This window comes from Pristis pectinata, chromosome 9, assembly GCF_009764475.1.
Source record: "Pristis pectinata isolate sPriPec2 chromosome 9, sPriPec2.1.pri, whole genome shotgun sequence".
Lineage (NCBI taxonomy): Eukaryota > Metazoa > Chordata > Chondrichthyes > Rhinopristiformes > Pristidae > Pristis > Pristis pectinata.
Genome location: NC_067413.1, coordinates 44,573,670 through 44,717,848, shown reverse-complemented (window position 1 = coordinate 44,717,848; position 144,179 = coordinate 44,573,670). Strand labels below are relative to the sequence as shown.

Below are 144,179 nucleotides of genomic sequence, written 5' to 3'. Positions count from 1 at the left end.
GGGAGGCCCAGGGGCTGTCTGACCTGCGAACAATCCCCAGCTCCTCCATGTGACGGAACTCTTCCTTTGCCAGGCGGAGCTTGTCTGGAGGTAATCGTCGTGCTCGGGCATGAAGGGGTGGCCCTATGGTAATGATGTGGTGTCGTACCCCGTGTGGGGGCCTAGAATTTGTAAACAAAGGTGCCAAAATCGATGGGAATTCGGCTAGGAGCTTGGCCAAATCGTCGCCAGAAAGGGTAATGGAGTCCAGGCGCGGGGCTGGTGGGCTGATTTCGCCCAGGGGATAGGTCCGGAGAGTGCTAGAGTGGACTAACCGCTTCCTTCGCAGGTCGACTAACAGGTTGTGGGCCCGAAGGAAATCGGCTCCTAGGAGTGGTCGGGCGACGGTGGCAAGGGTAAAGGTCCAGGTAAAACGGCTGCCGCCAAAGTGTAATTGAAGCGTACGGGTGCCGAAAGACCGTATCGTTGTACCGTTGGCGGCATTGAGTAGAGGACCTGGTGGCCTGTCACGAGTGTCGCGGCCTGTCGGGGGCAAAATACTGACCTCCGCTCCAGTATCAACGAGGAAACACCGTCCAGATTTCTTGTCCTGGACGAAGAGGAGGCTCTGTCGGCGACCAGCCGCCATAGCCATCAGCGGCGGCTGGCCCTGGCGTTTCCCTGAAACTTGCAGGGTGGGCGGCATTGATGGGCCTCCGCACCCCACCTCTGATGGTAGAAGCACAGCTGGTCACCCGTGTCGTCGTCTGCGTTCCTGGGGCGTGGCTGCTCGGTTGCTGGGGCCGGGCGAGGCGGGCGTTGGGCTCGCGGCCTGGTGATTTGACTGACGGACGAACCGCTCTCGCGCTTGGCCCTCCACAGGACATCTGCCCGGGCGGCCACCTCACGGGGGTTGCTGAAGTCGGCGTCAGCTAACAACAAGTGGATGTCATCGGGGAGCTGTTCGAGGAAGGCCTGTTCGAACATCAGGCATGGCTTGTGTCCCTCGGCCAATGCCAGCATCTCATTCATTAGGGCGGATGGGGATCTGTCCCCCAGGCCATCCAGATGAAGCAGGCGGGCGGCGCGCTCACGACGGGAGAGGCCGAAGGTCCGGATCAAAAGGTCTTTGAAAGCCGGGTACTTATCTTCATCCGGAGGCGACTGGATGAAGTCTCCAACCTGGGCGGCTGTCTCCTGGTCCAGAGAGCTGACCACATGGTAGTACTTCGTGGAGTCGGAGGTGATCTGCCGAAGGTGGAATTGCGCTTCGGCCTGGTCAAACCAGACGCTGGGCCGAAGTGTCCAAAAGGTGGGCAGCTTGAGGGCCACTGCGTTGGCTGCTGCGCTGTCGTCCATTTCGCGGGTCCAAAAGCCGTTTGGACCGTCGGGGTCACCAATGTAGCGGTTGCTACCGCGAAATAAAACAAGACTCTACTCGGAGGATTGCCAAACAGAACTGGTTTATTTTCCCGCCTTGCGCGGGCCCTTTAAGGGAGAATGTTCCCGCCCAAAACAACCGGCAATGACGTAAGTCCTATGTCATCAGGACTTTCCCGCGCGCGGGTTCTCCCCGTCGCTCGGAAAGATGAGGCCCGCCGCCATCTTGGGCCTCGTCGCTCCGACGCCGCGCGACCCGACTGCCGAGCCGGTTCGCCCGACTAGACGGTGAGTCACCACATGTTTATAATAAAAGTTACTCAGTAAATTTGTTTATTATTGTCACGTACTGAGGTACGGTGAAAAATCTTTGTTATGCATGCCATCCATACAGATCACTTCATTACAGCAGTGCATAGAGGTGATATAGGGGAGAGCAAAAACAGAAAGAAGTGTTACAGTTACAGACAAAGTGCAGTACAGGCAGACAATTAGGTGCAATGCCGTCCTAGAGTCATAGAATTTAGATTTGAAAGAGTAGAATGATTATAATAGAAGTAATGAATAGATCTGCAGAGAGCAGCTTGCAATGAGTCACCATGTTCTGGTGCCATTGAGCTCCTATTAATGTTAATTAACGTTATAGAAAACAAGCTGCTTGCCACCATTTTGAATGAGGGTTGCTACTTTATATGCAACAGCTACTGCTTCACAAACTGTTACCTTTCATATTAAACTAGATTTGGAATATAACGACTGTGTTTGACATAATGTCTTAGCCTTGTGTGTTCTGAATGAGAGGAACATATCCAACACAGAATTGTAATCAATTTTGTTCTCTTTCTCCATTAAAACAATGCACAGAAAACTAATGAAATGTGTTAAGCAGTTGTCTTTTATAAGCCTTAAAATTAATCTTTGGCTTACTTCATTCTTTGGTTCTTTCACAGATATTTAATTTTATTTCATTAGAAGTAAAAATCACAACATGCTACAATCATTTTCAAAAAAAGAATACAAAACATGTTTTGCAGGAAAAGAAACAAGGAGCTAGATTTTGTGTTCCAAGGTGCATGTTTCTTTTAGTCAACCTAATATGCTCTTATTGATTATTAGCACCTGGTTTCTAGTCCACCTAAAATACTCTTATAGATAACTTAATATTCTCTTATTGATTATCAGTATTCTTTTTGTAGCTTTCACCTTAAACACTCATTCCCTCGTCCCTTATCAATATTTTTGTTCCAAGCCAATCTGATAATATTATCATCCCTCTGGCTTCCCTGGTTCCAGTCCCATTTTCTGCTTTACAAGTGCAAATGATGCAAACTTTAGTTAACCTTTTGCAGAACTGGCTATGTCATCCATTTTGAGGCTTGGCCTGATCATCATTGTTTACCCTCCTTTGTCAAAATAACTTGCTGCTCTAGATTCATTACTAGCACCTTCATCTAAAATATCAAGTGCTAAGAGCTCTTACTTGTCACCAATATTGCGCCCACTTGTGGAGTTTCTCTCAATAGCTTTGTCCTTCTTGTGTAAACATTCTTGCAATGAATCTATGTGCCTTTGCAGCTTTTCTTACCTGCCTCCTCTCTTATGCTTCTCAGGTCATCTCATCCCTTAAACCAATCCAATGCTCCCTTGATCTCAGTCACAGAGAAAAACAACATAGAGACAGGCCCTTCAGCCCATTGCTAACCATCAGCCACCCATTTCCTTCACAATCAGCTGGAGGTAATTCAGTTTCCAATATAAATCTTCCTGGCTATTATTCTAGCTGACATCGTCAATGACTTGTATGCCTCAGGCACCATCATTTTTAATACTGTTATTTCCCTTTGGCCCATATTTATTATCTCATGATTTACAGGCCCATTTTTGGAATAATTTTCCTTCCTAAGGATCTGTGGCATATTGTTTGTCTCCAAAATCCATGCCCATGTCTCATACAACTCTCCATATGAATACCTCCAATCCAGCTTCTCAGAGCATCAAAACTGTTCTAACCAAGGATGCAAATGACAATCGTCTATGACTGCTACATGTCCCCATTCTCCGATGTTTAACAATGACATTCTGCACAAAATACTTTTCCTTGTAGTCCAGCTTGGTAGAAGTGTGTCAAAACTATTTTTTTTCATAAAAACAGAAATTACTGGAAAAATTCAGCAAGTTGGGTGGCATCTGCGGAAAGAGAAATGGTCAATGTTTTGAGTCTGTGACCCTTCTTCACAGATTGGATAGAATAAAAAGAAAGCAAAAATGATTAAAACATTAGTAAAGAAGGAAAATACTGTACAAGATAAAGCTAGCCAGAAATGTAAAAACAAATAGTAAGAGTTTCTATAGATACTTAAACAAAAAATTTTAAGAAGTGAGAGTTGGTGCAATGGGTATGGTGAATTACTAATGAGAGATGCTGAGATGGCAGATGAATTAAACAGGGGGCATAAGATATAGGAGCAAATTAGGCCATTTGGCCCATTGAATCTGTTCTACCATTCAATCATGGCTGATTTTTTTACTCAAACCCATTCTCCCACCTTCTCCCCATAACCCTTCACCTCCTTACCAATCAAGAACCTATCAATCTCTGGCTTAAATAATGACTTAGCCTCCACAACTGCCTGTGGCAACTAATTCCACAGATTCACTATCCTCTGGCTGAAGAAATTCCTCCTCATCTCAGTTCTAAAGGGGTGGCCCTTTTATTATGAGACGGTGCCCTCGGATCCTAGACTCTCCGACTAAAGGAAACATCCTCTCCATGTCCACTCTATCCAGGCCTTTCAGTATTCGGTAGGTTTCAATGAGCTCTCTCCTCATTCTTCTAAACTTAATTGAATCCAGGCTCAGAACCATCAAACGCTCCTCATACATTCCTGGGATCATTGTTGTGAACCTCATCTGGACTGTCTCCAGGGTGAGCATATCTTTCCTTAGATACAGGGCCCAAAATTGTTCACCATATTCCAAATGCAGTCTGACCAATGCCATATAAAGCCTCAGCAGTAGGTCCTTGCTTTTATATTCTTGTCCTCTCAAAATGAATACTAACATTGTATTTGCCTACCCTACTACTAACTGAACCTATGTTAACCTCGAGGGAATCTTGAACCAGGACTCCCAAGTCCCTTTGCACTTCCGATTTCTGAATTATCTCCCCTTTTAGCAAGTAGTCTACATCTTTATTCTTACTACCAAAGTGCATAACCCCATACTTTCCTATGCTGTATTCCATCTGCCACTTCTTCGCTAACTCTCCTAACCTGTCCAAGTCCTTCTGCAGACTCCCTGCCTCCACAACATTATCTGGCTCTCCGCCTATCTTGGTATCATCTGCAAACTTGGCCACAATGCCATCGGTTCCTTCATCCAATTTTCACTATAAAAGATAAAAGTAAAATTTCAGAAATATCTGCAAGTGGGAAATTGGAAGGGAGGGAGGAACTCGGAAAAATTATAATCACCAAGGTAGTGTACTGAGCAAATTGTTGGAATTCTAGTTGTCAAGTAGACTAGTTGGATCCCAATGGACTTCATCCTAGGGTATTTAAAAAAAAAGTGGCTAGTGAGATGATGCATTTGTTTTATTTTCCCAAAATGCACTAGATTTGAGTATTGGTATTGGTTTATTATTGTCACTTGTACTGAGGTACAATGAAAAGCTTGTCTTACAAACCGATCGTACAGGTCAATTCATTACACAGTGCAGTTACATTGAGTTAGTACAAAGTGCATTGATGTAGTACAGGTAAAAACAGTAACAGTACAGAGTAAAGTGTCACAGCTACAGAGAAAGTGCAGTGCAATAAGGTGCAAGGTCACAACAAGGTAGATCGTGAGGTCATAGTCCATCTCATTGTATAAGGGAACCATTCAATAGCCTTATCACAGTGGGGTAGAAGCTGTCCTTAAGTCTGGTGGTACGTCCCCTCAGGCTCCTGTATCTTCTACCCGATGGAAGAGGAGAGAAGAGAGAATGTCCCGGGTGGGTGGGGTCTTTGATTATGCTGGCTGCTACACCAAGATAACGAGAGGCAAAGACAGAGTCCAAGGAGGGGAGGCTGGTGTCCGTGATGCGCTGGCTGTGTCCACAACTCTCTGCAGCTTCTTGCAGTCCTGGGCAGAGCAGTTGCCATACCAAGCCGTGATACGTCCAGATAGGATGCTTTCTATGGCGCATCGGTAAAAGTTGGTGAGAGTCAAAGGGGACAAACCAAATTTCTTTAGCCTCCTGAGGAAGTAGAGGCGCTGGTGAGCTTTCTTAGCTGTGGCATCTACATGATTTGACCAGGACAGGCTGTTGGTGATATTCACACCAGGAACTTGAACATTGCATGAGATAGCAAAATAGCAAATATTTATCTAAAAAGGAGGGGAAAAGAAACTGGAAAGTATAGGACATTTAGCTCAACATCTGTCATTGGAGAGAATGTTTGAAACGATCATTAAAGATATTATAGCAGGACATTTAGGAAAATGCAAGGTAATCAGGCAAGGTCAATATGGTTTTGTGAAAATGAAATCATATTTGACCAATTTATTAGAGTTCTTTGAAGAAGTAACATATCCTGTGGATGAAAGACAACCAATAAGTGTACTGTGCTTAGATTTCCAGCAGATATTTGTGAATGTGCTACATCAAAGGTTATTATGGAAAACGCAAGGACATTATATAGGATGTAACATTGGCATGAGTGGAAGATTCACTGGCTAACTGGAAACAGAAAGTAGGCAAAATATGGTCTTTTTCTGTTTGGCAAGATGTAAGAAGTGGGGTGAAACAGGAATTGATGACTGATGTTCAACTTTTTATTATTTATATAAATGATTTGAAATAAGACCGGAGATATGATTGGTATGATTCTCCACTGGCGTTTAGAAGTGAGATAGGACTAGATTGAAATATACAAGGTCCTGAGGGATCTGGGCAGGGTGGATGTGGAAAGGATATTTCTTCTTGCGGGAGACTCTGGAACTCGGTGTTACTATTTGAAAATAAGGGGTTGTCAGTTTGAGACACATATGAGATGAAATGTTTTCTCCCAGAGGATCATGAGTCTATGGAACTGTCTTCCTCAAAGGGCAGTGGAAGCATAGTCTTTGAATATTTTTTTAAGGCAGAGGTATAAAGACTCTTGATAAGCAAAGAGATGAAAGGTTACTTGAGTGGGTGGAAATATGGTGTCAAAGCAACAGCTAACTCAACTACAAGTCCCTGGATCAGAGTATAATTTTTGCTGCTTGGTTTCTTGGAGTGCGCTTTTTTTGGCATCATCATCATCAATAAGTTTTTGTTGTTTATTATGAGGATGTTTACTACTTTTAATCTGAATAGAAGAATTTTTGGAGTAGGTACAGCTACAACATCAATCTCAACACTAATCACCTGAAGATGATAGTGGTGGTGGTGTTGCTTGTGGGAGAGCATATCCACTAGAAAATGTGTATTGACCTCGAGTAACTAAGCTCACTAATGCTCGGTGGTTTTACCATAAGTAGACCCATTTAGTTTGCAAACATGCAAAATGAATTGAACAGGTGTCTGAGAGGGATGGAGCAAGTGACGGTGTATTATCAGGAGAATTGTCCTTGATGGAAGCTTGTGCAGGAACATCCTGCAGTGGAGAGGAACCTATAAGAGAAAAAATGACAACAGTTAGGATCGATAAAGGAGGTTGACTGGTGGCATTAAGAATGCAGATTAAGTTGTGAACATTTCTGCATATTTGCTGGGAAGAATGGAGAGTTTGTACTTATGGTAAATCTATCGAGAGATGGAGAAGAGGCACTCTAGATTGAGATGAATCAAGTGTGTGCAGTAAATGAGAATACTGCTGTGAGGAGCTGTTGGCTTGAAAGTAGTAGGACGTAGGAAAAGAATGGTGTTAATGTGTGCTATTAAGTGGAGATAGGAAGAGATAAATGTGTCTGGAATAAGAAAGATCTGTTGCAGTGTTCTGTTATGATTGAATGCTGAGATGTGTGATGGAGTGTGGGAAATTGTTGAGATAGAGGAAATATTACAAGCAATTTTAGGAGTTTCTTTTGCAAGAGACGGAGAGTTGAAAGTTGTACTCACCCCTGAAAAAGCTGAAGCTTTTTTTTGGATTGCATCCGGTTCCTGGAGGTTATATTAATTCTTTCAGACTTGTCCACTCAGGCCTGCATCGTCCTGGCCTTTAGTCTGCCCTTTTGTCATTTAAGAAACAGCTGCTCCACTTGTTGTTCTCATTTCTTTCACTGGGCTTTTAGAAAAGTATCTGAAAATTACAGAACAGCCCTTCCACTCACCTGTGCTATCAAAAGTGTTCTTCCACTGCAATTAAAAAGAAAAGTACGGTTCCACCTAAAGGTGCAACCATGCTGTTAGAGTCAAATTGGATATTGTGCACATAATGCGAAAGGCAGGCATCACTGAATCCAAAGGCAAAGTTGTGTAATTTGCTTCCTATTCTTCTGCCACCAGCACATCTGAAGCTGATCCTGAGTTAAAGTCACGTTAACAGGGCCCTTTCTTCTTTATTAATCAAAACTCTGCTGCATGCTTTATTTATTTGTTATCAGGGTGTGGACATTGCCAATAGGGCCAACTGCTGAATGTCTGTACTTAGTTGCTCATGAACTGAAGAGGCAATTAAGAATCACTACATTAGTAGATCAGAAGATACATACAGGGAAAACCAGAGTTACCTATATAAAGACTGGGTGAAGAAGGCAGATTTCCTTCCATGAAGTACATTAGTGAATCAGGTAGATTTTTAATACAACCCAGTGATTTCATGGTGGTCATTGCTGATGCTAGCTTTTTATTCCAGATTTATTCAGTCAATTGAAATTGAATTCCCCAGCTGCTGTGATGGAATTCAATCTCCTGTTTCTAGATACATGGCCAGGCCTCTATACTAGTTCAGCAATTAAAAAAAAACAGAAACAATAAGAATTTGCATTTGCAGACAGGGAGGGAACAAGGAGAAGGGTGGAGGGGTTAATTATCAATGAATACTTTTAGGTGCTAAGACGTGACCAAACTAAGAACTTAAACTCAAATACTGGTTAAGTCCATGTTTACCTACCGTATTAGTAAATGAATTGAGATCAACATGATGCTCAATAAAAAGCTGGTTGTCACTTAATAATCCTGTACTCATTAATGAAGCTGCATGATACTTTGGAGTTTAGCTTTCCACCAACACCCTCTTCTAACTGCGATCAGCTGTTTGGAAGTAAACAAGGGGAAGATATCACTTACAACTGAAATTCAAAAAGATACTTTTGATCTCATGTTCACTTGCTGCTGAAGCTGTGAAGACAACCTCTGGAAAAAAACTTCAGGAGACTTTTGGAAGTCATTTACTAATATTTGAGTAGTATTTATTCTGAAAATTTGCTGAGAACACAAAAAAGTAAGTGATTTGCTACACCACATTACACAGCTCATCTAGAGAAGGGGACTGCTTGATTAAGCCATCTTGCTACTCCATCTTAATTGATAGTTTATAGGAGTCATCGAGAGAAGTGAGAGCTTGGTCATGGTCATCATACTAGGACAGGCTAGGCAGAATCAGCTGATGCAGAGGATGAAATAGAGAGGGGAATGAGGAAGTGGTGGTGTCCTTCACCACCCTGTCTCCTCCAGTTCTGGTCCTGAACATCTGTCCTCCGCTGGGCTTCCAAAACTGTCGCTGCACTATTCTGCTGTGTGGCACAGTGTACAAAGGAGAAGCAGGAAGTGTTGCTTGATAACAGCGACAGTGAAATGAGGGTGGAGCATGTTGGAACCCTTTGCCATCTCCTGCAGTGGTATGAGGCCTGGGGCACTTTAATCCCAAAGCAAGACAGAAGTATTTCTACAGATCAAATGAGCATGGGAGCAGAATGAGCATTGTCAGAGAGGTACACATTGCATTGTCACAAAGCATTGGCAGAGCACGGTGCAGCAGACGTGATGAAGGAAGTGCAGTGGGCATCAGAATAAGGATAAACAGTACATCATGGTCATAGTTTTGGAGGCTGTGAATGACAAGTAAAGTTTGAATCGAGTTCTTGAGAATTGGGCAGTGCAGTGGCACTGCAGGTGGTACAGGTGGTACAGCTGTCTTATAGTTCCAGTGACCCACATTACATTCTGGTGCTGTACTGGTTACCTCCCACATCCCAAAGATGTGCTGGCTGATAGAACAATCGGCTACTTTAAATTGGTGGCTTTTGGGGAATTGGTGAGAATGAGTGTTAATGAGTATGTGGGAGAGAATTGGTTATGGGGGGAAAAAGTGGGGGAATAGGATTGCTCTGAGAACTGGTATGGACTAAAGGGCCTCTTACATTGTAAGGAAATATAATATAAAATATAAGTTTGCATTCAAGAACCTGAGCAAAGGAGGAAAGTTAAACAAGCTGAGTGCATTGGTTTGCAATGAAACAGATCAAATTGGGCAATATTTTCAACCAATGGTAATTGTACTCTGAAGAGCTTGTGTGTGAAAAGGTTAGGAAAAGAGGTTAAGTAATGCAGTCGTAGAGAACTGTTTGCTCTATTGCTTCTACATTCCAAATTCAAAGGGAGGAGGATACATAAACTAGAAGATGGATAGCCAATTGCAACAAAGCTGTAATTCTGATGTTTTCCACTGATGAAATTACATTGCATATCAATAAATACATTTACATCAAATGTTGGAAAATCAAACTTTCTTTAAAGTGGATATTTACTCTCCAATTTATACTTTAGAAGTTTTCCACCAGCCACTGAATAACCAGGATGCCTGGTTCAACACTGAACTGATACTCCAGTTAGAGTTGCCATTTGAAAGCCCTGGCGTGATCAGAAGCACCTGACAAATGTCACTTGCAGAGAGTCAATCAGCATCGTCCTATAGTTTAAAAATCTATTTTGATTTACGTCACTCTTAAAAGTAAACATAACTCCATGCCTGCCCCATTATGTCATGCATATATTCATCTGTGCTGTCATAGAGTTTTCGTTTGGTGACTGAGTCCTCACACCTCCATTTAAACGTGAATGAATGACTGACTCAGACCTTGCACTTTAGGAAAATTTAATATGGATTATTACCTAGTTCAATAAAATGTCACTAAATTTCCTGACATTCAAGACCTATTTTAGTTCTCCATAACTCCTACAACTACTGTGCACTTATATCATTACCCAGTGAATAATCAAGCCTACCAATAATTGTGGTGACATGTACAGCAGATGCATTCTCTTACCCTCAGTCTCAAGGGTCAGGCAATAAAGTCAGAGAAGAAAAAACATTCAATTTAGAAAAACAAAAATTATTCTTTTGGTGACAAAAAACTCCAGAGACAGTAAAGACACATATGTTAGACTATTGTTTATTGACTACAGCTCTGCCTTCAATACAATAATTCCAAGCAAGCTTGTCACCAAACTCTGAGACCTAGGACTCAACACCTCCCTCTGTAACTGGATCCTTGGCTTTCTAACAAACAGACTGCAATTTGTGAGGATAGGCAGCAATACCTCCAGCATGATTATTCTCAACACTGGTGCCCCACAAGGTTGCATCCTTAGCCCTCTATTCTACTCCCTATACACTCATGACTGTGTGGCCAGATTCTGCTCTAACTCCATCTACAAGTTTGCAGATGATACCACCGTTGTAGGCCGTCTCTCAAACAGCGATGAGTCGGAGTACAGGAAGGAGATAGAGAGCTTAGTGGAATGGTGTCATGACAACAACCTTTCCCTCAATGTCAACAAAACAAAAGAGCTGGTCATTGACTTTAAGAAAGGGGGCGGTGTACATTCACCTGTCTACATCAATGGTGCTGAGGTCGAGAGGGCTGAGAGCTTCAGGTTCCTGGGAGTGAACATCACCAACAGCCTGTCCTGGTCAAATCATGTAGATGCCACAGCCAAAAAAGCTCACCAGCGCCTCTACTTCCTCAGGAGGCTAAAGAAATTTGGTCTGTCCCCTTTGACTCTCACCAACTTTTACTGATGCACCATAGAAAGCATCCTATCTGGATGTATCACGGCTTGGTACAGCAACTGCTCTGCCCAGGACTGCAAGAAGCTGCAGACATTTGTGGACACAACCCAGCACATCATGGACACCAGCCTCCCCTCCTTGGACTCTGTCTTTACCTCTCGTCGTCTTGGTGTAGCGGCCAGCATAATCAAAGACCCCACCCACCCAGGACATTCTCTCTTCTCTCCTCTTCCATCGGGTAGAAGATACAGGAGCCTGAGGGCACATACCACCAGACTTAAGGACAGCTTCTACCCCACTGTGATAAGACTTTTGAACAGTTCCCTTATACAATGAGATGGACTATGACCTCACGATCTACCTTGTTGTGACCTTGCACCTTATTGCACTGCAATTTCTCTGTAGCTGTGACACTTTACTCTGTACTGTTACTCTTTTTACCTGTACTACTTAAATGCACTCTCTACTAGCTCAGTGTAACTGCACTGTGTAATGAATTGACCTGTACGATTGGTTTGTAAGACAAGCTTTTCACTGTACCTTGGTACAAGTGACAATAATAAACCAATAATAAATAAATAAATAATAGGCTGCTTTTGACCCTTAAGTCATTTCGAATTAACTAGCAACATATGTAAACAACAGTAGCAAATCCATACTTGCTATACGCTTAAATAGTCTGAACAAGGGGGCAGATGTAGATGTAATTTCTATAGTCTTAGCATTCATGTATATCTCATAATCTATCCAAATGAACTGCCTAATACTTTCATCATTATGATCTTCTCTAAGTTGTGTTTCTTGGAGCAAACCTTCATCTTAGAAAATCACAGGATTGGTACCAATCTGAAAGGCCTTTTCTATACTTTTGTCAGAATGTTGATATCCTTTACCATTATATCTTAAAGCTGTATTCTAAATGTATCAAAGCCCTGTGTGGCCTTTAGTGGTTTTATTTTATGTTCACTTGCCCTAGCACTATGTTCTAAAATTGTTTTTGCTTTGCCTTCAGCCATTTCATGTTATTTTGTGTGTGGCTTGTGCACGATAAATGAAATATCACTTATAATTATTTAAGAACGTAAAAATGATGAGAACACGTAGATCTTATGGACACTTCAGTCTTCTTCACCAGTCAGTATGATCATGAGTGATCTGACCTTTGACCTCAGTTATACATTTCTGGCCAATTGCCAATACTCCTTAATTTCCCTGTAGTCTAAAAATCTATTTCAGCTCTGAACATACATAATGAAACATAATCCATAATCCTCTGGGGTAGGAAATTCTAAAGATTCACAGCTTTCTGAGAGGAAGAAAAATCCACGGCATCTTATTCTTAAAGAGCTGATGCATTATTTCTAAGTCTGTTATTTCATCACCAGGAGAAACATTATCACAGCATGAAAAAACAAGCTGCTGGAGGAACTCAGCGAGCCAGGTAGTATCTGTGGAAACAAAGGGATAATCGATGTTTGGGTCAAGACATTGCATTAGGACAAACATCGACTATCCCTTTGACTCCACACATGCTGCCTGACATGCTGAGTTCCACCAGCAGCTTGCTTTTGTTCCAGATCACAGCATCTGCAGTCTCTTGTGTCTCCACTATTACAGCATCTCCCCTGTCAAACTGCCTCAGAATCTTTTATGTTTCAATGACATCACCACTCATTCTTATAAACTCCAGATATTATAGGCCACTATACTTAATCTTTTTCTTAGATCTCTTTGTTAGTCTTTCACCTTAGGAAGCTACCTTTACATGTTACAAATACGCAGAGAGGTTTCTAACTTCAACTGAAGAACATGGTTTGTTCATTTTAAGAGAGATCAGTGATTTGTGGTCCATCCAGGCAGGCACAGTAGTAGGCAGGCATGGTAGTGTAGCGGTTAGTGTAATGCTATTACAGCGCCAGCAACCCGGGTTCAATTCTGGCCGCTGTCTTTAAGGAGCTTGTACGTTCTCCCCGTGACTGCGTGGGTTTCCTGTGGGTGTTCCGGTTTCCTCCCACATTCCAACGACATACAGGTTAGGAAGTTGTGGGCGTGCTGTGTTGGCACCAGAAGTGTGGTGACACTTGCGGGCTTCCCCCAGAACATTCTATGCAGAGATGCATTTCACTGTGTGTTTCTATGTACATGTGACTAATAAAGAAATCTTATCTTATTTTCACCAACTTCTTTAAAACACCTACAACCTTATGATTTGGTCAAATAGCTTCATCCTTTTGCACATTTTTCATAACACCAGCATCAACATCACAAACAGCAAAAGTTCCTATGCAGATCATTGTGAAATTTACTTGTGGCAGCTCTAATCAAATCCATTGCTATTCCCAATGATTCCTTGCTTACAAAATCATGTTTGGAATATTTTCTACACAGTTGCTTGTGATTCTTTAGCTTTAAACTCATCTACATTTAATACCTTTGGTAGTTCTGGAGGCCCTAGAAGAATGTTGTCTTCTGCTCGAAACTGGCATTTTTCTTCCCTCGTAATGTTTCTTCCCTCATGGTATTTTTCTTCCCTCCTGTAATTGGTTTATTATTGTCACGTGCTGAGATACAGTGAAAAGCTTTTGTTTGCAATGCCATCCAGACAGATCATTCCATACATAAGTATATTGAGGTAGTACAAAAGGGGGAAAAACAGAATGCAGAATAAAGTGTCACAGTTACAGGGAAAGTGCAGTGCAAGTAGACAAATAAGGTGCAAGGGCCATGGATAGATCAAGAGTTCATCTTTAGCATCCATTGAAGATTCTGATAACAGGCGGATAGAAGCTGTCCTTGAGCTTGGTGGTCCGTGCTCTCCTTTTAAGGTATTTCTATAGGCATTGGAAGATTTGGCCTTTGGTTGGATTTTCCACCCTGCAGAACACTGTGCAATTTGTGTGGGCTGGTCAGCAATTAAAATTAGGCCTTGGCCTATGTACAAAAATGGCCCCTTGTGATTTTTGAACACTTACACACCCAATTCATTTCTTTCCCCCTCCCCCTCCCCCACACATACATATTCCAGAAGAAATACAGCTGATGAAGTGGAATCTACAACATATTCTACTTTATGACAGAATTTTCCAACACCAGTTTCATAAAAGAGAATTGCTCTCCAGACCCTCTAGGTAGATATGAACTGAGAACTTTCCTACTTCCTCCTTTTCCCCCAACTCCTGACAAATTGATTTGCTCTGCGAGGTAGCTCTCATTTATCACTGTCATGCTGAATACCAAAAGGAATGCCTGCTCAAAGTCTTGAGGTCAGAACAAGTTCTCCCACAGCTGCTACTTCACTCTCTGTAAACTTCAGCAACTTTAAAGAACTCCTACAAAATACCAAACACTTTCAGAATCAGAAACAACCAATAGAAACCAATCAATAACTAGCCTGAAGGTACATGATAATTAATTTACATTTTGTTTGTAGTAAGTCCTTGCTGCTTTTAAACCAGCATTACCAACAGTCCCATATTGCATGGAACAAAATTAGTATTGGATGGTATTGGAAATTCATTTTCCCATATAGTTTTCCCATACTGGGCACCCAACACACAAAGATCATATCCAGGGCCTGTTTTGAGTTGAATAACTTAAGGACAATATTTGTCTTGGAGTCCCTACCAAACCCAATAGCCCCAGATTCTGAGATGATTTTTGAGCACTGTCGGCCTGCTACTGATCTCCAAGGTAACTTCAGTCTTACTTCTGAGCAATTCTACAGGGGGAATCTGTTCTGGTGAGGCAGAACAAGTCTCGCTCACAAAAACCTTGACAACTGTCTAAGCTAAATTCCTGGTCTAGCCAACTGTCAAATACTACCATTTTACTGCTGCCACTGCAGGAAGCAGGGAAGTAGCAGCAACAACCAATAACCTTTGGAATACAAAATTGTCAGCAATGTGCTGTGAATGCATGTTTAAGAATTGCCTAGAAAGAGACAAGTGGCAAAAATATATATGTTAGCTGGAGTGTTCATTTCCAGCATGTTTTATTGAATACAAGAATGCGCTACAAAAGGAGGAAGTTCTACTCATTTAAAAAAAACCACTAGCGGCCCAAATGAACCCAAGTCTTGAGTACTACTGAGAAAAAGGAAGAAAAACACTCACCTCACTATTATTCCCCTCCCCTTTTAAGATGCCCTCTTGAAGACATTAGAAAGAAGAAACTCAACATTTGTGTAATTATGGCAGAGAATTAATGTAGAAGTCTTTATTTTTATATGTTCTGAAAAGCATTTATTACCTTCCATATAAAGTCTGTTGCTCTGTTATTGATAAAGAGAAAAATTAAAATTGTTCTCATACTTATGTTTTTGCCACTTGTCTCTTTCTAGGCAATTCTTGAAAACAGTCGTACTTAACTGGAGTTAACTCCATTTGAGTAGGTGTGCAAAGTTAATAATACAGATTTGGCTTACTCAGTTTTACATATTACAACTTATTCTAAACAGAACACCAGCCAGTTATTCTTGCAGATGTTGTCTGGATCGGGAAATGGAATTTAGGCACCTTTGGGGTGAAACAATGTGGCAGGATACTGAGTATTACTTCTGGTTAGTCCCTGTTAATCCACATGCATATTAGCAAGCAAATAGAAGAGGCTATTCAGAATCCTGGAATGTTACTTATAATAATGTGTGGCGACTCACCGTCTAGTCGGGCGAACCGGCTCGGCAGTCGGGTCGCGCGGCGTCGGAGCGACGAGGCCCAAGATGGCGGCGGGCCTCGTCTTTCCGAGCGACGGGGAGAACCCGCGCGCGGGAAAGTCCTGATGACATAGGACTTACGTCATTGCCGGTTGTTTTGGGCGGGAACATTCTCCCTTAAAGGGCCCGCGCAAGGCGGGAAAATAAACCAGTTCTGTTTGGCAATCCTCCGAGTAGAGTCTTGTTTTATTTCGCGGTAGCAACCGCTACATTGGTGACCCCGACGGTCCAAACGGCTTTTGGACCCGCGAAATGGACGACAGCGCAGCAGCCAACGCAGTGGCCCTCAAGCTGCCCACCTTTTGGACACTTCGGCCCAGCGTCTGGTTTGACCAGGCCGAAGCGCAATTCCACCTTCGGCAGATCACCTCCGACTCCACGAAGTACTACCATGTGGTCAGCTCTCTGGACCAGGAGACAGCCGCCCAGGTTGGAGACTTCATCCAGTCGCCTCCGGATGAAGATAAGTACCCGGCTTTCAAAGACCTTTTGATCCGGACCTTCGGCCTCTCCCGTCGTGAGCGCGCCGCCCGCCTGCTTCATCTGGATGGCCTGGGGGACAGATCCCCATCCGCCCTAATGAATGAGATGCTGGCATTGGCCGAGGGACACAAGCCATGCCTGATGTTCGAACAGGCCTTCCTCGAACAGCTCCCCGATGACATCCACTTGTTGTTAGCTGACGCCGACTTCAGCAACCCCCGTGAGGTGGCCGCCCGGGCAGATGTCCTGTGGAGGGCCAAGCGCGAGAGCGGTTCGTCCGTCAGTCAAATCACCAGGCCGCGAGCCCAACGCCCGCCTCGCCCGGCCCCAGCAACCGAGCAGCCACGCCCCAGGAACGCAGACGACGACACGGGTGACCAGCTGTGCTTCTACCATCAGAGGTGGGGTGCGGAGGCCCATCAATGCCGCCCACCCTGCAAGTTTCAGGGAAACGCCAGGGCCAGCCGCCGCTGATGGCTATGGCGGCTGGTCGCCGACAGAGCCTCCTCTTCGTCCAGGACAAGAAATCTGGACGGTGTTTCCTCGTTGATACTGGAGCGGAGGTCAGTATTTTGCCCCCGACAGGCCGCGACACTCGTGACAGGCCACCAGGTCCTCTACTCAATGCCGCCAACGGTACAACGATACGGTCTTTCGGCACCCGTACGCTTCAATTACACTTTGGCGGCAGCCGTTTTACCTGGACCTTTACCCTTGCCACCGTCGCCCGACCACTCCTAGGAGCCGATTTCCTTCGGGCCCACAACCTGTTAGTCGACCTGCGAAGGAAGCGGTTAGTCCACTCTAGCACTCTCCGGACCTATCCCCTGGGCGAAATCAGCCCACCAGCCCCGCGCCTGGACTCCATTTCCCTTTCTGGCGACGATTTCGCCAAGCTCCTAGCCGAATTCCCATCGATTTTGGCACCTTTGTTTACAAATTCTAGGCCCACACACGGGGTACGACACCACATCATTACCACAGGGCCACCCCTTCATGCCCGAGCACGACGATTACCTCCAGACAAGCTCCGCCTGGCAAAGGAAGAGTTCCGTCACATGGAGGAGCTGGGGATTGTTCGCAGGTCAGACAGCCCCTGGGCCTCCCCCCTGCACATGGTCCCCAAAGCCACCGGAGGGTGGAGGCCCTGCGGCGACTACCGCAGGCTGAATGACGCCACCACCCCGGACCGCTATCCCATCCCTCACATCCAGGACTTCGCAGCGAACTTACACGGGGCCCGCATCTTTTCCAAAGTGGACCTCGTTAGGGGATACCACCAAATCCCGGTCCATCCGGATGACGTCCCCAAAACTGCGATTATCACCCCATTCGGCCTGTTCGAATTCCTTCGGATGCCGTTCGGCCTTAAGAACGCCGCGCAGACCTCCCAGCGGCTGATGGACGCGCTAGGCCGAGACCTGGACTTCGTGTTCATTTACTTGGACGACATACTGATCGCCAGCCGTAACCGCCAGGAACACCTTTCCCACCTCCGCCAGCTGTATTCCCGCCTCCGCGATTTCGGCCTCACGATCAACCCGTCCAAGTGCCAATTCGGACTTGACTCTATCGATTTCCTCGGCCACAAAATCACCAGCGACGGGGCAACACCCCTACCCGTCAAGGTGGATGCTATCCGCCATTTTTCCCACCCCGACACATCAAAGGCCTACAGGAATTCCTTGGGATGGTCAACTTTTACCATCGTTTCATCCCTGCAGCAGCCCGTATCATGCGCCCTCTGTTCTCGCTGATGGCTGGTAAGGGCAAGGACATCACCTGGACAGACGAGGCTGCGGCTGCTTTCGTTAAGGCCAAAGACGCCCTGGCAGACGCCACGATGCTGGTACACCCCAGGACTGACGTCCCGACTGCCCTCACGGTAGACGCGTCCAACACCGCGGTGGGTGGGGTACTGGAACAGCTACTCGAAGGCCGCTGGCAACCCTTGGCATTTTTCAGCAAGCACGTTAGACCGCCCGAACTGAAGTACAGCGCTTTTGATCGGGAACTTCTAGCGCTGTATCTGGCAGTCCGGCATTTCCGATACTTTCTAGAAGGCAGGCCTTTCACCGCTTTCACCGATCATAAGCCTCTGTCCTTTGCCTTCTCCAAAGTCTCCGATCCCTGGTCAGCTCGTCAGCAGAGACATTTATTCTACATTTCCGAGTTCACAACTGACATCCAACATGTCTCTGGAAAGGATAATGTCGTTGCTGATGCACTTTCCAGACCAACCATCCACAACCTATCCTTGGGTGTCGACTACACGGCCCTAGCTGACGCACAGCAAGCCGACGACGAACTGCCCAGCTACAGAACCGCAGTCTCGGGTCTGCAGCTCCGAGATTTCTTGGTTGGTCCAGGTCAGCGGACCCTACTTTGCGACGTTGCGACTGGTCAGCCCCGCCCTATAGTCCCTGCAGCCTGGTGGAGACGCGTTTTTGACTCGGTACATGGGTTGGCGCACCCGTCCATCAGATCTACTGTCCGACTGGTCGCCAGCAAGTTTGTCTGGCATGGCCTGCGCAAACAGGTCAGTGAGTGGGCCAGGACTTGTCCACACTGCCGGACGTCAAAAATCCAGCGACACACCGAGGTCCCACCACAGCAGTTCGAGCCTACCCGTAGGAGGTTCGACCACATACACGTCGACCTCGTGGGCCCTCTGCCGGTTTCAAGAGGAGCCCGGTACCTCCTTACCATCGTGGACCGGTTCACGAGGTGGCCTGAGGCAACCCCCCTGACTGACATCACAACTGATTCCTGCGCCCGGGCACTGCTCACAACTTGGGTCTCACGTTTTGGCGTTCTGGCCCACATCACTTCAGACAGAGGCACCCAATTCACTTCCAGTCTCTGGGCTGCATTAGCGAACCTGCTAGGGACGCAGCTGCACACCACCACGGCCTACCATCCTCAATCAAACGGGTTGGTGGAACGTTTTCACCGCCATCTGAAATCGGCCTTGATGGCCCGCCTGAAGGGTCCTAACTGGGTTGACGAGCTGCCTTGGGTCCTGCTCGGCATATGCACTGCCCCCAAAGAAGACCTCCGCACTTCGTCAGCTGAGCTTGTATACGGGGCGCCACTAGTTGTCCCCGGGGATTTCATACCTGCCCTTCGGGACCAAGGGGAACAACCCCCAGCAGTCCTACAAAGACTGCGCGAGAAGCTTGGCGCCTTGGCCCCGATTCCCACCTCACGGCACGGTCAAGCCCCATCCTGCCAGCCCAAGGAACTACGGGACTGTAAGTTTGTTTTCGTTCGCAGGGGCACACCTCGGGCGCCATTGCAACGACCATATGAGGGACCGTTCCGAGTCATACGGAATAACGGATCCACTTTTATTTTGGACATTGGAGGCAGGGAACAGGTTTTCACGGCGGACCACCTCAAACCGGCCCATTTGGATCTGCAACAGCCTGTCGAGGTTGCCGTGACGCAGAGGCCGCCCCCCTAAGCGGCAGCTGGCACAGCCCATGGACCTTGGGGACTGTATCGCCGGTTCTGGGGGGGGTTGTGTGGCGACTCACCGTCTAGTCGGGCGAACCGGCTCGGCAGTCGGGTCGCGCGGCATCGGAGCGACGAGGCCCAAGATGGCGGCAGGCCTCGTCTTTCCGAGCGACGGGGAGAACCCGCGCGCGGGAAAGTCCTGATGACGTAGGACTTACGTCATTGCCGGTTGTTTTGAGCGGGAACATTCTCCCTTAAAGGGCCCGCGCAAGGCGGGAAAATAAACCAGTTCTGTTTGGCAATCCTCCGAGTAGAGTCATGTTTTATTCCGCGGTAGCAACCGCTACAAACATTTACTTTCTCGAATGCATATATAGCTCAAGACAAAAAAAATCAAATAAATTCTTTTGCAAAGATTTCTTTCCTAGATCATCTTATTTTAATGCCATCCATAATTCTCCTGAAAACGTTTGCAGACTGGGATGTGTTATGAAAATTTCCTTTACAAAATCCACCAAACCATCATCAGTAGTTACACATTTCAGTCTCATTTTCAAACAAACTTTTCAGGAATTCTTCAGGGTATGGTTTCCGAACATTGAAACCAGGCTGACAGTGGGATAAAAGAGAACAAACAGGGATTGGAAATAGTTAAAAGAAATATTTTCCGCAATATATAACTGCACATTGGTTTAGAAATTCTGCACTATCTATTTGCTAGAAACTCTACACTATTTTGAAGAGACTCTCCCTTCTGTGATTACCCTATTGACTATGAGTCTAGTAGAAAGTCTTCCTTCTCTGTATAGGGAGAGCTTAACACAAAGGAAGGGGATTATTGTGGGATCTTGCACTCTTGGATCAAAGCACAATATTGACTGCATTAGCAGATATGGGTTAAAAAAAGTATTTCTGAATGCAGCTCCTTGCAGGGTTGATGTTCCAACTGGGCTGAGGACAACTGCCTTCAGAATACTCCTCCAATCAATGTACACTGCACAATCAACAAGCAGTTGAAACAGCCAGGTGTGGACCCCCACTGTTCTCCCTCTCTGCCAAGAGGGACTTGTGCTCTACCTCCCAGATTACCATTGATCCTGATTGTACATCTACAATTTTGTTATTGACATAAGTGGATGATTTAGGTTCATCAAGTTCTGAGAAGCACAAATAAATTGTATGAAAGTGGCTGTTTGAAACTCAGAAAAATTGACTGTTAATAATGGAAGTAACAGTAATTTATCAGAAAAATCTGGTGAAAAACTAAAACCCAGGGCACTACTTATCAAACATCAAGGAATCTCCTAACAGCATACAGACCTTGCTTGCTTTATTACAACAATTCTCTTCAATGTTTCTACTTATTAACTACTTCAGGCAAAATTAGACAAAGATCTCTATTTTTTCTGGCTTATGCATATATTTGTTTCTCACAATATCCTGACTATGGCCAATCTGACAGATGAGTTCTTGACCAAAAAAGTTAGGGGTTTAATTCCAATTCAATTATTTTTGTCTTCTTTTAAACACATATCAAAAGCTTGGAGTCTTTCAGCTGTAAAGCTGTGCTGAAGAATGTGTGAACGTTTTTACTTTCATATTTAGGACGTCTCTAATCCTTTAAGGAATGTTTTACTTTGAAGGGTGAATTACTGTATTACAAGTTTTAGAAATGCTAAGTTGGATGTACTGCTTGGTTATGTAATGTAGTTTGTAGTTTTGAAAGCACTTTATAAACAGTCTGCTTATGTCATCATAGTAGTTGTTGTAATAAAGTTTACAGTGATCGTTCTGATATGATACGAGTCAACCCCTCTGGCTGTTTTATCCATGCATGACTTCCAACATCACAATCATCCTCCATTGCACACAGTATGACTCAAACAATGGGAGGTTTTCTTTCTTTTGATGTCCCTTGATTTCAGTTTTACTAGGTGAAATACTGTTAAAGGACAGTCACTCTCACCTTCCCTCAGGAATTCAGTTCTTTAGTTCCTTTTTCATCCAAAGCTGTAATGAAGTCTCAGACCAAGTAGTCCCATCGAAATCCTCACAGCGCAGCATTGAACAAGTTATTAGTGATTAGTATTTGAGTGTATTGATACCTTCCATCAATTAGCTGAAGATTCAGAGTAGACTGATCAGGTGGTAATTATCCACAGTGGATTTTTCCTGTGTTTTTGGGAGGATAGTACTTTTGTCTGGGCAATTTTCCACATTGTTGGATAGATGCCAGTTTCGTAACTGTACTGGAACAGCTTGCCTAGAGGTCTAGCTAATGCTGGAGCGGTGGTCCATAATTGTCTAATTCCACAGCCCTCAGTTGTTTCCTTACTTCTTGTGGGGTGAATTGGATTGTCTGATTCTGCCTTTAAAAGTGTTAGGAATCTCAGATAAAACCTGAAATGGATCATTTACTTGGCACTTCTGACTGAACGTGCTTGGAAATGCTTCTGCCTTGTCTTTGACACTTACATGATCATGGCACCATCATCAAAGACCGAGATATTCTTGGAGCCTTCTCCTTTGGTTAGCTGTTTAGTTACCTACTGTCTAAAATGACTAGATGTGGTAGGACCTCAGAGCTTTGATCTATTCTGCTGGCTATAGGATCTCTTAGCTCTGACTAATGCAAGCTGCTTTTACTGATTAGCATGCATGTAATCCTGTGTTGTAGTTTCACCAGGTTGGCACTCCATTTCATGATATGCTAGTGCTGGTCCTCACTAAACCAGGATCAAAATTGTAATGATGGTGTGAGGGCCATTCTGCAGCATTACATTACAGACTGTGGTGGAAAACAGTTCTGTCATTGTGCCTCATGAGTACCCAGTTTGAACTGCCTGATTTGTTTTGATTCTATTCTCCCAAGCATGATGGCAATGTGACACAGCATACCGGAGAGTGTTATTGATGTGAAATTTAGACTTTGACTCCATAATAATTATGTAGTGGTCAATCCTACCAGTGCTGAGATGGGCAGATGTATCTGCAACAGGTATAACGGTGCCTTTTTGATCACCAGCTGCTGCTCATTTCATTGGGAAGCTTTGTCTTCAGGACTCAACCAGCTAGGTCAGTGGTGAAACTACCAAGCCGCTCTTGGACATGGGCACTGAAGTGCAGCACCCAGGATACATTTTCTCCCTTTCTCTTTCATAGTGCTCCTCCCAAGTATTGTTCAGCATAGAGTAGTATTGATTCATCAGTTGAGTGAGGATGACAGCTGATATTCAGGGAAGTTTCCTTGTCCGTCATAAGTAAAGTGAAAGTCATCTTAAGGACTTCCAGGGTCATATCAGTGAGACAAATATTAATCTTTTAATTTGCAGTCTGAAATTAGAAATTATTTGAAATCCTGAGCAAAATCATTACTAACCAAGGGAATAAAAAGGCAGGCTTTGTTTGGGTGTGGTCAATCATCAGAACTCATTTCCAAGGTTTGGTCTCAATTATGGACTCACACTCATCCATCATGCAAATACTTTAAAATAAAATGTGCTTGTGTAAAATAAGTAAATTAAAACTCCCTCATGCAAGTAATCCCATCCCTGCCTATGGACTGCTTTGGGTTCAAGGAGAGATACCAAAGTGAGCCAATTTTGTTCTGTGAATGTAGAATGCACTGCTGTTTGAATTATTTCAAGAAGAACTGCTAAAACACTTACTTTCATATTTAAAATAACAGATCTTCCAAAGGCTTGAAACAAGACAAATTTGCATTTATGTAACTCTTTTCATATCCCCTTCAGCTCATTCAGCACATTAGAACAAATGAAAAGCACAAGCATAATCACTGTTATAGCGCAGGATGCAAGTCAGCCAATTATGATCCAATAATGTTGATTGATGGATAAGTATTTTCCAGGACACAGCTTTCTTTCAGCAGTGCCAACAAATAATCACTTGAGAAAGACGCAGGGCCAAAGTTTGACGTGCGATCTGAAAGACAGCACCTCCAACAATGAGGTGCTCCCTCAGCACAACACCAGAAGCAGAAGTGCTACCTATACCAGGAAACTTCCCAGATTTGACCCATCATCTTCACCTGGAGTTCAGCTTTCAGGTAACTCCAGGTCCAAGATCATCTTATATCTTCTCAAATATCTTATGTGGCAGGCAGGAAGGTTCATAAAGCAGTAAACTGTAGATTACATGCCACATGCTTTCAGGCAGCCTATCAGCCAACACTTACTAAGCATCCCAAAGGCATGGGAGGCAGGTGGAAAGGAGACTTCCTTGTGCTGTTCACAAGCATTTGGAAAAATGTCATGTTTAACTGGTTTTTGTTTAATAGTTCATGCATTTTCCTTACAAGTCTGTCATATATAACTGAAAGTCATCCTTAAATTATAATTATACTTAAAATATAATAATTAATTCCTATAAAATCTTGTGTCTGATCTTTTCAAGAATATTTAGAATGAAAAATGCATTGCCTTCAATGGAACAAAATATGCATAAGTGGCAATAATCAGTAGTCAAAACTTACGAGAGTGTTCAACATGGCAAATCTCTCTCAAATTTATAATTCCTAACAATATTCATAATGAAGGAGTGCAGAGATCAGCAAATCATTTTGTAGGGAGGGGTAAAACTACAGGTTAGGTTGTATAAAAACAATGTTCCCAGATTTAAGAGCTTTGTTGGGTCATGTTCTTAAGGTGTTACTCACCATGTGGAAACTCTCCAGATATAAACAAATCATTAAAGGTTCTATATTAATTATTTCTCTTGTAGCTGAAGTCACAGAAACAGACTCTTCGACTCACCAAGTCATATTGACCATCAAGCATGTATTAAAACTAATCCTGCATCAATCCCATTTTATTCTCCCCACATTCCTATCAATTCCCCCCAGATTTTACCACTCACTCTTGAGGCAACTCACTACAGCTAACTCACTTTTCAACCTGCATATCTTTGAGATATGGAAGGAAACTAAAGCACCCAGAGGAAATCCACTGAGAGAACACGCAAACCCTGCACAGACAGCACTGGAAGTAAGGATTGAACCTGGGTCACCAGAGCTGTGAGAAAGCAGTTCTACCTTTGTGCCACTGTTTTGCATGAGTCTCTAGCCTGAAGCATTTTTAATCAAATAAGTGCAAAAATTATCATGCATGATCTAGCACTGAGCCACCACTCACTTCCAGTATCACGTACCTTAAATAAAGATGTATAATCAAAGGGAAAGTTAAATTCACCTTCATGATTACTCTTTCAGACAAAAACCATTCAATACTGGATTGGATTGGTGCCCCAAGGGATATAAGTTGAAAAAATATGCAAAGTTTATTAACTTGAAATTTTTATTCAAATGGAGTGTAAGCACTAGCATTGACAGCAGTTTGGCTAAATGATCTTTCACTTTATTGATGATATTTCTCTATGAGGCATAAAGCAGCGAAAGATTTCAATTCATAAGCTCTAATTTAGAGTTAAGAATGCTCGATACTTTGAAACTTTCAAGGTTTGACAGTGTTTACACTGCTACTGACTTGCAAGCTCAACGCTTCTTGTCTCTCCTCGCATCACTTCTATAGTTGAAAGGCTCATAAGGTAATTAGTCATAGGCTGTGGGCTGCATGCTTTCAGGCAGGGTAGCAACCAAGGAAGTTCACGTGGAAGTCAAGTATAAAAAGTACGAAGGTATTCTGGTCACCAAAACAGAATGGGTTCCAATGCAAACTGAAGTCCCCAAAGACGTGTTGAGATTTGGAGTCGAAAGACAAGAGTTCCACATATTTTAAAAGCAGTTCTAAGTTTCTTGACTTTCAGACTAAGCATATCAATGCAGACATTTTATAATATACTAAAACATGCGCAATTGAAAAAATATGTTTTTAAAAAAACTATGATAATGCTTCAGAATTTAAAAAAATAACCACCTACGTTTAAACCTCAGTAATAGGCCGCGTCTCCATGACAGCGAGGAGCGGTGGTGTAAGTGCGCCTGCGCAATAGAGCGAGGCTCAGCCCCACAAGCAAAATGGCAGCGACGGCGCGACTTGTGCTGCTGATGTATGGAGGTGAGTGAGGCTGCAGACTGTTCTGTGCTTCCCGAATTATGAAATGCCTTCAGGCTTCAATGGGAGAAAAGGACCCAAATCCAGCAATTCATCAGTTTCCTCAGTACCTTTGATTAGAGGTGTTTTTTTTCTCTCTTTTCTGTTGTAGTTGCAGTCTTCCGGACCGCTGCGGTGTCTGCCTTTGCCATAGATTTGGATGACTCGTAAGTTGTCAATAATGTTGTCTGTCACATCTCTGTTGGACAGGGTATAAAACTGTGTAAATTTCTAGATGACAGATTATGAATATTTTATTTGAATCAGTCATACCATATGCATTTGTCAAAAGTGTAATCTGTGCATTTTATTAAATGTCAATTAATTCTGGGCACGTTATTTCTTTTGGAAGGGGGTTGGGAAGATTGCAGGATTGGCCTACAGTCAAATGAATAATGATGCTGCAAACTCTTAAAGAAGCATTGTGGGTATTTTTTCCTAAAGCTCTATGTAATTTATAGCGAGCCCATAACGTTGGAAAGCATTAAGTAAATAATATTCCGTAGGGAGCAAAAAATTCCTACCAGTTTGGTAAAAGTAGATGTCTTTAAAAGGAGTAAGTAACTTTGAGCTAATTCGATTTATTTTAAATGATAGTTAAATTATTTTTATGTCAACCAAATTGCAGGTTATTTGAAAAAAAATTAATCAGTTTGTGTTTGCAGGACAAAATTCTGTAAAATTGATGAAGTCAAGTCTGCATTCTATAACAAATGTAAAGGTCACTCAGTTGTTTGTTTATGTCTGATTATGGGAATTCTGGTTCTACATCAACTCTGGCAACAATTAGTGTATTGATGCATGGGTATGTTTCTGTAATTTGTATGTTATTTACATACAAGAATGGTATTTTAGAAATTTGGATATTGTAGCTAAAACTGGGATGTGAAAAGCTACAGGTAGCCTTTGGTCCACTATATGTCAGCGATTTATGCTAATGTTCATAGGCAGTACATACTTTATTTGAAATATCTTTCTGTAAAATATAATATCTGCATGTGCAAAGTGCTAATTATTTATTCTTGTAGTTGGTTATAACCTTTGTTAATGAATATTATAGTTTAAACATGGCTGTTATAAGTTTTGTTCACATTGTAGAAGTTTACTTTGTGTCTTTGCTGGAAGTAATCTGTTTCATATTATTCAAGCAAACAAATCTTAGGTTGCCATTTTAAAAAGATATAACCATGCTGAAGGCCAGTATAAAAGTGGTTTTATTGCACAATATATACTTCAAATATTGGACATGAGAGAGCAACAAACTTGGGCAGCATCTGTGGGGAAGGGAACCATCTGCCCATCATCGTTCACGCTGCCTTGGTCCACTTATTACCTATGACCCCTATCTCATCACTCCCTTCTCCTCTTTGTACTGTCTGTCTTCCCTCTCCACTCTGTCTTGTTGCATGATTTTGATCCAAAATGTCAACGATTCCTTTCCTCTGCCATAGATGCTGTTCAGCCCATTGAGTTCCTCCAACAGATTGTACCTTCAAATATTATCTGTACTAAAGATTGTTACCTGTTTTCCCTCATTTTCCTTTGCATTGACTAAGCTTGCAGTGGACAACTGATGTCAGTTAAAAATTGAAACAAAGTGAATAATGTTGCTTTACCAAACATTCTTGGGAATACTAACTTTTTTGTAGAATTGCATTTGGTTTTGTATCAAATGCTAATTTAATAAAACTTATGTTTGGGAGCTAGAAAAGTATGGGATAATAATTGAGGAGAAACCTCCTTGGAAATTTATACTATCTGAAGAAAAAGTGTCATCAGACTTGTTGCATTGATCCTTTCACGTTGAATTTGGTAACCATTGCACAGTTTGTGCTCCTCTACTAAAAGCGCACTTAATTTTGATTTGTAAAAATCTATTAAACTAAACATTTTCCCTGCAGATAACATTAATGAGCTCCAACTTTATAGATGAGAAAAAATCTTGGAAAGCCAGGCATTTTATCTTGCACCTTTTTTGACTACAGGGCAGCACTTCAGTGCAAATTAAATACTTTTAAAGTGATTGGACATTTTCCAACATTCTATCATTGATAATTTACATGCAGAAAGCACTGGCTAATTATTTTTACTGCTGGGATATGTATTGATTAGAACACCAGGGATGACACCTCTAATTTTGTGGGGGAAAATGTTCAGATCAAAAATGTCTAAAAATAAGCATCTATTGTCCATTGAAATTATTAAAAATAACTCAGTTTGACAATACAATTTTTAAAAGCTAGGAGTGCTACAGTCCTGGTTCAGTGTACCAGGACTTTTATGCTTCTGTGATACCTGTATGGCTCTGTGAAATTGTTCTAAGCACTGGTACAAACAGGGCTGTATTAGAGCTTAATTTTCCATTGTTTATGTGCCCAATGATGTGAAAATAGTTTGCAGGGTAATGTTATGCACTTCCAAATGTAGCTTTATTATCTTGGCGGCAGAATTGTAAACCCATTTTAAAAAAAAATCAGGGTCTATGATTCCACATTGGATTAAAGAATAGAGCTAAGTTTTAAATAAAAGAGAATCTGTTCATGGTTGATAGACTCTCCACATCCAGTGTAAACAGCCAGCAATACTATTATTAGTTCAGATGCTGAAGTCAAGAAAAATGAATCAATGTTGATTTAGGATATCCTGTGTGCATTGTAACAATGAAAGCAAAGTAGACTTGTGGGTAAGGGCCTACTGTGAGAGAGTTCTTTCTATTAGATTTTTCATTGGTTCTTCACTTCCCACGTGTTGTAGTTATTTATTTCAGATAATAACGATATAGGATTTAACTTTATCTGTATTATTTATAAATTTGCTTTAAGGTTTTTGTTTTCATGTCCATTCTTGGTTGAAAGTTGTGCACTAAAATATAAATGTAATTCTTAAATAGTGTTGCAAAACAGGAAGTGTTCTTCAAAAAGCAAAAAAAAATTGCAGATGATAATCTAAAATAAAGACAAAATGCTGGAAATAGCAGGTCAGACAGCATCAGTCAGGAGAAAAGTGGAGTTAATATTTTGTGTCAAATGACCTCCTTTCAGAACTAGGAAGAGTTAGAACTCAGTTGTACAGAAAGGAGATGATTGGAAAGAACAAAGGAAACATTTGTTATAGAATGGAGACCAGGAGAAACTGAATGATACAAGTGGTGGTGCAAGCCGAGGGAGGAGGATGAAGGCTTACTAATAGCTGTTAAATCCCTTTATTTTTGGTATATTTTTGTTGCTGCTTATGTATTTTACATAAAGAAATGGAGTTCCAAGAGATGAGGGGGTGCAGGCACTGTAAGATGCCACTTTTGCCCATGTTTGATTACTCAAAAACCAATGGAAGCAAAAAGTTTTAACTTTTTTTTAAACTATCTTAAAACTTTCTTTAAAGAAAATATTTGAGTTTAATTTTTCATGGTATAAATATTCCAGGCTAAATGTGGTTAAATATGAACAATTAAAATCCATCAATTAATTCTTTGGCATTTATGTTTCAAATTTGATAATTGCTTATAGACATTTAAGTATGATAGCTATAGATGGTTAACTGGATGAATGCTCCATTTAATCTGAAGGAGAAATTATTAATAATTGGTTTCTGCTTACAATATGTTTGTTCAGTATTTTCAGTGAAAATGCTGACGTACCATTTAGCATTCAAGCTTCTGACTTGTGTTTCGTTTTCCTTCTGATTGTTACTGCCCAGAAAAAAAAGTTTCCTGTGAGCTCCAGTTTTGTTTCATCAAGAAGCTTGTAAGAAAGATTGAAACCAGAAGCAATTTGAAAACAATATTTATCTAAGTGTCCTGTACTGTCCAGTCACAGGACCATATAATGGCTTCTGTAACAATTGAGGGAAAAATGAGCAGCTTTCCTGATGCCCAGCTTTTGCACGTGTTGGGTATGCTGCTTCTGGAACAGAGAATTTTGTTTGCTGTCTAGTTGGTTCTTTATATATAATTTTAAAAATTTAATATTATAATGTTTCAGTCTAAAAAGGACATTACACCTGGAAGTTTGAATTGCTCATGGCATGGCGAGGCCAATGATAACTGGTCCTTGGTGAACAGGAGAGCCATCCTCATCTTAATGAGGTTTAAAGAATGAGAAACAAAAGAAGGTAAATTAGAATCAAGTCGGGTACAACTAAAGAAGTAGAGAAGGAAAAAACAATTGGATTAACAGTTTTTTTAAAAATAAATTTAACCCCGTTAACATTTGAGGTAGTGACTCTACAGTTGAAATGTTAATTTCCTGGGGCAGTTGTGTAACAGTTATGAACAGCAATTATTTACACTTGTATACTGCTTTAAATATGTTAAAATGACCTTTCAAGAACTATTAGCAAACAGAATTTGGCGCTTAAGGAGATATTAATGCAAATGATCAGAAGGTTGGATTTCAAGAAATACCCCAAGAAGCAAGAAAAATGGAAGTTTAGGGAGAGAATTCTGGTGCCTCTGTCCCAGGCAGCCATTGATATGGCAACCAATGGTGGACGTGAAAAATTGGCGATTTGGGGGAATAAGGCTGTAGGAGTGGGGAGGAGCAATTCTATCGTTGAATTTGGAAACGTAGATGAGAATTTTAAAATCATGATACTCCTAGACTTGGGGTCAGCCTGGGTCATTGAGTACAGCTGATGTCAGAATGTGACAGCACAGATTAGGATATGAGCTGCAGAATTTTTGACAATTATGGATGGCTGAAATTTGGAAGATGGTGCATTGCCGTGAGAGTATTGAAACTTGTTAAGACTACTGATAAAGATGCATACCAAGATTCCTTCATTGATGAGTTAAGACAGTGTTGGAGAATTGTAAAAGTGGAAGCAGTTATCATGTTGATGAAGCATGTTTTTTTTTAAGCCTGCCTTGATTTAGGTAAGATCATGTGGTCACAAACAGTCTATTAACCTCAGGGACCAGGGAGGGGTTTAGAGTTGGTGGTTAGGGATCTAAGTTTGTGGAGATTCAAATCCAGTAACATCAGCTTTGCTAAAGTTTAGTTTAATCACAATTATCACATAGTTTTTGCACTATTAGTTACTATGCTTTACATTTTATGTTGAACTTGCTGTAAAAAAAAATGTTGGCGTGCAGACACATTTGTACTGTAGGAGACATGCACCAATAATCATTATGCAAGGTTCCAAAAGCCAGCAATTAACTATGATGTTGTAAGGGTTGATTGAACTAGCAATATTGGCTAATGTACTGGGAGAACTCCCCTCTCATTATTAAATAGTACCCCGACATCATTAATGTTTGTCTGAAGGAATAGATGGGCTTCTGTTTAATCTCTCATACAGAAACTGTATCCACGTATATGCAGCATCATTTCAGAAGAATCGGTGAAGCTTGTGTACTAAGTTGTTTGGAGTAAGGTTTGAACCTATGAACCTTATGCCATTGAACCAAAACTGACTATTCTTTGTAAAATGATGCTCCGTGATCAGTCATAGACAATATTGAAAGTTTTAGAAACTTAAGTTCTCATGTGAAATAGCTTTTTGAGCTACTAGTAACCTAGCCAGTTTTACATCTTTATATAATATATCTGCTTCAGTTTCATGTTAGAAAATAAGGGGCAAGGCCTCTAACTGGTTGTAACTCAACATCTTTTTAGTGGAATATTATAGTATAGTCCAACTACTCAACATTTATTACAGTTCTCTTAATTTATCTTAATTCTCTAATTTTGGGTAACCTGCTCATCCTCAGCCTTTTCTGTCTCTTCCTGATCTACCCAGTTCCTCCTCCATCTATCCTGCAACCCCAGCCCACTATCACCCTGTTTCTTTCACTTCCTCCACCCACCCCTCTGCCCATCACCCACACACTCCTCCCACTGGGTCCCTTCTTCCTACTGTTCCCATTTCCCCACCCCACCTCCCTTATTTGGTTTTATGCTCCACCTTCCTTTCTGATCAGACTCCATCATCTGCAGCCCTTTGTTACTTCCACCTATTACCTATTTCCACTCTTCCCTCCTCCTCCATTGGCCTATCAACCCACCTCACCTGGATCCACTTAGCGCTTACCAGCTCTTGCTCCACCACTTTCCCTCATCTCTTTATACAGGCTATCTCCCTTCTATCTTTCAGTCCAGATAAAAGGTCTCGGCCTGAAATATCAACTGTCCATTTCCCTCCATAGATGCTGTCTGACCTGCTGATTTTCTCCAGCAGTTTGTTTTTTGCTCCAGATTCCAGCATCTGCAGTCTCTTTTGTCTCCATTATTATAATTGCACTTGGTAATTGCACTTGCTGCTGAGTCAGTTTAAAGCTTGCATTAATGCCACTCGATCTTTCTTTGTTCCAAATAGAATAAGTCCAACTTCTCCAGTCCTATTTTGTGGCTGGAATTCCTCATCCCTAGAATAAATCTTGCAAACCTTCACTGCACTTAGATTTGAGAAGGAAACACAATTAAATATTACAAATAAGAAAATAAGATTTAAAATTAACCAAAGTTGTTGATTATGACTGAAATGTACAAGATCGTGGCTCATTTAGACAGTAATTGAAGAAAACTGTTTACTTTGGCTACTGATTCAGGTATTAGGAACTGTAAATGTAAAGTTTTGAGCAAAAGATATAAAGGTGCAGTAAAGGTAAAGTAAGAGATAAAAAGGTGAGTGGAAGTGCAGCAAAATTACAGTTACGATAGCGAACTCGCTACCTAGAAGGGGAGTGGAAACAGAGTCATGGCTCTCAGTGGGGAATTGTGTAGATGCTGAAGGGAAAATAGTTTGCAGGCTATGAGGAAAGAGCTGGGAAATGGGACCAGCAGGATTGCTCTCTCAGCAGCCAGGATAGTGAGCAGAATCACTGCCACCACCTCTGCCATAATGATTCTATGTGGGTTATTTCACACAATTATATCATACAGGAAGACTAGGAATGTCTAGAATTAAAATAAGATCTTTGTCTATTTGTAATTTAAAAATATATCTATCAGAGTGGATGCTGCCCAGAATTGTCACTTGCAGTCTTTGCTTGGCCCTCTGTCTGCTAGTGTCCAGTGGCAGGTCTGAATGGCTGTTGAGGCTCATGGTGAAGCACTGAAGCCTTGCCTCTGAAATGTCCTTAAAAGGTTTTTGCAGCTGACAGTGTTGTGTTTGTAGCTTTGGCTAGAAAACTAAGAGACATTTCAAGAGTTTTAAAATTTTGCTGACATTGAACTGAATTGTTAATCTTTTTTCGAAGATTTAACAAAACACTAACACCTTCTAATTGTGCTGCTCTTATGTTTTAAACATATAACATAGCTTCCCCTTTGTCCCCTAATCCAGAGGGCTTGAATCTCCATTGTAAACAGTGGGGTTTCACATCCAGCTCTAAGAATCTAAGGAAAACTGGACACTGTGGCTGGACTTGCATAGAAGTCCATGGGCAGAGATCTGACACTTGCAGCTGTCCAAACAGCTGAGCTTTACTAGCTCCATTTGGAACTCAGTGGGATTCCAAAATGTTCTGGAAAATTAAGCTCTGAAATGACTTTTCTACATTTTAACAATAGGCATGTTGTGGTCTTAAAACTATTTACTTGGCTTTCAAATGTTATTGACACACAGCTAAAAGTAACATTTGAGCTTGCATATCTATTCTGCTTACCTATCATGCTGTTGCATGATTCATAATCAGTAAAAAAAAAGATAAATCCTATGGCAGACATTCAGAGCCTTCAATTTTGCTTGCCAAAAGTATGCCATGCAATTGTACTCTCGGGTAGAAAGAGCTGCATGTATTTAGAAATTCCTGGACTTTTGGGTATTCTGTGTTACTTTTTAATTATTCTTAAAGTTCCAAAGCTTGTACAGTAACCATTTAGTTGACTGGAGTTAATTGCTGGGTTAGGGTTATGATAATGGAATTACTCTGGATCGAGCAGCATCTGTGGATAGGGGTGTGGAGGGCTAGGGGAAGGAATTGTCAATTTCAGTTGAAACCCTGCATCAGGACTTCTATTGCAGGGTGTTTGTTAATCAGATACAATGTATTTGGGAAGCTATGTAATGATGCAATAAACTGAATCAGAAAAGATTAAAATAAGAGGGCTACGTGCTCATGAATTATCACTGGATACATTGTGCATGATTCCAGAGTTGGTTGAGAGGAAAAAAGGTGGAAAAAATCCAAAGCTTCCAAATGATAAAGTGGTGTCCATTTTAATTGCTTTTAGGATGATCACAGGATATATGTAGTGCAGTGAACCAGATTGTGCTTGATCTAGATTGTTCCTGCTTTTTTTTTCCATTTACCTTTTGCATGGGATCAATTGATGAGAATTCTACAGCCCTCTCAGGCAGGAGATTTGTGCTATGAGCAGCAAATAGGTCTCAGGCACAGGATCCTGTAGCTCCACCATCAGAGTGTTTCATTTTGCCTTTTAATAGGTAGCAATTATCAAAGGTTTTTTAACTTGTCTCTGAGAGGGGCATTTTAAAAAGAGTTGACAAAGGTTTAAAAATTAATATTTCAAATACCTTAAATCAATGGACCCAGCATTGGTCCAATGATAGCATTCTGATCTGAGACCGAATACACTTTGTATCTGGCCCCTCAGCTTTAAGGACGGCTGTGGCTAGAATAAATAACAATTATAAAATAAAATGTTGTCCATTTTCATAAATTAAGGTCAGGCCTTTATAATCAAGGTCAATGACCCCAATGAATGGAGTTGTGTTATTTACTCTGCCTATGGCTGATTGTAAACAGGCCAGATGCAAGGTGTAGCTGCCCCCTCAGTCTGGTATGTCAGTCTGCTAGTGCAGAGGAGTTCTCTGGTGGTCCTTAACAGAATTTCCACCTAAAAGTAAGTACGATTTGGCCCAGTGTACTTTGGGACCAAGTGCAAGTCTTGCTACATGCAGCTTGCCAATAAGAAATAGCTGTGCTTGGTTTCCTATGTACCTTGATCCCTCAGGAGATTCAGAAATAAATATTTGTGGATTCACTCTGAAGATCAGCATCAATTATCAGATATATAATCACAGTTAATATCAAAAACTGGAATAGTTACTAATTCCAAAAAGATGTCTCAGCTTAAATACAATCTGTGTTGGAATTTTGCATTTGTGACACCATGGTGATTTATTGCAGGTTTAAAGAAAATAGAGAAGATGACATTTGGTTGGTAGATGTAAGTATGAACTCATTTCCAATTTTTAAATTTAAAATTAAATGCAGAACATGTCATGCTGACAATTAATTTTCCAATGCAGCTAACAGAAACTTTCCACTACGGCTAATTGACTGCATCTACCACCAAAAATAACACTGCACTTGACGGTGATCTTTAGAGATTAAGAGCAGCTTGTTTTTCAGTTAGATGGTTCGGTTGTTTATGCAGAGTACACCTCCATACTTGCATTGATACTGTTCTATTTACTATTCTATGTGCAAGCGATTATTGAACTAGAAGGGCTAGGCTACTTACTGTACTGTCTAGAATAGGCTGTTAACTAAATACTAAGCATCTCTTCACAGGGCCATCAACAAACAAATTGCTTTTTGCTTATTTATTATTGCACCAACATGACATTAGTATATTTGCACCACTGCTACAACCTGATGTTTGTTTTGGAAGAGAAACCCTGGGTACTGACTAATTATATATGAGTGTACATATAGTCATACAGTATAGAAACAGGCCCTTTGGCCAAACATGTCTATGCTGACCATCAACTACCCATCTAAACAATCCTATTTGCCATTACTTGCTATTTAGCCTTCTAACCCTTGACAATTCAAGTGCTCATCCAGATACTTTTTAAATATTCTGAGAGTCTTTGCCTCCACTGATTCCTCAGGTGGTGTGTTCCAGATTGCAGCCACCCTCCAAGTGGAGAAAAATTCCTCAAATTACCTGTAATCCTCATACTCACCTTAAATCTATGCTTTGTGGTTTCAGATGTCTCTGTTGTTATAAGGAAAAGTTTCCCACTATTCAGCCTATCTATACCCCTCATAATTTTGTACACCTCTACCAGGTTCTCCCCCTTCCCCTCAATATCCACTGCTCCAAGGAAAACAAACCCTGCCTATCCAGACATTCCTCATAACTGAAAAGTTCCATCATCCTAGTGAATCTTCTCTCAGTCCATTCATATTCTTCATATAATATGGCAATCAGAAGTGCAAGCCACCTACATCAGAACGTATATTTTGAACTATTTTTGACACTGCACCTAAATCATTTTTTTCCATATAGGTCGTTGATCTTTAGTAACTGAGATTCTCATTTCAAAATGTATGAATAGGTAAATGCCGGTGTTATAAAATGTTAACAGCTCAGTGGTATTTTTTTAGTTTAAGACCATTACTCTTTAAATTTAGTTTTTTTTAAATGAGCAGCATATTGTATTTGCATTTCTCATCAACTAATAGTTCAGTTTGTTCCTGAGAAACCTAGTTAAGCTAGCTCCTCATGTTAATGAGAGAACTCTTCGTTAAAGAGTAGGTTTTCATACATAATAGCAGTATGCCTTTTCTTTGGATAATTAAAGCTAAAGTTGCATATCTTTCAGGTTATTTTGTGTTGGTTTTATAGTATCAACGTTTACAACACAGAAGACTATTCAGCCTATCAAGCACGTGCTTTGCTCCATTTAAGGACAATCCAGCTAGTCCCCTTCTGACCACTTCCTGCCTCCCCTGCCCCTTCCCCCACAACACAATCTTCTCTCCATAGTTCTGCAATTTGTTTCCTTTCTAGTACTTATTTGGTTCCTTTTTGGACACGATTCCACTGATAGTACACTCCAGATTCTAACTACTTGTATTCTTGTTTTAAAAAAATTCCTCATGCCATTTTTTTTAAAATTACCTTCATTCTCTGGTTCTAACCCTTCTGCCACTCATTGGGATCAATTTCTCTCTACTCTGCCTGGACCCTATGTGGCCTTAAATATGTGGATTTAATATGTAATACTTAAATACGTAAATATGCGTGGTTTTACATCCATTCTCGACCTGCTCTTTTGCAAGGAATTAATCCCAACTGCTCCAGTCTATCCAAGTGACCAAATACTATCAAGTTTGTTAAACCCAATTTGCCTTCAACAAGGACTTTCCCTAATCAATTCTCACTTGTCTGAGTGGGTGCTAATTCTGTTCCTAATTTGCATTCCTATGTTTATTCTTGTATTCTTTGTTTTTGAATAAAACTGTCATTTGCTATAATCGTAGCCTGAATAAAATGGCCTGACTGTTGGAACCAACAATAAAATGGTTGAAAAGCATTCCAATTTAATGTTTTGGTTGTTGGATCGTTTAAACTGCAAATGGAGACAGTTGCAGTAAGGAGAGATGCATCACAAAATAGGCATGAATGGTTGTTAACTCCCTCACCAGGAGCAATTTTGTTTTTCTGTGAATCACTTATCGCAATTTTCTATATCGTAAATTGTAATTGGTCAACTCTGGTTTGACCAAATGATTGTTGACAGTGCCACTTCAAGTCATCAAATTAGTTGGTGCAGGGATAGACAATTTGGCACACCTTTCAGTCAATTTACGGCTGAACTTCTGTAACACCTTGTTTTCCCATGATATTTCCCTAATACTTTTTTTCCCAAAATTCTTTCAATGACTGAGCATCTACAATTCCCTGTAGTGAAGAAATCCATTTCTCATCACCTTCAGGGAAGAAATGCAATCTCATCTCATTATCCTGAGAATATGGCTCCCTAGGCTAAGCCTTTTCAGTCAGTGGAAAGAGCTTCTAGCTGTCCTCTCAGACTGTAAGAATTTTTTTGTTGCATTTTGATATCACCTCTAATTGTCCTAAATTCCTGAAAATGAATGTTCATTCTTTACAATCTCTCTTCATAGGATAGCTTGGATCAATCCAAGAAACAATCTAGTGAGTCATTGTTGCATCCCATACAAATCAAGTAGATTTATCATTGGCTAAGGGATCAAGAATTGCCCTTGACTACCAGCTGTAGCTCAGTTGGTAGTGCCCAGAAGATTGTAGACTCAAATAGTTCTCCAGAGACTTGAAAACAAAAATCTAAGCTGGCACTCCATTGCAGTGCTTTCTATTCTGAGGACTGCTGAAGATGTATCTATTTAAAACAAAAACCATAATCATTATCCCTAGGATGAGAATGAGAGTTGTCCCAGCTATCCTAGTCAATACTCATCCCTTGATCAAAATTACCAGAGCAGGTCATCTGGTCCATGTGTCATTGCTTCTGATGTCTTGATGTATCTGAATTGGCTGCTTTGTTTCCTTATACTAGAATAAGGCAACAGCTCAAAAGTACATCACTCATTCTTTGCAAAGCACTTTGAGATATCCTGAAAGAGACACAAAAAGGAGTTTTATAATGGCAATTCTGTAATCCTTTTCTGGTGTCTTTCTGGCCCTCTGCAGTAAGAATGCAATTTGCCTTCCTAATTGTTTAATTGCATGCCACAGTTTCGTCTTAACTTTGTGATTTGTGTATATGGACGCCTAGGTCCTCTGAATATTAAAAATTTATTGATCTTTAAGCTTATTTTAAAAAGTTGCTATTTTACCAAAGTGCAAACTTTAATCCTTCCACCTGTCATATTCTATGTTCCAGCCTCTGGCCCAGTACTCTGCAGTTTTTCATTGGCTCTAAGGTGCTTTGGTACTTCCTGGTTCTGGAAGTGATACTGTAAATTTGTCTTTTTTCCTATCACTGGCTGGTTTGTATCTCTTTGCTTCCTTTCTTACTAAGCTTTGCATCATTAGTCATCTTTGATGTATTACATTCAACCTGTAAACAAAGTCATTGAAATAAATTTCAAATAAATGAAGCCCAAGCATAGATCAGACCAGAAGCAGTTGCTGTGTTTTGGAAAATACAAGTTCTTAGCAACTCTCCTTTCTGTCCATTAAACAACCAGCTATCCACTCTAACACACTGCTACCAATTTCATGATCCCTAATCTTAAGTGACAGTCTTTTGTGTGGCATCATACTGAAAATCAACATGTGCTATCCACTGGTTTCTCCTTTGTCAACCTTCCTTGTTATATCTGCAAAATAGCTTTGTTTAACACATTATTTGCACTAAACTGTTTAAATTTTGTCTAATATTGTGATTTCTTTTTTCCAAGTGCCCTGTTACTATTCCTTTCATAGTTCCTAGCATTTTCTAGGACATGGAAGAGCTTTCATTCAGAAAGGATAATGGTTTGTAATAGCATTACATAGGAGGGGAACGGGCCTTTTGGCCCACTGTATTCACACTGACTATCAAGCACCCATCTATACTGGGCCTACACCATCCCCATTAACTCCCAAACCCACTCCAATTCTTCTGCTACCCACCCTACTCTAGGGACCATTTACAGTAGCCATAAACTGGAGCACCTGGGGGAAGCCCACATGGTCACAGTGAAAGCATGCAGACACCACAAAGTCAGCACCCAAAGTTGGAACCTGGGTCTATGGAGCTGTGAGGCAGCAGTGTTAACCACTGTATTGCCATCTTTCAAAAGAGTGGTGTGTGATCACTAAGTGATAGTCTGCCTATTTTCAAGAATTGCAAATAATAATTTCAGTACAAATGCTATATTGAGGTTGAAGCTCTTTGTCAAATCCAGTAAATGTGAAATCCAAGGTAGAAATGATTTTGCCTTCCTTTATCCCACTTCTGCCTGATCCTACCCTTGAATAAACATTCTCAAATATCATTTTGGAAAAAGTTTTCTTTTATTCATTATGATCAAATCTCAGCATGGATTGTACACTGCAGGAACTAGACACAAAGGTAAGACACTGGGCTGAAGTAATCTTGAAATTTGAAGGATGAAATGAATGTCTTTTCATGCCCACCTGAAATTGTTTGAGCCAACCCTCTGTGTGGATGATTGATGCTTTGGCCACATTTGCTAAATGTTGTGAAATATACTTTCGTAATGTGAATAGGAAATGAAACGTGACATGAAAATGTATTTCACAAACCCCACATTGCAACCAGATTTATACAATTGTCGCCTGCTAGTTTTCTCCAAAGTTTAAATACTTAAATGGTCATACTGCTTTAGTACTTGATCCAAATAGCCGCTGCTAAAATGATTTAGCCTCAGCACGGTAACCTGTTCCCTGCAACTAAGAATCCATTTCATTAAAATAGCTTTTAGAATGAAAAGGCAGCTAGTGATAGACCTTCTACCTTCACTAACCCGACTGCTTCACTAACAGTTTGAGGCTCCAGGGCTTCCAAAAAGTTAGTGCTTAATCGTTCTATTCTTATTGCTTGTTAACTTTCATGAAGTGAGGAGGTACAAAAATAGTGTTTTGAGAATAGAGTAGTTATTTATAAATTGTATAGGTCAGTTTGGAAAGGAAAAATTGAATAATAATCAGAAGCTTTACAAAGTACAAAATTCATTTTATACATTTCTCAAAATATGAGAACCTTGTGTTTTAGTCTGTTACTCATGTGAAATGTTTCAAAAGTTTAAGTTACAACACTAAGTTAAACAAAGTAATAGTCACAATAGTCATGATTCCTGGCAAACTAAAAGCATTGCCACATGATATCATATTAATATTGATATCCTATTCTACCTCTTTTTTTTCCATTTTACAGTTTGATCAGTTATGTGCACAGCAGATCTGTTTGATATGCGTATCTGGAAACCTTGATGAAATGTCACTTGTAGAAGCAGTTTTTACATTTTTAACAACTTGAACAGTGATAAAAATTTTAATTAAATAGGATCAAGTGGGATTTTGATAATAAAGATTTTGGAAAGTTGATGATATTGGTGCATTTACTCTTAATGTAAAGTACAAGGAAAAAGGCAGTAAAAATGCATGCAATGAGATCATTTGGTGAAGATCTAATCTAGATTAGATGTAATGCCCTCCATAGTGAAAAATGGTAACTTGTCAAGTTACAAGAGCATGGCTGTTGCTGTTTGCAAGAAATGTGTGTTCTGAGGAAAATTTTTAAGAAAGCTTTTGTGTGAATCAGAATTTTGCCTGAACTTCATCTTTTTTAAAAATACACTGATTATTAAGTTATATCCCTAAATTCTTTACAGATGAATGAAATAACTGACAGTGGAATTGGCTACTAACCTTTGCTTTGTTTTTATTTCAGTTCTATGCACCTTGGTGCGGCCACTGCAAGAAATTGGAACCAATATGGGATGAGGTAGCTACTGAAATGCGTTCCATAGGGTCTCCAGTGAAAGTTGGGAAGATGGATGCAACAGTTTATGCAGGTGAACTATGCTGTTGTGTCTTGCATTGAATAATTGGTCCACGTCTTTTATATATTTAAAAAAAAAAGTGAAAATGACTATCTAAGAAACCAGATCACCTAAAACAACTGGTTGTTTTTAACCATTATATTACAGTGACTGAAGTCCCACCATAAGAATCCTGTTTTCTGAAAATCTGGGGTGCTGTGTTTTTGAATTTGTAGATTGGCTTCATCTTGTAATTAAGGTAGTCACTTAACTTCTTATTCCACAATAATACGGGAGTTTTAATCTTGTGTACTGTTCATTTCTAGATAATCTTGGAAAACCAATTTAATTCTTTTCAAAAAAGAAAATATGTCAGATGTTGGAAATCTGAAATTAAAGCTGTAAATGTTCAGGTCAGCATCTTTGGAGAGAAATAGTTAATGTTTTAGATTGACCTTTCATCAGAATTGGGGGAGAAGTACGGATGACAAGTTTAAAGATGTAGAAGTAAGGGAGAGGAGAGTCAGAAAGGGAAGATCTGTGAAGGAGTGGATGGGCAGGTGACTAAGTAACTAAAGGGATAATAATAATTAAAAGAGGGTAGTTCACGGATTACTGAACATCAAAAGATTGGTCGGTAGGCGATGTAATTGGGAGAAACGAAATGATACCTGAAATTGCCAGAAGAAAATGTGAGTGCTGCTATCCAAAATTATTGAACTTTTGATTCAGTCCAGAAAGCTATAATGTTCCCACTTAGAAAATGAAGTGTTGTTCCTCAAGTTTGCATGGACTTCAGAAAAATGTAGGAGGTGGAGGACAAATGTCAGAATAGGAGTGGATATCGAATTGAAGTGACAGGTGACAGGAGTGTCAGACTACCGCTTGCGAACTGGATGAAGGAGTTCAGCAAAGTGATCAACTGATAAATACTTACTAATGTGGTATGTTTGTCTCTGTAAATTTACATAAAATTTTGTTAATAAGTCTTTACACAAAAATAGCTTATCATTGTCATTTGCATGTGCACTAAGATGCACAAAAAAGATGTAGCTTTTGAAATGCTACATCACAAAACATGAGATGAGGTTACTAAACTTAAAGGTATGATACCAGTATTTTGTCTCTTAAAACTATCGTGTGAAATAAAATTAGAAATGTGGAATAAACTCTCAGCAAGCATTAATGCAAGCTGACTTTCTCCATGAAAGAATGAGAAATATTGTTTAAAAATAGGTACAAGTGTTTGAATGCTCTTGAGTGCAATTGAATTTGCTTGTTTGAACTGCAGAGATGACATTGTAGGGTATTCTGCAGTGCTATTGTGACACCTGCTAATTGTTTTGTCTTAATATTCTGCACAGTGAATTGAAAATGTGCAACTCTCAGTGGAGATGGTATTAAACGAAAGGAGCCTGTTTTTCATTTTGCATAACATTTTAAAATAAAACTGGGCTACATGGTGGCACAGCTGGTAGAGCTGCTGCTGCACATCTCCAATGACCCAAGTTTGAACCTGACCTCTGTCATTGTCTATGTGGAGTTTACACATTTTCCCTGTGAATGCATGGATTTTCTGCAAGTGCTCTGATTTCCTCCCACATTCCGAAGACGTACAGGTTATTAGATTAATTGGCCATTATAAGTTGCCCCTAATGTAGCTGAGGGGCAATATCTGGGATAGTTGATGGAAAAGCAGGGACGGTAAAAATGGGGTCAATGTGGGATTACTGTAAATGGGTATTTGATGGTCGCCAAAGACTTGGTAGCCAAAGGGCCTGTTTCCATTCTCTGTGACTCATTGAATGGTAGCTGTGTCAACTTTGAAACATGTTTAATATTATGAAATTTTTGGCAAACTTCTGTCATGGGTTCTGGGAGAAAATTCAATTTGGTTGGCTGGAATTCATCCATGTTTGTGGAAATCAACCTTGTTCCACTGGAAAAGAATAGTAATTTATAATATTTTTACTATCTGTTTTGTATTCTACCACATTTAAAGTCCAGTTGTTACATGGTAATTTCACCTCCATGTTGTGTGACTTGTACAATAGTAATCTTACATTTAGCAGCAGTTTGAAACTACCCCATGTAAACATTTAGATTTTGAAAATGGTGAACTATTAGTCTTTTGGACAAAAAGATGTAGTGTCCAGTCTCCTAAAGTTTCTATTAGAGGCATTTGTGCCCATATTTGAATACAAGTTGAGTGAGTTGTATATCAATAGAATTCGGACAGTATTTTGATTTGCATAACAGTATTGGTATTGGTTTATTATTGTCACTTGTACCGAGGTACAGTGGAAAAACTTGTCTTGCAAACCAATCTTACAGGTCAATTCATTACACAGTGCAGTTACATAGAGTTAGTACAGAGTGCATTGATGTAGTACACGTTTAAAAAAAACAATAACAGTACAGAGTAAAGTGTCACAGCTACAGAGAAAGTGCAGTGCAATAAGGTGCAAGGTCACAACAAGGTAGATCATGAGGTCATAGGTCATAGTCCACCTCATTGTATAAGGGAACTGTTCAATAGTCTTATCACTGTAGGGTAGAAGCTGTCCTTAAGTCTGGTGGTACGTGCCCTCAGGCTCCTGTATCTTCTACCTGATGGAAGAGGAGAGAAGAGAGAATGTCCCGGGTGGGTGGGGTCTTTGATTATGCTGGCTGCTACACCAAGACAACGAGAGGTAAAGACAGAGTCCAGGGAGGGGAGACTGGTGTCTGTAATGCGCTGGGCTGTGTCCACAACTCTCTGCAGCTTCTTGCGGTCTTGGGCAGAGCAGTTGCCATACCAAGCCGTGAAACAGTATTTGCAGCATTTGAATACTATTTAAGAATTGCAATTTTTCCAAGTAAACATGCTTCTTTTAAAACTTAGGAGTTACATTTGAGGTCAAAATGAAATCAAAAATTAGACAAGGAATGTTTTTTTTCCTGTAATTAGCCAAATCTGGTCATCTTTTGGCTAATGCAAGTCCTGTGATTTTAATTATAGAATTTATTACCGTATTCCCTAAACCCCCAATTGTACCATCACAATTAATTGGTCTGCACGTTAATATTTTGTAACTTTTTAGAAACTATATTTTTAAATGTTTACCCCTCTGACCTCAGCTCTGAGAATACAGGCTACAAAGAAAGAATTAAGACGCATCTGTAGAGATTTTCAAAAGCTGTGCTGTTTTGTAACAAACCAAAAATGTTAAATTGGTTAGTCTTCCTTTCCTCCTTCCCTCCTTCCCTTTCCTGGACCACCTTGCTTTTATCAAGTTTGTGACAATATAAGTTATATTATCTGTAGATAAATTGTTTGTTTTAGCTTTAAGAGCAAAATGACCAGTCTAAATACCTCAATCATGTGGAAAATTCTTACTTTAAAAGCAGTTTCATTCTAAGTTAAAACTCAAGGCAAATGGGTATATTAGCTCTTCATTATAATTATGGAAAATGTAAGTATTCATACACAGCAAGTCTTTGGTTATAACTTCAGCCACTTTTTTTGAAAACACGAGCATTTCCTGCTCAATTACATGTCGGTCTTTTGAGAGTTAAATCTTTTCAACTGATTCATTAAATGCTGCAATGAAGTTTGGGTATGGATGCACAAGACAGTATTCCCTGGGATTTAGTTAATTGTTCTAAAGCATTAGTCTTTGCATGTTACCTCAGGAGTTGTATTGTGAGTGAACAAATGCATTTATGTTATTGGTTGACTTGCCAGCTATCCTGCACCCTTCTGATCGCTAGATAATTTTTGGAAATGTAAGCAAAGAAATTTTATTGTCTTGGTTGTTGCTTGTAATCTTCATTTCCATGTCAATGGGAATCGCAATTTACAAACACAACTTATTGTGATCTTCTGATGTCGACAGTTTGTGGAGACTAGCTATAAATATCTATTGACATACTCCATGTTCTGATCAAAAGAGTCTTCCTTTCTTTTGCTTGCAAAAAAAATCATGACACAGTCCTCAGAAGAAACTGGCATGAACAAGGGTGCTACGTGGATGGGATGGTATTTTATTTGTTACTTTGTGACCAAAGGGGTAGAGTCAAAGCTGAAAACATTGAAGCCAAGAGGGGAAATTAAAAACAAAATGCAATTGTTTTTCTTTTAGAGAAGAAATATGAAAAATTGGGATGTTCTCTGCAGCTTGAATGTGGCTAGCTTTATTCATAGTGCAATAAAAAATATATTCCACCCTGAGCATCTACCATAGGTTCTGTGAAATGCATTTGCTGTGCAATACATTGTTATCTATTTGACTTGAAAGTTAAGCTTCAAGTTGGTTGTTCGAGTCTGTAATCTGCAAATGTTAACTCCGAATCCATGAAAGTTTAAGAATGCAGCAAAAGACTGACGTCACACAGGGAATCCAAAAGCTTGAAGGATAGACAGACAATATGCACTTCCACAGAATTACCCAATTTCCTTGCCAAAAGCAGTTAAAAAAAATCATATTTACTGCCTAACTGCTGATTCAGACATTCTGCCCTTGATTTTGGTGCAGGCTCTGATTTGCATTTGACTGATATTAGCATTAAGCAGATTCAGAAGTATGGCTAGCAAGACCCTCTATTTAGATCAATAAAAAAACAGTTCATTCAGTAACAGCTTGTCAAGTTGCACTAGCCACCTCTTTGGTTTGATGACTCTCATTGGAATTGTAGCTGTGCGTTGTGTAATGCAGCTATTCCCTCAGAGTATGGCACAACCATTGAAGTTTCTACACTTTTTTTGTTGTATTAAAAGAACTGTATTAAAAAATACAGCACCAGTCCAAGCAACCCCAACCTACACAGTACTGTTATATTGTTGAACAATATTGCAGGCACGGTAGTGTAGCGGTTAGCGTAACACTATTTCAGCATCAGCGACCCGGGTTCAATTTCCACTGCTGTCTGCAAGGAGTTTGTACGTTCTCCCCTTGTCTGCATGGTTTTCCTCCGGGTGCTCAGGTTTCCTCCGACGTTCCAAAGATGTAGGGGTTAGGAAGTTGTGGACATACTATGTTGGCGCCAGAAGTGTGGTGACACTTGCGGGCTGCCTCCAGAATACTCTACACAAAAGATGCATTTCACTGTGTGTTTTGATGTACATGTGACTAATAAAGATACCTTATAATAAATATTAGCTCATTTAAACTAATTATACAGACATTAAAATATGGCATTTTTAAACTTGATTTAAACTTTCTCCCTCTAGGTATTGCCTCTGAATTTGGAGTCCGAGGTTATCCAACAATCAAATTGTAAGTTAAGAATTGTAGTATTATGTTTCGTATTGTATTGTGCCTTTTGTGTGACAGAATACTGTTGAAGGCTTCCATTTTGGCTTGATTTGAATTGCAAAATTGACTAGACTGCATGTAGAAGATTCCAGCAGCTAGAAAATGCATCTATTCAAATTTAATCTACCAACATAAGTTACAGGTCATTCTTTATGAAAGTGGTAGCAAGTACAGGTTTTGTACATCAATCCAGTTAGGCAGTCTAATCTAACAGCAAACCAGCTTTAACTCCTCTAAAGGACATGATTTATGTTAAAATTTGCCAGTGCTGCAGAAATTAGTGGGACGTGGAAAGCAATTACACCATCATTTACTCACTTTTTTATTAAAGGTCAACAAAACTAGCATTAATTAGCCTTTTCAGTTGTGTTTTTTTATATACATCTGTGTGCTAGTTTGCATTGATTTGTATATCTAGGTCCCTAAACTTTTTTGCAGGTTTCTATTCTTGATTCTCAGTGGATGACTTCATATTTTCCCACATTTTTTAAAAACTTCATCTGACAAAAAAATTGCCTACTTATTTAAATTGTCTGTAGCCCTTTTGTAACTGTTTGCTCCCATTTCTTTTATCACTTACAATGCTATCATTAGGCAAACTTGGACCTGCAACTTTATTGCTTCGTTAAATAGTGTGAAAATATGAGGCATGCTACAGATCTTAAAGGGCTTTGCTGGTTATGTCTGCCATTCTGAGAATACATCAGTTATCCCTACTCTGCTTCCCTAACCCACTGAGTTACCATCCTGTGTTATGAGATTAGCTCTGATTTTGTGGGTTCACTATCATTTATGCCAAGCCTTATCAAAGGTCCACATGACCAGTGTTCAAGGTGACTCTGCTGGCGTCCATACATGCAAAGTTCACATCAATGCTGACCCGAAATGTCAACAATAACTTTCCTCCCACAGAGGTGCTTGACCTGATAAGTTCTTCCAGCAGATTATTTGTTGCTCCTGAGTCATGATCAGTTCACCCTTCTTCATTTCATAACTTTCCACAAGTGAAGTTGGGGGGAGGGGCCTAAATTACCTAGTGTTGCCTTTTTGTAAACTTTGTGTGAATAAGTGTTTCAACACAAGTTCTCGTGCACTTCTACTATGTTACAGGTGCTGGTGGAGCACTGGTGTGTAGAGTATGATGGTGAGCAGAATTGGATTGAGGATTGCCTGATTTACTTCAAATGCATATAATGTAATGAGCTTGGGTTCAAGCCATTTTTAACTTTGCCTATAGTTTGAAGCCAGCAACAATTTTTCTACAAGAGCATCAGTGACTCATATTTTGGTTCCGTTGCAAAATGCTATAGATAACAAGTTTTGGAATAATTTATAGAAAAGACTTGGTATCATGTGGAACCTTCACAATTACCTTTTTGAGCAAGTAATTCTGAGCAATGTTAGAAAGAAGCAGAGGATCAGGAGCATCTGGCCCCATGCATCTTTTCTACCATCCAATAATACCATGGCATTACTGGAGTTGAAAAGTCAGGGGTGGGGGGAATCTATCATATCCTAATAGCAGTACAGATCTAATAAAGATGGTGAATTCAGTACATGTTTTTGGTAACACTGTGCTTTTGCATTCATCCAGATTTTGTCCTCTGAGGTTAACCCAATACAGTTCACTCACCTGCGGCAAAGGATGATGCTTGATAAACTATGATATTTGCATTTGATCAAGATTTTTTTTGTTAACAGATTAAAGGGAGATCTTGCATATAACTACAGAGGATCTCGTACGAAAGAGGATATAATTGAATTTGCTAATAGGGTGTCAGGGTGAGTAAAATTACCACCTTCGTTTTGAAATCTTGGGTCAGCTTTGGCTGAGTTGGAAGCACTCTGGCCTCGAATCAGAAGGTTGAGGTTTCATATCCCACACAGGGAAATGAGCACAAAAATCTAAGATATATTCCAGTAAAAGTTTGAGTGAATGCTGCACTGTCAAAAAGTCACATCTTTTGGATGACACATTCAACAGGTGCCCTGTTTGCCCCTGTATCTCCCCTCAGGTGGATGTAAAAGATCATGTGATCTTAATTCGAAGAAGAGCAGGAGAATTTGAAGTTGAAGTGTCTGTATCACCTGTATTGAATGGAGATCACATGCAACAGCAGTGAAATAGACGGTTAAACATTTCTCATTTGATCATCCAAATTTGAACATTTTGATCTGAATTTTGAGAACAAACCAAACCTATTTCAAAGCAAGTCTGAATTTGGGTCAGATGATGAAGAGCCCATTAGCCCAACGGTCCTTGAGATTGAGAGGAAAATGAACAGAGGTTTAATGGTGAAGTGGGTGATAGGTGTGGACTGCTTTTGAATGCTTACATTGTGTAAGGTGCTCAATCTATTTCCTCTGTACATCGTTCTACATTGTGTTGCCATTCACTTTGTACAATGAGACTGCATCTCATAGTAACTCATAATAGTTCTTAGACAAAACTTCACAAAATATCAGTTTTGTGTTCACAACTCGAAGCATAGACCAAGGGATTGGGTTAAAAAAGTTAAATGTGACCCAGGGTGCACTAATGTGTGACTAATGTATTCACCTTGAGGTGTAATTTAAATATAGTTTGCCATTATCAGATTAAATAAGGTTCCTGTTTCCCTTGCTCTGAAAAGGAGCAGTTCATTAATGAGTTTTTTTTTTGAAAAAGCATAAATGTGGGCAAGTGGAAATTGCATTTTTATCTGCCCTCTATTTGAATTCAGTGGGAGTGCTTTTGAGTTTGGCTTTTTCTGATGTAGCTGTGGAACTGAGGTAAAAGCTGGAGATGCTCAGCAGGTGAGACGGCATCTCTAGAGAGAAACTGAGTTAACATTTTGAGTTGATGACTTTTCATCAGAACTGGAAAATTGCGGAAACAAGTATTAGGTTGCAGAGTGGAAGAGGTGAAGAACAAAGGGAATGTCTCTGACAAGTAGAATTGAGAAACTAGATGAAAAATTAATCAGTGTGAAATGCTAACTTTCAGAAGTTTAGTTCAGAAGGTTTACAGTGTATGTTTTTTTTTAAATCGGTTCTTTGCGTGACAGGTACAACCTTACACTTTTGCTTAATATGCTTTAGAGAAAACACAAGTACCTTTCCTCATCCTAATTAGTCATTAGGTGATTTTTCAGTTGAAGTATCTGTATCACCTCTATTGAACAGAGATTACATGCAACAGCTGTGAAATAGTGTTAAACATCACTCATTTGATCATCCTAATTTTAACATTTTGATCTGAATTTTGAGAACAAACTAAACCTATTGCAAAGCAAATCAGGATTTGGGTCAGATGATAAAGAGACCTCTGGCCCAACAGTCCTTGGGCTTGAAGGGAAAGCAAATAGAGATTTTACAGTGATGTAGGTGATAGACATGAAGAAAATGGCGCTAAACAGTTCAAAAAGGAAAAGGTGGTTGAACGAAGGTTGGGCTTTCATGAGTTATGGCACCCATTGTCCTCGTCATTATTTATCCTTTGATTAACAAAGGATTGGAGTTGATGCTTGCCCAGGAATTTCCAATGGAAAATGCTGTCTCAGTATGTAGAATTCTTACTCCCACTTCATTTCAACTTCTGCCTGAGGAAAAAGGATAATAAAGAAATAAAAAGGGACAATGGAAATGGGGCACTTGAGAGACAGATGACATAAAATTGGCTTATAACATTTATGGAAAGGAATAGTGTATCCAAAATTTTAGCAGCTGATGCTATTTTGTCCAATAAAACCAATAATCTTTGATTTGCAGAATTTGGGTGCATTTTATTGCTGCGTTCCCCTCTGTTTCCCAGTCCTTGCTCTTGTACCGGTTAAACATAAAAGGTTCGTATAAATTAATTCTGTTGCCAGCTATTTGGCAACATAATAGAAAGGGAGTGAGTTCCTGCTACTACTTCTCCGATTGAACTGGCAAATGGGCAATTTAAAAACTAGATTGATGTAGCGACTCACCATCTGAGCAAGCGAATCGGCTCGGTGGTCGGGTCGCGCGTCGTTGGAGCAGCGAGGCACAAGATGGCAGTGGACCTTCGTCTTCCCCGAGCGACGGGGAGAACCCGCGTGCGGGAAAGGTTTGATGACGTAGCGTATACGTCATTGCCGTTTTAAGTGGACGGGAACAGTCTCTCTTAAAAGGCCCGCACTAGGCGGGAAAATAAACCAGTTCTTGTTCTGAAACCCTTCGACTAGTGTCTTGTTTTCACATCGCGGTAGCAGCCGCTTCATTGGTGACCCCGACGGTCCAAACGGATTTTGGAACTGCACAATGGACGACAACGCAGCAGCCAACACAGTGGCACTCAAGCTGCCCACCTTTTGGACACTTCGTCCCAGCGTCTGGTTCGACCAGGCCGAAGCACAATTCCACCTTCGGCAGATCACCTCCGACTCCACAAAGTACTACCATGTGGTCAGCTCTCTGGACCAGGAGACAGCTGCCCAGGTCAGAGACTTCATCCAGTCTCCTCCGGAGGACGGTAAGTACCCAGCTTTCAAAGGCATTCTGATTCGGACCTTCGGCCTCTCCCGTCGCGAGCGCACCACCTGCCTGCTTCATCTCGACAGCCTGGGGGACAGATCCCCATCGCCCTAATGAATGAGATGCTGGCATTGGCTGAGGGACACAAGCCCTGCCTAATGTTCGAACAGGCCTTCCTCGAACAACTACCCAACGACATTCACCTGCTGCTGGCTGACGCCGATTTCAGCAACCCACGTGAAGTAGCTGCCTGGGCAGATGTCCTGTCGAAGGCCAAACGCGAGAGCGGTTCGTCCGTCGGCCAAATCGCCAGGTTGCGAGCCCAACGCCTGCCTAAACCAGTCCCAGCAACCGAGCGACCACACCCCAGAAACAGATGATGACACTGGCGACCAGCTGTGTTTCTACCATCAGAGGTGGGGTGCGGAGGCCCGTCGATGCCGCCCACCCTGCAAGTTTCAGGGAAACGCCAGGGCCAGCTGCCGCTGACGGCTACGATGGCTGGCCGCCAACAAAGCCTCCTATTCGTTCAGGACAAGCAGTCTGGGTGGCGTTTCCTCGTCGATACTGGAGCAGAGGTCAGTATTTTGCCCCCGACCGGCCGTGACACTCGTAACAGGCAACAAGGTCCTGTACTCAATGCCGCAAATGGCACAACAATACAGACTTTCGGTACCCGTACACTTCAATTACAATTTGGCGGCAGCTGTTTTACCTGGACCTTTACCCTTGCCACTGTCGCCCGACCACTCCTAGGAGCTGATTTCCTTCGGGCCTACAATCTGTTAGTCGACCTGCGAGGGAAGCGGCTAGTCCACTCTAGCACTTTCCAGACCTACCCCCTGGGAGGAGCCAGCCAACCAGCCCCGCGCCTGGACTCCATTTCCCTGTCTGGCAACGAGTTCACCAAGCTCCTAGCCGAATTCCCATCAATTTTGGCACCTCAGTTTACAAATTCTAGGCCCAAACACAGGGTGCGACACCACATCATTACCACAGGGCCACCCCTTCATGCTCGAGCACAACGACTGCCTCCAGACAAGCTCCGCCTGGCAAAGGAAGAGTTCCGTCGCATGGAGGAGCTGGGGATCATTCGCAGGTCAGACAGCCCCTGGGCCTCCCCCCTGCACATGGTCCCCAAAGCCACCAGCGGGTGGAGGCCTTGTGGCGACTACCGCAGGCTGAATGACACCACCACCCCGGACCGCTACCCCATCCCTCACATCCAGAACTTCGCAGCGAACCTACGTGGGGCCCGCATCTTCTCCAAGGTGGACCTCGTCCGGGGATACCACCAAATTCTGGTCCACCCAGATGACGTCCCCAAAACTGCGATTATCACCCCATTCGGCCTCTTCGAGTTCCTTCGAGTGCCATTTGGCCTTAAGAACGCCGCGCAGACTTTCCAGCGGCTGATGGACGCGGTAGGCAGAGACCTGGACTTCGTGTTCGTTTACTTAGATGACATACTAATCACCAGCCGTGACCGCCAAGAACACCTTTCCCACCTCCGCCAACTGTATTCCCGTCTCCATGATTTCGGCCTCACGATCAACCCGGCCAAGTGCCGATTCGGACTTGACTCTATCGATTCCTCGGCCACAAAATCACCAGTGACGGAGCAACACCCCTACCCGCCAAGGTAGATGCTATCCGCCATTTTGCCCACCCCAACACGGTCAAAGGCCTACAGGAATTCCTTGGGATGGTCAACTTTTACCATCGGTTCATCCCTGCAGCAGCCCATATCATGCGCCCTCTGTTCTCACTGATGGCTGGTAAGGGCAAGGACATCGCCTGGAACGACAAGTCTGCGGCTGCCTTCGTTAAGGCCAAGGACGCCCTGGCAGATGCCACGATGCTTGTACACCCTAGGAAGACGTCCCAACCACCCTCACGGTGGACGCATCCAACACTGTGGTTGATGGGGTACTGGAACAAGTAATCAAAGGCCGTTGGCAACCCTTGGCATTTTTCAGCAGACACATTAGACCACCTGAACTGAAATACAGCGTTTTTGATCGGGAACTTCTAGCGCTGTACCTGGCGGTCCGGCATTTCCGGTACTTTTTAGAAGGCAGGCCTTTCACCACTTTCACTGACCATAAGCCTTTGTCCTTCGCCTTCTCCAAGGTCTCCGATCCCTGGTCAGCTCGTCAGCAGAGACATTTGTCCTACATTTCCGAATTCACAACGGATATCCAACATGTCTCCGGAAAGGACATTGTCGTTGCTGATGCACTTTCCAGACCAACCATCCGCAACCTGTCCCTGGGTGTCGACTACACGGCCCTGGCTGACGCACAGCAAGCCGACGACGAGCTGCCCAGCTACAGAACCGCAGTCTCGGCCCTGCAGCTCCAAGATTTCTTGGTCGGTCCAGGTCAGCAGACCCTCCTTTGCGACATCGCAACAGGTCAACCCCACCCTATAGTTCCTGCAGCCTGGCGGAAATGCGTTTTTGACTCAATACATGGGTTGGCGCACCCGTCCATCAGATCAACTGTTCGACTGGTCGCCAGCAAGTTCGTCTGGCATGGCCTGCGCAAACAGGTCAGTGAGTGGGCCAGGACTTGTCTGCACTGCCAGACATCAAAAATCCAACGACACACCAATGTCCCACCACAGCAGTTCGAGCCTACCCGTAGAAGGTTCGACCACATCCACGTCGACCTCATTGGTCCTCTGCCAGTTTCAAGAGGAGCCTGGTACCTCCTTACCATTGTGGACCGGTTCACTAGGTGGCCAGAGGCTCTATCTGACATCACGACTGATTCCTGCGCCCAGGCGCTGCTCACAACTTGGATGTCACGTTTTGGTGTTCCAGCCCACATCACTTCAGACAGGGGCACCCAATTTACCTCCAGCCTCTGGTCTGCATTAGCGAACATGCTGGGGATGCAGCTGCACACCACGGTCTACCACCCTCAATCAAACTGGTTAGTGGAACGTTTGCACCGCCATCTAAAATCAGCCTTGATGGCCCGCCTGAAGGGTCCTAACTGGGTCAACGAACTGCCTTGGGTCCTGCTTGGCATACGCACTGCCCCCAAGGAAGACCTCCATGCTTCGTCAGCTGAACTCATGTATGGTGCGCCCCTGGTTGTCCCGGGGATTTCATACCCGCCCTGCGGGACCAAAGGGAACAACCCACGGCAGTCCTGCAAAGACTGCGCGAGAGGCTTAGCAACTTGGCACTGATTCCCACTTCGCGGCACGGTCAAGCCCCATCCTACGAGACTGTAAGTTTGTTTTCATTTGCAGGGGCACACCGCGGGCACCGTTGCAATGACCATACGAGGGGCTGTTCCGAGTCATCAGGAATAATGGGTCCACCTTTATTTTGGACATTGGGGGCAAGGAACAGGTCTTCACGACGGACCTCCTCAAACCGGCCCATTTAGATCTACAACAACCGGTCGAGGTTCCAGCACCGCGACGCAGAGGCCGACCTCCTAAGCAATAGCTAACACAGCCTGTGGATCTTGGGGACCTTATCGCCAGTTCTGGGGGTGGGGGGGGGTGGGGGCGGTTGTGTAGCAACTCACCGTCGGAGCAAGCGAACCGGCTCGGCAGTTGGGTCGCGTGTCATCGGAGCGGTGAGGCCCAAGATGGCAGTGGGCCTTCGTCTTCCCCGAGCGACAGGGAGAACCTGCGCGCAGGAAAAGTTTGATGACGTAGCGTATACGTCATTGCCGTTTTAAGTGGGCGGGAACAGTCTCTCTTAAAAGGCCCGCACAAGGCGGGAAAATAAACCAGTTTTTGTTCTGAAACCCTTCGACTAGTGTCTTGTTTTCACATCGCGGTAGCAGCCGCTACATTGACTAATTTTTGCTGGATACTTTGTTTTTAGACATTTGATATTTTAAATAAAAGTCTGCTGAAAAATTTGCAACAACAAATCTCCCTGTTGCATTCACCTTTTGCGAACTTTGATAATGTAGTATAGTTCATAGTGTACTTTTGTGCACATATGCTTGCTTTCTCCTGTGTGTGACAATATTGTACTTCATTAGTTACTGTTATTTAGATTTTCTTCCCTCTGCTTGGTATATTTCTCTTAGATGTGGGGTATAGTTGTTCAAAACCAACTTGTACTAGCTTAGTTTCAATTCACATTTCTTTCTGCAGTTTATTTGAAATCTGCTCTATTAATAAATTTTTATCACTAATGTCTGCTGTTTCTTTCAATCTACCTGATCCCAGCAAAACTCTAATTCTGTCTGCTTGTTCAGATATCCCTATGTTTTGGCGTCTAGCTCACTTGGTGCTGGTTCCCACCCTCCCTCTCACACCAAGGTCCCAGTTCCTGCACTTCCTTGAAACTTACTAGGTTGACTGGAAAATGTGTTAGACTACAGTGTAGCATCCAAAAAAAGTGTGTTTAGAGTATTAATTGGAATAACATCCATTAGTCCAATCTGGCATCATCAAAGTCCCAAGCTTGCCTGAATAAAGAAGTTTTACTGTACTTCAGTTCTAAATGTAATCTAACTGAATCTGTGTTAAATTTGCGGGTCTGCCCTTTAGAATAGACATGTTTATTTTTGGTAGTTGTTAAATGGAAGCAAGGAAATATAAACCAGAAGAATAATGGCTGCATCAGGAGAGGTTGCAGAGCTTTGTTTATTGGACACCCAAGTCAATCCCATCTAAGTGAGGTGTTGACATATAGAACCAGCAATAAACATTCATTTGAACTTTGATAAATTATTGTATTGATACATTTTTCATTTGTTTTATTCACAGGCCGCTGGTGAGATCACTTCCCACTCAACAACTCTTTGACCATTGGCAAAAGAGGCATCCAGTTTTCTTTGTTTACGTTGGTGGTGAATCTCCACTGAAGGTGTGAAAATAGTGTTTATTTTAAACATAGAGCTGCTTTTATCACCTTTTCCTAATTGCCTGCCATAACTTTGGAAAATGAGGAATATAAATGTAATAAACCTTCGTCACATCTTCTGTCCAATTTAAACTGGCCAATCCAGAGAAATCATGAAGATTTCTGGCATGTGTGGGTGTGAGGGTTAGAAGTGAACATCACTTACAGCATGAACATTAAGCTGCTTGAGAGAATGCAAGCCCTTGCTGCTTTCTTTTAAGCATGCTGGTTATAGGATTGGATTCCAGACCAGCCGATGTTGTACTAACATTTGTTTGGAAATGGTAAACTGAGTAACTTCAGGATAGTAAGTCTGCTCTTGTGACATCAACTAAAAGCCATGATATAAAATTAATGAGCTTTTAGAAATGGGCAAGTTAATTTAGTCAGCTAGATAATTTGATAAAGGGTAAAATTCACAAATTTGGAAGTTTTGAGAAAATGGTTGATTAGGTGGTTAAGGAGCATGTCTGTAGGAGCAAACAGAAAGACCACGCAGAGTTGGTGCTCAAAATAACAGACGATTTATTAAAAACTGGTGCACACCAGGAGACCAGTCAAAGCTGATCTACCTGAGTGCAAATTTGGTACAGCTTTTACATTCTCAGCTGACAAGATTACACAGAAACTTGATTAATAATAACACTAGGTTTGGATAACAGAATGGTGACTACAGAAAGCGTTAATCAAGGTTTCATTTGATACTTGTGGATAATCATTTTATTATGTAACTAACAGTAAATTCAATTTTCTATTACAACGATGGGTGCACACTATAAGATAATTAATGAAGTTCCTGAAACTTCAGTGTTGTTACTGCTGCAGTCCTTCTACTCTTAGGCTTGTCTGTGGCTCCCTGTTACCACATTAGCACAATCCTCCTCCCTACTTACTAGTTATTAGCCCTCGCTGTTCTTTCCCCTAGAACAATTTCCATAGCAGTGACTTTCAGAGCCATTTCATTGAGTGATTCATGTGAAGTGTCCTTTTCTTTATATAAAAAAGCATGTATGACAAGTAAATGTAACAGCACATATAGAAATTTGGTTGACTAATAAGGATGAGCTTGGATAAATTGGTATTGCTTGGAAGGAATTGGAATGAATGTACCCAAAGGTCAGTGCTAATATGGATGGGATATAGACTCAATTTGCCAACAAAATTAGAACTTGATAGGTGGTAAAGATCTTGAGTTTTTAAATGGAAAGAATTGAATACAAATGTAAAGTAACTATGAATTTGTACAGATCAATTTGTCAAAGGCTCAGGAATGCATTATGTAAGCTTACCAGATTGATCCTAGGGTATAGGAAATAATGGTTGAATTGAATTCACTGGAACAATTTCTATTGGAGCAGAGAAGGCCAAGTGGAGGTTTGTTAATGGGGGGGAAAAAAATAAGATTTTAGTAGCAAATTGGGAAAAGACTTCCCTCGAGTACTAAGACATTTGGGGGGGAGGGGGGGGGAGGTGGTTGTGGACCACTTGCCAGGATGTTAAGGGAAGAATTCAAAGAATATCACTTTGAATGTTTTGTTTGCAATGTGGAAGATATGTTGCAGCAAGAACATGTTGAGGTACAAACCATTGACACTTTCAGGCAATGTAAAACACCAATGGGGAAAAGAGTTTAGCTTTGCTGGAACAACTGAAAATGATCTAATACCAACATTCTGGGCTAAATGGCCTCTTGTGCTGTAAACTTCTATGGTTCAAAGTATTAACATAGCACAACATTCATCAGTTTCTCTACTGTTTTAACATTGTATTGCATCTTTGAATGAAATGTTAAGAAAATAACTTGATGCACAGACTTTCCTGGGTTGAGGCCTGTTTGCACTCATTGCCTTTTGATCATCCAACAGGTGTGATGCTGATCTGAGAGTAAATTATCCAACCTTAAGTGCTGGAAATCCCAGCAAATACTTCTCTGCTACTTGATACCAGCAGCAGATCTTGCCCTGTAATTTCAATGCTTCTGTGTACACACAGGATTCCAGAAACTTGCCAGTTTGCTCTGAGAAATGCTGGCAGTTCCATGTCTCCAAATCATTAACATATATAACAATTATTAGTCAGTAAATGATGACTAAATCTGGAAAACATACTTATTGTTTTAAATTGCTAAGATTTTTTTGGTGAAAGGAGGGCGGAAATAGAGAACTGTGTTTTTAATCATTTGGCATTCTTACAATTTTGCTCCCTTCAGGAGAAGTTCTTTGAAGTGGCATCAGAAATGATTGTGTATACCTACTTCTTTTCTGCTTCAGAGGATGCCTTGCCACAGGTAAACTTCTCAAATTACTTGAAAGAAGCCCAGTGCTAATTTTTCTTTTATAAAGATTATTGTGCAAGAGGTAGCTGGAAGGACCTAAAAGTAGCACCATTGTGACCCTTTTTCCCCCCCTCAATGTTTTCAATTATTCTACAGATGAGCAGTTTTTATTGTTACAAAGTTTCTCCCCTTTCATGTTTGATTTCTAGAATTATTTAAATTGTAGTTTAACTTTTATATTTATCATATTTCATTGCCAGTAAGTTAATATTAAAAGGGAGTTGCACCCATGAATTGAAATCTGACTACTGTGGAAGAAATACATTTTGTATAATGACACTAGTTCAAGATACTTGAGGGAGTTTGGGATGTATAATAGTGCGTAATTTGGTTCCCTTGTATGGATTTACCAAGTCATTTCCTTGCATCATAGCTTCTTATGGTTGCTCTTGGGGGGGAAAAAAAAATCAAGCAATAAAATTAATCAAATTAAGTAAAATATATCAAAGTTGATTTTTGCTGAGTGGTGACGTGTTCTTAAAATAGGTAAGACACTAACAGTGAAACTATAGACAGGGACTCCAAAAATCAATAACAGATAAAAAATAACTTCAGCCGTGGTTCTTCAGCTTCCTTTTCATTTTGGTTAACTCAAATTTAACAAGATAATGAGTTGAAGGGAATGTAAATTTGTAACAAAAGGCAAAAATCCGTAGTTTCTGGAAATGTACAATTAAAAATAGGTAATACTAGAAATATTCAACAACTTTACATAACCAATGATGCAAGTTCATCAGCCTCTAATGTAGGTATTTCTGACCTGTTGGGTATTTCCAGCATTCTCTTTCATATATTTCCAACATCAACAGTGTTCTGCATCTGAATTCTAGCATTACAGAAACTGCTAGAAACACTTAGTGAGTTAGGCAGGATCCCTGGAAAAGGGAATAGTTAAAACAGTTTCAGTTAAAAGGCCTGCATCAGAACTGGAAAAGTTTTTAAAAAAGAACATTTGTCTTAATTTGCAGAGATGCAGGGAGAGGGATAGATAGGACATACTATTGAGAATACTGTTTATAAAGCTGTTCTTTTGGGGAATATATGGAAAAGTCCTACTCTGGCCCCCTCCCCCCACCCCCCCCCCCAACTATTTCTCCATAACATTGATTGTATTAGTGTTGCTGCCTCTACTCGTATGGAATTCAAAAAATGTTATTACTTTTTGTGCTCTCGCTCTCACCCTCACATAGGCCATCTCTGAATCTTCCCTTGCCTTTTCTGGATCTCTGTGACTCACCTTCAAGGGAAAAGTTGACAATGTCCATTTAAAAGCCCAAAGGCTCCCATAGTTATCTCGACTTTGCTTCCTCCCAACTTGACTCCAGTAAGGATTCCACTCCATTCTCTGTTCCTCCATCTTCATTGTATCTGCTTTGACGATGAGACTTTTCACATCAGTACTTGAAAAATGCATTACTCTTTTTTCTTAATTGTGACTTCCCCTCTACCTTAGTTGGCTCAGCCCTTGACCGCATTTCATCTATTTGCTGCACCTCAGCTCTCATTCCCTTTACCCTTGACCGGTGTTCCCTGGTTGTCACTTTCAACCTTGCCAGTCTCTGTATTTAAAGATCATCCTTCACAATTTCCACCACCTTCAACACGATCCCACTGCTAGGCGCTTCTTTCTTTCCCTCCCCTCCCCTTCTAGCATTCTGAAGAGACCCTAACCTTTGTTACTCCCTAGTTTGCTGTTCCATTTCTGCAACCACTCCCCTTCTCACAGAAGTTTACAATGCAATATATGCTCTTTTACTTTGTACCTTTCCATCATTCAGAGACCCAAGCAGTCCCTTTAGGTGAAGCAGAGATGTACTTGCACTTTGCATTCGGTGTTCACAATGTGGTTGTCTCTACATTGAAGAAACCAAATGAAGATTGAGTGATGCTTTGCAAAGCATCTTTTGTTCAGTTCACAAGACTGACCCTAAGAATCACTTTAATTCTCCATCCTACTCCCTCTCTGACCATACTGTCATGGCCTCTTCCACTGTTCCAAACAAGGCCCAATGTGATATTGAAGAACAGCACCTCATCTTCCATCAAGGCATAATACTGTTTTCAGAACTTAATTCAACAATTTCAGGTATCTCATTTTGTCTTTTTGTATCCTAATTGGCCAATTCTGTAATATAAGTTGTCTTCATCTTTCCACAAATGCTGCCTGCTCTGCATTTCCATATTTCTTTCAGTTTTAGTTCTTTACAGCAATTCTGACCTCAGTAATCTACCAAGCAAATGACTTTATAAGCAGTGCATCACCACAGCAATCCTGGCCTCACCTTATCATAAATTGTCTATCCTATTCATGCTTCCATGATGTTCTCTGCAACTGAAAACACCTAGTTTTCCCACTTTTTCTTACCCTTGCCATGGATGTTGTTTGATCTGCTGAGTATTTCCAGCATTTTGATTTTTTTTTTCCCCAAATTTGTAGCACCTGAAGTTTATTGATTTCCAGTTCTGGCATTGTTTTTCTCTCTGTTATTCATTTCATTTCTACAACTCTTCATCACCTTCATAGAGCTACAGAGTCATAACTGAAAAGTTCCATCAAAGGCAACATAGTGAATTCTTCTGTACCTTTTCCACTGCAATCACATCCTTCGTATAGTATGGCGACCAGAACTGCACATAGTACTCTAGGTGCGGTCTAACCAGTGTTTGGTAAAATTGCAATATAACTTACCAGCTTTTATGTTCTATGCCCCAACCTACAAAGGCAAGCGTGCCATGTGCCTTTGTTATCACCCTATCTACTTGTGGTGCTGTTTTCAGCGAACTATGGATTTGAACCCCCAACCTCTCTGTTCGTCAACATTCTGTAGCACCCTACAATTTACTGTACATGTCCTACACCCATTTGATTTCCCAAAATGCATCACCTCGCAGTTTTTGCATTAAATTCCATCTGTCAGTGCTCGCCCAGCTTTCCATCTGATTTGCATCCTTCTGTAACCTTAGACAATCTTCCTTGCTATCCCCAACACCACCAATTTTTGTAAAATCCGCAATCTTACGAATCATTCCTCCTACATTCCATCCAAGTTGTTAATGTATATCAGCAACAATCTGTTCTTCAATCTTGCCCTTCACCTTTTGTCATTCATTCTCTCTTGGTATCCACCCCATCAAGGGCATTCCCTTTGTGCTCTCGATCCTTCCCCATTCTCTGCAATTCAAAATTTGCTTGATTTCTAATTCTTCCTCATTCCAATGAAAGGTCATTAACCTGAAGTATTAACTCTAATTTCTTTCAACAGATCAATCAGCATGTGTAAAGAGTATTGATAGCAATTTCTGTTTTTAAGGTCAACTGCTCCTTATGATTTCACTGTACACGTTATAGTTTCAAGTTAGTAAAGCCAGTTCACATTTGCAAGTACAAATGCAGCCAATCTTCATGTTGTGCAGAACACAATATTCTAGAAAGAAGCCATTAATTCATTTCTGCATTCAAAGAGAAAAAAAATTTTAACTTTACACAATTTTGTCTACTTAACATTGGTGTAAGAAAAGCGATAAAGGCAATGGAACTTTGAAAGGATCTGATGCACATCGGCTGCATTTTTCATTGTTGATTTCTACATTTTTTAAAAATGTTGTTATAATTATGCAATTTTACAAAGAAAAATTGTAATGTTTGTTTTTCCTCTCCCAGCCAGTACATATAAAGCCTAAAATAAGTGGCTATTGTCTGTTTGTTTCAAATAATCTTTCAGTTAAAGTTAATGAATTGATGACTTCAGAATGGCAAAAGCCAACAAGTGAAGTGAAAAGGATGTTTGGGGTTCAGTGAACTGTTTCTGTGCCACGGAAACAGTTCACTGAACCCCCTCAGTAGGTCATACAATTAGTTTTGAAGAATGACAAGCATAGCAATTCTTGGTTGAAAATAAGATGCTCTCTTGAAATTTAACCAACATTGGAGCCATACTGACTGCACTGCCCTGAGTCACTGACCTTATCTCAATCCTGTTGCACAAATTGCAGGAAATTGCAAATCTGCTTCCTGCATCGTGGAACTGGTGCAGATCCTTTCCAAAAACTGCAGGAATATTTATTCCCAATCTGCATGATGTACACCACTGTCAATAACAATCAAAGTTGGTTAGCTTGCTCAACTTTATGCTTCCATCTCCTTCCAGACTAATACTGGGGTTGAGAACTGCCTTGCATCCCAAACTCGAGCTCCTGCACTTCCCCTGCCCTTTCTTGTCCTTCATATGTTTCATGCTTCTTTCTGCTTTTATCTTCCTTAACCATCTGAGTGCCTTTGTCATTCCTTATCTCTCCACCATCAAATATTTTATCAATTGCCCATTCTGCTCAATATCGAACTGGCAAGTGGCAGGCAGAATTCATGCCACATAAATCAGGATATTAACTATAATTTCAGAGGAGAAAGTCCAGATATATCCCTTGACCTTCAGCAATAGCAACATTGCCATGTTTTCACACATCAGCATACAGGAGGTCAGAACATGTGAGACACTGAAGTCAACCAGCCAAGCTGCTGTTCTGAATACAACAGAAAAAATGTTGGGTGATGACTGACTTTCTGAATAATTTCTCTGTTGTGAGATGGTATTTGCTGTTCATCGGATTGGGACAGTCACAACAAGACTTCAAGCACAGCCATATTCAGGACTGAGTAGTATACATAACCTATCTCCCCTGCCAGCAGACTGTGTTCAGCCCTTCCATCAATGACACACTGTGGAAGGTTCTGTTGCAGCATCTGACCAAGTTAATTCATCAAGGTTAATGATTGTTAACAGCCAAACAGGAACAACAATGTTGCAGTTCCTATCCCCATGCACACAAAGCACGTGCTATAATTGTTGCTCTTTGATACCATTGTGGAAGTACCATTGCAAAAAGAACTAATCAGTTTGAAAGAGGCCTGCCAATGCAACCTAGGAATTAGTAATAACAACCAAATCGCAAGAACAGATAATAAGTGAATAAAATGTCATTAATGGTCTTGGTACATTATTAAAACATTTAATAACTATGAATCACTATCTCTATCAAATGATATTTTACTTGTGCAACATATACACTGACACCCTCTGATTAAAATCATAGGAGATCTATTAGTACAGGAGATTTAAATACTTTGGGTTCAATGCAATCCTCTTCTGGATTATCATACAAAATTTTACACCTCCTATCGAAACCATCCTCCCTCCTTGTTACCCTACCCACTTTGATTTTTTTGACTGCCTAACATAATAGTGCTGAGGTCAAGAGGGTTGACAGCTTCAAGTTCCTGGGAGTGAACACCAACAACCTGTCCTGGTCAAATCAGGTAGATGCCACAGCCAAGAAAGCTCACCAGCACCTCTACTTCCTCAGGAGGCTAAAGAAATTTGGTTTGTCCCCTTTGACTCTCACCAACTTTTACTGATGCACCATAGAAAGCATCTTATCTGGATGTATCACGGCTTGGTACGGCAACTGCTCTGCCCAAGACCGCAAGAAGCTGCAGAGAGTTGTGGACACAGCCCAGCGCATCACGGACACCAGCCTCCCCTCCTTGGACTCTGTCTTTACCTCTCGTCGTCTTGGTGTAGCAGCCAGCATAATTAAAGACCCCACCCACCTGGGACATTCTCTCTCCTCTCCTCTTCCATCAGGTAGAAGATACAGGAGCCTGAGGGCACGTACCACCAGACTTAAGGACAGCTTCTACCCCACTGTGATAAGACTATTGAATGGTTCCCTGAAACAATGAGATGGACTTTGACCTCACAATCTACCTTGTTGTGACCTTGCACCTTATTGCACTGCACTTTATCTGTAGCTGTGACACTTTACTCTATACTGTTATTGTTTTTACCTGTACTACATCAATGCACTCTGTACTAACTCAATGTAACTGCACTGTGTAATGAATTGACCTATATGATCGGTTTGTAAGACAAGCTTTTCACTGTACCTCGGTGCAAGTGACAATAGTAAACCAATACCAATATATTCTGGGTGGGCCCTCAATTAATTGATGAGATGAATAAATTGTACCAACTTGAATTAGCTTAAAAACTTATTCCTTTTTCTTTTTGGTTTGAATATCTCCAGCTTTCAGCACAAAGCTTGATATGCTACAAGCTTCATAGGCAAATAGAAGTTGTCAAACAGCCTAACGTTTTATTCATGATAGTTGCTGAATATTGTTTTCTTAAATTACCAAAATATGAAGTGTGGTACTGATTACAATGCCAAGTAGATCCATTTAGGATTCGGAATGTAAACATCTTAAAAAGCATTAGTAGATTTCTTGTAGTTTTAATCACAAGAACATGGTGAATATGTTTCACAAGTAAACTATCAGATTGCCACAGATAGTGATTTATGGCTTAACAGTTATGATGAAAGATCTTTCACCTGAAATGTTGATTCTATTTCCCTTTCCACAGATGCTGTCTGAACTGCTGAGTATTTCCAGCATTTTGTTTTTATTACAGGTTTCCAGCTTCAGCAATTTTTTTGATTTTTTTTTCCCCAAATACTGTGGTAGATAAGTGTTGATTGTTTTCATTTATGACTATTAATGGCATTTTATTCCCTTTTATTATTATTATTTATTCTGGGAATTTATTGATATTATTAGTTCCCAGAGATTGTGGTGGCGGGCCTTTTTGTTTTGGATACTTCCATAATGTCATCAAAAGAGAATTCCAGTGTTGAGCAAGCAAAAATTTTGGGGTAGGAACTGCAACATTGTTGCCGGTGCCATTCCCAGTGACAGTGGTCATAAACCTTGTTAATCTTGGTTAGCTCTGGTTTTGCAGTAGCATTGTTCTACACGCATACATTTGCTCTGACTTCATTTGCCAGATAAGTTTTTATTTGTTCCATGTGTTGTGCAGAATTCACACTTTTATTAGAGAGACACCACTGATGACAGATGAAAATCATATTTCTTAGCTTTATTCAAACTTATAATTGATGGGAACGCAAGGGGAAAATGGGATTAATGTGGGTGGGTGCTTGATAGTTGGTATGGACTGAAGGGCCTGTAACTGCTGTATGACTCTGATTCCATTATCGATCTATCACAGACAACTGACTCCTTCTCTGTTAAAGTTTGTTGTCAACCTTCCAGCCTGTACTCCCTTGGCATTCTCAAAGGGCGTCACAGACCATTGCTGTATGTGGTCATCTCCAGATATTCAAGACTGAACACAGTTTATTTTTTCTCTTTTCCATGATGAGTGTTTTGACTCTCTGAATCCTCCCATTGATCCTGGCAGCCGTAAAGGATCATAGCATGTCTCTCTTCAGGTAGTAGTGCATGCTGCTTTACATTGAATTGATAATAGCAATATTAAATGTATTTTATCAACATATAAAATTATTTAACTAATTGCACATATGATTTCTGTCAACAAACCGACTATTATAGTAGTATGCCCATCTACAATTTTTGTTATTCATTAATTGTCTATTATAATAACTACTATACTTTGACCATTTTCCTTAATTTTTATCTCTTACATTTTGTATACATCACTACGATGAGGATAAATACCAATATTAGGTCCCACCTGTGGAAAGAGAAACAGTTACACAATCGTGCAAAGTATATTCAAGCATTTCCAAAACTCCAGAGCCTGAAATTTGCTATTGTGATCAAAAGATGGTTGTTTAAAAGACAATATGCTAATGTCAGTAATTAAAACCTTAATCTGCAGTCTTTAGTTCAGAATTCCTCCAAAGGCATGGTTTACGAACTTAAAGAAATCAACTAACAGATAAGAATACCAAGGGTTAACAGCTTCCATCTTCCAAGTTGCAGACACTGAGTTTCACTACTCATTGAACCTGCTGTAAAAGACTTCAATCACTTGATCTTTGTCTGACGTACATGCATATTACTGGACATACCTGATTACATCTATCCTTTGGATACCAAGTTCCTCTTCATTTTACTACATTTATGCTTATAAACAGCTGTGCTTCCATATCTATAGTCATTTCCTCTGGCTTTAACTAACTTATCCACAGGTCAAATCCTAAAGTGGCTGGGTGAACGAGATCCACTAATTATCTTTCATCAGTGACAATTCACTGGATTTAATTAGGAAACAGGGTTCATCTTTATGTTTGATTCAAAAGTGTTCTCCCTAGATCGTCCCATCGGGTCAACCATGCACAAATGTTTAAAGCTGTATTTTCCCCATGTTGAGCTTCTATTTTTTCTGAATGGCCAGTAAAGTTACTCAGTGTCATTGTAGTTAGCACTTGCCATGAAGGATCTGTTCTTTAACTCAGATTGAAAACCAAAACACCCCCACCCCACCCCCAGTATCTCTTAAAAACATTGTAAGATGGCCTCTTACCTCATCATCTACTGCTGAACACCCAAGCAAATCCCACCCTCCCTTTAACTCATTCTACTGAGACGTGACGCCATGATATATAGGACCAAGTCTCGTGAATGTGATTTGATCATTTTCCTTTTATGTTGGGCAGCAACAAGTCTCTGGTGCCAGCATCACTGAGGCTGTTGGATGACACGGCATGTTTTGTCCTGATAGCAACATTCTGCATTGTCCTGTCCCTTGTAGGATCAGAAATGTTTGGGGTAACAAGTTCCATCTAAACCATGCATCATCCTATATTGGGTTACTGACGCAAAGGTAATGCATGGAGCTCCCTTCCAGTAATATCCCAATTAATCTCCCCACTATCATCATGTGTTTCAATACCCAAAGTTGCACATTATGCCTTTCTGGGTTGAAAGCCGAGACTGTAATACACCTATCTCCTGTTGACATCAACTGAATGATGCATTCGGTCAGTGTAGGCAAGTTGTGAAATAGCCAGAACAATTTTGCTCGTTCTTGTAAGCTATTCCTTGGCTGTTAACGTCTCCTCAGCTTTATTACAGCTGTGTTCACCCTGATTTTGAAACTGGCTCAAGGGCACCACCTGGACCTGGTTAATTTCCTAAGCTTTCAGGGCCCTTTCATGTCATTCATTTTCTTTCTCCACTATGCAGTACATGTAATATCTCCCAGTGGTCATATATCTTCCCATTGTGGCACCTCTACGGACCCTTTGGCTCATATAACCTTTAACCACATCTATATAAACAATTTTGGAGCTGTAAATTCCAGCATGGTTGTGCCATTCTCTACTCAAAAGTTTCATCAGTTTATTCAGGAAGTCCCATTAATTTCCTACCTAGTAAGAATGCATCCACCTGTTCTGCCCATGCATTACTACAGGCAGGTCCCAAATGGGTCACTAGGATCTTGTGCTGAATCAGACTTTTGTTAGAGACACACTGCTGACAATTGGTGAAAGGTATACTTCATTCTAACTTTTAATTGCAAAGAGAAACTAAAGCACTCACTGCTTTCATACAGTACATCAAGTTGATCAGTCATTTGGGGAACCCAGCATTCTTAGTCCCAGTCTCAGGGTTTGTGGCCCCCTCTGGTTCCAACCTCAACCTTGACTCTGACCGCCTCCAGGCCACGGCCCCTGCCGCCTCCAGCTTCGACCTCTTCCCCAGCCCTGGCCGCCTCCAGGCCAAGGCTCTCACACCACTGCTGGGTCCTACTGTTCTTCCTCCACCCACCCCTGGTCTCTCAAGCCTACCCCTCATCCCCCCCTTCACTCCTCTGAACCCTCAACTAACTTCCTCCTGCCCCACCTTCCCTGTCCCCTCTAACTCCCCTCTCTCCTCTGACCCCATCTCCAACCCCTGCCCTGTCTTCACTATCCCCTCCGACCTTCCGTGTCTGAGGCGGAACGATCTGTTCTGAGCAGGGGCCTTACCTTTGTCCCCCTGTGCCTGCATCTCGAGTTCTGCGCCCGCCATGACACTGAGCTCTTCTTCCGTTGCATCTGTGTCTAGACCTACTACTTTGGCAAGGATTCCCCTCCTTCTCCTGCCCCCCCCTCCCCCCCCACTGATTTTCCCTGGTTTAATGGTTTTTTGGAGTTTTGTTGAGATGCTGAAACAAGTATAATATGATTATCATTCTGATATCCAAATAACAGTGCAATTAATATTAACCTAAACAAACAAAAACAATTTAAATTTTTCTCCACTCCATTATGCCTTGTTTTCATTTTCTGTCATTCATTTTATAAATACTTTCATGATCATTGTGTTAATAGTATCTAATAATGTGACACTCCCTGACATATTAAATTGCCTTTTTGCTTTCAAATTGTCTATATTCCATCAGTAAGCACATCAGAATTTACATCGTGTCAGCCAACTTTGGCCTTCCAATAGCCTTATTTCTCAATCAGGAGGAACCAGATTCTGCACCTTGTTTAATCCAGACATGAGCTTCAAACATCTATCAACAAGCTATTGTAACCTTTGTAATTGCCCTTCTTAACCTAACTACTTATTCTTACCTTTGTCATCATTTGATTCATTTTTGCCATTATGCTTCTTTCTAGATTTTTGTTTACTGAAAAGCTTGTACTTGCTCCTGAAACCAGGGTGTGATTTTTGTCCAAACTATGGCTTGCCCAGTATCTCCAAGTTCAGTCTGTTTCTTGACACTTTGAGCTTTAAAAAAAAATCCTCATCCCATAACTTGTCAAGATAACCAACTATGGTCCTCCTTTCCTCCTGGTCTTTCTGGTATTTTGTGTAATTTCAATATCCCAGCTATTCCATTGTTGACAATTTGTGGTGACTTCATCCTTCCTCTTATTTCTGTAAACCACTTTGCTTCTATAGTTTCTTCAGGTTTCAGGTATTCCCCAAATTCATCTTTTTAGCTTAACTTTGTCTAAGCTCCTGATTCCCAATCAGCTCTTCCACTGTGAATATTCTTGGAGAATTTGTATGTTAACAGCACTGCTAAAGTTGGAAGTTGGTGTCTGCCTGCATTTTAAGCATCTGCAATAGTTCCCTGTAAGATAACTTTTTTTTAGAAAATTGTCGTATTTCAATCGTGTTCTTTTGATCTCATGTAAATATAAACCTGTAGAAACTGAATTCCTAAAACTATAGCGTAAAATATGACTTCTGAATTTCTCATATTATAAAATAGAAAAGATAGGTGCATGTTTTGAGAATCTGAAACATCTATTCATGCTGTCTTGAGAGCCCCCTCCCTACCTTATCACCTGATCTGCTTTGCATACTTGTATGATGAAGAATCAAGAATGACTTAAATATGGATGTAGGAATCTCTTTGCACTGAGTCTATTGCCAAATTCTAAATGGGCAATAGCTGTTTGCATTTATATGGCATTTTTAATGTAGTACAAATATCCCAAAACACCTTTTAATAGTTCACCCTGATCATCTATTATAATCTGAATCTGTTTGTACTAATTCTGGTGTAGTTTATTTAAAAAAAGGAATTCTGATCATGCATTTAACCACTGCATTATCTACAGATGACTGTCATGCCTATCTTTTAATGGCAAGATGAATGGGCCTCCAGGTGGTGTGACAAATGCATGAGATTGAATTTAAATTGACCTCCTATAGCTGACTCTATAACCTGATACTTGAATTAGGAGGACCAAACAAGCTTTGGACTTGAAAATGCAAGCCAGTTAGTGGAAAATGGAATTCTTCTTGCTCTGCTCTAATGAATCTCGAGCAATTGGAGAAGCTGCAATAGACATAACAGTGCAGTGTGTTTCAGTTACTTAAACTTGGAGATTCCTAACCTATATCTGGTGTTCTCCATTTCTGGAAATTGGAAAATATTTGTATGGATTTCTCTGTATGGCAATTTGAATACTTTGACTGTTAATACTTGTTATTGCTGGCCAAAGACAATTAAAGATTTTTGTTTTGTGGAAAGGGGATAGTTTAGTTTCTTCCCACCCCATTCTCCTCAGATCTTGACAGTGAGGACTTTGGTGATAGATAGTTAGTCTCTGTGTTGGAGATGGTCTTTCATTAGCACTTTCATGACGAATGTTACTTGCCACTTCTCAGCCCATGCCTGAATATTGTCTCACTCTTGCATGCTAGTGACATCTACTTCATTTACTGAAGAGAATTGAACATTTCACGTCAAATCACGTAGATGCCATGGCCAAGAAAGCTCACCAGCGCCTCTACTTCCTTAGGAGGCTAAAGAAATTTGGTTTGTCTCCTTTGACTCTCACTAACTTTTACGGATGCACCATAGAAAGCATCTGGATATATCACAGCTTGGTAATCAGTTTGTAAGACAAGCTTTTCACTGTACCTCAGTACAAATGACAATAATAAACCAATACCAATTTGTGAAATCATCTATGAACATGCCCACTTAAGACTTTGTGATGTCATTAATGAAGAAACTGAAGGTATTTGGACTCTGCCCTAAGAATCTCCAGCAGTGATGTCCAGTGTTTGGATGATTGAACTTGAACAATCACAATCATCTTTCGTAGTGCAAGGACTAGTGTGTTTTGCTCTTGATGCTCATGGATTTCACTTTTACCAAAGCTTGACGCCATGTCTAATCAAATACTCCCTCACTGAAGTTCAGCACTTTAGTCCATGTTTGAGCCAAGGCTGTGATAAGGTATGGAGCCTAATCATCCTGGTGGAACCCAAACTGGGCATTGGTAAGCAGATTATTGGTGAGTGAATGCCACTCAATTGCCCTGTTAATGACATCACCATTACTTTGCTGCTGATTAAAAATAGTCTGGGTTGTAATTAGCAAGATTGGATTGGATTTCTTTTTGTGAACAGGGCACACCAGGCAAATTTTCCGCATGGTTGAATGGATGACAGAGTTGTAACTACTACAACAGCTTAGCCAAAGGCTCAACAAGTTCAGGACCACAGGTCTTCGATGCTACAGCTGGGATGTAATCTGGATCCATAATCTTTGTGGTATCCAATACTGTTTGGTTATTTCTTGATACGTAGTGAATAAAAATAGCTGAAGACCAGATGCCTTGATGGTGTGAATTTCTGGAGAAAGCTAAGTTAGTCTTTAGCACTTGCACCCTGGTCCTTGCCATCACTGAGGATGCAGGTATTTTGGAGCTGACTTCTCCTGGTAACAATTTAATTATCCACCACTGTTCACCAATAGATGTGGAAGTTCTGCAGAACTTTGATCTGATTTGTAAGATTGCTTTGCTCTGTATCTTGCATGATGGTGACAGTAAAGTGAGGGATATCCTATGGCTCAAGGTTACAGATTTTCATGCTGAACATTTCTCCTGCTGATGTCTCACTGATACCCAGTTCTAAGCTGCCTGATCTGTACTAAGTCTATCCCATATAGCACAATTGGAAGCCACACAACATAATGTCCTTGATGTTAAGACAGACTTCATCTCCACAGAACTGTATGGTGGTCATTTCTGCTAATGCTACCATGGATAGATCCATCTGCCATGTACAACTTGGTGAGGGTGAGATCAAATAGGTTTATCCCTTCTGTTGGTTCATGGTGATACCAAATCACTGTTTAATGATGAACTTTGACATTTCCCCACCCAGAATACATTCCAAGTGCTATTCAACATGGAGATGCACTGATTCCTTCTCTGAGAGAGAATGATAGGTGATAATCAGGAATAGGTTTCCTTGCATATGTTTGACGTCATATACAAGTCAAGAACAGGTGTAGGCCATTTGGCCCTTAGAGCCTGCCCTGCCATTCATCAAGTTCATGACTGATCTTCTACCTTGGCCCCATCCCCATTTCCCTTGATTTCCTTGTCATCCAAATATATCAAACTTGTTCTGAATAACTGAGCCTCCACAGCTCTCTGGGGTAAAGAAATCCAAAGATTTGTCATTTACTGAATGTAGAAAATTTTCCTCATTTCAGTTATTCTGAAACTCAGCTCTATGACCCTAGACTACTCAGCTAGGGGAGACATCATCCCTACCACCACCCTGTTGAGTCTTGGAAGAATTTTGTCAATTTCAGTGAGATCACCTCTAATTTTACTGAACATCAGCCTTGTCTGCTCAATATCTCTTCGTACAGAAAACTTTATTGCAAGTGTATTTTTTTTGTTAGGTAATTGTTAGAGACCAAAATTGTACAAGATACTCCATGTGCAGTCTCACGAGACCCCAAGGCCAATGTACCATTTGCCTCCCTAATTGCTTGCTACATCTGCCTGTTGCTTCAGTGACTTGTGTACAAGGACACCCTGGTCCTTTTGAATATCAATATTTCTCAATCTGTCACCAGATGGAAAAATTGGTGTTTTATGGATTGAAGTGGATGACCTCATTTTTTTTTTTGAGATAATGTTCCATATGCTGTGTTATCACCCACTCATTCAGCTAGTCTGTGTCACCAAAGCCGCTTTACATCCTCCTGCCTACTCACAATCCCACCTGGTTTTGTATATCAGCAAACTTGAAAATATTGCATTTAGTCCCCTCAGCCAGATCAATTATAGTTTTTGAATAGTTGTGGGCCATGCACCAATTCCTGTGTTATCTCGTTAGTTACAGTCTCCCAAAATGAGAGAGATCCATTTATTTGCATTATTTGCTTTGTTTGTTAACCAGTTCTCCGTCCTTGCCAGTGTATTGCCCTAGCTCCATGTGCTTTAACCTTGCTGACCAATCACCTGTGATGGACCTTATTGGAAAGCATCTAAAAATCTGAATACGCCACATTTACTGTTGTTTCTTATCTGTTTTACTAGTCCCATCCTCGGGAATTTCAGTGGATCGTCAAACTTAATTTTCCTTTCAAAAATATATGCTAACTGCATAATTCTTATTCTTTTTGAGCTGCTCTGTTTTCACATACTTCGTTATAGATTCCAGCATTTTCTCTATCACTGATATTTGGCTAATAGGTCAATGGACTCCTTCTGTTTTCACACTTTCCCTCTTTGTCCCCCCCCCCTTTACTAAATAGTGGACTCGCATTTATTACCCTTCAAAATGCTTCAGTTCTGGAATGGTTCCTCAGATTGAAAGATAGATAATCATCCACCATCCCTACAGCCACCTCTTTCAAAACTCAGAAGGCTGTAGATCACAAATTTCTTGTACCGTATTTTTACTAATACTACTTTCCTTCAGTTCCTCATTCTCACTAAACCTTCGGTTCTTGTACCTGGAAGTTTTTCTGCATCTGTGAAGATGGACATAAAGTATTTGTTTAATTTCTGTGCCATTTGCTTGTTCCCCTTTATATGTTATTCCATCCATATCTATGAAGGACTCAGGTTTGCCTTCACTAGTCTTTTTGTAATTTGTTCTTTTTTCTCATCAGTTTACTCTTATTCTACCTTTCCTTTCAATTTCTTGGCACTCCTTCACTGAATCCTTAGACCTACTGTTATTTCTAGCAATTTTAAGAGCCTGATACCATGGTGTCCAGAGTCAATACTTGGGGCTCCGAGGGCTACTAGTGCCTGATTACCATTGTGCCACCTTCTCTGGTGGGTCTGCCCTGCTAGTGGGATGGGACATACCCAGGGATTGTGATTAAAGCCAGGTATGATTATGTGAATATTACTATGTCAGTCTGTCGCTTCACAAATGTGTGGAGCATTGTCCCAGTTTAGACATCAGCCCCAACTGTTTGAGGGGAGGGTTTTTGCAAGGTTAGCTGGGCTACGAGTGACTTTGTTACGTGCCCTACCATCCAAAAAGATGACATATTCTATCAGAATTGCTCCTCCTAGAAGATCCAAAGATCTTTGTTTTTGCAAGGTTGATTAACTGGTTGCCTTCAATGGATCATTTCGAAATGGACTCTTACTCTAGGTGTCTTGATGGGTTTGTGGAAGTCCTATAACTTCATTGCAGAATATTCAAGCCAGTTTGAGTTTATTGTGATACTTTTCCACCAGGATATCACTGTCCAGGAACTTCCTGCTGTGTTGGTGTTCAAAGATGGAACCTACTACATGTATGATGGTGAGTAGAGAAGGGATGGTTTGTTCTTAATTCAAGTCTGTGTCAATGCCATTTTTATGGAGAAGATTGAGAGCAGAAGATGGAAGTAAAGCAGTGAATTGAAATTGGGCTTGATACATTTTTCTTAGTACTTTCAGGCAGTGAAGGATTGATGCCTGTTACTTTAATGAAATTACGAGTGTCTAAGAATAATCCTGACCCTCTTTGCATTGCTTCTGAATTCTTGTAACTAAAATGTGTGAATGTTTATGGTATTGCCCTTTAGGTTAATTTTTAGTGGTGAATCTTCCCTATACTGACACATCAGTGGTTTGAATTTTTTAAGAAAAACTAAATTACAAATCAATCTATGCTTATTCAGAATACTTGATCTGGATGTCTCTTTATCTAGTGGCATTCATCAAAAGTAGTGGCTATTTATTTTGCTCACCTTGTTGCAATTTCAAAAATCTCTGGAAAATACTGGATGTAAAGTTACCGTGCGTTCTTTGGTTCATTTGCTTGTTCGTTGTAAAGTGTCATGTTTTTTTTTAAGAATCACTTACCGATATCTTGAGGAAAAAAATACTTAAATCTCCATGTTCAGTCTTATTTTTGAAAACATATACAATAGATTTCAGAAGCAATGGAGAAAACACATTCAGTATTATTTTCAGTAATGAACCTACACACAAGACTTATGGGAAATGTGCAATAAATTCAGACTTTGTTGTAAATGCCAGTCTGCTGAAGATACCTGGTTTTGTTCAGTGGTTTAAATATCCTACTAATGGATCCCATTCCTCTTAGTTGCTAGGTTTGAATCTTGCTGCATAGTGGCTACTTGTATAATGGGTTCAACAATACTGTACTTCCGATAAATTGTCTGTCGTACACTTCTCATGCATGGCATTGACCAATTAGTTTCTCAGCCCAATCTATGTAGGATGTGGATTCTTAAACTACTTTGTTGGGCAAAATAACTTGCCTTTGCATAATATTCAAAATAATGAGCTTGTCATGCTTCCTGGCATTCATGGATCTTGCAGGTTTATGTCAAACTATCACTGCTGAGCCAGAAACAGAAAATACTGGGGGGGGGGGGGGGGGGGAACTCAGCAGGTCAGGTAGCATCTCTATAATATGAAACAGTCAACATTTCAAGTCTGCAATCCTTCATCAAAACTGCTGAGCAGCTGGGACCAAGGAGAGAAATTTACTTTTTATTTCTTTTGGGATATACATGTTGCTGGATGTTACCTAATTGCATTTTGACAACAGTTTGCATTTATATAGCACCATTGAGCAAGTAGAATGCCCAAGATATTTCACAGCAGTATTGCATGAAATATGATACCAAATCAGATGGAAATCTTGGGACATTCAGTCAAAGAGAGATGGAGAGGCTCATGGAGAGAGTTCTAGAACTTAGCATCCCAAGGAGTTGAAGGCATGCAACCACTGCCATTATAACACAGACCCAAAATTGGACAAGCACTGAATTCTAAGGCAAATTGACAACAAGTTTATTAAATGATAAGAGAGCATAAATGAAGCTAAAGAGGAAGTCATCAAGGCATTTTGATGTACGGAGTAGAGACATGGCCCCTGAATGAAATTCATGAAAGGAAACTGAACGTAGCAGGTGAGCATGCTCTGATAGATGTATGGAGTGATGAAGGTGGACAGTGAGATGGATGACATCAACAGGTATCAGGAACCTGGCTTGCTTTCAGATAACAACCCCAGGGCAGAAATAGATGAAAAATACCAGGGCCCATGAATGGATCCTTTGGTAACTCCATAGATTGCATCATCTTTTTGTTGTATATTTATATGAGCATACAAATTGATTAAAGTTAAAGTTCTACATGCAAATTTGTATTCTTGAACACCTATCTGTGGAAACAGGGTCAAAACCCCAGAGAGCTGCTCGGGACCTAATCCAGCAAGAAGATTCATAGAACATAGAACAGTACAGCACAGAACAGGCTCTTCGGCCCACAATGTTGTGCTGACATAGCTAATCCCTCCTACCTACAGAATACCCACATCCCTCTATTTTCCTCTCATTCATGTGCCCATCCAAGCCCCTCTTAAAAGCACCCAATGAATTTGCCTCCACCACCCTATCAGGCAATGCATTCCCGGCATCCACCACTCTCAGTAAAACAAACGTACCCTTGATGTCTGTTCTGAACCTACCCCCCCCCTCACCTTACATGTATGCCCTCTGGTATTGGATCGCTCAATAATGGGAAAAAGATATTGCTTGTCCACCATTGTAATTTTATACACTTCCAACAAATCACCCCTCAGCCTCCACTGCTCCAGAGAAAAGAGCCCAAGTTTGTCCAGCCTCTCTTGATAGCACGTGCCCTCTAATCCAGGCAGCATTCCTAGTAAACATCCTTTGCACCCTCTCTAAAGCCTTGACATCCTTCCTATAATGAGGTGACCAGAATTGCACGCAATACTCTAAATGCGGCTTAACTAGAGTTCTATAGAGATGCATCATGACTCCTATACTCAATAGCTCGATTAATAAATGCAAGCATTCCATAAGCTGCCTTAACCACCCTATTTACCTGTGTAGCCACTTTCAATGAGTCATGCACCCCAAGCTCTCTCTGCTCTTCAACACTGTTAAGGGTCTTGCCCTTTGGAGTGTACTGCCTCTTGACATTAGTCCTACCAAGGTGCAACACCTCACATTTATCCAGGTTAAACTCCATCTGCCGTTTCTCTGCCCACATCTGCAACTGATCTATATCACGCTGTATCTGTCGCTAGTCTTCTACACTATTCACAGCTCCACCAATCTTGCTATCGTCTGCAAACTTACCAACCCATCCATCGACATACTCATCCAGGTCATTTATGTACATCACAAACAGCAGAAGTCCCAGTACAGATCCCTGCGGAACACCACTACTCGCAGACCTCTAGCCTGAATAAGTCCCTTCCACCACCACCTTCTGTCTTCTACAGGCAAGCCAGTTGTGGATCCACACAGCCAATTCTCCACTGACCCCATGCATCTGAACTTTCTTAATTAACTGATTATGTGGGACCTTGTCAAATGCCTTACTGAAGTCCATATAGGTGACATCCACAGCTCTACCTTTATCAATCTCTCCTGTCACCCTGTCAAAAAAATCTCAACCAGGTTAGTAAGACACAACTTGCCCTGAACGAAGCCATGCTGGCTTTCCCTAATCAAGCCATTGGATTCCAGTGCTTATATAATCCTATCTCTAAGAATTTTCTCCAGCAATTTCCCTACAACTGACATGAGACTCACCGGTCTATAGTTCCCTTGATTTTCCCTTATTCCTTTCTTAAATAGAGGAATAACATTAGTGACTTGCCAGTCTTCCGGGACCTCACCTGTGGTCAAAGAGAACACACAGATGCTAGTCAAGCAATTTCCTCTCTCTCCTCCCTCAGTAACCTAGGGTATATCCCATTGGGCCCCAGGGACTTATCCACCTTAATACTGTTCAGGAGATCTAACACTACCTCCTTCTTGACCTCTAAATGCCCTAACACGTTTCCGCCCTCAGTTGCAATTTCTGCGTCCTGCATGTCCCTTTCCTGGGTGAGTACTGAAGAAAAATACTCATTCAGAGCCTCACCCACATCCTTTGCATCCAAACATAGATTCCCTTCTTTATTCTTAAGTGGTCCTACCCTTTCCCTCATTATCCTCTTATTCCTGACATAGGTATAGAATGCCTTTGGATTCTCCTTAATCCTACTTGCTAAGGACTTTTCACGGCCCGTCCTGGCTTTCCTAATTCCTTTCTTGAGTTCACTTCTAGCCTCTTTATAATCCTCACGTACTCTGTCTGATCCTAACTTCCAAAGCTCTACATATTTGTCTTTTCTTTTTCTTTGTTAAGTTCATTACTTCTCTGGACATCCAAGGTTCCCTTTATTTTCCCATTCATGTCTTCTTTTAATCGGGACATACCTATCCTGTACCCTATGTATTTGATCCTTAAATACTTTCTGCATGCTTGACGTGGACATTTCCACATGGACTTGCCAGCAAAAAGGTGTTCCCAGTTTACTCTACCGAGTTCCTGCCTTATGCCTTCATAATTAGCCCTGCTCCAATTTAAAACCCTCTTACTAGCTCCATACCTGTCCTTAGCTATAGCTATCCTGAAAGTTAATGAGCTGTGGTCACTTCTCCAATTGCTCACCCACTGATAAGGTGAGTCACCTGGCCAGGCTCATTACCCAACACCAGGTCCAGAATAGACTCTCCCCTTGTTGGACTGTCAACGTAACAAATTCTGCCCCATCTAGCCCCCTTGCTCTAAAAAGGCCCCAATTTATATCAGGAAAGTTGAATTCTCCCATGACCACAACTCTGTAATTTTTATTGGTATTGGTTTATTATTGTCACTTGTACTGAGGTACAGTGAAAAGCTTCTCTTACAAACTGATCGTACAGGTCAATTCATTACGCAGTGCAGTTACATTGAGTTAGTACAGAGTGCATTGATGTAGTACAGGTAAAAGACATTAACAGTATAGAGTAAAGTGTCACAGCTACACATGAAGTGCAGTGCAATAAGGTGCAAGGTCACAACAAGGTAAATCGTGAGGTCATAGTCCATCTCATTGTTTCAGGGAACCGTTCAATAGTCTAATCTGTTGGCATATCAGCTCCTCAATATCCTGGTGGCTATTGGGAGGTCTATAGTACACCCCCAAGAGAGTGATTGCACCCTTCCTATAACTGAGTTCCACCTATATTAACTCTGTATCCAAGCCCTCTATTATGTCTCCCCAGAGTACAGCTGATATATTATCTCTAATTAGTATTGAAATTCCTACCCCTCTTTTACCCTTCTCTCTATTCTAACTAAAACTTTGAAACCCTGGTACATCGATCACCCATTCCTGTCCCTCCCTCAACCAAGTCTCTGTAGTGGCCACAACATCATAGTTCCATGTACTGATCCATGCTCTAAGTTCATCACTCTTGCCCATGATACTCCGAGCATTGAAGTACAAACACTTCACACCATTCATCCCATCGTATCTGTGTTTAGGAATCTGCCTAATACTCCATTCCCTGATATCAGCCCTCCTGCCCGTTCCCTCACTTACTGACCTGTTGTTCTGGTTGCCTTCACCCTGCGAAGCTAGTTTAAACCTCTCCCAGTAGCATTAACAAATCTCCCTTCCGGGATATTGGTTCACCTCTAGTTCAGGTGCAACCTGTCCCTCTTGTACAGGTCACCCCTTCCCCAGAAAAGGTTCCAATGATCCAAGAATTTGAAAACCCTGCCCCCTGCACCATCTCCCCAGCCACTCATTTGTCTGGCTATCATCCTGTTCTTTTCCTTCACTAGCTCGTGGCACTGGAAGTAATCTGGAGGTTACTACCTTAGAGGTCCTGCTCTTCAGCCTCCTTCCTAACTCCCTATACTCATTGTGGAGGACTTCTACCCCTCTCCTGCCTATGTATTTGGTGCCAATATGCACCATGATCTCTGGCTGCTCACCCTCTCCCTTAAGAATATTCTGCAACCATTCCAAGACATCCAGGACCCTAGCACCTGGGAGGCAACACACAATGCTGGCGTCTCTTCAGTGGCCGCAGAATCTCCTGTCTGTCCCCCTAACTATGGAGTCCCCTATGACTATCGCTCTGCCTGACTTCACCCTTCCCTTCTGAGCCTCAGAGCCAATCACAGTGCTACCAGCCTGGCTGCTGCTGCCTTGCCCAGATAGGTCATCCCCCTCAGCAGTATCCAAAGGGGTATACGTTGCTGAGAGGATTGGCCATAGGGGGACCCTGCACTGACTTCTTTTATCCCCCTTCCTCTCTCGGTGCTCACCCATCCACTACCTGAATCCTGCACTTTAGGTGTAACCACCTGCTCAAAAGCCCTGTCTGTGATTCACTCAGCCTCCCTGATGTTCCTCAGTTCATCCAACTCCAGCTCCTTAATCTGGTCTTCCAGGAGCTGAAGGCTGCAGTTCCTGCACGTGTCATCAGGGAGACCATCCATCTACAGGAGGAGCATGCCATTGCCATCTCTGCCATCCTGCCTACACTATTAAGGGAATCTAAGACCAAAGCAGCAATCATAAAAGGACAAACTTGCCCTCCTTGCCTGTTCTTTTGCCTCAGCCTCTCCTTGTTGAAGCCTCGTGAGTCAAAGCCTCTAAATTCCCACTTTTACTCTAGACCGCTCCAATGATAGCTAGTCCAACAATGGCCACTCTGCTGGACCCTACCTCCGTTCTATGGTTTAAAAACTCCAAGCAAATGGAAAGAAAATCTCACTGGGTCAGGTGACTCTCCGCTCTCTTCCTACTGCTGCAGCTTCCCGCCCCGTGCACTGGCTTCTGCTGGGGGAAAATACTCCAAGCAAATGGAGATAGAAAAAAATGAGTGAGGTGACTCCGCTCTTTTCCTGCTGCTGCTGCTGCTTCCCGCAGTTAAATTCCTAATCTCTAAATAGATGCAAACTTAGCCCAGAATTCACTAATAAATGCCGTAAGTTCCAACCAAAACTACTGGTATTTACTAATTTAAAATCTAGAAGTCTTGTCCTTCCTTGTATACATAGTCACACACAGTCTATTACTTTGAACTCGTTTCCATTAAGTACTGGGCGATGAGCTATTGGGGATGGTACAAGACCTGCAACTCCTTTGACTTCAATGGGGATTGTAGGGCTCCAGGGAAGAAATTCAGGAGAAGGCAAGTTTCATTTTATTTTGCTGATTGTATTTGTTCATTTTTCGGTAATTTATAAATTCAGAAGTGTTTTTTAAAAAAAACACGAGTCGAACTGTTGTCCATGTTTGGGCCAACACTATAATGAGGCCTGCAGCTGAATGGTCCTGACAAAACCCAAATTATGCATCACCGAGGGGGAATATTGGTGAGTAAGCATCACTTTGCAGATTGAGAGCTTGTTAGCTTATTGAATTTGTCCTGCTTTTTGTGAGCAATACAAACTGGATCAATGTTCAACATTCTCCAGCACAGCAATTGAGATGTTGTTGGGTGTTATAACTTTCTTTGCATCCAGTCCTCTCAGCCATTGTTGAATTCAGGTGGTGTAAATATTAGCTTCTGTGTTGGTGGAAACTTCAGTAGGAGGAGGAGATGCATTATCATTTTTGCACGTCTGCCTGAAGATGGTTGAAAACAATCCATCCTGGGCATCTTCTAAGCTCTGCCATCATTGAGGGTGAGCTCGATGTTGGAGGTGCTTCCTTCTGCAAATTATTTATTTGGGCACCATTAAAGATGACTGTTTGTGGCAGGGCTGCTGATTAAATTAATCTTCTGGTTGTGGAATTTAGTTCTCTTTGCTATTGTATGCTATTTTTAGTATTTGGTGTACAATTAGTGTTTATAGTTTCATCAGTTGGTGCTTCATTTTTAGCTGATGCTGCCTGCACACGTGATCTTTTCCAACCATTAGATCAGGCTTAGTCTTTTGGCTTAGTGGTGGTGTCATTGGTTTGCTGAGTCATGACATTACAGTTTATGATGTAATTTAAGTTTGCTTTAATGATGCTTTGTGTAAAGATGGAACTTTGTATCTGCAAGAACCTGGGGCAGTCTTGCCTATCAGAGTCACCGTGGATAGATGTATCTGCGACATCGGTAAGAATGTGGTTTGGTATGGTTATGTTTCATGTTAGCGTTCTCGCCATCTGCTGAAAACCTAGCCTGGTAACAATGTTTTACTAGTTTCAACCACCTCAGTCATTGCTACCAAGCCACTCTAAGTAATAAACTCTGTCTGCTATCTGCCACACCAGTATACATATTATGCCCTTGGGATGTCTCATTGTTTTAGTCTTTCAAATAATTCTGATCATTCAGTTTAAAAACTGCAGCTCTTCAATTCTTCTCTGACCCTGTGATTACTTGCTGAATATTATAGTTTAATCTCTAATGGGATTCCAAATGTATTTTTCCCCAAATCATTTTCTGTTCTCATGACAATCTCTTCCAATGCTTGAAGTTGGTCTTATGATATTGTCTCCATACATAGTGATTTATTGATTAGAACGTAGTATAATTCTCTAAGCAGGGCCTAACCAATATTCTGTTTTATTTGTTCAGTGATCCTACTTTTCAGTGGTTTAACATATTGAGTGCCGAGTCCAAATCCACATCGCAACTATAAATGTTGGCTGTTTATGAAATATATCTTACACTTATTTTACTTTTGTGTGCAGTATTTCATACCTGTTTTCTTTCATCCAGCTCAGCTTGCATGTTCGTGATCATTTCTTCAGGTTTTACAGCCCCACTTATTTTGAAATTAGAAGTATAATCTGCATGTGCTAAACTTCTGAATCTTAATTATTAATTCAAAATGAATAATCCATGAATCACTTGCCTAAAAAAAAGACAACCATTTATGTCATTGCTATTCAAGGTATTACTGTGAGCAACTTGCTGCCATGTTTCCAGCTTTACAAACAGTGGCTATAATTCAAAAGTATTTTGCTAGTTGTGAAGCATTTTGGGATCTCAATAAGTTGTAAAGGCAGGTTCATTGGAACCAAGTTATCTTCCAGTTTAGTTTTTTTCAGATTATATTTGTCAGAGATTAATTATTTAAATGTGATTACCACCCTTATTGGCCCACATTCTAATGAAAGGCTATGCGGCAATATTAAATGCTGTTCATCAAGCTCTGATTTTAAAAGTTCATAGCTTATCTCTTTTACATGTTACTGTTTCACACTACATTTCTGTTGGTATTAAAGATGCAATTAAATTTGGCAAGCTTTCTCCAGGTTCTCTAAAGCTTGATATAATCTCGTGAATTTTTATCCACTTAAAGGCATTCAAAACAGTGTGTTTCCTCTGTGTTCACAGGCAAATTTTAACTAGTTGTTCCTTTTTAGATTTCATATTTTTGTATAGCTTTGAGTGTGGTGTATGTTGAGAATTACAATCTGCTAAACTTTCCCGTTGCAACAAAATGCTAAATTTAAAAATACGCTTGAACAATTGGTTTGAAAGCCTTGCTGTGTCAAATCATCAAACTAACTCACCCTACTATTTCAAAAACCGGCTGTGGATTAATTGACTATTCATACGAAGATCCAAATACATCAGGGATTTGGTCAGTTTGAAAGAAAGCTGCAGTGTATATTGCTCTGCTGTAGATGGCATGAATGCAGTTTAACAAGCATCCACCCTCAAAAGTTTCTGTTTGTTTGACATTCTGACTCATACTTGGAGATTGGGAGGGTGTTTTCTGGCAAACAATTTAGAAGACCCAGGCCAGACCTAACCTCTGTTTTAATGTTTCTGTTTCTATACCTGTCTCAATGCAAATGTGCCAGTTTATTTTCTCTGCTGTAATGCCTTCAACTTGGAAAAATGTTTTGCAGGCCTAATCAACACAGTGGCACAGATTTTTTTTTTAAGAGGGGGAAAGTTGACAAGAATCTTATGGGGAGTGCAGTACAGAGACAGTGATTGTTAGGAAGGAATTTTCAGCATGCAGGCTTGGTAACTGTAAACATAAGCTGCAATGGACGGTTAAAAGGTGTTGGCCTCTTGTGTACCTGAGTCAAAGTAATAGACTTTGATTTGGCATTGCCAGGTAATTCTTAGGGTAGGGGTTGGGGAAAAGATAGGACCAGGTCATGTATTAGGTGAATATTGGCCCAGAATTTGCAGTCAGTAGTAAAGCATCTCAAATCTGGCCTTGGGAGCTGTCCGTAAAAATAAATAAATAGATAAATAAATAATATGGCAATCATCCCCTTTTCCAGTGCTTGTTGCCAACAGGTAATTTCTATACATGGCTCCCTTTGTCTATGATGTCAACAAACTGGCAGCCAACCACATTAAAAAATAATCTCAGAGAACATCATACATAAAAGTGGAAGAAGCAAAATTAGAGAAGCATGTAACAAGTATATAGTATTGCATCCTGTATGGACTGGGCAAACCAAATTAATGATGCATCATGGAGTACAAGTTCAAAGGAGACATTCAAGATATCTTTCTAGACCACTGTTTTAAGGAACCATCTTGGAAATGGGCTATTTTATTGAGTATTGTGCACTCAGACAGCGTTAGTTAAAAATACTAAAATAAAGGACCTTCTGATGATCATTATAGACTTGCATTTTAAGTTTTAGAGTAACATAACCTTTTATTAACTATTTTTGAGAAAAAAAGATGACTGTAAGTCAGGATATCAAAATTTAACTGGATCATTTATATAAACACAAGCTTGAGACAATTTATAATTCTTGAAATCCTATTACTTTATTGAAAATAAAATAACAATCTTATAACAATTTAAGTTGAATTTTCCAGTATATTTTAAACACTTTTTGTAATATTAATATCAAAATACTATCACATTCCAAATTGGGGAACATGAGCAACAGATTACAAGAAAGGTCGCAGTGGGCTTCCTTGTGGCAAGAGGTTATAATTGCAGAGGAGGAGTAGGAGGAATTGACCACAGTAGAGTCCGTCCATTTTACTGAAGAGATTTTCTGAAGCACTGACTTCAATCTGAGTGTTTTATTTTTCCTTGTCGGGATCAGTAGTTTCAGTTGCTTTGTCATTCAGACACATTCTCTTGAGGCATTCTTTGATATTTTTGGGACCCACCAACATGAAGTATGGCTGCTTCTTGAAGAGGTTGTACTTGTACCCATGGTTTGACACATTTTCTAGCATTTGTTTTATAATTTCACTCTTGTAGACTTCAATGAGATCTAATGACTTGTGTGAGGTTTGAAAGTCGACAGCAAGATTGATGTTGTTGCTAACCACAGTCACACCCTGTTGAATGCCGTGGGGTAGATTGTACTGCACCTTTTTTAAGATGTTGATTATAGCTTTATCTTGGCAGGACACTTCTAAAGTCACTCTTTGCTTGGTGGCATTGTATCTGATAGATGCTGAGAATGGACTGGTGCACAGATTCCAGCTGCAAAAATGAGAATTGTTTTAAAAGCATAGGTATTTGAAGGTAATTGAAATTACTTGACCCTGTTTCAAAGTTAGTTAGGTATACTGTTCTCAAATTATTTTTAATTAGTTTAGAGCTTGTTAGAAATATCTAATAGCACCTACATTGATGATTTTACATACATTAGTGTAAAGAATTTTTTAATCTATGTACGGAAAATGTTAACACCAAAGCAGTCTTTTAAGCCTGACTAACCCAAAAAGTGAGATAATTTCCAATAGTTGTATAAAGGGGATTTGATCAAGCATTTGCATTGGCAGGTGGTGATGGGTTCTGAAATTGTCCAATATCATCTGTTATGTTTGTCATTGAATACATTTGTTCTATTTTCTCTTTATTCCTATCCAGTACTAGGGAATAAATATGTAATATTTTCCAATTTATGCTTGGATTGAGATTGAGAGTAGATACAATAAATATGAAATAGAAAAATGCTAGTATTACTCAGCTGGAGTAGGCCAATGACTTGCATCAGAACTAGGAAAAGTTAGAAATCAAACCTATTTTAAGTTGCAAAGAAGAATAAAGGGAATGTTTCTAATAGGATGGGAAACTGAAAGACCTGAAACAAATGGTGTTGGTACCAGTTAAGAGAGAGTGGTGAAGGCTTCCTAATTGTAACTGAACTATTTGGAGGAAACACAAATGGAAATATATGTATGAAGCTGGAGAAGGAAAAAAAGTGATGGAACTGACATATAATGACTGCAGTTATTGGAAATAAAAGAATTAGTAACATTCAAGCAGCATCTATAGAGAAGGGGAAAATGAGTAAGTGTTATGGATAGATAGCCTTTCATCAGAACTGGCCGTTTCTGATACAGATTAGAACGAATCATTATCCAAGGTTGTTAAATTCAATGTAAAGTCCTGAAGGCTGTAACATCCCTAATCAGAAGAGTCTAGGAGATGATCCTCAAGCGTGCATTGAGCTTTGGATGCCAAAGATAGCTGGCAGTGGTATAGAGTGTTCAAAGGACAGGTAACAGGAAGCTAAGGGTCGCCCTTGTAGACTAAACAAATATTTGCATTTGGTTTCTCTAATGCCAGCATTATCTTCAAACTGTCATCAACATCAGCTCTCTAACACTTTCTCATCCCTTTTCTAGTTCATTGCTTCCCAGATGGTCACTGACCTTGTTTCCTCTGGAGATCTTCCATCCACAGCCTTTTGGTCTCCTGACCAAGCACAACCCACTTCCACCTCCTCCCCAAGATACAAAAGTAAAATTATCCTGATGTCCTTTGTTTCAATCTACTTTTGTTTTCTAGAATTTATTTTTTCATACCTTGACTCTTTCTCCCCTTGTTCAGTCTCTTCCCACTTGCATCTGTGACACTTCTGATGCCCTCTACCGTTCTTAATAATTTCTAGTGTCCTGGAGCCAATGGGTTCACTTTTGCCATGGTTGGCCAATCCTGCTACACCTACACCATGATAGCCTGAGGACTCTTTGTTACTTTCTCAAACAAGAATGTAATCAATATTCCATCACCAACTTCCTTTGCCTGACTGAACTGAACTCATTCTTACATTAAACAACTTCTTGAACTCCACACATTTCCTTCAAACCGAAGGTGCATCTATGGGAACATGCACGTGTCAAAGCTGTGCCTTTTCCTTCATGTAATATGTGGAACAGACCTTGTTTCAATTTCTTCTTGTCTTTTTTTCCAGTACATTGACTGTATTGATTACCCTTCCTGCTCACATACCAAACTCAAAAGTTCCATCACTTTTGCACCCTGGAATCACCTTCACATGACCTTTATTGGCTTCTTTATAAATTAAAATGAGATAGAGATAATCTCAAGGTAATCTCAGGCTCGTGGGTAATATTCCTTGCAAGCCCATAGTCTCCTGCAGCTACCTTGACCGCACCTCACCCCTCGCACTGTTTCTTGTAAGGAATTCATTGCATTTTTAAAGTTTCTTCAGCACTATTGTATTGGTACTGATGACACTACCTTCTGCACCAGTGCTTCTGAGATGCCGTCTTTTTCCTTGACCATGACTCCTCTACTATAATTGACGGAGCTCTCAACTGCATTTATTCCCACATTTCTTCTCTCAATTCCTCATTTTTGTCTTCCACTCTTCACATTCAGTGGATCATTTTGCATAATTTCTGCTACCGCCAGAAGTATCTTCCCCTCCCCTTTCAGCATTCCAAAGAGACAGTTTCTACCATGGCATCCAGGCTCACTCATGGCATTTTCACATGCAGCTTTGGAAGTTGCAGTACCTGCCCTCTTGCCTGCCTGCCACCTGAGGTCTCAAACACTCCTTGCAGTGTAGTGTACTGCATTCAATGCTCACGATGTTGTCTTTTCTTCACTGGAGCAATCCAACTCAAATTGGGTGACTTCTTTGCAGAACCCCTCTGTTGTTTCCATAAGAATCTCAATCTTTGGCCCCTTAAATTGTTTCAACGTATTCCAATATTAGCTCGAGGAATAGGATCTCATCTTCTAACCAGTTACAGAGTCTTTTGGGGCTAAGCACAATGCAACAAACTCATAACTCAGTCTTCCAGTTTGGATCAGAACAGGTCAGTTCTGACAAGTCATCTACCTACAACTTTAACTCAGCTTTTCTCTCTTCATTGATACTGGGTATTTCAAGTATTCTCCTCTTATTTTAGATTTGCTTCAAAAGCATTGTGTGTGTCTCAAAGTTCGGTGGTTTTTGTTCTCTCCTTGTCCTCCCTGATCTCATTCTGTTATTTGCATCCACGCACATCAGCTGCAATTAACAAGCATTCACCACCCTATCTCAGTTAGCACCAACACCTTCTGTGTCACGCAGGCTCTCTTGGTCTCCGCCCTATCCTTTGTCTTCTATCAATACTCTGCCCTCTAAAGCCATCAGAACTATGAAAAAGTATTGATCTTTTTGGATGCTGTCTGACCTGTTGAGTATTTCCAGCATTTTCTATGTTTCAGATACAGGCAGCTGAATTAAGGGGAGGTTGCATTCCTCAAACATTCTGTATCTCAATTTTCTGTAATGCAGTCACATCATATGCGCATGTGTCAAGAAATGCAAGTTGAATAAAAATACATTTATTTATTCAATTTGTACAGATAAATTTTGTAAGAATGAATTTTTGTTCCGTATCCCAGATTTTTTGGTAGTGATTCGTGAATTACATAAGAGCGTATTTCTGTTACCCGAACTGCCATATCACATGGGTCACCTGTACAAAATTGGTCAAGCGAGAAATTTAAATGTCTTAAAAGCTTCCGTAGATATGTGAACAGGAGATTAGTGAAAGTTAATTAAGGTCCCTTAGTGTGACACATGAGAAACTATATTAAGCAATAAAGAAAAGACTCAAAAGCCTCCCACAACTAATAAGAAACCACTGATCTAACAAAACAATTCCCTATCCAAGAGGGTTACAGAGACTCAGTTACTGATTATATTCATGACAGATCAATAGATTTTTAGATATTAAGGAAATAGAGCAATGTGGGGTTAGTGCAAGAAGTGGTGCCAAGTTAAAAGATCACCATAGATCTTATTGAATGGCAGAGCAAGCACAAGGGCCAAAGGAGTTGCTCGGATTTTTATGTCCTTGTGTAAACAAAGTAACCACTAATAAGTTGACACTGTCAATGCACAATTAAACATTTTGGTCTTAAGGACCTAAGTTACAATAGAAGATCGTACTGAAAAGCAAAACTTACCATGGAAAAAGCAGGAGGATTTCAAGCAACATTTCTTCACTACAGCAGAGCTATCACTATTTCAGGTGTATTAGAGCTTCTCTTTTTTAATACTCTTGAGAGTCTGGGGAAAGTCCAATTTCATCAGCTGGGTTTCATTTCATTACAAATGGAAAGTGAAAATCATGAGTTATTCACAGCAGTGACCAGTGTTCAAATGTTTTGAAATTTATGCTCAGAAAGAAAACATAATACATAGGATGAATTGTTAAATCTATATACTTAAAAAAAATAATTCCCAGGTAATTTGCATTTGATTTTTAAATTTGATTCTAAAATATTTTGTTTATGGGTTTATATAAATTAGGGTCATGTGTTTTTACGGGGCTTATTCTTAAGTGGTTTTACACCAAACTTAACTTCCCATGTATGTGTGGAGGACCTGCTCTATTCTGCTGCCCCCCTTTCCTTTTCATTTATGTTCTGAATTTAAAATTGGCAGTAATCCAGGGCTAGGATCACAAGACAAAAGAGCAGAAGTACGCCATTCAGCCCATCGAGTCTGCTCTGCCACTTCACATGAGCTAAACTATTCTCCCATCTAGCCTCATTTCCCAGCCTTTTCCCCATATCCCTTGATACCCAGACTAATTAGATACCTATCAATCTCCTCCTTAAACACCCCCAATGATCGGGCCTCCACAGCTGTATGTGGCAACAAATGCCATAAATCCACGACCCTCTGACTAAAAAAATTTCTCCTCATCTCTGTTCTAAGCGGGTACTCTCTCTAATTCTAAGACTGTGCCCCCTTGTCCTGGACTCACCCACCAAGGGAAACAACTTAGCCACATCTAGTCTGTCCAGTCCTTTCAACATATAAAATGTTTCTGAGGTCCCCTCTCATTCTTCTGTACTCCAGTGAATACAGTCCAAGAGCTTCCTGTGTAAAGAGCTTTCCTTTTCTAATTATTGTTCTATGCTACAATATCTTCAAGTAAGAGGAAGTTGGAAATCTATTTCATGCCCAGGTACTTAACCTCTGCCTTACTCTGGTAGCGTAGTGGTTAGTGTAACTCTGTTACAGCGCCAGTGACCCGGGTTCAATTCCAGCCACTGTCAGTAAGGAGTTTGTATATTCTCCCATGTCCTGCATTGGTTTCCTCCGGGTGCTCCGATTTCCTCCCACATTCCAAAGACTGAAGGGTTAGGAAGTTTGGGCATGCTTTGTTGGTGCCGGAAACGTGGCAACACTAGTGGGCTGTCCCCAGACCATTCCATGCAAAAGATGCATATCACTGTGTTTTGATGTACATGTAACTAATAAAGATATCTTGCAATTTATTGGTTGTTATATAAAGACTTTCTTTTTCTTAACATCAACAGCTTTTTCATTCTATTTGAGATGGAGGGAGGTTCCAATCCAAATATGGGGTGATTGCAAAATAATGACGTAAAAATGCCAGAGAAGATGGTGTTAGTCATACTTCATACTGTGTATGCTGAAGTACTTGTTTACGCTTGGTTACCCTGCTTTAGGGCTGCTTTTGGCTTTTATTCAAAGGATGCCATTCCACTAGACTTGAATTCCTATAAATGATTTTCTGTTTGCAGCTCATCTGTCACCAAATATTCCTGATAACATATAACACAAATACTCTGCAAAACAAAATTCAGTCAAAGTAATCCTAAATCATTATTGTAAAGATGCTAAGGTTATTGATCTCAGTTCATTAACGTAGTAAAGTTCAAGAAATTGGATTTTAAATTTTTCACAGTAATGTCTCATTTGCATAAAATACTTTTCAATGTCACTAATTATTAATTACTGGTTTGGCATCATGATTCAGAACCAGGTTTTACCACATGAATTAAACTGAATAATTTCCTTGGTTTTTCCATAGAGCTGCGGTCCTGTTTTATTAATTGCAGAGGGTTTCAGTGAAATTCTGAAACTGAGGAGAGTAAGAGCGATGGGGGTTCAAGGGAAAGGAAACATGTGACTGCTAAGAAGATCTCCCTTGTCAGAGACGCCATACCTGTTAATGTGATGAATATACATTGAAATTCCTGAGAAAATATGAGGCCCTTCGAACTATCAAAGATGATGGTTTTACATCATTGCCTGGACTGAAATCTGTCTTGCATTGCAGAAGTTTAAAAAATGGTGTTCATATAATTACCCTTTCTAAATTTTAAATGCATGACTTACTTCAGTTTCAAGAATGAGTATTGAGCTAATCCCATTCATTGGAATGGCTTATTTAATAGAACTCATCCTATTAATGATAGGAAGCAATGGCATTCTTAAAATAATTGAATGCAAAAAATAGAGGTCAATATGAAAATATATTGGGCTTCTGGAAATCAAATAAGTATGTTTGAATGCACATGGTGACCCCTTCCTCAGTGGTGATCCTGTTGAGATGAAGTAGGATATCAGAAGAAGAGGCAAAAGCTAGTGCCAAACCCAGTTACCAGTTCATTAACACACCCTGGATTTCCTTCCCCTTGTAACTCAACTGGCCATCTGCTTGCTATTTGTATGAGGGCTGGGAGCACGGATCAATTACCCTATGGTATGTTCTGGTTTGTTGTACTTTGCAATACCAGCATGTGTATAGTGATGTAGGTCAGTAAGTACTAGAGTGGGCTTGGATGTTGCCTCCTTTCCCTCCAAATCCAGACCTTGACATTGCTGTAGCTTCACTGGATTCTGCAGCCATGTATCGGCATACACCTGCTTGATGCAAGGAATCCTGTGGAAATTATCTGTTATTTTTTGTTTTGTTTTTTGTTCAGTTGTTTTTTGGAAGAAGCAGGTTGGAGTAGAGATGGGTGGAAATCCCCTGCAAATATTCCATCCAAATACTGCCCATGGTTTGAATACAATTTAATTTACCTCAAAATTGGATTGAGTTGATTACTTATTTGAAGTAGAATTTGTATTTTGTTTAATATCGGAATGATGTTTTTAAGATGTGTACTTTTCTGTTATGTTCTCCATTAACATCAGGTGTTCAACCTTAAACCAAAATAGCCTTATTCTTTATCATGGAATTCCAATCTTTGTATACAATAGAAAAAGACTAAAAGCGCTCACAGTTGAATTAGTATCTGTTCTCTTCAAGGAAGAGCATAGGAGTTCTATCAGGACTTGGCCTGCATCAAATTAGAAAGAAGAATGTGAATCCCATGTGCCTTCATTTAATACTATAATACCACTTTGTTCTACTTCCCTTGTATTTGATTTGACTTTTCTTTAAGTCTCCAGGCTATGTCAGAAAGGATTTAATTGTCCATTTAAAGGTATCACAAAATCTTTTTTTTTACATCAGTGTGCTATCATACTTCAAAATGGTGGTTGGAAAATGAGGGGAATATTTGAAAGTAATCATTATCAAAACATATATTGGCAACTTGTTAAATGCTGCCTTCTCACTAATTCCTAATTTAAATATTTAGCCTTCAAAATCCTAACTCCAGTTTCTGCTGGGTCTTATTCTGAGCCTTCAGTGTTGTCATTATTAGTTTATTGACTTGACACAGGTTTAATGAATATTTTATGAGGATAGGAAGAGGAGAAATGCCAGATTGTTTCCTTTCTCAAACATTTACAGTTTCTTTTTCCCTCTCGTCTTTTCATTAGAGCAAATAATATTCATTAAAATGTATAACATTTACATCCTCTTTCTTAGCCCATCAATGAGAGATCCCAAGCAGTACCTTTATTTGGTTAAATTCTCATTGATATCATTGCATATTTGCAGGCTATTACATTTATCACCTATTTATGTAAATGTTGCTTTGATTTATTTGTTTCATTTGTTCATCTATATCCATAGTACATAATTGCTCCCTGATTAATCCATTTCAATTTATATATTGATAGTTTTTCACATTTTTAAGTTAATAGTTTTGTGTTTATGATAGGATGAGCAGTAAAATAAAATCTTGTTCTTGCATTCAATGACTTCAACTTTACTTGCTTCTTCCTGAATTTCAAGCATCTGCAGTATTTTTCCTCTTTTAGAATACAAAAGATCATTTAAGGACAGTTGTCATGTGATATTCTAATACATATTTATGGAAACTGGCTGATTTTATGTTCTTCCAAAGATATTGTCTTTCAGCTATTGTCTTCGCTCTGTTTCACTTGACAGCCTGTGCTGTTTGTGTTCTAGTCCTAGAATGCCCCCTGTTGAACATCTGGTTGTTACACTGGTTGAGGACAAAAAGAAGTGTGTGCTTATTTTCAAGGCATGGTCTATCAAGATGTAACATTCAGCAGTAATCAGCACCTCCATTTTTTTTTTATTTCTCTTTTGATACAAAGTTCAAAGAATTGCATACAATTTAGAGCACTGAATGAAGAGAGCCAATGTGAAATCCGTGGAAGAATCCAGAGAAACTTGTGGTGAATGCCTTTGGATGTGGGGCTCAGCATGTTTATGTACTGAAGTTGACTGGGTCACCATTTGATGGTAATGTTCCTCTCAAGTATCTCCTTACAAAATGATGATACTATCACAGTTTTATAGATTTTATTAAAAGGGACAGCAAGACATTTTGGTCATGAAATTTCATGTTTAGTAAATATGTTCAAAAGGTGTAGGGAATATGACTTGGGTGGGGCAATAGCACAACTAGTAAAGCAACTGCCTCACAGCTCCAGCAACCCTGTTCAATCCTGGCCTCTGGTGCTGTCTGTGTAGAGTTTGCATGTTCTCCCTGTGACTGCACGTGTTTCCTGAGTGTTCCAGTTTCCTCTGACATGCCAAAGCCATTGGTGTTGGTTGATTAATTCGCCACTGTAAATTACCCCTAATGTGCAAGTGAGTCATGGAATCTGGGGCGAATTATGAGAATGTGGGAGATTAAAATGGGATTTTATTGTTTTATTGGAGAATAAGATGGGATGGTCCTCACCACCTCAGTATGACTATATAAAAAAAAATTTGTAGTAGATGGAGCAGATGTGTTACCACAAGGAGTAGTTGAGGTGAATAATACAGGAACATTTGAAATAAAGTTAGAGGTAGAGAAATAATAGGATTTACTGATAGTTGAATGAGAAAAAATTAAGTTGTGACATCAGTAGGCAGCACACAAGGCTCAGGTGAAACATTTACACTGGCACAGACCATTTAGGCTAAATAGACTTTTTATGTGAACTTTGTGCCTTGTGCTTTGGGGAACTATCATTGTATTAAGCATTTGAATCATGGAGTCATAGAGCAATACAGCATGGATACAGGCCCTTCAGCCCAACTAGTCCATGCCAACCATGTTGCCCACCTAACTCATCCCAATTTCCTGCATTCAGCCTTTCTGCATCCAAGCCCCACCCTCTATGTACCTATCTAAGTGCTTCTTAAATGATACTATTGTACCTGCCTCAACCATTTCCTCTGGCAGCTCATTCCATACACTCACCACCCTCTGCATGAAAGAGTTGCCCCTCAGGTCTCTCTTAAATCTTTAACCCCTCACCCTTAACCCATGCCCCCTAGTTTTGGATTCCCCTACCCTGGGGAAAAGACTGTTACCATATCTATGCTTCTCAATTAAGGAATAACATGTTTCTGTGTTGTAGATTTTATGCAATGCAGTTTTAAAGAGAACAGAAGAATCTGATGATGTAATCGTGGAAATATTTAAAGGTGGCAGGACAAGTAGAGAAGGATGCTAAAGTAAAAAGTTCTGCATGTTTTTTTTATAGAGGCATGGAGTGCAAATTCATACATTTTGGATAAGCATTTATAAAATGCTCATTATGCTTCTGCTGCTGTTATTGTATTTAGTTCTGGCACAGTACTTCAGAATGGTTATCAAGACCTCAGAGCGTATACCAAAGTAATCAGTTTGAAAGATACTAGAGATGACGAATTTGTTATGTGGGGAAGCTAAGGTTCTTAAAGGAGGGAAGATTGAGAAGGATTGATAGAGATTTTCAAAACTGAATTGTTTTGATACAGTAAACAGTACAGGCAACCCCCAAGTCACAGTCGTTCGGGTTGCAGAAATTTGCCCTTACAGAATTCATAAATCACTACCCAAAAATCTGAAATACAAGAAAAAAATTCACTCCTATGGAATTTATGTGGGAAAATAAATGTGAAAGAAACAACAAATGTTGTCTATTTTTATTTAAGTCTCATTTTTTTTGATGCATGGGCAGATAATGTGCCTTTTAGCATGGTAGATTCATTTTTCTGTTTTACTTTTTCCCCATAGTTTTCCATATTACCCTTGAGATATCTGAAATGGGGACGAGGAGTTTAAGTGCAAGATGTAAACTAAAACAACCACAAAGAATTTCACTGCACATAAAACTTGATATTTTACAAAGGTTTGATGCTGAAGAAATTTGTTGTGAGTTATATTGTTAAACTACCTTGCCTATATTTGATATGCATTTAAAGGTATATGTGTCCATTCTGACTGAAGGCCAGAATGTGAGTATAGACACAAGCCTGCCACCTCTGGTTTGTTTTTTGCTCCAAATTACCGCATCTGCAGTTGCTTTTGTCTCCAAATGCAGCCACTGACCACTTAAGAGATGTGCAGTCTCTTGCACCATGAACCAGTAGCTGCAGTCGATCGTTACTGTTGAAAGAAAAACATTCCGTAGGACTCATTTCCACTTATAACATGGGGTTCAATGGGAAATATGGTTTCACGTTACAGAAAATCAAGTTACAAATGGTTTACTAGGAATGCAACCCCTCTGTCATGTGGGGGCTTGCCCATATTGATTTTATAATCCTGGAACACCTGGCCAATGTCCTATACCTTTATTTCCACTTCTATCTTCTGTTACCACATCCCTGACTTGAACTTGTTACATTGCTTCTGTATTAACTTCAAAGGGGTCTTCTGTTTTATGTATGTCCTCTGTTGTGTGAGTCTGGGGAAATGACATTTCGTTCTTCCATATGTTTTTATAGCATATGGGTGAATGACAATAAAGTAACTTGATACTTGTTTGTGAAGGGCTTTTCTTAGATTCCCTGAATTGATGTTTGTGATGAAGTATGTAAGTTCTGCTTCACAGTTCTCTTTGCCAGTCTGTCTAAAGTTCAGAGTTCCAGATTGGACTAGTGTACAAGGGGCACCAATAGATGTTGTACCACCAGAAGCTGCTTTTGTGCATAATCACATAATTGAATGTGATTTTTATAATAGTTATGATTAAATAAATGTACTTGATTATATGTTGAATTTATTGTGAAATAACATTTGAATAAAATGACTAAAATGATTTTAATGAGCTTCTCCATTAAGGGGGAAATGTTAAACCTTTACTCCAACATAATATGAATAAATTATTCCCCTTTCCACCTCCCCACCCACCACCCCTCCTCCCCCAACCTGCACTGGAGATGTTGCCTTTTTTCAATAGTCACTTGCCATTTTCTCCTTGACTTTGTCCAAGTTTGTCTCTCTTCAGTTTTGTAATTTCATCCAGCTCTGCATTTTCTTTTTCTCCTACTGCATCAAAGTTCCTCAGAATAAGATCCCAGCAGTCAAGGTTGGCAAACTATTACGCCACAAGGGACAAAGCTGACTGATCCTGGTGCAAAGTGAACTTGCACACTTCCCCTGGGGTTCAATAAATTATTCCCCTTCCACCTCCACAAAAAAAGAGGAGGAAAGGAAGAGTGATTTATGTAGTGCCCTTCACATCCTTGGGATATCACAAAATACTCCACAATGAATGAAGTAAAGTCTTTAATGGCTATTACATTCAGCAAACTTGTAAGATCCCACATTCACTGCAATAAATGTCTTGTTAATCTTATTTTGTTGTTTTTGTTGGTTGGGGACTAATTACAAAGTGGGAATATATATTCAAGTGCTATAACCAATGTCATCAAAAAGTTTATATTTTATAAATAGGGTCACAGAATTGAAGACTAAAGAAATATGCAAAATATTGTTAATTTGTTTGGGGATTGTGTGCAGTTTTCTGCCTGCCACCCTTATTTGAAAGAAAAAGGGAATTAAAGCCATCTCAGATGGAGAAGTGAATTTGGGGTGAGACAAGACATTCAAGTCAGTGCAATTAAAGCAAAGAGCAGGTTGTCATGCCAAGCATTATTACTGGTAGTATTTTAACATTATTACCATGATTTCATGCTGACTTATCCTGAGGAATAGAGTCCACATTGGCAAGGGAAAAGAAGTATGGACTTCTTTTTAAAGGTTTGTTGGGGAGATCTAGAGTTTTTTGTAGGACTTTCCCAAGATATAGCAATGTTATGGCAAGGGAAATAGAATATTTTCATTTTGACATGTGCCATTCACACAGCCATACTTGTATTGCATCACCTCTACATACCATACTACACCAACCACTTCTAACACTCTTTATCCCTTTTCCACAACTCGTCTGTATTCCATTTATACTCCATGATGCAGTACTTACACCATTGTTAGCAGTTTCACCCTTGCATAGAATCAAAGAAGATATCATGTTTGTGCTATTTCTGTCTGAAATCATATAAGCATAATCTTTCTCCTTAACAATTGTGATGGTGTGAGGACCCCAAATTTCTTTGTTTGGCCCTTTTGTTTTCTATAATTGTTTACTAACAGCCATTAAGAAAATTGGAACATGGGAGCCACCATTCACACATTTCTCTGAACAGATATCTGTTGTTAATACATTTAAATAAAAATAAACGTATCTGAAATAAGGCTTTGGCAATTGAAGCTATGTTTTCTTTCAAAGTCTCTTAGAAAAAGCAGAGTCTGTCAAACTCCACGTGACAAATGCACTCTATACCTCTGCTGCTCATATTCAGGGAAGGTCTGCACATGCTCAGACTTAGCATACAATTGAGATATCTCAAAATTGTGAAGTGAAAATAGCCAGCCAAAGTCTGAGAGCGGAAATAACCTGTAATCTGAAGTAAAGACTAATAAAGGCATTAAAAGACACACATGGCAATTATGGTAAATTTAATCATGTAATTAGGAAACATGCAATTAAAGCAGGGTGATAAAGAAGTAAAACAAATGGCTTCCAATCTACCTTTGCAGTAAAGGACACAAAGAAAGTAACATTAATTGTAGGAGCCAAGACTCTTATGAGAAAGAGGAACTCAAAACAATTGACATTAATTTCTCCAGTATTGGTTCATTTTTAATGTAATGAAAAGCTGACTCATCCATTTGAACCTAGTGTCCAACATACTAGTGAGTTAAGAGGTGGTGGTAGATATAATAGGTGCATTGGTTTTGACGTTTCAGAGTTCTCTAGATTCTAGAATAGACTTTCTGGTTGAAAAGTAGCAAATGCAAACCAACTGAAAGGAGAGTTAAACAAAATGGGGAATAATAGGCCAGTTTGCCTGACATCAGGAGTAAGTGAAACAAAAGTAATGCTGAAATGAACACTGAAAATATTCAACTAGTCAGGCAGTTTCTGTGGAGACTAAAACAGAAGTAACGTTTTGGGTCAATGATCCTCCTTTGGAACCTTTTCAGCAGGGGTGAGCAAATGCTAGGTTTTAAGATTAAGGATGTACTAACAGATTACTTGGAAAATCACAATATGATTAGACAGCAGTGTTTTATGAAAAAAGAAATGATGCTTAAGAAATCTGTCTAGCATTTGAGGATATTTAAACTGACAAAGGTAAAAAGAAATGAGTGACATGTATGACCATTGGAAAGCTGCAGAGGTCCTTGGTTATTTACAATTCGTACCAAATGAATGAGGGATATAGTGGAATAAATCCAAGTATTCTCACAAAATAATGTCAGTTGGAAAAGTAAACCATGAGGCAGATGTTATCAGGCCACCAGTTCAGTGTGAAGTTTTCAGAGGGATGTGAGGGGTCCTGGTATAAAAGGTTTGCCAAGTTGACCTGCAAGTATAGGAAGCAATAAGGAAGTTAAAGGATATGATAGACTTTACTGCAGGAGGACTAGAAGAATTACATTAGATTTTGGTGAGATTATATCTTGAGTATTGTCTATAATTTTCACTTTCTTATTTAAAGAAGGATATACTGAAAGGGGTTGATTGGAAGTCATTGATCTCTGGGATGTGAGACAGTATGTGGAGTAAGTTTACATTCATAAAAGAATGAGAAATAATCTAATTGAAATGTATTGGTTTGAAGGGTTTAATAAGGAAGCTATTGAGAGGATGGTCCTGTGATTTGAGAGCCAAGAACTGGGGTGTCATGGTTTTGGGATAAGAAATTGGCCATTTGTGACCAAGATGTGGAAAACCTATGCACCCGCATGGTTGTGAATTTTTGTGGATGTTTAGTTACTTTGTCTTCGTGACTAATAAGATCTTTGACTTTAAGGCAATATAGGGATTTAATGAGGTCAGGAAACTCGAGTTGATGCACATGTTCAATGGTGACCTTATTGAATGTAAGAGCAAGATGGAAGGTTTACTAACTCCAGACATCCCTACTATATATATATAACAAAACGACTGCCTGGATTAAACTCCACGCTACCTTTAAACAACACTGTAGATTATATTTATCAGTTGTGAAAGCAGAGGCGCTTAATGTAGCTAACGTTCAGTGGCCTCTCATGTAGCTTACAGTAAGTACCACACAGCATCTGTGATAAGAGAAGAAATTCTTACAACTCCCTTCTTGTTTAGTGTTGGGTGCATCCAAGGGTGGAGCAAAGTAGGGTTACAATTGTTAGGAGAAGTTGATTAGGGGGATGAGACATTTCTCTCCTTCCCCCCCCCCCCCCCAAAAAAAATGTTCTGTTGATCCTTGACTTGAGTAATTTGCCACGTAGGTAGTCATGTAAACAGTCCTGGTAAATACCCACAAGGAATCCGTTTTAGAGTACAGCAGAGATGAGCAGATGATTTCTTTGCATAAAACAAGCATTGCTACTTGGTCAATAGAACGGCCTTGTCTTTCAGTAGCTGCTTGACATCCCCATCCCACGTTGTTCTGGAAGGCAGTTGATAACCTCTTAACGTTGCATCCAACATGAGTCCAATTACAAAGGGTGTCCAGTAGTCACAGTTTTGCAATGAAGATGATCGACGCAAGACTTTCAGTACAAATTGGATGCTGTCGTTTGTGTTTGAAAGTGTAGCTTGGATTTGTTTTATTTGCGTATTATCAAAATATGATTTTTCTGACCAATATTGTAGCAGCGTGTGATTGCAGCAAGTTACCTGGACAACAAACATGGAACCTTCCACATCGTCTTCATGTACTATAATAGAAAGGTGGTCTGTGTTGTGTGATTGAGCCATGAAGTGAACTGGTGGAAATACCTGTAGCTTAAAAGAGTAAAACATCAGTGTTTAGAATTGTCTGGCCAGCAAAATGTGGATTCAAATAGAATCATTTCCAGATTACAGTCATAGTCGACCAAAAAGCTAGTATCCATTAAACCTTATGTTGCATAGATGTGCTTGTTACAAATTCTTTCTAGAAATAGCATATTCATGGGTTAGGCTTTACTGCAGGAAATCATTTCATGTTGTAGGCTGTTGGTTAGACTTGGCCACAAAGTTGATGGAAGTGTGAGCTGCTGATTGTGCATTAAAAGGGAAGGGGTGTGTCATTACCGTTTATCATGTTACCTAAAGGATACTTGTGCTTGTAATGCATGAAGCATCCTTAACCCCAATTTTATTTTAATAGCAAAATCTGGCTCGGCAATGGAGGCAGCACGTAGAAATAAATGAAACTGTATCCTTTCAGAATTAAGGATAAATAACCCTGCCTAAATTTAAAGGAAAGAGGAAAACACAAAATGCAAAGAAAATATTCTTAATTTGTAAGGTCGTACTTTCATTGGTTTGTTTATAAATGACAGGATTTTAATTACAGGTTGTAATTTGATGGCTGACACTAGGTTGTCTAAGTTCAGCAAGTGAAATTTCAAAATGCATTTAAAATTCATTTAATGCAATTATTTTAAATTGACAGCAACTCATTTTTAAGATTTAAATTAAAGCTTTTTATCTTAGAGCTGTTTATCATTTGACTGTGGTTCTTTTCAATGCTTGCTTTTATCACTAGAGGAATTAGAGCTCTTTTCTATCTCAGATTTCAGCCTCTGCTGTTTTTTTAAATTTTTAATTTGTATGCTTGTAGCATGGCTTTTGACTTCCACTAGAAATGAAGCCAAGAATCCCATTATTCTTTTGGACTTACTTGAACATTTTATTAATATGTAAATGGACTTCAAGTTGCTTTGGTCCTCCACAGTTTACAGCTTTTTGTCATTTGGAAAATGTTCTTTTTAGGTATAGATATAGAGTTCTCAGTTTGAAGTAATTTTTGACATTATTAATTTGGTCAATTCTGCAATGACATAAACTTCTTTCAGCATAAAATGGGATTACCAGAAAAGATTGCATTCACATGAACCTACAATTCTGTAATTATACACACCTGTGAGTGTTAATCCCCAGTGCTGTCTTCGTTTATGGTGGAATGAATACATAGTAGATGGTTCACTTATAGACTTAGACAAAGCTGTAGCTTACTCTCTAGCCACCTTCTCGGATTGAACCATACTGTTTACAACATAAGTTCTTTTTGAATCCTGCTGACTTTTTGGCATTATATCCTCTCAATCACCAATAGCATTTATTCATATGTAGTCTCCTGCCTTAGTCCATCTGCTCCAGAAATGCTCTTCCATGTCATCCATGCCCTTGTCATTGTCAGACGTGTATTTCCAGTCTCGCCCTGCTCACCCTGCTGCCACTTAACTCTGCAAACCTCAGCTTATTCAGATATTTGCGGCTGGTGTCCTGTCCTCCGCCGAGTCCCACTTGGTTGTCCCTACTGACCTTTGATGGCTTCCAATTGTGGAAAATTTTAAATTTAACAGTCACATATCTGCACCCAATCCTCTTTCCCCCTTCACATACACTTTGAATTCTCAAAAAAGCATAACCAACCCTCCACCCCTACTTTATAAAATTTCTGATCAAATATAGGAATCGAGAGATCATTAATCCAACAATATTTCCCTCCTGCCCAGTGGAGGAGAGTCTGGCTGTTCTTGCAGCTTTAACATTTTAAAATTTTGTATCCATTTTGAATCAACTTTCCATTATCCCCCGTCTTTCAGAAATGTTCATTTCTTACATCATGCCAGCAACTCGCAGCCTTCCTATATGAGCTTTAACTGTAGGGAACATCACAACACAATTGATCCTGTCTTTATTCCATATTCACATGTCTGTAATAGCAATTTTCTTCGTGTTTTTCCCTAGCATTTTTCTTTCCACCAATCTCCATAACCAAAGGCAGTTCAGTCAGTAGTAACACCTCTGCTACCAGCCTGGTTAATGTATTTAGCATGGATCAGGCATTTGACTACAAAATCCTTAAATCAGACCCACTGCCTTAATGAGCTGAACCTTTTGGGGACTTTTTAGTCTTCCCATAAAATATTTGAAGTAATATTTTTAAAAAGTTAATTGTGGAAATACCTACCTGATTAAATCTGACTGCCGAAACACTGGTACTTTTTTTTATCCCAACTTCACTAATTGGGAGTTGACTCAACCAGACTGTTTTATTTTAGTACGTTGGCTGTCTTCATACTCAAATGAGGTGAGTAAAAGCTCCACTTCCTTTTTAATTATATGCGTGCAGTGACCAATGAGGTTCATTTGTGACGTGGGCAGAGTTCCATAAAATGGAAAGAAATGTTTCTATTGGCTCTATTATTCTACGTATGCTCCAATATGTAAAGTATCACGAGCTGTGCAAATTCAAATTTGCAAAACCTAACAGATGATGTGGTTTTTGAATAGCCAAGTGTTAAGAGGTGCCTTTTTGTTATTGAACAGTTGGAAGGCCTGTTTTGTATATGTCATGACCAAGATAAACTGGTAAAGTTTGAGTTTATCTTTTGGATAATAGGAACAGGAGCACGTCATTCAGTTTTGTTGTCATTCTGTGACCTGGGTTGACCTTCACCCTAACTCTACTTGCTGACTTTTACTTTATAATTTTCTCAATATTTTTGGCTAGCAATAATCTGTTGCTTTAATTTAAATATTAATTGAGCTCATCCACTGCTTTGTTTATGCTAGAGTTCTATTCTTTTGCCACCCTTGGTGTGTATAAATATTTATTTCTTTGTTGATTGCCTAGTTCTAATTTTAAAGTTCTATCCCCTTATCCTAGACTCCCCTACAAAGCCAAAAACTTTTCTTTACCTTGTCCATTCCTGTCGACCTTCAAACTTTGTTCCAAGTACTAGTTTGTGTAATTGTTTTTCCTCATAATCTTGCCTTTATTGTGTTAGTAGCATTCTGATGAATATGTTGTTCAGTGTGTTACGAACTGGGTTACTATTGGTGAATGTCCCTTTAAGATAGAGCATAGTGGTGTGTGTGTGTGTTAGCGTGGTGATGACAACAGAAGATAAAGGACGTAATGACGTTTTCGGAGCAGTCAGTCTGAAGGAGAGAGAGAGAGAGAGAGAGAGACACCAGCGACTAGTTTCTCTATCGATGGATGAGAAACAGTAACTGTGCCTGTCACTACAATCCACATATGGATTTTTGGAGTAATCCAGTGAAGTCCACTTTGTCATTAACCTGCAGAGGGAAACAGGTATTTGTGTGGATGGCCACGTCTCGGATGCTTTTTGTGGTGGCAGATACTTTGGAGCAAAGCAGTGGAGTTCACTTTGTTGTTGACCTGTAGAAGGAAACAGGTATTTGTGTGGACGGCCATGATTCGAGAGCCTTTCAGGATGAGGCAGATGCGGTGGAGTGGTCACTGCTGAGTAGACACTGATGTGTCGTTTGGGTTCCAAAGTGGAACATTTGGATTTCATAATATCTCTATTTTCTCTCTACATCTACGTTTTGTCTTCAGTCAACGGTGGTTGTTGAAGAAGCCTTTGATCACGTTTCACCTTATAGCTTGCTGAACTGAACTTTAAAAACTATTCCTGGACTTGGAGTTTGGGAATTTGCCATGCACACACTACGAGTTTAGTTTTTGGGGTTAATGTTTAAGGTTTAACATTTTTACTTCTAACATTCTAACATTTTTACTTTTATTTTTCTTATTATCATAAGTAGCTATTAATAAAGTAGTTTTTAACACTGAATCATGACTCGGTGTGTTTCTTTTGTTGCTGGTTCGTAACAAGTGTCCAAGCTCAGTATGTCTTTTCTGAGCTGACAGTACAGTACTCCAGATGTCTGGTCAAAACTTTTTGACTTTGGCAGAGCATATAATTACCTTTTGTATTCTTGGTCTATAGTTATAATGATGAGCATTCCATTTAGATTATTGTTTGCTAAAGAACACAAACCTATATATAGTACCCAATGGTATATATAGTGGAGAGCCATTCTAATTTCTCACTTGGAACAGTGACAAAAAAATTCCCTTGCAGGCTGTAAAACAAGCTTGTATTTTTCCTAATTAATTAAATGAGTAGTTCCAAGCTGCCTGAACCACAGAAGGGAAGAAAACTTAAGACACAAATTCAAAAATTGTTCAGTTATTTTTGCATCTGCACAATTATCAGAAGAAAATGTACAGGTCCTGTTTAAATGTAAAATTATGGATGAAATATGGAACATATAATGAGCAGGAGAACCAGGCAAATGGAGAATATTCCATTACTAGTGATGTGCCTTGCAGATGATGGAAAGGCTTTGGGATGCCAGGTGGTTAGTCACTAACTACTGCATAGCCAGCCCCTGACCTGCTAACGAAGCCATACTATTTATATGGTGTGTTCAGTTGAGTTTCTGCTCAGTGGTGACCCACATGATGTTGATAGTGGGGAGAAGTTGATGATGGTAAAGCTATTGATTGAGTGAAGGTTAGGTGATTAGATTCTCCCTTATTGAAGGTGGTCATTATTTGGCACTTTCATTGGAATAAATGTTACTTTTCATTAATCAGCCCATGCTTGGATGTTGTCTTGGTCTTGCTGGACCTGATCCATTTTCCTTGGCATCCAAGGAGAAAAAAAATCAAGCTAATATCCTCGTCCTGTTTGCAGTCTATTTAAACTGATAGACTGACAGTTAGTCATGCTCTATTTTATGCATTCTATCACCTTACCAAAGAACATATTTATTAAATGAGGGTCTAGGTGGTGTATTTGACAATGGAGTATTACAATTGAACCAAATGCATTCAATACCCCAGCATCCATTGCCTAACATTTGGATACTTGGAGCACTGATTATATTTTTCTTTCTCTTGTGCCTGAGCAGCTGAAGCTGAAGAATTATTCTAGCTGAGATCAGCATGGATTTCAAACAGAACCGGGATCTTCTCTGTCTTAAACCTAGTAGCGAGTGTACCTGCCAACTGGGCAATCAGGGACTCGAGTACAATTTTTTTTTCAAGGAAATGGCTTCTAAAGAATTAAAGCCGTTGAATTTGGTTATGGGCAAAGACACAGACTTCCCAAATATTGAGAAAATATTTCTTAGGGTGTTAAAATAAGTAAATTAGAGTCTGTGATAAAGAGCATTGTGTGTCATCTGTGGAAGGCTAATGGACCTTTTCCATTGCAATTTTCTAATGTCCCACCTGTTCACCTAAACCTTCACGTTCTGCCCTCATCTCGTCACCAAACAGGGCAACCAAGAATTGGGAATAAGGTAGCATTTTTGTACAGAGACTGAATATATTTGATTAAGGAAATGATATTTAGCCTTTTCTCAATTTTAGTTTTGTTGTAATTGTGATGAGTTGCAAATTAAGTTCATTGGCACAATTGACCATACCATTTTAATTTTTCTATGCCTCAGAATATGAAGATGGAGATCTGTCTTCGTGGGTGAATAAAGAAAGATTCTTGGGATATCTTTACATTGATGGTTTCACTTTGTATGAACTTGCAGAGACAGGTATTCTCCCAGTTCATTTATTTGTATTGGACTTTTTGTAGTAAACTATGTTAGAAATTATTTGTAATTTGAAATTCTTCTGAATAAAATTGCAATATTTATATTTGATTTGCTGCTAGGTTTATATTTGTGAACCTCGTACTATAATTTTCTGACACCTGGAAGGTGAGGTACAAGTCACATAGAAACTGACAGCTGGACAAACAAGGAAAACATTAGACCATTAATTTAAGTGGTTCACCATGGTTGAAAATGCCATGTGCTTTGAGGACACCAAATATGTAGCAGGAAGCAAGTTCTTTAACAACCCTGAATTTTAAGCTCATCTTCTGCGGGGAAATGCCACACAGGTGCCGTGAGAAGTTCAGTTGAGGTGGGGAAGGTTCAATACCTCTCTTGTTCATCTCCTAATTGCTTAAATTAGTAGTTTCAAGTTGCCTTCACATTAGAAGGGAAGCAAGCTAACAGCTCAAAACATAAGAATTAATGAAATATTTTCTTTAAACAGGTTATATTTAATGGTGGTGTGTGATTTTTAAATATCCACTTTGGCACAGTTTTGTTCTTGAGTGGCTGGAAATCAAGAGTTTGTAGTATGGGCATTGTAATACACCCATTAATACCTAGTTCAAGATTTAAAGTTACTGTAACCTCAAATTTATAGGATGAATGATCTGTAAGATTCTGTTTTGTCTATCCCATGACTTGCTTTTTGCAGAGTTGCAAATATTTTCAAAGTAGAAATGGATTGACCAACATTGGTCCAGTTAATTGTATTTTTAATTTTTATATACAGCTTTTTTTAATTGACTAGTAGTGGCCTAAATTTGCAGTTAAATGGGCTTTATAAATCATAGGACCTTTCTGAAGACTCAGAAGTAATAGAAAATGGTCAAGGGAAAAAGTAATGGTTAAGCAGTGGTTATAAACAAAACAAGGAAAAAAAGTGATGGCTTCAAATATGGAGGGAGAAGGCAGGCTTACATTGGAAAGGAAATTTGGGGTATCAGAAAGAACCAAACAAGATCAATAGACAGCAAAAAGCTATATTTAATGACAGGATCAGTGTTTGCCATAAAGTAATACACACGTTGACTGAGACTGCACCTGTTCTTAAAAATGTCCTCGTGCTATGGGTGTCATGCGCATGCAGTTTTCCATTGAATTCAGCTGATTTGATAGTAAAATCATTCTATGCAAATAGTTTTGGTGTAACAGAACCCTGTGATCTAATGACTGCATGATTTCTTCAGGAAAGCTTGTGGTCGTTGCTGTTATCGATGCAAGAATTCATCTGATGAACATGCAAGGTATGATGGTGTGCTTTAGGTTTGTTAACCTTCCACAATTGTCCTAAAGTTTACAAATATTGGGAATTAACCTTCTGAATGCTTCTAAAAATACCCGGGCCAAAAGTAATTGGGGCATTGAAAAATATTTAATTTTTTTCAAACACTTTCATTTATTAATGAGAATATTATAGATGGAATGGTGGGATGGATTTTCCAGTGTCAGAAGGATATGGGTGAGAGGTCATCTGATGTAATCTACTGGAATACATTCAGTCAGGTTTAACAACGCAAGGGTGCCTCAGCAACCTTGCAGTTGAACATTGCTTTGGCATCTGGAACTGAAACTGACACCTCCATGAACTTTTTGATGTATATAACAAGGGGAAATATTTAATACCTGCTCTTAATAATATACTTTTCACTACAAGCTTTTACGTCATTGTATATGGGAGGCCCATACTGCAAATGATTCTGCTGCCATTGTAAATTTCAACTTGACTGTCCCTGCAAGAGCTGCATATCATGGTTTGAGGCACTCCTTTATTTCCTGCTTTTTTTTCCATCTTTACTTCTCCAATGCCCCCCCCCCACCACCACACTCCTTGTTATCCTTGCAGCAGCACTGTCATTGGTGCCAGTATCTAAAGGAAGTTAAAATGAATCACCTGCAATTGTCTCACAGCAATGGCAGTCAGATGCACTCTGGCCGCTCAGCTTAACACAGCAGTGCTCCACTGCTGGGCTTGATGGTGAATCCAGCAATGGAGCAGGTGTTCAGATGCATCAGAGTCTGACCTCCATCTCATCTCTGATTTTGCGTTTTAATACACAGGTATGCACATCAGAATTGAGCTGACCTATGAGGATGTCACCAGTGGTTCTCTTCCTCATGGGATGCATGAATACAGAGTGATCTTCACTTTTGCCCTATTTCACCATCTCAGAATCTTTAGCACCGTATTATGTACACATTTTGTCCAAACCTATACTTGGATTAATATAACGATGGGATCTCACCAAGTCTCTTAACAAATGAATAAAAGCTTTAATTATTATGTTATATGAGAGGGCAATTTATTTGCTTACAGTGGTAACCAAAACTTTAGCCTATTTCCGCCCTCCCATGTAGGCAACTGATTAGACAATATACAAAATTAGGCTGCCCTCACTTCTGCTCTTAACTATCCAATCATAAACAGCGTCAATAGCAATGTCATACACTCCCATCACATGATATTGCCTGCATGATCCTATAAGGATCAATCCCTAGTCCTCTCCTTTTTCTCATCTGTGTGGTTCCCTTGGTTGTGAGTGATGCTGCCGGTATCTTAACAAGCTGTAATTACCCACTTCCTTCCACTCCCTTTCATTTTCTTTGCATTGTCAGGTACTTATCCAACACCACTCTTTTCCTCAGAGTGCCCTCTGCAGAATCTGTGCAGGACTCTGCTTCTGCTGAAGAGGTGCGAGAATGGAGGGGAGGGGAGGTGAGACGGGGCGATCCCTAGTTCTGCAGAAGTGATATCACTTTCCATGACTCACACCTCTGCTCCTGTCAGAGAGCAGTCTGCACACATGGCAATTCTCTGCTCATACAGGAGTGCTCTCTGTTGACTAATTTTGCAATTCTTTCTTCATTTAAACTCCTGCTCAATGTACTCTGTAGCCTTGCTATTAATTCCATCATTCTCCCTTGCCACTGTCAGAGACTCACCTGCTTAGAACTTAGTGATTTGCTGAACTTCTGAAGATCAATTCAAACATTGACACCACTGTCCAAACTTCAATCCTCAACAATGTCAGCATGTCACCTCTGTATCTGATGATTCAAATGGTCTCCTGGTCAGCCTCCAATCATCCACCCTCTAAATTTAGGCTTATCCAAATCTTCCCTGCATGTATTCTCTCCTTCTGTAATGTAGTGTCCTGCATTGATACCTAGTCACCCACAGACTCAGATTTAGAATGTTAGCCCTTGTGTTTCTGTCTCAGTATTACCCTCATGTCCTACATAACCCACAAGTGAACTCCCTATTCCTCTAACTGCTGTTCCTTATACAAATGCTGCTGATGCATGCTCACCTGTTTTTCCATCTTGTGCATCTGTGCATCTCCTCCATGCCTTCATTCTCACTTGTTCATATATTTTGTGTGTGTGTGTGTGTGTGTATATATATATATATATATCTACACACACAGACACACAAAATATATAATTAAAATGGTTCCAATTATGCCTCAAAGAAACCCCTTCTAGTTCAGCCAAAGTTTGATAATTTAGATGAAATCTTGCGCACTCTAGTTAACTGATCAAGTCATCTTATTTATGATATATAATGCAGAATAAACTGCAGTGCACAAGCTTTGCTGTAAAATTGCCAACTTGTTTCTATTTTTTTTTGTTTTCCAGCCTAAAGGACATTACTCATGAAGTTGCCACTGGTTACAGGGAGCAGTTTCACAGGTTGGTTGATAAAAACTTCAGAAAACTGAAAAGGACGACAGACTTGAGAACGTAAATGTGAAATAGTGAGTCAAAGGGCAGGTGAAATTTAGTACAGCAAATATAAACTGATGCATTTTGGGAAGAAGAATAAGTGGTGACATAAGCAAAACCTTGTAATTTGAAAGAGTCCGCTGGAGCAGAGACCTGCATTTCACTTATATGTGTCTTTGAAAATGGCAGAACATGCTGAGAAGGCGTTTGATACAAAAAGTAACTAGGCTTTATAAAGTGTCCCTGAGTACAATAGCAAGAAAATTTTATACTGAACCTTTATAAAACTATGGTTAGCCTCTGGCTTGAGTACCACCCCCAATTCTGCATACCACATCTTAAGGTGGATGGCAGGGCCTTGGAGACGGTGCAGGGAATGCTGTAAAGATGTACTGGAAGGACTTCAGTTATGTGCTTAGAGGAGAGAAGATGGGGTTATTCTTTGGAATGCAAAATATTAAATGGAGAGTTCAAATTTGTAAAGAATTTTGATGCAAGTTCATGAGAAATTGTTTGCCCTGCCAAATGACTCAGTAACCAGAGGACACAAGTTTAAGGCAAATGGCACAAGAAAAAATAAACAGCTTTTTATATAGTGACAGAGTGTTCTGGAATGAGTGACCTGAAAGGCTGATGGAAGATAAATTACTAACTTTCAAAAGAGAATAGTATATTTTAGGAATGAAAGTCAAATGAATCTTGGAGAAAGTATGGGAGTGGGTGAATTTCAAAGAATTAGCATGAAAGGAAGAATATATTGAATAATTCTGATTCTATAAACAGACTTTTTCCAAAAGAAACCTAATGAAATCTTAATTTCATTTCATTGCAGTAGCATATATATTATATATTTCAATTTAAAAGTTCTGACTCTGAACTCCATTTTGTCTGGAGATTACATATAATTAATATTCCTCCACTCACACTATGGAGATTTTCAGTTGTGCCGGCATGCTACATAAGTCTCTTTTAATCTGGTTGAAAAAGATTGCACAACAGAAGTAATGATAATGATCCAGGTGGGCTCATATTATGGTATTTGCATCTTAATGTGCATTTAATGCTTTACTCTGTAGGTACTTAGAAAAAGTGCAATAAGGTTATGATATGGTGCAAATATTAAAGCACTAGAAAACACTCAGCATACTTATCTGCCTTCCCTTTAACTACTCACATTTTTTGGGTAAGTGTTAAACCCAGCTCTTGGGTGGATACAAAAGATTCCTTGGAATTAATTATGAAGAGATACAGAGTAGTTGCCTTGGTGTTCCAGTTAATATTTAGCCCTTATCAACACTGCAGATTTTTTGCTCATTGTCACGTTGTGTTTGCAAATTGTCTGCTAGTTTTCCTACATTAGATCAATGGCAACATTTCAAAGTACTTCCTTAGCTCAAAACACTGGGATCTCACAAAAGATAGCACTTTAAGTATGTTGTTTTCCCAGCATAATGCCAAGTCATCTTTTTAGTCATCTTCCAAATCCGCTCATTGTTTTTGCTAATTGTGATTTTGCAAGGCAATGGATGTAGAATCCATAAGTTTTCAGTGGGAAAGTGGTTAAATATTTACAAGTGAAAAACTGGAGCAGAAAATTTGGACTAAATGGATGCATTTTGTTTTTTAAAGAAGCTGATGCAGATAGCATGAGCCAACCAATGTAAAATTCTATAATTCTGCCACAAAAGGACTTGTTTATAAAACACTTGAGGCTTCAGGACATCCATTAGCGCATCATAGCTAATGAAGAACTTTTGTTAAGCCACTTGTCATGCAAGGAAACTCAGGCTCCAAACTGTGGGCAAGATCCCACAAATAGCAATGAGATTAGTGATCAAGAAATCTGTTTGTTGTTTTGGATATTAATTCCGGCAGGACAATGTGTGAACACTCCTACTTCTCACTGAACAGTGCCATGGGAAATGAATTGTGCATGGGCAGGCAAGGCCTTAATTAACTTGCCTAGAAGACTATTTCTCTTTGAAAATACTGCTCCCCATCAGTTTGTTTGCATTGAAGAAAACTCATCTACACAACACTCAATGCTAAAATTAAGAACTATTTCTTCAAATATAACGAGGCTTCTCTAAATGTATTTCCATTAAACATATTACTTAAATGCATCAACAGGGATTTCCAATTTGGGCATGTGGATGGAGCTGATTACATCAACAGTGTCATTATGGAGTAAGTGTTTTCTGACTTTTTTAAACCATCTCAAAGTAATATTTGTGATATTTTAAAATGTGATGACTGTTGTATATTTTAAATTTCAGTTTGTGTTTTCAACAGAAGTTTCTGGATTTGAAATTGTTTTTCTGAGACTTTAGAGTTGTAACTTCAGTGAACCAAAAGGGTCACTTTTTTTTAAAATACTCATTATAATCAGTACATGAAGTAATGTATCTCCAAATTTTATTGTCAAGGTCTTAGGGAGAAAAGGAATTATAATTTTGTTCAGTGTGAATAAAATTGCAACTAGCTCACCTTTCAATCCTTGGATTTGTTTGCAGCTGGGACCCACTGTTTTTCAATCCACATATGGAGGAAAGGAAGATTTTTGCACAGAAAGAGAGAGAAAGTGCTCTTCGAACATAATTTAAAATGCAGAAAGAGAAATTATTGAAGAAATAGTACAAGAAACCAGAGGCTGAGGAAAATAGAATGCAAAAGCTAAAGTAGAGATTATGAGAACAGTGAGTGACAGCAAGAGAGGAATAAAGATACCAAATGTTTCTCATTCAGTGAATTTAAATACCACAGCAATGTTGGTAGGGATGGGGCAGGGGTGTTGTGTGCAGGGGCTGGTAATGCACTTTGAATGAGGTATGGAGAAGAGGTAATTTTTTTTTGGAGTATCCAACAATTAATATTTTGAAGGATTTTACATCTGTGGAAAATCTTTGAAGCCTAATATAAAGAGGAAAAGCTTCTGTTCTACATAAATTGTGACGACCTCGGGATTAAGGAACTATTGTTGAATCTTGTAAGTCTATATTAAGTTCATAGTGCAAATTTGCACTAAATACTTTTTACCTCTCCTCTCTTGAAGAGTGTTTAATTTCTTAATTACAGCCTTCTGATGTCTCAATAAACCAAGTCACATTGATTTAAGTGTCGGGAATTTATTTTGCAATTGTGTAACTGGGTCTTACCCTCACATGCATATACATTTGTAGTGGTATCACTGGACAATAATCGGGGAACAGTAATAATGGATTTTCTTTCCAAGTCCACCTCTGTACCCCAAAATGCTGGCATCAAGAGTAGCAACTTCACTTTCATACTGGTTGGAATAATCATACTCAACACATGCAGATTTGGACCTTCCTACCATAGCTGATTTGGTAGCACATTGTGGTGCATTACTGAACTGTTTTTAATTAGCTTAGTTATCTTTGTTTTGTCCATAACATCAATTTCCACACCTGTTATTTAAACTTTTTACAAAGATTGCTCTCAGTGGTGTGTGGAGGAATCTATATTTGACCACTTTGGAATGGTGTATTACATATGTACACATCCATACACTTGTCCTTAATACACACTGATTATTAGGAAAGTCTATGCCCCTGTTTGCGTCCTCTTCCCCATGCTCATGATAGCCCGATTTAAACTTGTACTGCTTTGGCAAGAGCTGGTCGATATTTTAACGTGGAATGCGATTTAGTCTCTCATCACTAAATTGTAATTACAATTATTACCACTAGGTGGGACTCTATATACACCATTTATATATGTTTGCTGCCAGTTATGTTTAACATCGTCTAAGAATACCCTGAACAGAAATGCAAAGCAGAGCATTGGGGTTCATTGCTTTGTATTAACCATTACTGTTTGCTTGAAATATCTTTATTTTTCTTTCAGTGAGGTTATCGTTCCTTCCATTGTTGTTCTGAACACCTCAAACCAACAGTACTTTCTACCAGAAACACCAATTGAGAGCATTGAGGACTTGATTAAGTTTATTAATAAGATCATGGAAGGATCAGCAGAAGTAAGTTTATCAATAGTCAGCAGTTTTAATATATCTGATTTTCTTAGTGTTTTTTTAAATTTTTTAAAATTTTATTTACAGCGTAGTAACAGTCTCTTGCGGCCCAACAAGTCTGCACCGCCCATTTTAAACCCAAATTAACCTACCCGTACATCTTTGCAATGTGGGAGGAAACCGGAGCACCTGGAGGAAACCCACGCAGACACAGGAGAGCGTACAAACTCCTTACAGACAGTGACGGGAATCAAACCCCGATCGCTGGCGCTGTAATAGCGTAGTGCTAACCGCTATGCTACTGTGATGGTTAGTTTGACCTCTCCCATCCCCTTCAACCACAGGTTTATTAACCATTGCAATCACAGCAGAGTATTGAATGGATCACGCATAAGATTAGTATTTGGTTCATTTAGAGAAGTGCAAATCTAACAGGAGCAGCCAAGTCCTGGCATGATTTTTTAAAAAAACTACCTTGTGAAAGTTTGAATTGTAGGCATTTTCTTTGAAGAGGAAATGGGGAAACTGTTTCAATCTCAGGAGTAAATCTAATTTATGGTAATAATTCAGCTAAATAATCAGTGTTGCACAGGAATTGCTCCCCATTTGAGAATTTAACCACTTGGAGAAGAAAGGATAGTATAATTGCCCTAATAGACACTTCTCACTTGATTCTTGAGTACTAAGTTGCATTGCTTTCTGTGGATTGGATTATCCAGTACATTTGGAAAATTCATTGTTAAAATTCTTGATAGCTTTCCACCCCTATGTGCAGTTTTGTGTTGTTTTTCTTAATTTCAATTTTTGCAGTTTTTGTTTCCTGTTCAGCAGTAAATCCATTTATTTCTTCAGGCACAGGGAGGAGACAGTTTCTATCATCGTGTTAGAAGACTGCTATATGATGGGAAATCCACCATATTAGTAAGTACTTGCACATTTTGTTTCAGTTGCATTTAAATCTGTAAATCTAGAATTTTTATTATTAGCTAAGAAATAAACTGAAAGGCTCATTAATCATTGCATATATTGACTGCTCATTTGGTTAAGAACTTGCAAAGTAATTATTTGGGTGCCATTGCAATTTACTAACACAGGAAAAACATTTATCACCATTTGAGAAATTTCTATTTTGAGCACTCCTCCTGTCAAGCATCCAGACTGCCTCCAACTTATTCCTTGCTTTGGCCCTTAACAGTTTCCTATGGTTTCACTTTTATCCCTCTCATTTGTCATGGCCATAAACACCTTTCCTGCACCTTGACCTATTCCCACAAACTCCTGACTCTCCAGTTATCTATCTAAATCTTGTCCTCCCATGCAAAACCAAATAAGGAGCCTAGATTTGAACTTGTGGATTTTGGAAACTACTCTCCCATCTTCAGCTTCCTTTTCCTCTCATCTGCTTTGTGTTGTCCACCTTTTCTGCAATTCCATGCTTGTGTCATTCCATAAAAGTTTCCAACTGAAACGATAAGCAGCTGAACCAGAGCCATAAATTGCATCCATCATGAATGTGAATTTAGTAGTTTAATTTCTTGCCTCAATCTCTCTGCAACAGTCAATTACCCTCCTTCCACTTACAACAGCTGTTCTCCATTGTTTCACTTTGGGATTGCTTGTTTGTTTAATTTTTATTTGTCTAAGACCCTTCTGGAATGCCTTCACTTCCCACTCCTTCCATTTCTTCTTGCCCACACCACTTCTACATGTAGGAATTTCTCTGACTTCATTATTCAAAACATTAAATTACTTTCCACACACAGCCTGAGGATACCCATATCTACATTTCCTCCACCTTGCACAAACCTTCTACCACATCTGTGCTGTCAAACTGCTTGTCCAATGCTCTGTTAAACATTAATCCCTGGCAGCACTGTGCGGCCCCCCCCCCCCCCCCCCCCCCCCCCCCCCCCCCCCCCCCCCCCCCCCCCCCCCCCCCCCCCCCCCCCCCCCCCCCCCCCCCCCCCCCCCCCCCCCCCCCCCCCCCCCCCCCCCCCCCCCCCCCCCAATGCTGGGCCCTAATTCTATCTTCTTCCCAAGTCTTGGGCTTTAACCGGATCATTCAGAATCTTTCTGACCTTTGGAATCCTGGTGTTGTACTTTGTTTCCAATCCAAGTTATTCTACAACACACAGGCTGCCTACCTCTGTCACACCCTGCTTTACCCCTGCATCAGCCCATCTGCTGCTGAAACCTTCATCTGTGTCTTTGATGTTTCCAGGCTCAACCATTTGCAGTGCTTTCTCAACCTCCCACCATTGCAGGAGCACCATCAGCACAAGGATGTGTAGTTGCTCAGGGGAACATCCTCTCTAACCATCTTAACACAACTGTAGCTGAGCAATAAATCTGACGTTGCCAGAGTCACCCACATTATGAGGGGATACATTTTTGAAAGTTCTCTTCCATTACTCCAATTATAATAAAAGTTTTATTTGGCAGGTAATACCAAATCCACTTCCTCCTCCCCCCCCCCCCCAAGAAAAAGACATAATACAAGTGCAAGGTTATATACTTGCTCCCATTATCTCTGCCGCTAACAGTATTTTGCTGTTAGAAATATTTTTGTAGAAATAGAGCATTTTACCCATGCAATTATATATAATGTTTACTTGTTCATGTTATTAAATCTTTTCAATTGTTTCTCTAAGAGAGCTTACCGAGGCACTGGATAATTTTATTGGTTATTCTAAATGTTAACAAAACCTTGCCGCTATCAATGCTGCTGTCAAAATGCATTTGAAATTTAACTTCCCCAAAATGAGAAGCCTAAAATGGAAGTCTTAAGATTCAGAGAGACTCCCAGAACACTACAAACAGACCTCAGTCATTGTCATGACAAATATTACTCTGAATTTGGTAGGACAGTCTTGGTATGATAAAACTGGTTGTCTGATCTCTCATCCAGTTGATAACTTTAAGAAAATGTGCTAGATAACAGCATTCTTTGCCATGTTTTCCTATCTCCTTCACATGGAAAAATAAAAAACTGACTGTGTCCTTTTATGCTTATTAGTCTGTTTTTAAGGCCTCTCCTCTCCTGGGCTGCTTTCTCTTCGGTCTACCTCTGGGAGTTATCAGCATCATGTGTTACGGAATCTGGACGGCAGATGGGGAATATGAACCTGAAGAAGGAGAACTACTTCAGAATGAAGCCATTGACCAGGGAGACGCAGAAGCCAGTGATGGAGAAAAGGAGGAAAATGGCAAAGAAAATCAAAATGATGGAGTGAAAGAAAATTCAGAAGAGCTCAAAGATGAAGAACTGGAAGAAAAAAGCATGGTAGAAAAGAAAACAGATTAATGTATAGTTTATGAATTCCCTTTAGGATTTCAAAATGATTGTGTATGTTACATTTGAACATCAGTGAAAAATGTTGGAAGTAAAACACAAGTGATGTGTTTGCCTTCCTAGGTTGATCTGTACTTTTACAGAGACCTTCTGGGCTAGAAGAACTTTGAATGATCATGTAAATTGCATTTTGTTCTTTAGATGCAGATAGTTTCAGTGGAATCTGTTATCTGCCATTATGGGAAGACTCATGGTTGTTAATACAAATTGGCAGATAATCAAGAATTCCCTAGAGCTTGATCCTCTGACCATAGTATCCAAGGCTCAGGTACAAAGGCGCATGTGGTTAACAACAAAATATTAGCAGGGCTCTACAGTATAATGATGATTTAGATGAGGGCTTTGTCCCACAAAATAATTAGATGGATAAGAATTTCCACAGTAGTTTTAAATACACCCTGAAATTGTCACACATTTAAGAGTTCACATTATGAGTAGATTTTCATTGTACGTGGTTATATCAATCTTCCTGTTCCACTTCCCCAATTAAAAATTGGATCATCTAATGAGGGATATTATACCTTATCATGTTGGGCACTTTTTATATTTAGAAAATAACTGGTTTTAAAATTGCACAGATGTCATTATTATGCAAGGCAAGATCAACCTTTACCTCATTGGAGTTCCTTTTAAATATAAGTATTGTCACTTTACCATCTGAACCCAAGACACCTTTTTTAAACATGCACGTTGGTTTTTTGGTTTAAAACAAAAAGTCCCCTCAAGTGGCGATCTTCACATTATTCATTTTACTACCAGCAGCATGGCTGCAGTATCTGTAATGTCATAGGAACAATGTGAACAAATGAAAAGTAAACTGATTATTTTGTAGTTTCATGTTTGATAATTACATACCTAAAATCTAATTATACTATGATAGATGTGTGATATCTACAAATGAGGAGCTCAGATATAACAAACTATTGCTACAGCACCAGCTATTTGGTGTCTCTGTGATAGCTATAATAGGAACTGCACTGTTAGTGGTGCAGTAGCTAGGAGTAGACCAGGGTAAGTTGTTGATATTTAAGATTCACATCAAGATGGATCTTCAACCGTTCTTTTCAAATAAAAACTGGTTTAAGAACACTTTAAAATCCAGCCATGATGATTCCCTGGGCTTTGTTGCCTCTTCATATGGGCAATTAAGGTATAAAATTACTGTAGGAAAGCAAAAGGATCCTCAAAACTACACCCAAGTACCCACCTTATTTCTGCAGAAGCATCAACACATCCTCCTTAACTCAGATGTCTAAGGTGCAGCATTATTTGTAGTCCAAACTGTGCCTTGCAAGAAAAGAACCCAAAGTCGGTGCAGTACATTTTTTTTAAGAAGCCTCTGTACCAAGTATTGCAGTCCAGACAAAATTAGTTATCTGCAGGGCTGTAAACTGCATCTGTATGGTGGAGATAGAACCAGCTGTACCAGTTAGCAGCTACAAATAAAAAGCACTTCCTTCAAAAGATGTTAGAACGTATTTCTCATTTTAAAAAAAAAACCTCCAATCTAATTTACTCTCAACATCTAGTTTTTTTTTTAAATTTGCAACAGTTCAAATAAACCACAAGCTACTGAATTCTGCAATAGCATCTCCAGCTTAATGCAAAACTTGATTTTTATCTGTTTGCAATGGTTAATCGTGCTTTATCCCAAACTTAGTGTGAAGCTACTAATACATTGGTTTTGAACAACTTTAGTTTATTGATATGGGGACCAGAAAAAAAGCAGCCTTCATTCCCTTCCCCCAAGTTACCATCTCGTACTGCTATCTGCAGTAGAAATACTGCAGCTGATCTTAGTTCTTAAACTAAGAGGGAGAACTGACCAGGATTCTTGATCTGATTTGGTAACTATTGACCCAGCAATGCATATTAATGTGAAGTAAAACCAGGATCAGGTTGGTGTGGGATTCTCTTTATCCAATAGTTAGCTGCCACTCATGGCCTTGGGTGAGACAGCAGGGTATTTCTTGTGATGGTGAAACAGGTCAGAATTTTCCAGAGATCAGATTAGAGAAGAAACATAAGGAAGTGGGAAAGAAAGGACACCTTGAGGATAAATTGTACCTTTTTCAACAACCCTGTAATGCAGAGCCAACATCAATTTGCTAACTGCACTCAAATATATAGATATTGCAGTCATCAAAAAGGGATTGCTTATAAGGAGGAACTGAAGGTACAATGTGGCTTATTTATACATGCATGTTCCTGGTCAATTGTGTGGAACCTTCCTTCTGTTTCTTTGTCACACCAAGTGTTGGAGTATAAAACCCAGTTTTACTTTACAAATTATGTAAATTTGTTAGGACTCAGTCAAAAAAAGCTCCATTGAATATTCAAGAGAAAGTTATCCTTTTAATTTAATGTGCCTCTGGATTAGGTTTCAGTACCACTTGTTGAATCAATTTTTTCATATTTCTCAAATGGTTGTAGGAATACTGGATAAAGACCAAAAACTGGTTGACAATCATGCTTCTATAATCCCCATTCAAGCACTTTCAACAAATTGATCTGTTCAGAGCTTTCATTCTATTCTCTCTGGTAAAGATACTTATCTTGCATTCCTGCTACAATGTGGGTAGCCTGTGAATTACATTAAACTCTAAATAAAAGACTGCAGTTGCCACTGTCCATTACATACTTGAGTAAATGAATATTAATTTAGAATTTGGAGTAAGACTGTTTACAGTAAGACTTTAACTGCTGGTGGTTCTGGAAACAGACAGCCACCCATTAAATTTAGAATAACATTTCACCTATTGCTGGGTGGCTTGTTGTGTTAAAGTCTGGTTTTTCACACCAAGTTTGTTCATAGAATGCTGATAAGTAACCTAATTCAATTTTTCTTAGAAGTGTTAATGTTGCAAGTTCGCTGTCAAATACCACTTACAGATGTAAGAATTCATTTTGTTATGTTGGAATATGCATTTGGCTTTTTATACAAATAAAGTTCAGAAAACCTTTTATCTGGTCTTAATTTTAAAAATTAAGAAATTCATCCTATATTTGGCATTTTGTGGTTCAAATGTGTAGTTAATTTTACAAGTGTTATTTGGCTGAAGAGCACAACTTTAGCCCCCTGAATTTTGATATGCAGAGTGAATTAACCATGTGTAGCTTTTTTTTTGAAACTTGCATGCATTTGCATTACTATCCAACCTTCACTTTTGAAAGCCATTTATCTTTGGCAAATAAACAGGTGTATTGCCAAAATTGGAAGAGAGACTTCTGTGGTCTACAAAATTCACCCACCCGAGGTCATTATATAACCAGATACCAGAGGAGTCAGAACATAAAAATAGTTTTAGAACATTTGTCCACAAAATTTCAATATGGAGAACTTTAAAAACCTGTGCATCTTTGTTAGTGAAGTGGACTCCTGAACTTTGGTAACTTTGTCTTAAATATATTTAATGAGGTAGCCTCAACTGCTTCCCTGGTCAAAGAATTCCACAGATGCACTACCCTCTGGGAAAAGCAGTTTCTCCTCATCTGTCCTAAATCTATTCCCCCAAATCTAGGAGGCTGTGTCCCCTAGTTCTAGTCTTACCTACCAGTGGAACCTCCTGCCTCTATCTATCCCTTTCATAATTTTATGTTTACATAAGATTCCTTCTCATTCTTCTGAATTCTAGTGAGTATAGTCCCAGGCAACTCAGTCTCTCCTCATAGGCTAACCCCCTCACCGCCAGAATCAACCTTGTGAACCTCCTCTGCACCACCTCCAAAGCCAGTACATCTTTCCTCAAGTAAGGAGACCAGAACTGCACACAGTACTCCAGGTGCAGCCTCACCAGTACCCTGTACAGTTGCAGCATAACCTCCCTGCTCTCAAATTCAATCCTCTAGCAATGAAGGCCAACATTCCATTTGCCTTCTTGATAGCCTGTTGCACCTGCAAACCAACCCAACCTTTTGCAATTCACGCACAAGAACTTCCAAGTCACTCTGCACAACAGCATGCTGCAAACTTTCACCATTTAAATAATAATCTGATCTATTTTTCCTTCCAAAGTGGATGACCTCACATTTACCAACATTGTACTCAATCTGCCAGACCCTTGCCACTCACTTAACCTGTCTATATCTTTGCAGAATTTGCTTTTCCACTCAATTTAGTGTCATCAACGAACTTAGATATACTACTCAGTCCCCTCTTCCTAATTGTTAATGTATATCACCAACAGTTGTGGGCCCAGCACCAACCCCTGCAGCACCCTGCTCACCACTGATTGCCAGCCAGAGAAACACCCATTTATCTCAACTTTCTGCCTTCTATTGGTTAACCAATCCTCAATCCATGCTATTATCCTCAACTCCATGCATCCTTATGCAGTACCTTATCAAATGCCTGCTGGAAAGCCAAGAATATAACATCCACCTGTTCCCCTCTATCCACTGTGCTCATTATATCCTCAAAGAACTCCAGTAAGTTTGTCAAATAGGACCTGCCCTTCCTGAATCCACACTGCCTGCCTGATGGATCCACTTCTATCCAGATGTCTTGCTATTTCTTCCTTGATGATAGCTTCAAGCATTTTCCCAGACTACAGATGTTAAGCTAACTGGCTTATAGTTACCTGTCTTTTGCCTACATCCTTTTTTAAAAACAGTGGCATGACATTGGGCAAGTCCTAGCAGATTGAAAGACAGCAAGAGTCCAGAGAATTTAAGTAAATTATCACAAATGCCTCTACTACACCTTCAGGCATTTCTTTCAGTACCCTGGGATGGATCCCATCAGGACCAGGGGACTTGTCTACCTTTCAGACCACTAGTTAGCTCATCACTAACTAGTTAGTGACAGCAATTGTATCAAGGTCCTCACCTCCCATTACATCCATAGTATCTCTTTGGCATGGAGGACACATCTAACATGAAGACCAAAACAAAATAATCCTTCAAGGCCTCAGCCATTTCCACATTACCCAATATTAATCCCCCCTTCTCATCTTCCAAGGGACCCACATTCACTTTATCCACCCTTTTCCACTTTATACAATTATAAAAACTAATGTTTTTATATTTTGTGCTAGTTTCCTTTCATAATCTATCTTCCTTCTCCCTATTGCTTGCTTAGTGGTTCTTTATTGCTTTTTAAAGTCTTCTTAATCTTCCACTTTCCCACTACTCTTGGCAACTTTGTATGCATGAGCTTTTAGCTTGAGCCATTCTTTTATTTTTTTAGTTATCCAAGACTGGCTCTCCTCACCCTTACTGTCCTTGCTTTTAACTGGTATATACTTCTGTTGAGCACCATGAAAAATCTTCGAAAGTCTTCCACTGTTCCTCAACTGTCCCACCATATAGCCTGTGTTTCCAGTCTACACTGGCCAACTCCTGCCTCATTCCATTGCAGTCTCCCTTGGTTAGGCATAATACACTGGTTTGAGATTGAACTCTTACACCCTCCATTTGTATGAGGAATTCAATCATACTATGATCACTCTTTCCAAGAGAATCCCCAACTACAAGATCATTAATTTTACCCATCTCATTGCACAGGACCAGATCTAAGAGAGCATTTTCCCTTGTAGGTTCACCAACGTGCTGTTCAAGAAAGCTATCACTATGAAGTCCTCCTCAAGACTGCCTTGACCAACTTGATCTGCCCAATCTATGTCAAAGTTAAAGTTCCCTATGACAACTGCACTGCTATGCAATAAATATTTCTTGATTTCCTGTGCCACTGTAATGTTATTATTCAGTCACCTATAGACAACTCCCACCAGTGATTCCCCCCTTTACTATTCCCAATTTCTATCCAGATGGACTCAGTATTCTGCTCCCTAGATCTAGTATCATCCTAATCTCATTCTAATTAAGAGCACTACTCCACCTTCCATATTACACAATATCCTTGGATATGTAATTCCAAATCATCTCCACCCTGCAACAATGTTTTTGTAATGGCCATTAAATCATACCCCTTTGTACTGATTTGTGCCACAAGTTCACTGACCTTGTTTTGAATACTTCAGGCATTCAGATAAAGTGCCCTTATACTCATTGGCCTTTTAGAATCTAGTAACCTTTGTGTCCTTTGCATTTAATTTTTCTGTACTCCACTCTCTTTCTAATTTTTTGCTTCCCTTTATCTTTCTGCATGGATTCCCATCCCACTGCCATATTAGTTTAACTCTCCCCAACAGCACTAGCAAACAATCCCCCTAGGACATTGATCCCAGTCCTGCCCAGGTGTAGACTGTCAGTTTGTAGTGTCCCACCTCCCCCAGAACTGGTTCCAATGCCCAGTAATCTAAAACCCTTCCTCCTGCACCACTGCTCAAGCCACATATTCATCCTAACTATGCTGCTACTCCTACTCTGACTCACATGGCACGGATAGTAATCCTGAGAATATTACCTTTGAGGTCTTACTTTTTAAATCTATCTCCTAGCTCCCTAAATTCATTTTGTAGCAACTCATCCCACTTTTTTCCTATATCATTGGTACCTACATGCACCACAACTGGTGGTTCACCCTCCCCCCTTCCAGAAGGCCCTGCAGCTGTTCAGACATCCCTGACCCTTGAACCTGGGAGGCAACACACCAACTGGGAGTCCTGTTTGCAGCCACAGAAGCTCCTGTCTATTCCCCTTACCATGGAATCCCCTACCATTATAGCTCTGCCACTTCTTCCTGCCCTCCTGTGCAACAGAGCCACTCACAGTGCAATAATCCTGGCTAGTGCTGCTTTCCCTGATGAGCCATCTCCCCTAAGAGTATCCAATGCAGTATACTTGTTTTGGAGGAGATGACCACAGGGGACTCCCACACTTCTTTTCTGCTACTGCTCTACCTGTTGGTCACCCATTCCCTAGGCCTTTAAACTGCAGTGACCAACTCACCAAACATGCTATCCACAACATTCTCAGCATCACAGATGCTCCACAGTGAATCCATGCACAGCTCCAGTACCATCATGCAATCTTGTCAGGAGCTACAGCTGGAGCTGGACACAGCTCCTGCATACAGTCATTAGGGACACTGGCAGCTTCCCTGAGTTCCCACATTGCACAGGATGAGCATGACACAGGTCTGAGCTCACCTACCATGACTAAAAAAAGCTTTGAGGGAAAAAAAGACAAAAAAAATAACAAGAACCTACCCTCACCTTACCATTGCTTGCCCTCCTCACTGAAGTCTGCTATTCACCAAAGCCCATACATAAACAGCACTCTAACTAGACAGCAACCCCTCTCAAAATGGCTGTGCTACTTGACCAACTTTTTATTAGCTGCTGATAATTAGCTAATTACCTATTAATTAACAATTATAGCTGACTTACTTCTTAAATTCCTGCAAGTAAAATTCGCAAGCAAACAAGGAGACTCACTTCTTTTCAATTCTCTTGCTCCAAGGCACCAGCTCCTTAGCCTTCACCTCTTGAGCTGAAACCTCAGCTCCCCAATCTAACCACTGGCCACTTCAACCATGGCTGCTCTATTTTGTCCTTTGCTTCTTTTTATTCATAGAACAATACAGGCCCTTTGGCCCACAATGGACTGCTGTTAATTAGCCAATGAGCCAATCAATTATTAACAACTTGCAATTGTGCCTCTTTTAGATTCCTGCAAGGTGAAACTCCCAAGCACAAGCAAAGACTCACCTCTTTTCAAATCTCCTGTTCCAAATCTCCACAGTAATTTAAGGGCAGCAGAAGACCATCTCAAAATTGATCATTTAAATCATTGTTTCTTTGCAATTATGCTGCTTAAGAAACAATATTTGCAAACCTTTTTTTGCTAATCAGCACTCTATTGATGCAGCTTTCAATATATAGTTCTTCAAAATTCCTCACAAAATGGTTTTGATGATCCAGTAATTTCACGTGCAGTCACCTAGCTAAAAGAGAGTTCCATTTAAACTTTTGTAATTCTGGAAATAAGCCTAATCTGGAAAGATAAGGCTTATTTCCAGAATGACAAAAATTAGGGACTTCCCTTGAGCTACAGCCATTCCAGAGTTGTAAATGTAGAAAATGGGACATGACCTGTACTTCTGGTGAGGGTACTACAGTTTAAGGAAATTTCCAGCCCTAAAGACTCTACAAGCTGGGAAGTGTTGCTGCATTTCCATTGTATAAAGCATCTGCTTTTGGAGGGCAGTGACTACCTCAGAGGAACTTCCTCAGCAGGGGAATCTCTGCAAATCTTTGTTTGCATTTCATTCCTTTTCTGGAGGATGTAGTGTCACATACCAGCAACAAAAGAAACACAGCGAGTCATGTATAAGTGTTTAAAAACTATTTTATTAATAACTAATGATAATAAGAAAAATAAAAGTAAAAATGTTAGAATGCTAGAAGTAAAAATGTTAGATTTTAAACATTAACCCCAAAAACTAAACTCGAAGTGTGTGTGTGGCAAATTCCCAAACTCCAAGTCCAGGAATAGTTCTCAAAGTTCAGTTCAGCAAACCATAAGGTGAAACGTGAGCAAAGGCTTCTGCAAAACCAGCGTTTGACTGAAGAGGAAATGCAGAGAGAAGATAGAGAGAAATTACAAAATCCAAATGTTCCATGATGGAACTCATACGACACCTCAATCACTGATGATCTCCATTCCTTTTCTTCCGAAGTATCTGCCACCCCAAAAGGCATTTGAGATGTGGCCGTCCACACAAATACCTGTTTCCTTCTACAGGTTAACGACAAAGTGGACCCCACTGGATTATTCCAAAAATCCATATGTGGATTGTAGTGACAGGACACAGTCATTGTTTTTCATCCATCGAAACAGAGGACCAGCAGGCAGGTTGTCTCTCTCCCTCTCTCTCTCTGGCTGGCCGCCTCCAAAAACGTCATCACGTCCTTATCTCCTGTTGTTGTCGTAATCATGCCCCACACACACACACGCACGCACGCACGCGCACACACACACACACACACACACACACACACACACACACACACACACACACACACACACACACACACACACTCTACTGTGCTATGTCTTAAAGGGACCTTCACCAATAGTAACCTAATCTGTAACAGTAGTGAATTTTTCATGTTTTAAATTGGCTAGAGTTTTTATTGTTTTTCTGGCCTCTCCCAGATCGTCGGGCCTCTGAGTTGAGTGGTAAATCTATGTTGCTGGACAGGACAGGCACAATCGGGTCTGCCATTGTTTTGTGGCTCCATTTGGGAAGTCCATGCATGAGATTGAATTTGATTAAGACTTGCACTTATATAACACCTTCCGTGACTTTTGGACAGTCCAGAGCACCATATAGTGAGTGGACAAGTCAGCTCCCATGGTTATACCACAGCAGAAGAAACTATACTTCATGGATGCTATTGGAAATATCTGTCTTACCTTTTTAAATCAAATATGCATCCAGTGAAAGACAGAATATAACCCAGTGTCCCTTTTGTTTACCTGAATGCACTCTTTGGGTAATTGAATAACAATAAACTGCAGATATTGGAGGAAGTGAAGACAGAAAATGCAGGAATACTCAGTATCTATGTAGAGAGAAACAAAAGTAATGTTTCAAATTTTGGACTTATTTAATTGGGTGATTTACTATTGTAGGCTTTGGTTCCACACATAGACATTGGGAAGAAAGTATAAAAAGTGGGTGTTAGGAGAAATATTTGGAGAATTAAATGAGGTTTCACAACATCGAGCTCCAAGACAGAATCAACATTTATATTACGGGAGCCCTTCTGCCCTTTGTGTTTGCACCAGTCAAAATAAGAACTACCCAGCCTAATCCTATCCTCCAGCACCAGGTTCTGGAGCCCTACAGTTTACAGTCCTTCAAGTGCATGCCTACGTACTGTATAGAAAGAATACCTCTCTCCCTCCAAGGGGTGAGTTCCAGACACCCTACTCCCCACTGTGTAAAAGGTTTTTCCTGATCTCCTCTATAACCCTTCTACCAGTTGTTTTTAAATCTATACCCCAGTTTTGCTGAGGACTATAGATCCTTCCTATTTAGGGATAGGATCTATGAACACCAAGAGAAATCATGGACTGATCAGGGACAGCCAGCCATCGCTTTGTGAAGGGAAGATCTTGCCTCACAAGCCTGATAGAGTTCTTTGAGGAGGTGACGAGGAAGATTGATAAGGGTAGTGCGGTGAATGTGGTCTATATGGATCTTAGTAAGGCGTTTGATAAGGTTCCTCATGGTAGGCTTCTTCAGAAGGTCAGAGGCCAAGGGATCCAGGGAAGCTTGGCTGTGTGGATTAGGAATTGGCTTGCCTGTAGAAAGCAGAGGGTTGTGGTGGAAGGAGTGCCCTTGGATTGGAGGGCAGTGACTAGTGGTGTCCCGCAGGGATCGGTTCTGGGACCTCTACTTTTTGTGATATTTATTAACGACTTAGATGAGTGGGTGGAAGGCTGGGTTAGTAAGTTTGCGGACGACACTAAGATTGCGGTGTTGTGGATAGTGTGGAGGGCTGTCAGAGCTTACAGAGGGATATTGATAGGATGCCGAGCTAGGCTGACAAGTGGCAGATGGAGTTCAATCCGGAGAAGTGTGAGGTGGTACACTTTGGAAGGACAAAACTCCAGGGCAGAGTACAAGGTAAATGGCAAGGAACTTGGTAGTGTAGAGGAGCAGAGGGATCTGGGGGTTCATATTCACAGTTCACTGAAAGTTGCCTCACAGGTGGAAAGAGCAGTTAAGAAGCCCTATGGGATGTTAGCTTTCATAAATCGGGGATTGAGTTTAGGAGCCGTGAAGTGATGATGCAGCTTTACAAAACTCTAGTTAGTCCACACTTAGAGTACTGTGTTAAGTTCTGGTCGCCGCATTATAGGAAGGATGTGGAGGCATTGGAGAGGGTGCAGAGGAGATTTACCAGGATGCTGCCTGGATTAGAGCATATGGAATATGAGGAGATGCTTAGGGTTGGCTAGGGCTTTATTCACTGGAAAGGAGGAGGATGAGAGGAGTCATGATAGAGGTATATAAAATATTGAGAGGAATAGATAGAGTAGACAGTCAGCGCCTCCTTCCCAGGGCACCAATGCCCAAGACAAGAGGGCATGGCTTTAAGGTTATGGGTGGGAGGTTCAGGGGAGATGTCAGGGGGAGGTTTTTCACCCAGAGAGTGGTTGGTGCATGGAATGCACTGCCTGGGGTGGTGGTGGAGGCAGATACATTGGACAGGTTCAAGAGTTTTTTGGATAGGCATATGGAGGAATGTGAGATAGAGGGATATGCGGGAGGAAAGGGTTAGATAGTTGAGGGTGGTTTGATGGACGGCACAACATGGTGGGCCGAAGGGCCTGTTTTGTGCTGTATGGTTCTATGGTTCTAAGTCTATCCAACCCCCTTTATACCTCTTAACTAAGTGTCCCTCAGCCTCCTCTGTTCCCAAGTACACAAACCCAGTGTACCCGATCTCCTCCTAGTTAGAATTGTCCAGTGCCAGCAACAAACTCTTAAGTCTGCTCTCTATCTTCGACAGGACAATCACATTTTTTCCTGTAATGTGTTTACCAGAACTGTACTCAGAACTCAAGATGAGGCTTAACTACTATTGTACACAGATCTGGCACAACCACCCTGCTCTTATATTCTATGGCTCAGTGAAAAAAGGAAAGCACTGAATATGCCTTTTCAAACACTTTATCAGCTTGGTCTGTAGCTCTGCAGTTTACAGTGCTTCAAGTGCATGTCTTTAAGTATCCGTGGATAAAGTCCCATTGTTCTCACATACCTCCCAGTATCTTCCCATTTATCATGCATTCCTTTGCCCTGCTGTACCTACCTCAATACATTACCTCTCATTTTTCTGGATTGCCACATCTTTGAACAATCCAGCAATACCCTCCTGCAATCTAAAGCTTTGCTCTTCGCCATCAACCACATGGATAATTTTTGTCTCATTTGCAGATTCCTTTATTAACTCTACTGGTAACAGCTTCCAAGTCACAACCATTATTCTTTCCTTTCTACCCGCAAGGCCAATTTTATTCAGCTTTCCGCTCTCCAATGAAGTTGCAAGGTATGCCACCTTGCACAATGCTATTTTGAGTATATGCAATCAAAACTGTATGGTGAAAATTCTGTGCGTGTCAACAATAATTTTTTGAACATCCATTAATCTTAAGAGTAATATTAGCATAGCAAAACAGCCATCCTTTAACAAGGAATAACAGCAATATGGAAATAAGCAATGGAAATCTCACTTGTTGAAGCCCAGAAAGTACCTTTCATCAGATGGGGGTCCTGTCTTCCCTCTCAAGTAGGTACGAAAGATCCCTTTGTGATCTTATTGAAAAGCAGTTGTGTTTTCTTGGTGTCCTGAGAAATATAAATTCCTCACCAAACCTGATCAAAATAGGTTATCAAGCTTTTTGGGAAATTTTGCTGATGGTTCCAACAGCATGATCTTATGAAAGATCATCATACTGAAATATTAACTGTTTCTCTTTCCACAGATGCCCGTTGACTATTTCCAACATTTTCTGTTTTTATTTCAGATTTTCAGCATCTGCATTTAGTGATATTCTCATGATAAATCAAACACTAGAGCCTCCACCGAACTAGGAAAAAATGGGTGGTTGAAATCTGATATGCACTGCTGAAGAAGGTTGTGGGATAGCTCCCATTTAATAAGCATTTGGATGAACACTCAAAACATTATGGTTTTGAAAGCTAGGAGGCCAAGATCTGGTTAATGGGATTAGCGTAGATTGACACTTGATAACCAGAACAGATATGGTTGGCTGAGGGCCTCTTTCCGTGCTGTGTGACCCTATGAAGATGATTGCAGAGTTAATATATAACAGGGGACTAAAAATATCTTAACGTTGAAGATAAAATTCTGTGTGCAGATTCTGTGTGTAGTACCATTTCCTTCAGTAGTTTGAGATTAGACTCTGCTGCCTCACTGCTAGGACGAGGCTAGTCGGCGTAGATTTGAGTTAACCATCCCCAACTTATCTGATTACTTACTCATAATTGCCTGTGCAATGGCAGTTTTTTGTGAAAACCTGGTCTATCAGAAGATGCGGGAAATTTAGAAAAAATTGAAATGAATGTGCTCTGAAAGTGGATGCCCACAAGGGTGTTGTTTCTAATTTCATTTAGTGTGGAGGGGAAGAGGAATAATATTGAAGAACCCCAGGCTGAGTAATGTCTCTACCTGAAGAATGCAAAGAAGCACAATTTAAGATATGTGCCCAACTAAGGAAAGCCAATGGTACTCTGTATCCATTTGCACAGATCACATTTCAATGTTAGGTGCTAACCTACTCTTTTGTTACAGCTTCCTTATTCCAAAGCTTTAATTCTATCTCATGCATTCCTTCTCCCAGAGGGCAAAATATAATTCATGTGCTGCACAATTGACAGCCATTCCACGCATCTTCCAGGCATTCGTATGTCAAAAATCTTAGTAAGCCTTGAATTCCAGCCATGAATAGTCCATTACTGATTAACTCACCACTTTATCTATCACTGTGCATGTGTTCCTTCATGTTCCAGGAATTCAAGGTGATTATTTTGCCTGCACAAAATGATGTATCAAAAGATCAAACTCCTCTTAGAGAAAGGCAAATTTTATTTGATGTGCCCATATATTTGGTTACGGTTAGTTATGTGACTCAGGTACAGGGAGAACAATCTGGACATTCCCATCTTTCCCTCACGCTCAAGCTCCCAAGGACAGGAATTCCCATAGGGATGTTAATTCATCTTTGCAACCTGATACAAGTATATAAAATTATGAGAGACATAGATAGGGTAGATAGAGTCTTTTTTCCAGGGTGGAAATGTCAAATAGCTTAAGGTGAAAGGGGGAAAATTTAAAGGAGAATTGTGAGGCTATTTTTTTAAAACACAGGAAGTGGCAGGTACCTGGAAAGTGCTGCCTGGGGAAGTGGTGGAAGCAGACATGCCGGCAGCATTTAAGAGGCATTTAGACAGGCACGTGCACAGGCAGGGAATGGAGGGATATGGACCAAATGCAGGCAGGTGGGATCAGATTAGATTGGATTGGAATCATGGTCAGCACAGACATCTATATTCTATCTCCGCCAAACTTTTCGACTTCACAGGAACGATAAGTAAACTAACATCAGTGTCCTCACCTAGGTCAACATTAGCAGAACTAAGGCCTCAGATACACTAAGTTGGCTATTTTGGGCAAACCACATCAGTTGAGTTGCCCAACACCAGACTTCTAAATGGGCACTTGATTCTGAGCTGTTATAGGAAGAATTACCAGGGGGACAGATGAAAAGATGAAAGAACATAGTCTCCTTCAAGAAATGCAACATCCCTGGTAACTCTTGGAAGTATCTTGTCCCATGACCTCTCAAAGCTGAGCAGCAGCATTCAGGCTGATATTGAGAAAGTGGTTGTGCATCAGGATGGATAGGATATCTTCATTTGTCACATGTACATCAAAACACACAATGAAATGCATCTTTTGCGTAGAGTGTTCTGGGGACAGCCTGCAAGTGTCACCACGCTTCCTGCGCCAATATAGTATGTCCACAACTTCCTAACCTGTACATCTTTGGAATGTGGGAGGAAACCCACGCAGACACAGGGAGAACGTAGAAACTCCTTACAGACAGCGGCCGGAATTGAACCCGGGTCACTGGCGCTGTAATAGCGTTACGCTAGCCGCTACACTACTGTGCCTGCACACAGAAGTCTTGTGTAAGCACCAGAGGTGAACCACCTCACACCACTCACCTGCCCAACACATGCCCCATCCGTGAAGGTATGTGGTTCTCACATTAGCCACCTCAGAACCCACAAAACTGGAGTGGAAGCAGAGCATCCTTAATCCCATAGGACTGCCTGAAAAGCCATTTTGCTCAGTAGCCAAACTTTACTCCTGAGAATCACTTCCATGCTCCTTCATAACTTCAAAGGTTCTCCATGGTGCCCTGTTTGTGAGCAAAGCTTCAAATACTATTTTGTCTACATCAGTAAAACCACTTATACCACCTGTTGTTATTCACCCTTACACAATCCAGAAATTCCAGTTCATATCCCAAGGCCCAGCCATTCTTGCCTGACCTTTATTGGCTCTACCACCCATACTTCAATTTACAGACCTAGAATTTTGTCCCATCTCCTGTGCTAAATGTGCAGGATAGGAGTCCACAGACATTGCAACTCTTCCACATTGTTTCTTTAGGGGCACCATCCTTCAGCATGCTTATTGTGACAAATCCTCTCCACAAACCACAACAGCTATATGCTTTTCAACAGATCACCCCCAATTCTTTAGTCTTCATCTTTGATCACCTCTTTTACATCAGGGCTCAGCATACTTTTTCTGTAAAAGCAGACTGGCGTATTTAAATGACAGAACTGTGAAAGCAAAAGTTGAATTGAGTAGCTTCCCTGTTATCTTCTTGAAAGGCAGGAAAGCACAGGGTACAGAAGGATATTCATTGTGTCTGTATCAGCCAAAAGAGGTATTTACCAATCCCAGCGCTTGGGCCATTGCCTTGTAGGTTACAACATATCAAGTGCTTGGCCAAGTCCTTTTTTTTAAAAAAATTTTTTAAAAATGCAATGAGCTTCTGCCTGTTACATAGCTGGAGGTGGTTTCTAGTATGTTAAATTACATGGATGCAGTAACTGGACAGAAAACACCAACTTAATTTGGTTTTATAGACTGACATTACATTTGCAAAAAGGCCAGCACAATAAAATTCCCCAAGACTATCAAACTAGGCTACTATTTGAGTTCAAAGGGTTCACCCAAGGCAAAACCCTTACAAGTGCCAGCACGGTGAATACAAAAGTACTGATAATGGAATTGGTCACATTAGGCAGGACAAGTTAACTTTGAGGTCCATGTCTTTTTTTTCTAGAATTCAGATAACCATATTTAAGACACTGTCATCAACCCAAAACACAGGCAGGATATTCCTGAGATGCCAGCAGTTCCAAATGATTTAGGAAGTTCTGAGCTGCCACCAAACACCAATTCCTCACCTCCCCACACTCCCATGCAATTAACTTGGAGGATATGTCAACTCTCTAGCACTACTAATCATTTCAATGAAGAGAAATAATAGAAGTCTAGACAATTTAGATTTTAATGAGTTCATTCTTATTGTTTTCCTTTAAATTTAATTTGAATAATTTTTAATACATTTCTGAACTAAAGGCATTTTGAAAGCACAAGTTACCCTCATGACCAAGCCATTTTGGGAATAGTTTAGTTACAAATCTTTGCATTGATCAACTTTTATGAATTTTAATGCAAAAACTGAAATAATTAAAATCTGGTTCATATAGGATGCTATGGGTCAAAACTTTGAAACAATATTAGGGAATATTATTCAAAATAAGGGCAGGTCTTGATCTGTCTGAGTTACATTACAAATTAGCTTTCACTTAAATGTTATAGGAGCAGATGTTTAACTGATTACCCAACTGGTGGATGAACAAATATCCATGCTAGATCCAAAAGTTTTTTTTCTGCATTCACTTTCTTATAAAAAGATCAGTCATCACTAAAACTTGGAGCTGTATATGAAACATTAAAACTAGCAGTTTTGTCCCCCTCCCATTCCAACCCCCCACTAATAAGTTGTTTATCAAGATATATGCATCTATTTCGATGGAAACTTAAAGCAAATGCAGTTTTAATGGTCAACAGGAAATTAACATGTTTATTTATACATCTTCAAGTATGGAAAATACAGAAATTGTATCTTCATTGCCATTTCTCAGTGTATGAAGGAGAATAATCCTGCCATCCATTTCCAAGGTTCCTGTTTAAAAGGAGTAAGAAATTTATATTAACATAATTTTAGAGACATCAAAATCAATTTCTACCTCAAAGTGGAAGCTGTTAATTGCAGAATTAAACTATTTCTATGAATTAGGTGTATACAATATATTTTAACTTAATAGTATAAACTGTTTGAGAACAAAGAAAAAGCTAATAACTACTGATGATCAATACAAAATTTGTAGCTATGTTCCTCTAATGAATTAGCAATCCAAGTTTGACCTTTGTTTCTGAACTCTAAAGAATTTAGTTTCGAATTTGGGATAATCCTTAGCAGCAGCAAAACAGTGAAACCCCCATCCATGTCACTTGCAAGGGGAAGGGCTGCACAGTTGGCTGCTCCTTTGGAAATTGTTAAACTTACTCAACTGATGCATTTGCTAATTATGATCGAGGTCTTTTGCACAAAACATTACACTGAAAGTACAAGAGTATTTGCTGCAGCTGCTTTGTCATATTGCAATGCCAAAAGGTGAGACTGCAACAGTTAGTGAGAATTCTGCTTTGAAAGCATCTAGCTTTTGCTTTAAATCTTGCTCAACTCCCGCTGCAGTTGGAGGATGCTTTACAGGAACATGGTATAAAGGAAATGCAAAAAGGAAAGAAAATATGTACCTGGCCCTTCAAAAATATCTGGAATTACTAACAAAATAAATGTCTGATAACACTTGGTGAAAAATGCCCAAATCCTCCAGCAATGGACAAGTAAAACTCCATGACTGAATGTAGAATTCAAAAAGTTGTCATTTGTATTGTACACTCAGTATCACAAAAAGAACATTGTGCACAATGGCTCTTCATATAATGTAGTAAGCCCTGAACTTGCATGGTAGATAAAGTAAACATTCACAGAAAATCAAGCCATATTCAAAAAGTTATCTTTGAGGATCTTGGTTGGTTCCACTGAGTGTTCCAGATGAAAAGGGTACTGATTTAATCTCCAGGCAAAACCTACGATCTAGATTAGTGGATTCATTTGAACACTCATGGAAACGATCAGTAGAATAAAGTCAATCTTCCTAATTCTCTGAACTTGAATGCTGTTATGGTATTTTTATCTTTTTAATAGCTTGGGCAAGTCCTCATATTACTAATATGAAGTCCCATTCCCTCAGGTTAAGTTTTATTTTCAAAAATGTATGAAATTAAACAGATTGAGGAAAAAACCATGGGACGTGAGCATCACTGACATCATCAGCACTAGTCACACCTTAACTGCCCTCAAGATTCTGCTGAACCTCTTCTTGAACTGGTATAGTCATTCTTGTGAAGGTACTGCTGGTGTTGTTGGGTGGAGTGTTCCAGAATTTAAGACCCAAAAACAATCCTTTCTGCTTTTGACTTGATGTTGACTTCACCTATTCTAAATTACACCCTGTTCAGACCTTGCACTGGACTTTTCAATCAGATTGGTAAGGAGTTGCACAGTTGGTTGTAATGTCAGTTGCCACATTGCTCACACCCAGATCCTTGGTGCCCTGTGCAAAGCCATTTCCAGCAAAAAAAATCAATGATAGGTATGTGAAAGTTTAATATCAGGAAACTATTAACAAGCCTCATCACCCTCTCTCAGTAAACAATATTACAATTTGCAGCGGTGTTTGGCTCTCAAGACTTTCTACCCACACCCTTCTCCACAACTCAAAAAGCGTGTTTTTCTCACGTTTGCTGGTTCTGAAGAAAATTCATCAATCTGAAGCATCAACTTTCTCACTGCGCAGGTGCCACCCAACCTTCTGAGTATTTCCAGCATTTTGTCCTTGTAGATTTTTTTTGATCAGGCCATGATTGTCTTGCTGCAGCAATTATTGGAGCCTACTTTCAATAAGTAATTTAGGCTATGACACTTGTACATATGTAGTTCAAGGACTAAAGTCCTCAATTTGACATTAAGACTGGTTAAGGGCATAATGCATACTGAGGAAAGGTGATACCACATGCATTGGCTTGTGATGAAATAGAATGCAATGGGCAGAAAGTAAAGGTCTAACAGTAAACCCTTTATCAATGACTTATGAAAATCACTAACCAATAATGGGATTTACCTTCATGTCAGCTTTTAAAAGTCTCATGCCAAAGACTGAGCATCATTTAAACTGCAATATCCAAGTTTCCCAAATCATTTCCCCTTAACCTTGATTACTCCACTATAAATCTAGTCCCACCCTTCCCACCAGAAACCAAACCCAAAACTATCTGCATTACAATTGCCTCCACTTGCAAATTGTTTCAAGAGCTTTTGAAACACAAATGAACCTATACTTGTATTTAAATATTACCTTTGCAAAAATTTACTTGGCTTTCTTTGGTTTCACACTTTCAAATATACCAGCTTCCCTCATGGCTTCAAACTCCTTCATGGCATCATATTTCTTGTAGAAGTCAGCATATGCTTTCTTCCTGGACTCACCCACTAAAAACTGAAGATTTAAGAAACAGGACAAGATTACTCTTTCATCATTTACCAATTTAGGAATACTTTACACTGTTTTTTACATGTGATGTTATCTCATGATAAAGTCAAAGTTTATTTGTAGAATACTTAATGATGTGATTTGAATCAATGGTCTTGGTCAATCAGCATAAAACCTAATGTAGGGATTAATGCATCTTGTCAGTGTAACCGTTTTCCTTGCCCTTTACAAAACTGTCACCATGCTGAGTCATTTAATTTTAAAAGAGATTATACAAGAAATCTGAACAAATCTGAAAAGAGATTATACAAGAAACAAAGAAAAAAATTGAAATGAAGCCTTAAATTAGATCAGACTTGTCCAAAGCATTGTCAGCAAATACTATTTTGGGTTATCTCACAAGCATGTCTCATTGGCTACAGAAAGAATGAGATGAGTAATATGACCAAATTTTTCTCTTTTTCTTTTTAAAAACAGGACAAAAATATTCCTCCTTTATCTTTTCTTCTACTTTACCGAAATTAGCAAAAGCAACACCGAAAACACACATTAATACCTTCAAGAATATTTTTAACATATTCAATCTACCTCAAAAGTTTGCAATCCAGGGAATAAAAGATTGAAATAATTTGTCCCACTGAACTATAACATTCCTTCTCCCCTCTTCCCTGAAAATTTTAGTTACTATTTGAATACCATCATTGAAATTGTTTTCATCACACACTGTTACTCAGCAAGTTTGCCTGAATATATGTTCCATGTCTCGTTAACTTTTGCTGACCACTTAATCTGGTCACCAATCTTGCTATTGAAAACATTCTTCTTGGAAAATCATAATCTGAAATATCTTAAAAATCTTTACATGCAATCAAAATGTGTTTAAAGTTACCACATAACTGAAGCCTCCCCTTATTCTTAGTGCCTTTCTAGTAAAATCTCAAGAAATTACAAACAAGAATCTTTTACCAGCATGTGGCTGGTATGCAAATAAGAGAAGGCGGGTGGAAACTACTTGGAACAAAGTTGATGCATGTTTATTATATTTACTAAGGAAAGTGCTAACAAAGTATTAGAAAAGGTGGTAAAGGTAGTGGATGAGGTAAAATTGATGTCCGCGTGTACTGGAGATGTCCAGCTATCCTTAGACTAAATATCACATGTGAATAGAGAAGCAGAGTGTCTTAATCTTCCGATCCTTCCCACAAATTTTTTCCTCTGGAAGGAGAGGAGGGAGAAGGTGCCAGAAGATTAGAAAGTGGCAACTTAAAGGATGCAAGGGCATTCCTAGTAAATGTAGACTGGTCAGCATAGTATCTGTGCTGGGCAGGGTTTTAGAAACAATTGGGCAACTTAGCACTTGGATATTTGTATTAAATACCCCGTTTAGGACTGAGAGGATGAGAAACGTCTTCAATCATTAGATGGTGACATGTTGAATTCTCTATGCTGGAGGGTGTGGAGGCTCAGTCATTGTGCTCAATCAAAATAATGATCAATGATTTCCTTAATGCATGGAAATCTAAGGATAATGGAAATAGTGCTGCAAAGTGAAGCCAAAATAGATGATCTGCCATGTTAATAAATGGTGGACCAGGCTCAAAGGGCCTGACAGCATACTGCTATTTCTTTCGTAAAGCAAGTATTGTATAAGATTATGACAGGTTTAGAAAAGGTAGACCAAAAGCTGCTCCCAATAGCTGATGCCTGCAGTAGTAGATAGACATTTTGGTTAAAAGATAGTGGTGGCTGGGTATTGTGATAAATATTTTGGCCATTGATAATAACCTGGAACTCTGTCTTTGAAGGTGATGGAAGCAGAATCAACCTCAAAACAAAACTGGATAAACTCTTGAGAAATAAACTTCTGGGGCTATGGGGACAGAGCAGTAGAATGGGGCTGACTGAATGGCTTTAGAGAGATAGCACAGACCAATTGGCTGAATGGCTGCTTCCATGCCATTATGACTTTATGTTCAAGAACTCTAAGGTGTCAACATCTTTAAATGTGTTCAAAATTAAACAGATTACTCCAGCTGAGATCTAAAAAGCATTTTCATACAACTTGCATTTCATGCACTGTTGTAACAATAAAGCCAAGTTCCACAGGCTTTGTTTAAAAAAACAACTATGTTAATGTTGCCATTCAAAGATATGCTCGCATACACCCCATACATCCCTGGCCCATAATTATTAATATTGTCACAATTATATTGTATCCCCTCACATCACTGTGCCTATTAAATTGCATCCATTTACATAATAAATTTTATTGCCATCCATTTCACATGACCAGATTAATATACAACAAAAAAGATGAAAAGATCCAAATCTGTATGAAGCCTCACTGTATACTCCTGTCAGTCTGATGAAAGAACATTTCTCACAGATAGTGCCTGTCCTTCAAACAATTTTATCTCCATGTTGTTATAGCCATATTAATCCAATGGATTTTAATTTTGATGCTACTCTACTTTGGAAGATGTCTTTTGTAAGTCCAGATGCATAACTGCACACTTACTCAGCTGCAAATTCATCATTGCCATTTCCCTCATCATATCCTTCCTGACACCAGAATCTCCTCATTTTGCTTTCATTTTCAATCAAGCACCATTTGCTTTAAGAAATCTATGCAGACGATAACTAGGTCATACTTTAAAGTCTATCTAGATGTTTAGTTATTAGCTACAGGGTTGGACAAACATGGAGCAAAGGCTGAGGAGCAACCAGAAAGAAGTTTATAGAATTACGAGAGGCATATATAGGGTAGATAAGAGTCTTTCCTTCCCATTCCCCCCCCCACCCCCCCAATGTGGAAATGTCAAATACAAGAGCATAGCTTTAGGGTGAAAGGAGGAAATTGAAAGATTTTCAAGGGAAATTTTTTTGTATACAGTGAGTGGTGGGTGCCTGGAATGCACTGCCAGGGGAGGTGATGAAAACAAATACACAAGATATAAGACAAAGGAGCAAAATTAGGCCATTTGGCCCTTCGAGTCTGCTCTGCCATTTAATCATGGCTAATTTACTTTTCGCTCTCAACCCCATTCTCCTGCCTTCTCCCCATAACCTTTGACACCCTTACTAATCAAGAACCTATCAACCTCCACTTTAAATATACATCCACAGCCATCTTGGCAATGAATTCCACAGGTTCACCACCCTCATCTGTTCTAAAGGGAAGTCCTTCTGAGGCTGTGCCCTCTGGTCCTAGGCTCTCCCACTACTGGAAACATCCTCCCCATATCCACTCTATCCAGGCCTTTCAATATCAAGTTTCAATGAGATCACCACCCGCCCCCCCCCCTCCCAATTCTTCTAAACTCCAGGGAGTACATACCCAGAGCCATCAGACACTCCTCATACATTAACCCTTTCATTCCGAGGATCATTCTTGTAAACCTCTGGACCCTTTCCAATGCCAGCACGTCCTTCTTTAGATATGGGACCCAAATACTCCAAATGTGGTCTGACAAACACATTATAAAGCCTCAGCATGTTTTTTTATATTCTAATCCTCATGAAATGAATGCTAACATTGCATTTGCCTTCTAATGGCAACACTTGAGGAATTTAGATACATGAACAGGCAGGGGATGAAAGGATACAGACCATGTGCAGGCAGACAGGATCAGTTTGAACTGGCATCATGGTTGGCACAGACATCATGGGCTGTTGGTCCTGTTCCTATGCTGTATTGTTCAAAATATTCAGCACATATTTTGATTTTCTTGCGAATGCTGCTTATCTGATGCTATTTGCCTGTGATGCTGCAAGTTTTTCATTGCAGCTGCGCGCACGCACACAATAAATTCGACTTGGACTAATGTGATGCAGGCACTTTTTGCGGTGGTGGTCACTGCAAGAAGGGAGTGGGGTAAAGAGTAACTGAGACGCTGATCAAAATGCATTACCCTGTAGCTAGTAGCTGCCGCAAGAGATAGAGTAACAGCTATTGCCAAATGAAATCGCAGGCGTTTGGCCAACAGGCCTCTCATGGCAGGCTTGGCGATCACGGAGGAAGACATGGTTTACCTGCAGGGAAAGAAAACAGAACCGGCTGTAACACGGGCCTGAAGGCCGGAATAAATCAACACCACGGGCATAACTAGTGAATCCCCCACCTACGGGACATCCGCCCCACTCTCCCACCCGCCGACACCCACCTCGGGTGGGGGAAGCATTCCCTGCCCGGCGCCTCCCCGCAGACCGGGGACCCGGAGCCTGGAACCCGGACCCGCCGCCACTTCCCCTTCCCGCCGCCCTGACCCTGTTCGTCGGCTCCAAGGTTACCGGCCGCAGGCCCGGCGCCCCACGGACGGACGGCCGCTCGCAGGGGCCGCGACATCAGGCTGACGCAAGTACTGGACGCCCCGGCCGCCGCATGAGCCGTGGGATGCGGGCCCGGAGCCCGGAACCCGGCCGCCGACGCTCACCCGCTCGCTGACCCCCCACCGCCTTCTTCCTCAGGAACAAGAACCGTTACTGCCTGCGCATGCGCCAACTCCAACTTCCGCTCGGGGGACGCCGCCTCTCTCCGGAGCCCACACGCATTGTTCGTCTGCCAATCACCCTGCCTCAGACCCCGCCCACTCCCCGTGCGTCATTAGCCCGGCCTTCTCGCCGACCCTTCAAAGCTCCACCCACTTACTCCTCCGTCAGTGACCCCGCCCCTTGATCACGTGATATTAGCTTGGCGGCGGAGGAGGAGGAGGAGAATTTGCGGCATGGCCGTTATCAACCTCACAAAACCCTCGGAGAGCCAGGGGGTAACTAACAATCTGCTGCATCTGCGGGGGTGGGACTGTTGTCGTTTTAAGTTGAAACATTCATTTGCATCAACTAAGAATCCTTCTCAAATCTAGCTGTCCTCAAAAATTCACTGCTCTTCTCCATCTGCTATGCAATGACATGCAAATCAGGATCGTAACCAATGGCACCGCAGACCCAATCCCAGCGCAGACTGTGGTCAGGCCACGTTGAATCATCCCGTGAGGCCACTTCCTAGTGTTGCTCCCTGCAATGCTGCAACTCACCTCCAACAACCTTCTCACTGGAAGGGAGTTAATCTACAGCCAATGATTTACTATAGGCAAATGATTTGCACAGGTACAGTTCAATGCCAACTCCAAGTTTTCATTATCTCCTTCACTATAGTATAAAAGAGGATGGACATTACCCTAAACATTCAAAAGACAAGGGTCCTCTCCCAAGTTACCCCACCTAGACGACACTGCCCGCAACAAATAAAGTCAGATCAATAACTAGACCCTGTAAAAATGTGGATTACCTTGCATTTCTTGGGAACCACCTCTCAATAAAGCCAAACATCAATGACGAAGTTTGTCATTGACTGTAGTGCACCAGCACAACCTTCAGTTGACTAAGGAAAAGAGTGTTTGAAGACCAAGAGCTCTTGGTCTACTGAGCAGTAACAATCCCTGCCCTCCTTTAAGCTTTGGAGATGAGGGCAACTTATCTCAGGGACTGGAGACGTACCATCACTATTGTCTCTGCAAAATCCTCCAAATCTATTGGCAGGATAGATGAAGCAAAGAAGCAAAGATATCTTCTCAGAACCCCATACGGTATTGAAAAAAGAAAGCTGGTCATTAAATAAAATTAAATTTACTCCATGACTTTTAGCATATGCCATGTGAGGAAATTGAATTAAATAAAACTTAAATCAATATCCCAAACAAAAAAATCAAACTTATTAGCTTTATTGAGGAGCCAATTTTTTTTAAACCTTTATTTCAAAATACTTTATTCATTAAATATTCTAACATATATAAATACAGAACATTCCAGCTAATGTTTTCATAAGCAGTTTTATTACATTACTTAACCTTAACATATCTTCAGATATCAAACTTGAATAGTTCATGGGGTTTTAACGTAAATTGTAACTAATTTGTGTATAAGGGAGGAGAGCCCTGAACTGTGCCTCTTCCCCAAAGGGACCCTACAGTTTTTAAAATGCTATCTTTATTTTTCGACCTTGTGGTTTTTGAGGTGCATATTTTAATCACCAGTCTGGGCTTGCTCCCCCTGCTGGTGAGAATTTGTCATTGCTAGCAAAAAAAATTTCAATGCCAGATTCACCAGTAGAATAAAAAGTACCTGCAAGTTTGTTGTAACTTTAAAGTTAGAAAACCACATTTAGTATCCCCATGATTACTGTGCAGGATGTATATGGAAGCTGAATAAATACTACCTCTCCTCCAATTTAGTATTTGTGTTCAATTAAAATCAAAGTGCAGGGACTGGTGATAGAAGTCATCAATTCTTTTAAAAACCCTGTACCAATTTTTCCCATTCCCCAAATAAGTGTGAACTCACACCTTCAGTCACAAAGTTACACTTATAGTAATTAATCTGCTTTTTTTGTAAATGTGGATTTTATTGTTAGATTTTTGTGCATAGCTGTAAGACTTCATTGAGAAACTATTTTGCAAATTTGGAAAAAAATGACAAATTTCAGAAGTTCTTAATTTGGTCACAACTTTGGTTGCCACAGTGGCTGTTCCACAGTTCCAGTGACCTGTGTTCAATCATGATCGTGCATGCTGCTTGTGTGGAGTTTGCATGTTCTTCTTGTGAATATATGGTTTCTTCCAGATGCTCTAGTTTCCTCCCACATGGCAAAGACATGTTGGTTGGTAGGTTAAATAGCTACTGTAAGTTAAACATGGTGTAAGTGGGTGGCAAGAGAATCAGGGAAGTTGATTGACATGTGAGAGAGAGCAGGTTATGGGGAAATAAGTGGGGCATTGGATATTGGATCTGACTTCATGAGCTGAATGTCCTTTTCCTATGTTGTTATGAAATATTTCTCACCTATATTTGTTTAATTAACATTAACAATTTCAAATATCTCATCAAATATATAGGGATCCTTTCATAAACTGCCACTCCTTTCGTTATTCTATAATCAACTATCAGCTCTGTTTTATCAGAATTCCATTTAAATACATGGCTTCAATCCTGAGATGGATGGTGTTTCTAGTTATCATAACCTGAAGGGAAGTACAGACAAAGGGGATACATTTATTGCTCACAGGGTTCACCTGAATAGCTCTGAGGCTAGTTTCAGAGCCGTAATTAAGATGACCTGGAGGAAGTTTAGATTCAGGGACAGTATCACAGCTGCAGAAAGAGAGGACAGCCTGGAGGGATTGTCTACTGAGTCAGTGTGGGTGGAGGTCGGAAATAGGAAGGGAGTGATCACTCTATTGGGTGTATTCTACAGACTCCCCCAATAGCAGCAGAGACACTGAGGAGCAGATCGGGAGGCAGATTTCGGAGAGGTAACTGGGTTGTTGTCATGGGCGATTTCAACTTCCCTAATATTGATTGGCACCTCCTTAGTGTAAAGGGGCAGAGTTTGTTAGGAGTGTCCAGGAAAGACTCCTGACACAGTATGTGGACAGGCCGACTAGAGGAGAGGCCATACTGGACCTGGTACTAGGCAATGAGCCTGATCAGGTTTCAGATCTCTCAGTGGAAGAGCATTTTGGAGATTGTGACCATAACTCCTTGACCTTTACCATAGCCTTGGAGAGGGATAGGAGCAGATGACATGGGAAAGTATTTAATTAGGGGAGGGGGAATTATGATGCTATTAGGCAGGAACTTGGGAGCATAAATTGGGAACAGATGTTCTTGGGGAAGTGCATAGCGGAAATGTGGAGGTTGTTTAGGGAGTACTTGCATGGACTTCTGGATAGGTTTGTCCCATTGATGCAGGGTAAGGATGGTAGGGTGAAGGAACCATAGTTGACAAGAGATGTAGAATATCTTGTCAGGAGGAAGAAATAAGCTTACCTAGGGTTTAGAAAGCATGGATCAGACAGGGCTCTGTAGAGTTACAAGGAGGCCAGGAGGGAGCTTAAGAATGGACTTAGGAGAGCTAGAAGGGAGCATGAGAAGTCCTTGGCGAGTAGGATGAAGGAAAACCCCAAGGTGTTCTACATGTACTGTATGTGAAGAATAGGAAGATGACTAGAGTGAGGGTAGGACCGATCAGGGATAAAGGAGGAAACATGGGCCTGGAGTCGGAAGAGGTAGGGGAGGTCCTTAATGAATACTCTGCTTAAGTATTCACCAGAGAGAGAGACCTCTTTATCAGCAAGTTTGTGGAGGACTGTGTACCAAAGAAGACAATATGGGTGTTCCCGAACAGGAAACCATGGATGAACCGAGAGATCCACTCCCTACTGAAGGAGAGGACTGCTGCACACAAATCTGGTGATCCTGATCAGTACAAGAAATCGAGGT

The 144,179-nt window shown here is 40.3% G+C and overlaps 2 protein-coding genes across 3 annotated transcripts; one reads left to right on the top strand and one right to left on the bottom strand.

Annotated features, from left to right (window-relative positions):
* The first annotated feature begins 25,987 nt into the window (after nt 1–25,987).
* On the top strand, nt 25,988–119,712 carry LOC127574051 (protein disulfide-isomerase TMX3-like). Its single transcript, XM_052022654.1, is given in 17 exon segments — nt 25,988–26,027; nt 26,176–26,230; nt 35,161–35,200; nt 41,151–41,274; nt 46,454–46,499; nt 48,240–48,320; nt 55,767–55,866; nt 58,112–58,189; nt 74,024–74,090; nt 105,519–105,617; nt 106,871–106,897; nt 106,900–106,927; nt 109,320–109,373; nt 111,537–111,593; nt 113,274–113,403; nt 114,250–114,318; nt 116,414–119,712. Coding segments are annotated over 17 exon segments (1,383 nt in total). The 3' UTR covers nt 116,702–119,712.
* A 13,625-nt stretch (nt 119,713–133,337) lies between these two features.
* LOC127574052 (cytochrome c oxidase subunit 6C-1) lies at nt 133,338–140,474 on the bottom strand. 2 transcript variants are annotated; one of them, XM_052022655.1, is made up of 4 exons: nt 140,336–140,474; nt 139,814–139,934; nt 135,768–135,908; nt 133,338–133,468 (listed from the first exon to the last, which is right to left on the bottom strand). In XM_052022655.1, exons 2-3 carry the CDS (start codon nt 139,925–139,927, stop codon nt 135,780–135,782), a joined length of 243 nt encoding a protein of 80 aa, XP_051878615.1. In that variant the 5' UTR covers nt 139,928–139,934; nt 140,336–140,474; the 3' UTR covers nt 133,338–133,468; nt 135,768–135,779. The 2 variants fall into 2 exon arrangements, with proteins under 2 accessions (XP_051878615.1, XP_051878616.1); XM_052022656.1 differs by lacking the exon at nt 140,336–140,474 and adding an exon at nt 140,193–140,329.
* Nucleotides 140,475–144,179: the final 3,705 nt, after the last annotated feature.

Coding starts and splice junctions, on each gene's coding strand:
- LOC127574052 (XM_052022655.1), bottom strand. CDS start 139,927: ATGTCTTCCTCCGTGATCGCCAAGCCTGCCATGAGAGGCCTGTTGGCC. Junction 135,909..139,813: donor CGGCAGCTACTAGCTACAGG/GTAATGCATTTT, acceptor TTAAATCTTCAG/TTTTTAGTGGGTGAGTCCAG.